This window comes from Megalobrama amblycephala, linkage group LG10, assembly GCF_018812025.1.
Source record: "Megalobrama amblycephala isolate DHTTF-2021 linkage group LG10, ASM1881202v1, whole genome shotgun sequence".
Lineage (NCBI taxonomy): Eukaryota > Metazoa > Chordata > Actinopteri > Cypriniformes > Xenocyprididae > Megalobrama > Megalobrama amblycephala.
This window is the reverse complement of record NC_063053.1, coordinates 37,416,662-37,520,878: the sequence shown is the minus strand read 5'-3', so window position 1 is coordinate 37,520,878 and position 104,217 is coordinate 37,416,662. Positions and strand designations below refer to the sequence as shown.

The 104,217-nt window shown below is 41.0% G+C and overlaps 5 protein-coding genes across 14 annotated transcripts in view; 2 read left to right on the top strand and 3 right to left on the bottom strand.

Moving 5' to 3' along the window:
• The first annotated feature begins 3,681 nt into the window (after window positions 1-3,681).
• On the top strand, window positions 3,682-21,587 carry ppp4r3b (protein phosphatase 4, regulatory subunit 3B). 2 transcript variants are annotated; one of them, XM_048206015.1, is made up of 17 exons: window positions 3,682-4,419; window positions 4,495-4,550; window positions 4,677-4,775; window positions 8,773-9,396; window positions 13,046-13,123; window positions 13,206-13,322; window positions 13,405-13,521; window positions 14,600-14,731; window positions 14,896-15,018; window positions 15,111-15,207; window positions 15,285-15,326; window positions 15,414-15,572; window positions 16,657-16,826; window positions 16,902-17,041; window positions 17,117-17,253; window positions 18,654-18,829; window positions 20,861-21,587. In XM_048206015.1, exons 1-17 carry the CDS (start codon window positions 4,278-4,280, stop codon window positions 20,966-20,968), a joined length of 2,517 nt encoding a protein of 838 aa, XP_048061972.1. In that variant the 5' UTR covers window positions 3,682-4,277; the 3' UTR covers window positions 20,969-21,587. The 2 variants fall into 2 exon arrangements, with proteins under 2 accessions (XP_048061972.1, XP_048061973.1); XM_048206016.1 differs by lacking the exon at window positions 14,896-15,018 and having other exon boundaries at window positions 3,683-4,419.
• Window positions 21,588-29,350: 7,763 nt separating this feature from the next.
• ccdc88ab (coiled-coil domain containing 88Ab) lies at window positions 29,351-79,501 on the top strand. Of its 6 annotated transcripts, XM_048206008.1 has the most exons (34): window positions 29,351-30,032; window positions 30,123-30,220; window positions 36,233-36,341; window positions 39,798-39,867; window positions 42,346-42,404; window positions 42,482-42,565; window positions 42,643-42,783; window positions 43,575-43,744; window positions 45,791-45,872; window positions 47,123-47,281; window positions 50,848-50,994; window positions 52,909-53,056; window positions 53,248-53,417; window positions 54,156-54,293; window positions 58,125-59,195; window positions 59,300-59,427; window positions 59,755-59,893; window positions 59,982-60,158; window positions 60,246-60,407; window positions 60,664-60,941; window positions 61,597-61,740; window positions 61,817-62,003; window positions 62,088-62,233; window positions 62,372-62,464; window positions 64,992-65,185; window positions 66,735-66,776; window positions 67,181-67,258; window positions 67,794-67,967; window positions 68,689-68,757; window positions 69,325-69,497; window positions 70,717-71,119; window positions 72,107-72,177; window positions 78,685-78,721; window positions 78,815-79,501. In XM_048206008.1, exons 1-32 carry the CDS (start codon window positions 29,973-29,975, stop codon window positions 72,166-72,168), a joined length of 5,355 nt encoding a protein of 1,784 aa, XP_048061965.1. In that variant the 5' UTR covers window positions 29,351-29,972; the 3' UTR covers window positions 72,169-72,177; window positions 78,685-78,721; window positions 78,815-79,501. The 6 variants fall into 6 exon arrangements, with proteins under 6 accessions (XP_048061965.1, XP_048061967.1, XP_048061964.1 ...); XM_048206010.1 differs by lacking the exon at window positions 78,685-78,721; XM_048206007.1 differs by having other exon boundaries at window positions 78,685-79,501.
• A 94-nt stretch (window positions 79,502-79,595) lies between these two features.
• prorsd1 (prolyl-tRNA synthetase domain containing 1) lies at window positions 79,596-81,697 on the bottom strand. The gene is made up of 2 exons (XM_048206011.1): window positions 81,283-81,697; window positions 79,596-80,793 (listed from the first exon to the last, which is right to left on the bottom strand). The coding sequence occupies exons 1-2, from the start codon at window positions 81,367-81,369 to the stop codon at window positions 80,365-80,367; spliced, it is 516 nt and encodes a 171-aa protein (XP_048061968.1). The 5' UTR covers window positions 81,370-81,697; the 3' UTR covers window positions 79,596-80,364.
• Window positions 81,698-83,691: 1,994 nt separating this feature from the next.
• On the bottom strand, window positions 83,692-86,307 carry LOC125277552 (ubiquitin-40S ribosomal protein S27a). 3 transcript variants are annotated; one of them, XM_048206014.1, is made up of 6 exons: window positions 86,304-86,307; window positions 85,770-85,834; window positions 84,627-84,681; window positions 84,453-84,538; window positions 83,997-84,128; window positions 83,692-83,866 (listed from the first exon to the last, which is right to left on the bottom strand). In XM_048206014.1, the coding sequence occupies exons 2-6, from the start codon at window positions 85,815-85,817 to the stop codon at window positions 83,717-83,719; spliced, it is 471 nt and encodes a 156-aa protein (XP_048061971.1). In that variant the 5' UTR covers window positions 85,818-85,834; window positions 86,304-86,307; the 3' UTR covers window positions 83,692-83,716. The 3 variants fall into 3 exon arrangements, with proteins under 3 accessions (XP_048061971.1, XP_048061969.1, XP_048061970.1); XM_048206012.1 differs by lacking the exon at window positions 86,304-86,307 and adding an exon at window positions 85,924-86,001 and having other exon boundaries at window positions 85,770-85,838; XM_048206013.1 differs by lacking the exon at window positions 86,304-86,307 and adding an exon at window positions 85,924-85,957.
• A 17,493-nt stretch (window positions 86,308-103,800) lies between these two features.
• The window catches only part of LOC125277549 (trichohyalin-like), an 11,611-nt gene continuing 11,194 nt past the window's right edge, over window positions 103,801-104,217 (bottom strand). For both annotated transcript variants that reach the window (XM_048206003.1, XM_048206002.1), the window contains one exon: window positions 103,801-104,217. This exon is cut by the window's right edge and continues 522 nt beyond it. In XM_048206003.1, coding sequence (XP_048061960.1) covers window positions 103,964-104,217 — 254 coding nt within the window. In that variant the 3' untranslated portion in view covers window positions 103,801-103,963.

The window sequence follows — 104,217 nt, the reverse complement described above, 5'->3', positions numbered from 1 at the left end:
ATTTTTTATGCTGGATTAAGCTAATGCGCATGCGCAGACCTAAAAGCGCGTCTCTTGTGCCTCATTTCGGAGGCGCGGGTCTGACTGTTTCTATAGAAACCGGAGCTTCTAACGGCCGCTGCAGTGACGCGATGACTTTACCAGTCGCCGATTGGCTCTTATTTAGAAGGCAGGACTTATTTCTCCATATCCATTGCACTTTCTGCCATTCATAATAATACGAGTGACGCGTCTTATAGTATACACCTAAACCTAACCTTAACCCACTGCTTACCTTATATTACCAGTCCTTTCCTTACGAACATTAACCGTGGTTTTATTTTAGGAAAACCATGTTTTTGGCGTATTGATTACCATTTGTATAACCACACAAATACCATTGTTAAACTATGTTTTTTTGTAGCAAAACCATGGTTAATTTGTTGTTACCATGGAATACCTACAATAACCATGTTTTTTGGTTTTATTTGTAGTAAAACCATGGTTAATCTTCGTAATTACACTGTAAGTACACACAGGGGTTAAATTGGAAATTATGTTGGCTCTGTGGTTTCAGGCTTTCGAGGAGTGCACATGTGTATGCAAAGCCTACAAAATCTTATCATTTGACAAACTAAAATAAGTCGACAAAGCCCTCTGCTATGAACACTAAAATGCAGATCAAAATCATTCTGCTGGCGGTGTGCAAAGCTACATCTGATGACGACAAAATCTTTCTGTAGGCCTAAAGGAGAGTATATCAATACAAAATACAGGGTTCAACATTAAGCCTTGTCATGTGCTTGTCCTTTGGACAAGTAAATTGGTCACTTGAACGAGCAAAAAAGTTGCTTGTCTGGAAAAACTTGGATTTTTTTGGTGTAAATACAACAGTGTTCCACTAGCTTTTGCATATTTATATCTGCATATTTACCACAAGGGTGTTTTCCTAATCTTATTACATGCTTCATCTTTTATTTCAATTTTTTTTTTACATTTGATCAATAAATTCAGTAAGAAAAATAAAGCAGGACTGTTTTCGAATCAAATTAAATAATTTACACTGAAAAATTACAACTGCATTAAATAATGTTATGATATTCTTTAAATATTCTTGAATATAAAAATAAGAAATGTTGGGAAAATTTAAACATGAAACTGAACCACCAGTAGGTGGCAGCAAGTGACTGTCCTATGCTGTGACCCAATTTGCATACTATCCGTCCTAAATAATATTCGAAAAAAGAATTAGTATTTCCCAAAAAGTAGTATGTTGAAATAAGTATTACAAAGATACCTGTATGGTCCACATTTTCCGGTTAGAATTCGAAGTGCAGATCCGTGCACACTTCTAATGGCTAATATTGCCCATAACACATTGCGCTGTGGACGAGGATTCGATTAGAGCTACAAATACGAATAAAAAGTGTTAAAAAACCACAAACATGACAGATGTGCAAGACCCACGGTTGCAGAGCGGTAAAGATAAAGGGGCTTGAATGATTCATAATCAGTATAACCTGACGAAAAGATATTTATTAAATGTTATCCACATTATGTTTCATCTGCAACAACACTGTGAACTTTTATAACGATGCGTTTGGTCATTAACTTTTAAATGCATCATTATGCAAAGATGAGGAGAGTTCTCCGCATGAAAGACCATTTCTCTCCGAAACGGTAGGAAATTAAATTTAATTGAATGTTGAGGATTTTGAACTGTGACAAGATGATTGACAGGGTAGTTTAAACAGTTACAGGTTGTGTAACTAAGCGACAGAACGTTCGTTAAAGACGCAGTTATGACGAGGTAGTATGTCCCAAAGCTTGCATACTCTCCTGCTACACACTCAAAAGTATGTACTTTTTCTTTACAAAAATAGTACATTCTTTTAGGACGTAGTATAAGTAAGTGAATTGGGACGCAGCATTAGTCATTCATTCAAATGATTCGTTCAAACGGCTGATTCATTCAAGAATGAGGCAGGAGTTTTGGAATGGGCCATTGAATCTTTGACTCAACCGATTCATTCAAAACGCTGAATCATTCACTTACAGTCTATGAATAAAACGCAGTGTCGCTGTGAGAGATGCGCTATGGTTCTGCTGTGATCCTTGTTTGGAACTATTTTCACTGCTGAAATTGAACAAAAACAGTCAGTAATGCATCTAAAATGTAAGTGACTTTATTAACTTGTATTGAATTTACTTAATTAGGCCTAACTTATTAGCTGCGTGAGCCTCAACAGCGCAACCTTGTTACTGTCAGCACATTATACATTATATATTATTGTTATCCATTATCAATCGCCACTTACACTAAATGTAATAGAATTATGCTTGCGTTTTGGTGATTCCCTAGCTATTTTTGTTATTGATGTTTTAGTCAGGACAAGTAAAAGTCTCTTTCTCTTGCCCCTTCAAAAAATTAAGCGTTAATGTCGAGCCCTGATAAGCCTATGTGCCGGGGTTCAGCTCCGGACGGCCCCAACCCAATTTAACCCCTGAGTACACGTAAGTGCAACCTTTTAAATAGTGGTACATCAAAATGAACAAAAACGCGACATCCATGTCGTTTCTTCTCTGAGGTGAATGTTGTGTACGCACTGCAAAAAATGCTTTTTCTTATTTAGTATTTTTGTCTTGTTTCCTGTTTAAATATCTAAACATTCTTAAATCCAGATGCTTTTACTAGATAAAATTACATAAGATATTTTTTTCTTCTGGAAAACAAAAACAAGCAAAATTATCTGTCAACAGGGTAAGAAAAATAATCTTGTTTCTGTTTTTTATTTTTGTAATCAATTTTGATTAAAAGCATAGATTTAAGAATCTTTAGATATTTAGACTGGAAACAAGACAAAAATACTAAATAAAACTCATTTTTTGCAGTAGTTGCTGCGTTCAAATCTGTCATCTGACAAACAGAGTTCTGGTATTGAGATATTTAAGTGAAGAAAGTACACAGATTATTTTTGGGGATTTTAAGGAGTTGCATTTCATGTCGTGTTTATAATAATCTTGATTTCTTACAACTTGTGTGTTTTTCTGGGAGAGTCGTAGTGAACGTGCAAGGTTATTAAATGGACAAGGTTTACTATAACATTAAATTTTGGTTTATTTTTCACCAAACCTTATCGTAAACCCCCATAAACACTAAATACTACGCATATCGCCATCATTCTGTGGTACTATTGAGTCTTTTTTTAAAAGCTTGATGCTATTCAAATGCCATTATATGGACGAGGGCGAGCAGGACATTTTTAAAAATTCTCTTTTTAAGGTCTGAAAAAGATAGAAGGGTAAAAGGCACAACAACACCAGTATGAGTATTTCATTTTGGGTGAACTATCCCTTTAAAACATGATGGATTCTGATTGTCTGTCAGTGTTTATAAGGTTCATCAGCTGGTATAAAGTCTTTATCGTTATAGTTGTGCTGTGGACTGTTCTTTTACATTTTATAGCCTAACTATATCTTTATCGTTATTGTTATAGTTTTCATCGTTCTGAACGGGTCAAATTCCAGAGTGTAAACACTGTGGGAAAAATTGGGAACTCAGAATTGCGCGAAAAAAGTCATACGAGATCAGAATTCTGAGAGGGAAAATCCCTAAATTAACCTTCAAATTCAAATTCAAATGTATTTATAAAGCACTAACAGTTAAATAAAACAACAACATCCTCTTCTGGAGCCAGCAGTGTTCGCTGAGTGACTGTGGTAACCATGGCGACTGCTGTACGGCTGCGCGTGAACGTGTCCTGACGCGGCTTCCGTAGCCCGTGTGCGGAAACCCCGCGCCATCAGATGAGCGACGATGAAGTGAAAGACACACAAGATGGCGACGATCGGCGGATAGATGAACGATCACGTAAACATTTAAACGATCCGACCCGTTTAATGCTCATTCCGAGTTATAACTGACACCCAGCACACATACACGAGACAGTAGACTGTTCCCGCGAGAGTTGAGGATCATGAGGCGGAAAGTCTGAGGTTTGACTCATTCTACAGGTAAATTGATTTCCGAGCTTAAGATGAACGGTAGGAGAGATTAAACCAAGTGGTTCGACGTTAATAAACCGTGATAAAATCCGTTTAGCGAGTCTTAGATACAGTCTTCGGGTGATTTCCAGAGGTTCGCGTGGGTTAGTGAGGTAAACTAGTAGGTTTAGTGCGGTAGGATGACTAGTACCGAGGGCAGACAGAACTAGTTCCCTGTGGTAACCCTGAGGTGAATATGCGTCAGGACTGCTAGTGTTGGTTAGGTGAGTTAGGTTTGGGTTAGTGTAGTCGAGATGAGTGACACCCGGCGGCGCGTGAAGCTGTACACGCTGAATGAGGACAGACAGTGGGAGGACAGAGGCACTGGACATGTGTCCTGCTCATATGAGGACACCGAGAAGGAGACATCACTCACGGTCACCGCCGAATCTGACGGTAAGACCGGCTCATCACTGACAGTGGAGCACGTGATCTCCCGCAGCTGATCTGATGTGTGTGTGTGTTCTGTAGGGTCACTGCTGCTGGAGTCCAAGATCAACACCAGCACTGCATATCAGAAACAGCAGGTACAGCATCTTCACTGATTCAGCTGTAAACATCTCTAAAAGATTCAGATCATCTGATAGTGTCAGGTCAGATTGATATTTCACAATACTGAGTGTCTTTGAACGTGGTGACGTTTGCCTCCTCAGGACACGCTCATCGTTTGGTCCGAAGCGGAGAACTATGACCTGGCTCTGAGTTTCCAAGAGAAAGTGGGCTGCGATGAAATCTGGGAGAAGATCTGTCAGGTTTGTTGGGTCTCTTCCTGACTGTGTGTCCATGACGCCTTCATTCTGTCTAAATACAGTGATCAGATTGATGTAGTGCTGGGCGGTATACCGGTTCATATGGTATACTGGTTTCAATTTCAAGACCGATATGAATTTTTCAGAAACCGCCATACAGGTGCGTAGCTGAAACCGCTGCTGTATCTATTCAATGGCCATGAAGCGCAATGTAGAGCGCTTAGAGAGCGGACTTCTAAATACATACCCCTCTTACACTTACAGAAACAACTTTATTACACAACAATAAATAACTCGCAAAACGAACTCTCTTTAATACTGCATATACCATGCAGAGCCAAATGATTCCCGCGATGCAGAAAACACAGATGAAATCACAGAATCCAGTCACAAATAGAACTTACTGTATGAAGCAGAACGTCACAGAATTTAGCAATGTTTGGATGAATAATTCAAAAGTCGGGCTGTACAATGAATCGGATATAAATACGGACTAGTGTTTGTCAGTATTAAAGTTAAAAATGACTGCTGTTGAAATCTGAAGTGTGTATGAAAGTCTACTACACGCACTGAAGCGTGACGCTCGCGATGATTTCAGTGTCTGCCGTCCCACTCGCTATACATGAACTTCATCTGCAGAGCTGCTTCTAGAGTCATTTTATGAACATTTCACCGTTTAATTTGATAAAACTATTGACAGTTTTCTCATCATATACACAGGAAGTCAAATGTCTTCACAATCCTGTCAAAATAAAAGTTCAGTATAACTTGAGATAACAGAAATATACTGTACAATCGAGTGTACTTCGAGTAATAGCCTAATAATAACACCGTATATTGAAACACAATCTTAAAGGTCTTCATTGATTTACAGAAATTGCATGGTAAAAATGTAGCATACTTGTTAATATTATTAATTTAATTTAATTAATTTGATTACATTCTAAACTAAATTGTTAGCTTTATGAGCTGATTTGATATTTTAATATAACCCTCAAAATGGATCTTTACAAAGTGTTCGTCATATGCAGCATGTCTAATCGCGTAAGTATAGTATTTATTTGGATGTTTACATTTGATTCTGAATGAGTTTGATAGTGCTCCGTGGCTAAAGCTAACATTACACACTGTTGGAGAGATTTATAAAGAATGAAGTTGTGTTTATGAATTATACAGACTGCAAGTGTTTAAAAATGAAAATAATGACGGCTCTCGTCTCTGTGAATACAGTAAGAAACGATGGTAACTTTAACCACATTTAACAGTACATTAGCAACATGCTAACGAAACATTTAGAAAGACAGTTTACAAATATCACTAAAAATATCATGATATCATGGATCATGTCAGTTATTATTGCTCCATCTGCCATTTTTCGCTATTGTTCTTGCTTGCTTACCTAGTCTGATGATTCAGCTGTGCACAGATCCAGACGTTAATACTGGCTGCCCTTGTGTAATGCCTTGAACATGAGCTGGCATATGCAAATATTGGGGGCGTACATATTAATGATCCCGACTGTTACGTCACAGTCGGTGATATGTTGAGATTCGCCTGTTCTTCTGAGGGCTTTTAAACAAATGAGATTTATAAAAGGAGGAAACAATGGAGTTTGAGACTCACTGTATGTCATTTCCATGTACTGAACTCTTGTTATTCAACTATGCCGAGGTAGATTAAATTTTTGATTCTAGGGCACCTTTAAAAAGACCAAGCTTCTGCACACATACACACTCAAACCTATAGACTAAACACGTAAATGAACAGCAAGAACGCATTAAAGGTATTCAGTTTTCAGTAGGAAAGGTGTCAATTTAAGCGGCCCCTAAAGTAATAATTAACAGTTTTTACAGCGGAAGTGATTCAATCAAAAACCAACTTTAGCTCTATATATATATATTTTTTTTTAGCACTGCTGTAAATCCAAAACAATCTGTCAATTATTTTTCCTATTGTCACTGTGAAGCTGCTTTGAAACAATATGTATTGTGAAAAGCGCTATATAAATGAAGATGACTTGACTTTTTGTTCTTTTAAAATATTCCACAACAGCGTGGTTCCTGCTGCAGACCAGTTTGCTTACCACACATCATCTTTCTGTTTTAAAGTGTTTGTGTCCTATTGAACGGATTTGAAAAGGTATAAACTGAATATGAAACTTAAATGGGATTTGGCCAATGCATTCTGATTATTCTTCTCTTATTGAAAAACATTGTTTGTTTGGATATCTGTATTTCTGCATGTTCACTGAGAGTAACTTATGCATGAGACAGAACAACAGCAACAACTAGAGACTGAGATAAATTTATTGTTCAAAAGCAGTCAGCCCTTTTTGGCACAAATGAAGTGCCATAATTTTTGAAAACAGCCTTCCATAAATGACAGAACAAGATGACAAGAACAAACAACATTAATATCAACATTATTAATTTATTTTAACAAGTAGGCAAGGACTATAGATGCAGGCAGATGTATAGGACAGATCCATCCACTGCTTTATGGCATAAATGAAACACCATAAAAACAACCTAACATAAACGACAAACATACAGGACTGGTCAAAAGTTTAGAAACGTTAAAGGTGCCCTAGAATTGAAAATTGAGTTTACCTCGGCATAGTTGAATAACAAGAGTTCAGTACATGGAAATGACATACAGTGAGTCTCAAACTCCATTGTTTCCTCCTTCTTATATAAATCTCATTTGTTTAAAAGCCCTCCGAAGAACAGGCGAATCTCAACATAACACAGACTGTGACGTAACAGTCGGGATCATTAATATGTACGCCCCCAATATTTGCATATGCCAGCCATGTTCAAGGCATTAGACAAGGGCAGCCAGTATTAACGTCTGGATCTGTGCACAGCTGAATCATCAGACTAGGTAAGCAAGCAAGAACAACAGCGAAAAATGGCAGATGGAGCGATAATAACTGACATGATCCATGATAACATGATATTTTTAGTGATATTTGTGAATTGTCTTTCTAAATGTTTCATTAGCATGTTGCTAATGTACTGTTAAATGTGGTTAAAGTTACCATCGTTTCTTACTGTATTCATGGAGACAAGAGCCGTTGCTATTTTCATTTTTAAACACTTGTATAATTCATAAACACAACTTCATTCTTTATAAATCTCTCCAACAGTGTGTAATGTTAGCTTTAGCCACGGAGCACTATCAAACTCATTCAGAATCAAATGTAAACATCCAAATAAATACTTTACTCACATGATCCGATGCATGCATGACGAACACTTTGTAAAACAAAGTGTAATTAATTCCTGTGATCAAAGCATCGTTACTCCAGTCTTCAGTGTCACATGATCCTTCAGAAATCATTCTGATATGATGATTTGATGCTCAAGAAACATTTATGATTATTATCAGTGTTGAAATCAGTTGTGCTGCTTCAGATTTCTGTGGAAACTGATTTTTTTTTCAGGATTCTTTGATGAATAGAATGTTCAAAAGAACAGCATTATTTAATGTGCTTTTGCTGAATTAAAGTATGAATTTCTTTTTTTTTATCTTAACCCAAACTTTTGAATGTCAGTGTATCATGATTTCCACAACAACAACAAAAAAAAGTTTTCAACATTTATAATATTAAGAAATTATATCAGAATGATTTCTGAAGGATCATGTGACACTGAAGACTGGAGTAATGATGCTGAAAATTCAGCTTTGATCACAGGAATAAATTACACTTTACTATATATTCACATAGAAAACAGCTGATTTACATTGTAATAAAAATACAGTAAATCAGTGAAATATTATCAAATAAATGCAGCCTTGGTGAGCAGAAGAGACTCTTTCAAAAACATTAAAAAACCTTAACGTTTCCAAACTTTTGAATGGTACTGTAAATATAAAACAATAATTTATCTTACAAAATATGCAAGGACTGCAGACACAGACAGATCCGTCCTTCCTGGCACACACGGAAGCTCGTATGGAAGGTCAGGTCTCTTGTTGACGTGTGTTTGGTGTTCAGGTGCAGGGCAAAGACCCGTCGGTGGAGATCACTCAGGACCCCATCGATGAATCGGAGGAGGAGCGTTTCGAGGAGATGCCGGAGACGGCTCATCTGGTGGAGCTGCCGCCCTGCGAGCCCGAGCGGCTGGAGGAGATCGCCGAGCTGGTGACGTCCGTGCTGTCCTCGCCCATCCGGCGGGAGAAGCTGGCGCTCGCCCTGGTGAGCACGGGATACATCCGGAAGCTGCTGCAGCTCTTCAGGACCTGCGAGGACTCGGAGCACCGCGAGGGCCTGCACCACCTGTACGAGATCGTGCGCGGCGTGCTCTTCCTCAACAAAGCCACGCTGTTCGAGGTCATGTTCTCCGACGACTGCATCATGGACGTGGTGGGCTGTCTGGAGTACGACCCGGCGCTCGTCCAGCCCAAGAGACACCGCGAGTTCCTCACCAAGACGGCCAAGTTCAAAGAGGTGATTCCCATCACGGACTCGGAGCTGCGGCAGAAGATCCACCAGACGTACCGCGTGCAGTACATCCAGGACATCATCCTGCCCACGCCGTCCGTCTTCGAGGAGAACTTCCTGTCCACGCTGTCCTCCTTCATCTTCTTCAATAAAGTGGAGATCGTCAGCATGCTGCAGGTGCGTGTGTGTTCATGTCTGTTGTTCTGGTGTGCTCCTTCATTTCTCCTCAGGTGTCGTCCGTTCGCTCGTTTGAGTGAAAATGTTGCTTGTTTTTGTGCTGTACGTGGATTTTTTTCAGAAGCAATGTTCTCAACATCAGCTCGTTGACAATAGAAATAATGACGCGAGCTGCGTTTAAGCATCGTAAGCCCAAACTATTGGCATCAGAAACGCAGGCGTGGTCAGATCGTGAAAGACAGACAAATGGGTCATTGAGAAATAAAGCTTAGAAAAGGTGTTTTTTAAAAATCTTTTCAAAACTGATGTACATGTTTTTGAGTCATGAACAGTGTGTTTAAACAAGTGTCAGTTGTTAAATAACAATTCAAAGTGTTTGAATTCTTGTGTGTGCATATATACTGTAGTTGTACCACCTGACATGGAAACTGACCCATACTTGAAATTAGCCGTTTTTACCAGCATTTGAGAGATCTACAAACCTTTCCACTTCCTCTGGATGATCATGTTTACTGTTGTTACCATGTCAGTTCATAATAAGAGCCGTGTTTGCAGTTGTGCCGCCCTGACATTTGAGAATATACACAATTCCTGGACAAAAGCTTTGTTTTAATTATCCCAACAGCTTTAAAACTGCTGATATTTGTATATATGAAAGGTTTCAAACCTAAAATGATGCCATAGTGTTTAGTTTTTATAATCAAGACAACATTTTAAATACTTTTCTCATCTGTTCATTTGACATTTTGAGTGTTTAATATAACAAAACATAAAATAATGTTTAAATGTACTAAAACTGAATTCAAACATGAATTTATCAAATTATTATAAAAGGAAATCCTGCACTAATATGCACATCATGTCATTGACTCAAATGCAAGTCATTAGTTCAAGCAAAAACCCCTGAAATGACACACACTTGTTGTGTTTCGCGTCGTGCTTCCGTTAATCTGGATTTCTGTTTGCTGCTTCACCAAACCCTGCCGTACACCTTCAGATCACGGGGTTGTTTGGTGACCCTGTGCATCCGTTCACTGAATATGACAGTGTGAGTAGGATATTTTTGTTCTTCATTTCTCCTTTTGTGGTCAGAGAAAGAAGGTCTTACAGCTTTAGGAGAACCTCGAGTGAGTAAATAATGACTTCATTCTGGGATGAACTTTCCAGGAGAACGTGGCTTTAATTTGCAACAAGGAAATGTGAAAACTGTCCGTTTGCAGTGGCTTTGGGTGTTTTGTTAACATTGCGGTTTGTTTCTCTGCGCTTCGGTGAGTCTTTGTGCGGTTGTGTTTGAGTCTCTCATTGTTCAGTAAACCGTCCCTGTAACTGAATTAGAGCTCACAAGTGTTTCTGTCATGCAGACATCAGTGTCACAGTGGACTAGGTCAAAAATACCCTTCAATCACGCCATCTTAATCACTGTGACAAATACTCTTAATTTATAGAAGTTTTTTAATGTGTCGTGAAGCAGCTCACATTGTGCTCCCGCTCAACACCAACACATGACTGCATTGTTTTTGTTTGAGATTTAATAAATCTTTCTCACAGTTTGTGTATATGTGAGATTGAAGGAGTGTTTGACTGTGAGAGTGTCCGTTTTTAATCATTTCTGAATGTAGTTATGCTTTGATCTGATCATGATCATGTGAGCCTGTTCACGGCCAGTGTAACACGCATCCGTCAGTGATGTCAGTTTGACTGTTAATCTGCAGTCTCTCGTCCATGTGATTGTAGTGCTGAACACGTGACACGGCCTGAGTGATCACGGAGTAAAGCATGAACAACATGTTTTCATGCTTTTAACGATGAAACGGAAGCAGTGACGGAGCGCTTCTTCCATGTTGTGTTGTAAAATGCAGGTTTCATCCTCTGGACAGAGGCGATCTGAATGTGAGCTTGAGCGTATTGTAAGAAAGAGCCGGACTGAATGATTGGATAAGATCAGCATACGTCCGTACCGTGTGTTAGCATGAGTTTTGGAGTGGCCTGACTGAAATGTACAAAAGAAGTAGAAGTTAACTGATGGCATTAGTCAAAGATCGGTTGACCGTCGACATCCCTGTTCAATATCAAATGTGTTTATTACAGTAAAATGAATATTTGAGTTGATTTGAATATGAGCCAGCGTACAGTACTCTTGTCATCATTAATTCAGTTAGCAGTGAGAGCGAGAGCTCAGATCGATGGAAGCGTACGGGTGGAACTGGGATCAGCTGATGAAGATGAAGTTTCACCTCTAAATAAACTGGTTTTTCACTCCCTGTCAAATTTATTTCCTTTTTTACTTGTTTCATTCTTTGATTTCAACACATCATTTTGGTCCTGTTCTGTGTGTAAAATGAGTGTTTTGGTCTTTATTTGGGAAAATCCAGTTCCCAGAGTCACTGTTTCTTATCAACTACTTTTTCTTTGTTCGTGGAAACATTAGAGAACAGAATTAAATAGAATTTGCTATATAAAATAAATCTTAAATTATACTATCAAGTATATCAAGTTTTTTTTCAAATTATTTTACTAAACATTTTGTTGATATTGTTTATAGTATAAATATTTATTAGAGTGATTGTTGTGCATGTTGTCTGTAAAGTAAATGATGTTGATATACTGTACATCAGTCACTCTGATCTTAGTCCAATTATTTATTTTTTAAATGGCGAGATTTCAGATTGAATGTTTTCACTCAGTTGAAATGTATAGATTGATTGAGGTTCAGATAAAGTACAGATGAATAAGAGCTTAGGCATGTGACGGTATCAAATTTTCATGTTGCGATTAATTGCTTAAGCTTTTTTCACGGTAGACGGTATAATCACGATATTGAAATAAGTTGCAATGAAAAAAGTGTCATAGTATAACAGGTTTAAGAACTCTTTTTGTAATAACAATAATTCTGAATGTTTAAATACAATAATACAATACACAAAAAATATATAAAGTAAAGTTTTCAAACAGATTACAGTGCAAAATAATTAGACTATAAAGAACAACAGGAAACACTTTACAATAAGGTCTCATTATTTAATGCATTAACTAAGATTGAGCAACAGCTACATTTGTTACAGAAAGTATCTTTTTTTTTTGTTAATGTGAGTTAAGAAACACAACTGATCATTGTTAGTTTGATCTCAGGTCCATTAAATAAGTTCTTTTGATTTTAGTAATGTTATTAAACAGTAACTAAGAAATAAAAATTAAGAATAATTAATGGTTTATAAGTATTTTTCATTGTCAGTTTGGTAATAATGAATTAACATGTTAATGAAGCCGTATGTCTCAAAGTGTTACTGAACAATAACAAATAATCAGAACATTTCTAATCATTAGGGCATGTTGTAGTCCAGATTAAAATATAAAAATGTTTAAGTTTGAAAATAAATAGACTATTAAGTCTTTAAATATGAAGTATTTGGTGCTGAGATGAACAACATTGAGATTACAAAAAAATGAATCGCTGTTTGAGGCATTTTAAAAACTTCAGTTGCTTTTTTTGCGGGGTTTCCGGGGTAACCGCTGCATTTCTGCTGTTCCATCAGCGCCCTCTGCTGTCAGAGAGTGAACGTGCACTTTCATTCAGTGCGTCTCCTTCACTCGTTCTGTCATGTGCTGCTCATATCATGATCCTCTGTTCTCCTGCTGTGGTGTTTTTCAGGAGGATGAGAAGTTCCTCACGGAGGTGTTCGCTCAGCTGACGGATGAAGCCACGGAGGACGACAAGAGGAGAGAGCTGGTACTGCACTCACCCGCACCGCGCACACATTCAGCCATCGCACACGGCAGCCTTTCACGCCTGTCGCCTCTTACATCCGCAGGTCAACTTCTTCAAGGAGTTTTGTGCTTTCTCACAAACACTGCAGCCGCAGAACAGAGACGCTTTCTTCAAAACGCTGGCAAATCTGGGGATTTTACCTGCCTTGGAAATAGTGATGGTGAGTGTGCAGGAAGCTGTCCGTTTACAGTGAACGTCCTGAAGTGTCTGTCGTGGTCATGGATGTGAGTGTTTTTTTGAAGGGCATGGATGACGTCCAGGTGAAGGCCGCCGCCACGGACATCTTCTCTTACCTGGTGGAGTTCAGTCCGTCCATGGTGCGAGAGTTCGTCATGCAGGAGCCGCAGCAGGCCGATGACGTGAGTACCAGCTTCGTGAGTTTATTATCAACAGTAGACTGTAAACCTGAGCAGAAGACAGGAGACGTGAAGAGTGTCAGAGGAGAAGTGTGGATGTTTGAATGCTAATAACTCTAATTACAGGATACAGCCGTATCTACAGGATTCATGAGCCGCAGGCGTTTCGTGTAGCTCAGCACAGGCTCGTTCTCTAAATCTGCGTCTATAGTGTCTGTGGCGGATCGGTTGGTGTTTAAGGCTTTAGTGGCGCTCAGTTTTTATAAAGATTTCACCGTTCGGTTCTGATTCACGAGCTCAAGATTCAGGACTTCATTCAATTGGATATCGGTTCGTTTGGAAATTACTTCAGGTAAACGTCCCAAAAATGAAAACTGACATTTACACATTATCTTTTGTTCATCTTAAACAAAAAATGAAGATCTTTTTAATATTCAATCATCATTTTGTCCGTCTATTAAGAGACCGCGCAAACAAAAATGTCACACATTAAAAAGAGATTGTCAACGTAATCACATGAATGGATCTTCTGAAGAGACGTGATCGCTTTATATGATGAACAGATGTGTTTTGGCTACTGAAGTATGGAAACAGAAACTGCTTTTGATCAGTGTTTATGTGTGAATATTAATTGCAGTCGAGAAACTGCTCTGGAGACTCACTTCATACACTAACATTTGAGGTCCAAACTCTACTATTATCTTGTTTTCTGATATAATAATCAACATTTAAAGTTGTATACAAAAATGTATTTGCACGTAAGGCAATTTTTATATCAATTTACTAATTACATTCATCCGTTTCAGTCACATGACTCTTATTATGCCGGGAAGTAATAATCATTAATACAAAAATACGTTGCTGAAATATAATCATTTAAACGGTGGCTCTTTATTCAGACATACGCTAAATAAGACATGACTAACAGTGCGTGATACGAAAAGCGTTGAGTGAAGTTTTGTTCACGCATCAGCTGGGAACGGCACAGACTAAAAGATGGATCTTGGGATTTAAGAATCCATATGGAGGTTGTTGAAATGAAGTGATGGTGTAACAGTGCTGACGGCTGCTGTGTGTTCAGGACGTGCTGCTGATTAACGTGGTGATCAAGCAGATGATCTGTGACTCGGACCCTGAGCTGGGCGGCGCGGTGCAGCTGATGGGGCTGCTGCGGACCCTCATCGACCCCGAGAACATGCTCGCTCCGGCCAGCGTGAGTACTGTGTGCTGACGACACGGGTGACTTACAGTCTGAGCTGGGAAATCTTGACGCACATTCACATATGCCACGGCACTGTTGAAAGCTTGATTCTGATTGGCTGACAAACGTTCTGAGGGTTGATTATTTGCTGTTTATCATCATGTTTTTATTCATAGTTTAATGCCAAGAACATACATGACTGGAAACGAGTGCAGTTAGGCTCTCAGGACAGTTCTTACAGCAGATCATATCAGGAATATGAGAAAACAAACACTTCAACACTCAGCGTTATGTTTTATGTAAGCACAAAAACATCATGACTGAGACTCCAGAAACCAGTGAAGATGACAAACATCCTCACTGATTTCTGTGTGTGTGTGTGTTTGGACAGAAAGCGGAGAAGAGCGAGTTCCTGAGTTTCTTCTACAAGTACTGTATGCATGTGCTGACCGCTCCGCTGCTGGCCAACACCGCCGAGGAGGACCAAGGTGAGACACTGACCACTGAACTACAGGAACTGAGCCGCATGTCTTTCCTCTCATATCAACATGTCTGTTTTCCACAGATCTGAGCGAGGGATCGGCTAGAGTCAACCCCGTGTGTCCAGGTACACGTCCGCTCTCGCCTGACCTCACACATCTCGCGTCGCACGCGTGTGCTCTGCTGAACGTGTCCGTCTGTCTGTCTGTCTCAGATAACTTCCAGACGGCGCAGCTGCTGGCTCTGATCCTGGAGCTGCTGACGTTCTGCGTGGAGCACCACACGTACCACATCAAGAACTACATCATGACTAAAGACCTGCTGAGGAGAGTGCTGACGCTCATGAACTCCAAACACACCTTCCTGGCGCTGTGTGAGTATCGCTCGCTTTCTAGACGTCGATAACTGATCGTGACGCAATTAGAAATTCAGCAATGACTCTAAACAAGCGTGTGCTGAAGAGGCCTTGTTTTTGTGCAGGTGCCCTAGAACTTTTTTTTACAAGATGTAATATAAGTCTAAGGTGTCCCCTGAATGTGTCTGTGAAGTTTCAGCTCAAAATACCCCATAGATTTTTTTTTAATTCATTTTTTTAACTGCCTATTTTGGGGCATCATTATAAATGAGCCGATTCAGGGTGTGTGGCCCTTTAAATCTCGCGCTCTCCGCCCCAAGAGCTTGCGCTTGCCTTAAACAACATAAACAAAGTTCACACAGCTAATATAACCCTCAAAATGGATCTTTACAAAGTGTTCGTCATGCAGCATGTCTAATCGCGTAAGTATTTGGATGTTTACATTTGATTCTGAATGAGTTTGATGGTGCTCCGTGGCTAAAGCTAACATTACACACTGTTGGAGAGATTTATAAAGAATGAAGTTGTGTTTATGAATTATACAGACTGCAAGTGTTTAAAAAAATGAAAATAGCGACGGCTCTTGTCTCTGTGAATACAGTAATAAACGATAGTAACTTTAACCACATTTAACAGTACATTAGCAACATGCTAACGAAACTTTTAGAAAGACAATTTACAAATATCACTAAAAATATCATGATATCATGGATCATGTCAGTTATTATTGCTCCATCTGCCATTTTTCGCTATTGTTCTTGCTTGCTTACCTAGTCTGATGATTCAGCTGTGCACAGATCCAGACGTTAATACTGGCTGCCCTTGTCTAATGCCTTGAACATGGGCGGGCATATGCAAATATTGGGGGCGTACATATTAATGATCCCGACTGTTACGTAACAGTCAGTGTTATGTTGAGATTCGCCTGTTCTTCTGAGGTCTTTTAAACAAATGAGATTTACATAAGAAGGAGGAAACAATGGAGTTTGAGACTCACTGTATGTCATTTCCATGTACTGAACTCTTGTTATTCAACTATGCCGAGATAAATTCAATTTTCGATTCTGTGGCACCTTTAAGAGGATCTATATATTTTGTGCAGGTGCCCTGCGCTTCATGAGGAGGATCATTGGACTGAAGGACGAGTATTACAACCGCTACATCGTGAAAGGAAACCTGTTTGAGCCGGTCATCAACGCCCTGCTGGACAACGGCACCAGATACAACCTGCTGAACTCAGCCATCATCGAGCTCTTCGAGTTCATCAAAGTGGTAAGAGCCGCTGTCTGAGAGCAGGCCGCGCTCCTGCGATCCGCTTGCGTCTGACCGCTGTGCTCTCCTTCTCAGGAGGACATCCGGTCTCTCATCGCACACATCGTGGATAACTTCTACAAGGCGCTGGAGTCCATCGAGTACGTGCAGACGTTCAAGGGTCTGAAGGGCCGCTACGAGCAGGAGAAAGAGCGGCAGAGCCGAGGACTCAGCAGGTGCCCGAACACGCGTTCATTCTGAGCGAACGACTGCCCTGATCGTGTGCTAACAGGGGAATGATCCTCTTACAGGTACCGCAGGGACGCGCGCTCGTTCGAGGAGGACGAAGACATGTGGCTGAATGATGACGAGGAAGAGGAGGATGTCTCTGACACTGGCTTCGAGAAGAGCAAGAGCGACTACGGGAAGTTCATGGAGAGCGAGAAAGGTATTTGTGCTCGTATAATCAGGGAAATGTAATCCGAGTCTGGATACACATGGAAAAAAAGAATGCGTGTGATCTGCACTGCGCCAGAGAAAATAAAATACTCTGATGACAGTACTACATATTGATTATAATGCTGTATGAACAATTTATGTTAAATTTGGAAATTTGAGACTGGAAAAGTATGGAATTTTGACATGGAAAATGTTTAGGAATCTTGATATAATCCACTGAAGCAGTTGATTTTGACATTTAAAACACTGGAGCCATCAGGGCTCTACAGTGCGCCTGTTTCACTCGCATTTGCTCCTGAAAAAATATTTAGGCGCACTGGTGCGAGTGACCCGATCAATTCAAATGAATAGATCTACAATCGGAATAAGAAGCACAACTCTTAAACTGAACAACAGTTATGTTTTGTACTGCAATTGGCTGTCAAATTCAAAGTCTTTGCTTCAGTCAGCACAGCAGAGCAAGTGCAAAAGACGTGCGCTCCAGACTACACTTCAGAGATTGTTTACAAGGTGCAACTGATGTGACGCTCACTTACATGTACCCGACCGTGTCATGCTGCTGTTTCCTTGCAGCCAAATTAATTGTAAATACTACATTTGGATTATCATAATGAATGTCGGAAATTAATGGAGGTGGAGGCCTCCAAAAATGGATTAATGAAAACACACGCACCGTTTTGAATGCCCGTGCGCTTATTACTTTCACTTTTGAAGTAGAGGAATTCAGAGGCGGCAATTGCTTGAACGGTGGATGGGTTCATAATTACTCTTAATGAGAAACACAACAACAAAACAGTGCAGTGATTCCTGAATGAATCTGCGTTTCGAACGACTGAATGAATGACTCGCACATTAAGATTTACCGCCACCTACTGCCTGTTTTATTTTCATATTTATACATTACATAGACTTTTACTTAAATGAATCTTTAAAAGTTTAATATTTTTTTTTACATATTTCTAAATTCAAGAAATTATTTTTTAAAAACATTCATACAACATTGTGAGCTTCATTAAGCAGTCTATGTAAATGTGTCTAATAACACCACTTCAGATGGAGCTTCTGTGCCACTTCTGCAGTGCCAAGATGGACTTTCTGATGATTTCATTTGATTGGTAACAGTCCGATTGGGTCTTATTGTTGCAAATGGATTTATTGTTTAACATTTAAAAACAAATTTTATATATTTATTTAAGAAATTGATTAAATATGATGCATACATTTAATAAGATTAGAAAAATTGCTCTTACAGTGGTACAAATGCCCCAGGAAATTAATTCAAAGGGGCAAATATGGGCCTGTAATAATGTCTGTTATTGATCAGAAAGTGCTCCTAAATAAATCTGTGTGGTGTCTTCCTCACGCACGTGTCTTTCCTCTTCGATTCAGCTAAAGAGAGTCAAGACAAAGAGAACCAGCCCAAGCGCACGACGACAGGCAGCTTTAAGTTCACCTTCTCTCATTCGGCAGCGGCGGCCAACGCAAGCAACGGCTCCAAACCTCCACCCTCATCTTCCTCCAGCAGCTCCAAACCTGCAGCGCCTCCTTCTGGCCAGACGGCACGGGTGCGTCTGCTCATCTCCACAGACTCGCACCGCTAGAGATCATCTTCTGTTTTCCAGCACAAATATCTAAACATTCCTAAATCAAGATACATTTACTGGAGGAGCAAAATGACGGTCTTATTTACTGAAAAACTGATCAAAGCTTCAAACAAGAACAAATATCTGCCAGTGCTCAGAAAAATGACTGTTTTCCCTTTGGATTAAGTTTATTTTTCTGACCCCACTGGCAGATATTTGTTCGTTTTTTCAAGTTATACAGAAAGAACAAAAATATACAGAACTAAACTCCCCAAACACCAGACATAAACATAAAGATACTATACATGATCAGTTCTCCATAAAGCTAATTATAACAATAATAAATAAAAAACGTGAAGTATGAATAATATTCTTTCTTTTACAATGTCATATTATCTGCTTTCATTCCCTCAACAAAATTTAAAAAAGGTTGCCAGATATTATAAAATGCCCCAGTAGACCCTCTGACTGTATACCTAATTTTCTCCAGCTTAAGATGCTACATAACTTCCCTTATCCATTGACTAAATGTAGGTGGAAAAGGGTCTTTCCATCTCATCAGTATCAGTCCTCTAGCCACAAGAGAGAACAGAAGGCAGATATTTGTTCTTGTTTTAAGCACAAACTCACTTCGTTTTGATAATTTTTTAGTAAACGAGATATCTTCAGTCATTTTGTTTCTCCAGTAAATGTATCTTGATTTAAGAATGTTTAGATATTTGTGCTGGAAAACAAGACAGAGACACTGAGGAAGAACATGTTTGTTTGTTTTGTTTTTCCTTCATTGCATCAGGGCCGCAACCATGTCTACTTCATTTGTACACTTCAGGCAGCTCCATATACCACAATGCAACACGATTGTGACGTTACTGCATATCGTGTTTTTTTTTTTTTTTTTTTTTTTAATATCTAAAACAGAATGCTGCATTAAACAGTTTCATAAGGGAAAAAAAATGTAAATCATAAATCAACTCCACAGCAGTTTCCAAGTGATCAAGGGCTTAGGATGTTCCAGTTCAGCCCATTGCACGGGTTCCTCCAGTAGAGGGCACTCATGCAACGTAATAAATGACGTACATCCGAGTCAACGAGACTGAGGGAAGTTATAAAAACTGGAACGCATCCTAGAAATGCGTGTAATCTCTCAACCAGTGTTTCAACCACGGAAAGACATCGATAAAACAGTATATAATATCTCACGCAGCGTTACATTTACCTCAGGTCAGTCATTCAGTGTCCACAGCATGTTAGTTCACTAGAGAAATAAACATTTCACTAAATATACGCACTATATCAGCTTATATATTCATTATATTTACTTTACCTGTTAGTAATGTCTTAATTATTTAATGTTTAAATAAATGTATCATGAAAACAAGTTATGACAGTAACTGTGTAAATAATTGTATTTCAAAAATGAATTGGAGTAGATAAAAATAATTTTAGATTTAGATTCAGAAGTTAATTCAAAACCTGCCTTATGTGCAATTTACATGTTTTTTTTTTTGTTTTTTGCATGTTGATTATTATATCTAAAAATAAATAGCAACTGAATGTGATAGTTTAGGCTGTGTTGTTAATTGTAACCTTTAATATTATAGTAATGTGCAAGAAAGAGCTCCTGAATATAGTTTACAGCATTAGCTGAGATAGACTGTTACATTTGTGTGTGTTACACCCCTATAAATCACATGAATCATGTAAATAATAGCAAATTTTCAATTCAAAACGGTGACATTTCATAAAGTTGAGTATGCATCACTGGAAATTACATGTCTATTATAAAACAGCCGTCAGATATTAATGTTTAGCTACTTGAGTGTCTTTCACCATTAAAACTAAAGTGTCGCGTTGGATTCGCAGTCGCTTTCTATGAACCTCAATCCCCTCCTTTGATTTGATTAGCTGTCTCGTGTTGACATCGACGAGAGGTTTGTTGATTTGTCATTATTGAGTGACTGTGTTCCTCTCAGTGATGGTGACGGCTCTGTTTCTGACGCTTGTGTTCTTCAGACTGGACTGGTGGGTCTGGTGGATTATCCAGATGACGAAGATGAGGAGGAGGAGGAGGACGACGACGAGGAGCAGTCGCCACGCAAGCGGCCTCGTCTGGGCTCATAAAGCCGTCTGCGGTCACGTGTCCGCTGTGCCCGGCCTCTATCTCCACCCCACCTGATCCAGAGGAGCGCAGGGAGCCAATCGCAGCAGCAGCAGCAGTCGTGCAGCAGGGGCTGATGGGAGAGGCTAGCAGGACTAGCCGCACTGATGAACGCTGGATTGGCTCAAACTCTGGGACTGAAGAGCTGCTGTAACGTGGCTCGAGTTCAGCAGGCTACTTCCTTTTTAATTAATTCTTCTGGACGTTTGTGTTTTTTAATGATTGACAGGAGATCTCGCCGGTGCCGTGTTTAGCGCGCAGGTGAGGCCGTTATTAACCTTTATAATCGGATGTCTGTGATTCAGGCTAGGATTTGCAATGTTGGTTTTTAAAACATTAAATTGCAGTACGAGGAGTGTTTGGTGTGTGTGAGGCTGATCTCAGATCAGCTCTGTCCAGAGAATACGGCGCTGTTCCTCTATGACTTTCACAACCTTAGACTCAATATTATTATTATTAGCTGTTTTTGTTTTTCCCCTAATTTTTGTACAATTTCCTACTAGCACCATCTCCGTTAAAGAGCATTTGTATAAATTTGATATTTTTTACAATTTTCAGATTAAATTTGGTCCTGCAATTAAACGAGGCTGTTTGTTGTTTTGTGTTTGAGTGAATGGACACGGAGGGTCAGGTCACATGTTCTGTCGTCTGTGGAGCACGCACTGTATTTGGTTTGAAACTCACTGTGCGTTCATTAAAACAGTACAGTATGAATGAAACTGGGACGTACCCATCTGCCATGTTGTCATTGTCATGTGACCTATCCTCTCCAGTGGACTCGAGGGATAGTAAAGTGTTCACTTCAGAGTCTCTCCAGAAATAGCAAGTCCTACTTTTCACCTACTGTGAATCCAGACACGCTTCTCGGCTCACATACTGTTTTTCTCCTACTATATTAGTAGGCATATTCGAACACGGGGTATCTGTATTACATCTTGTCAAAAGATATCTGGTTGTCTGGTGTGCAAACCTGTCAGCAAAGTCTTGTCTGGTTCCTCAAGACTCCATTAACAGCCTGAGAGTGTGACTGTAAAGCCAGAGAAGAGCAGAAGCAGGAGATGAAGTGATGATGATGGAAGAACAGAGCTTATTGAATACTCTTAGTTGCGTGTTTCAAAGTTCAGACTTCATCTAGATGTCACACTACTCAATGTTGTTATAAATAGTGTTGTTATCCCAAGGGAAAACAGTGGAAAATTCCTGCTTCACAACATCGTCTGTGACGATAACAAGCTTGAAATGGAGACTTCTCTGATCTCCTACCATCCCTTCAGACCACACGATCATAAGATTTAAACAGTAGAAAAATAAGTAATATAAAAACATAAAATTACATAATAAAAAATATTAAACGATAAAATGAATTAATGATGAAAATAAGAATAAATGATAAATCAAATGACTACATAAATGACTAATGATTATGAAATTAAATATAAAAACAATAAAGAAAATAAACCCAATGTTTGGCTGCTTTCTTAAAGTACAACAGGTTGTTATTGAAACCCTTAGTGTGTTAACAGTGTGTACTGCACTGAATTGAAATGTTTGTAACGTGCCACTTACAGGCAGATTGTGTAACCTAGTATGCTTTTCTTTTTCATTACTTTTTTGCAAAAGAAGAGTTGCCTGAATTGAATTATTTGTGGTCAGTTTTGTGCGTCAGAAGTGCGTCCCTCAGTTAGCTATTCTCTAAAACACTGAGTTCCAGCGAACACCCAACTGCACTAGTCAAACTGTGACTTTTAAGTGCCCCTTTTGTACTGTTTTAAAGTCTAGAACAGGTTCACATTCATCCAAGGACAAAAAACACTTTAATGTTCTCATAATATCCACTGCAGCATCAGCTCTTTTCTCTCAGTGTCTGAAACGCTTCCATCAAGGATTCTGTCTCTCTAAACCCCGCCTCTCTGAGAGCTGCTCTGCTCTGATTGGTCATAACCAAATGCTCATTATCATATCTGAATCTCAGCTCTTGATTCACAGTGATACGAACCGTAACGACGGCACTGGTTTTACTGTATCAATCTCAGCAGAAAACAGCGTCTTCTCGACATGAACAACACGAACCAAACTCTTCCAGTGTCAGACACAACTACAGTGATTGAGGGCGGGGCAAAGAGACGCTGTCCAGCCAATGAAGACCAGAGACTGGCATTATGCAAATCTGATTAAATTAGACCAAATGAAAGATTGATTCGCAGTGTCTAGTTCTGACTCTAAACAGCTGGAAACACAATATGATTGCTGAAGTATCATCAGGGGAAATGATTCAGTGTACGCTAATCTAGATGGTCAGACGAGGATTTATCAAAAATATTTTAATGGGTCACGGCGATATTTCACGAGCCCGGTAAAAGAGTTTAGTGCTGCTCTGGGGCTTAAACTGAATGAGGAAAACCCAAATGAAGACCTGGCTGTAGTCCTGCTAGTGTACAGATGGAGAATACACACCTGATCCTCCGCTCAAGAGAAGGGAAGGTGTCGAGCAGTGACCTCTGAAGGACAGATCCGAACCGGACGCTGCGTCAGGTCAGTGTTCCCAGTCAGCGCTGGTTTCACCGACTGAACATTGACGTGAAGTCTGAGAAGTGCTGTAATCTGGTGATTGTGTTGTCTGTGGGCGCAGTGTGAACGCCTCACACAGGTCAGGTCACGCTCAGGCCTGAGAGAAACCCTGCGGTGAGTATACGCTCCAGGAGTGAAGAGAAAGTGTGCAGGTCACATTCTGGGAGATACAAGTGCAGCTCAGTCCTTGATCTTGATCTGCATGACACGATTGTCCCATGAAACCACAACAGGTAAAGGCATTTTAGCATTCCTTTTCATCAAATTCATCTCAAATCTGAAAATATCATCATAGTTGTGGATCATCATGGATGTTCCTCTCAAACCTGATGACTTGGATGGATGTGCATGTACATTTGTTGATGTTTTCCTGAAGACTGTGATGTGGTTTTATCAGATGGTTCCCTCATGATGTCCTTCACTCTTTCTCTCTCACTGAAGCAGGAAGTGACAGAACTCTGCTGCCTGTAAAGCCGGCTAATTCTGTTTAAGAGGCCAGTGATCTTCCTCAGATTCTTGTTCTGTGTCCTGTTCTGCATCACAAGCTTGATGAAGCAGCTCCTGTGTAATCACACTAAAAGTTTTGGATCATGATTACGTGACTGCAGCTTCAGACTGTTCATGTAAATCTGCTAACCCATCTGATGAGGACCATGTGACCCGAGCTGATGCAGACTGCAGATGTCTTCAGAAGAAAAGCAGCCACAGCTTTTTAACTATTTTTCCAGCAAAAGTTTTCTCTGTTATACGGTAGGGGGCGCTGTTACGCATCTTCTGAAAGAGTACTGCATCTCTGGATCCAAACACAAGTGAAGATGATCCACGTAAGCCAGAACGAGTGGATGAAAGCATTTGACAAAAACATGATTTTCTCAGCTTTTTGCTTATAAAAATGTTGCCGTAACCCAACTTACCCACATTCAAATGTTAATACTAAAAAATAATCTATTAAGCTAGAATGAAAACGCTGACGGGGAAAGAGTTAAACAGCTCTCACTCCTCATCTCAGGGCAGTGGGAAACATTATGGGCTCCACAGAAGGGGGTTCTGAGTGTGATTACAGCAGACAGCCACAGGGAGGAGCTGCTGCTCTATCAGTGTTTCTCAACCCTGTTCATGACGCTTCTGTGTCGCCGCGTCGCTGCTCGTGTCCAGTGTAGACAAGCTGCTGTTTCCACCTTTTCCCTCTCTGTGTGTAATGGGTGGAGCTTGACCTCTTTCAGCTCCACCTCTCTGAATGTAATGGGTGGAGCCTTGACCTCTTTTAGCTCCACCTCTCTGAATGTAATGGGTGGAACCTTGACCTCTTTTAGCTCCACCTCTCTGAATGTAATGGGTGGAGCCTTGACCTCTTTTAGCTCCACCTTTCTGTGTGTAATGGGTGGAGCCTTGACCTCTTTTAGCTCCACCTTTCTGTGTGTAATGGGTGGAGCCTTGACCTCTTTCAGCTCCACCTCTCTGAATGTAATGGGTGGAGCCTTGACCTCTTTTAGCTCCACCTTTCTGTGTGTAATGGGTGGAGCCTTGACCTCTTTCAGCTCCACCTTTCTGTGTGTAATGGGTGGAGCCTTGACCTCTTTTAGCTCCACCTTTCTGTGTGTAATGGGTGGAGCCTTGACCTCTTTCAGCTCCACCTCTCTGCGTGTAATGGGTGGAGCCTTGACCTCTTTCAGCTCCACCTCTCTGAATGTAATGGGTGGAGCCTTGACCTCTTTCAGCTCCACCTCTCTGCGTGTAATGGGTGGAGCCTTGACCTCTTTCAGCTCCACCTCTCTGAATGTAATGGGTGGAGCCTTGACCTCTTTCAGCTCCACCTCTCTGCGTGTAATGGGTGGAGCCTTGACCTCTTTTAGCTCCACCTTTCTGTGTGTAATGGGTGGAGCCTTGACCTCTTTCAGCTCCACCTCTCTGAATGTAATGGGTGGAGCCTTGACCTCTTTTAGCTCCACCTCTCTGAATGTAATGGGTGGAGCCTTGACCTCTTTTAGCTCCACCTTTCTGTGTGTAATGGGTGGAGCCTTGACCTCTTTTAGCTCCACCTTTCTGTGTGTAATGGGTGGAGCCTTGACCTCTTTCAGCTCCACCTCTCTGAATGTAATGGGTGGAGCCTTGACCTCTTTTAGCTCCACCTTTCTGTGTGTAATGGGTGGAGCCTTGACCTCTTTCAGCTCCACCTTTCTGTGTGTAATGGGTGGAGCCTTGACCTCTTTTAGCTCCACCTTTCTGTGTGTAATGGGTGGAGCCTTGACCTCTTTCAGCTCCACCTCTCTGCGTGTAATGGGTGGAGCCTTGACCTCTTTCAGCTCCACCTCTCTGAATGTAATGGGTGGAGCCTTGACCTCTTTCAGCTCCACCTCTCTGCGTGTAATGGGTGGAGCCTTGACCTCTTTCAGCTCCACCTCTCTGAATGTAATGGGTGGAGCCTTGACCTCTTTCAGCTCCACCTCTCTGTGAGTAATGGGTGGAGCCTTGACCTCTTTCAGCTCCACCTCTCTGAATGTAATGGGTGGAGCCTTGACCTCTTTCAGCTCCACCTCTCTGCATGTAATGGGTGGAGCCTTGACCTCTTTTAGCTCCACCTTTCTGTGTGTAATGGGTGGAGCCTTGACCTCTTTCAGCTCCACCTCTCTGCATGTAATGGGTGGAGCCTTGACCTCTTTCAGCTCCACCTCTCTGCATGTAATGGGTGGAGCCTTGACCTCTTTCAGCTCCACCTCTCTGAATGTAATGGGTGGAGCCTTGACCTCTTTTAGCTCCACCTTTCTGTGTGTAATGGGTGGAGCCTTGACCTCTTTCAGCTCCACCTCTCTGCGTGTAATGGGTGGAGCCTTGACCTCTTTCAGCTCCACCTCTCTGCGTGTAATGGGTGGAGCCTTGACCTCTTTCAGCTCCACCTCTCTGAATGTAATGGGTGGAGCCTTGACCTCTTTCAGCTCCACCTCTCTGAATGTAATGGGTGGAGCCTTGACCTCTTTCAGCTCCACCTCTCTGCATGTAATGGGTGGAGCTTGACCTCTTTTAGCTACACCTCTGTGTGTAATGGGTGGAGCTTGACCTCTTTTAGCTCCACCTCTCTGTGTGTAATGGGTGGAGCCTTGACCTCTTTCAGCTCCACCTCTCTGAATGTAATGGGTGGAGCCTTGACCTCTTTCAGCTCCACCTCTCTGCATGTAATCGGTGGAGCTTGACCTCTTTTAGCTACACCTCTGTGTGTAATGGGTGGAGCTTGACCTCTTTTAGCTCCACCTCTCTGTGTGTAATGGGTGGAGCCTTGACCTCTTTCAGCTCCACCTCTCTGAATGTAATGGGTGGAGCCTTGACCTCTTTCAGCTCCACCTCTCTGCATGTAATGGGTGGAGCTTGACCTCTTTTAGCTCCACCTCTCTGCATGTAATGGGTGGAGCTTAGGGTTAGGGGGTGACTGGACCTCCAAGCTCCACCCATTATACCCAAAGGGGAGGGGCATTAGCTCCTCCCATTGGCTCTGCAGTGAGCAGCCTCTCCATTTCTAGCACCCTATTTTTTTGTGACAGCGCCACCTAGCCAATCAGGAGACCGGATTCAAACCTGAAACAAACAGACCCACAGAAATGATCATCTTTATTATCTTTCCACACTATTTTTAACACAAGTGCAGCACGGCCATTTTCAAAAACAGTTGACTATGGTGCTTGATGATGTAAACTAGTTTTTATTTTCATATTATTTTATTATCGTAATCATAAACACATGGCTAAACTGAAGTCTCGCACACACACACAGACAATAACTTACTTCAGTGTTGAAAAATTAGGTCTTTCTTTTAAAGAAAACTGCATTGAAAACCAGAATAGGGGCTCATATTGAAACTAACGAGGCTAAAGAGGGTCACCAACAGTTATGTTTTGAATTAGGAGAATACATCAATTAAATGTAAATAATAAAAACAGTAAATCATTCTCGGGTCCTGAAACTGCCTCCTCCGGTATTATTATATGAATTATATTATATCTGGTGTGATCAGGCTGAGTGTGTGAAGGATGTTTCTCAGTGCTGATCCTGCGTCTGTGGCCGTGTGTCGTCTGCTCTTCACTGCATCAGCAGAACCTGAACAACTGCAGAGCGACAGGTGCTGACCGCCCCAACCATCTGCCACGAGTCTGTGGACACCTCTGAACATCTCCAGATCATCTCTACAGACACCAGATGAACATGAGAGAAAGTTCATTATCTTTATAATGAAGCACAAACCCATGAGACACACGAGTATCTCAGATGATTCTGCAGAAATGATGATTATACCCAGCAAGAGCTTTACACCATTATTACAATGTAAGATTTGATATTATTACTTATAAAGATCATTAGTTTTTCTGTTATTGTCATCATAAGAGTTCATGTGAAATTACACCGTCACATTTAACACCTTGTTATCTCTTTATAATCATTGTTTCTTAAAATGAGAAATCAAAAACAATATCTCTATCAGTGTTAATATTCTTATAACACTTGCTGTGAAATCACCAGAGTCTTAAGAGACGAGACTCTAGTTAGGGTTAACCTCTGTGTGACTGAAGTTTCTTCTTAACATCACCATCATACTGAAGAACATCATCTGAAGGCTCTGAGATTTCTACTTAGTATGTCATAATTGTGACTTTTTATGTCATAATTATGATGTTTAAATCATTATTTCGACTTTTTGTCAATTTAAATTTTTCATATACGACATAATTTTGGCTTTTTACATCATAATTTCGACTTTTTGTCATCATTTTGATTTTTCATTATCATATATATGATGGTTTGTCATAATTTTGGTTTTTTATGTCATAATTTTGACTACACCATAATTGTAACTTTTTTTTTTTATCATAATTTTGATTTTTCATAACATCAATATGACAGTTTGTCATAATTTTGGCTTTTTATGTCATAATTCTGACTATATCATAATTTCTACTTTTTATCATAATTGTAATTTTTCATATCATAAATATGATGGTATAATTTTGTCTTTTTATGTCATAATTGTGACTTTTTGTCAATTTTGATTTTTCATTTAATAAATATGACTTAGTATGTCATAATTTTGTCTTTTTATGTCATAATTGTGACTTTTTGTCAATTTTGATTTTTCATTTAATAAATATGACTTAGTATGTCATAATTTTGTCTTGGTATGTCATAATTTACTTTTTACATCATAATTTCGACGTTTTGTCATAATTTCGATTTTTCATTTCATAAACATGACCTAGTATGTCCTAATTTTGACTTTAAACGTCATAATTTCACATTTTTAATTTCATAAATTACTTAGTATGTCATCATTTCAATTTTTTTTGTCATAATTGTTTAATTTCATAAATGTGTCATAATTTGTACTTTTTGTGACATAATTATGATTTACAAAAGCTTTTTTGTGTGTCGGGAATGATAATCATGTGAAGCAGTTATTTGACCTGTCCTGAAGCCACGAGATGTCACTAATGATTTATTTGACAATTAAGATCTTCACATTGTTTCTATGAACTCATTATCAATGAATCTCTTTTGTTTTATCATGATATACTGCTGTTATTTCTGTCCTTTCTTCACTGTGACTTGTGTACTTCATAGTGCTCTGCAGGCTAGTGTACACTGTGTGTCGGGTTATAACGGTTCATTATTTCTCATCTCGAGTCTGTGTCTCAATCGCAGTCAGTGAGTGTTTCCAGACACTTCCTCCCTCCGGATGTTGCCTACTAAGGGAGCAGCAGCACACAGTGGGCGTGTTCGCAATGGCACGCTATCATACTACTCTCAGGACAGTAGTGAGCAGTGTGTGTGATATCTGCTGTTCTGCGCATACAGTACTGTGTGAATGAGGGAGATATAGACACGCAGTGTTCATGTCTGAGATGCTGACTGGACAGGGCACTTCGCATACTGTAGTGTATAGCGCGGTCTGCAGTAGGGCGGTGTCTTCACCTTCAGTTTATTGTTATTTACTGAGTGTACAGCAGAGGAAAACACAGAGATAAAGCTGAATGCACACAGTCATCCTCAATGTGCGGCGGAAGTGGGCAGTAAATCAGTGCCCTCGTTAGTGTGTTTGCTGTAGTACAGGCGGCGCTTTGTTTCAGTCGCACACGCCCGTGCCCGACACACACACACACGCGCTCGACGCGCCGCCGCGCATTTCCCGTTGGAAGCTCGACACGTCACGCCGAATCTAACGGAAAACAACGGCTTCTCACTCGGGATGAAGGGAGGGATCGCGCCGCGGTCATCTGGCGGAGAATAATCGCGAGGATCGCCTCAGTGTGTCCGGCTGGATTGGGCTGGGAACAGCAGGATTCTCCCGCATTCCCGCTGCAGAATGAGCGCGCATTGAACACACTCCTGCCCAGATCTGATCCACACCCGACGGACACGATGGAGGAAGTTTTCACGCCTTTGTTGGAGGATTTTCTGCAGTCTGCTCTGGTGTGCTGGGTGAGCGCGCGTCCTCAGATCAGATCATCGTGTGTGTGTGTGTGTGTGTGTGTGTGTGTGCGGCGCGTTCATGTGTGTGTGTGTTTGCAGGTGAAGACGGTCTCTCAGCTCATCTCTGATGGATCTCCTCTGACGGACTTCATGACTCTAGTGGACGGAGTGTATCTGAACGACATCATGATTCAGATGTGAGTAAAACTGATCGATGAGGAAAGATCTGGAAAATCCTCATTTACACCACTGTGCTTTGTCTCATAAATATATATGTGTGTATATACGCATATATTACATACATATATAATGTCATATAAATCAGTCAGCTGTTATAGGAGGGTCCATTATAATGCTGAATCATGTTATATTTGAATTATATCACTCACAGGATCATCACAACTGTTATTAGGCCGTAGATGGTCACATGACTGAAGTTTGTGGTTATGAATGTCATATTGATTTTATGCAACAGTTCAATAAGTCTGTGACACAAACAGTGCAGCCAATCAGATTTGAGGATCACAACTAGCTGTTTAGTCACTAACTGCACAGTTTCTAGCTTCTGATTGGTGGAGACAGTGTTCCAGCTTCAGCTCTGACCGGTTCAGTGTCCATCAGAATTACTGCTAAACATCAGCGTCCTCCTCAGATCTTCATCATGCAGCGTTTTAATGACTGTGTTTACTGTGTTCAAGACATGAAGAGTTCACCAGCTTCAGTGAATGACACAGTGTGTGTGTGTGTGTGTGTGTGTGTGTGTGTGTTCACTGATGGATTGGTGTGTGCGTGATATGTTCAGCTGCTGCGCACACACACACACACACACACACACACACACACACACACACACACACACACACACACACACACACACACACACACACACACAAGCGCAGGATTGTTCAGCTCGTGTCAGCGGCGCGGGCGTCTGCGCGCAGCAGTGCAGGTGTCGCTCAGTTAGCTCTCTGTGGTCTGGAAACGCGACTGTATCCCGAGACTGTCTTCTGAACACAGGGATGTTGGGATATTGATCCAGTCGGTGTGCCGGTCGTTCGCTGTGAGAGTGATGTCACATCAGAACTCATTATAATAACAGCTGTCATGATCGCTTAATTGTGAAAAGTGTTTGTATGTTTTCTTCTGTTTTATCTGATATCACGTACCAGGCCTGTCCTTGGACTAAAGATTTTTCTAGTCCACTAGGAGTCGTTCATTTAAGCGATTAGTCGACTAATCACACGTGTATATTAATAAGCCATAATAATAATCATATTGAGCCTTTAATTGCCTATGAAACACAGTCTAATCAGCGTTCAAGCGTTCATTATGAATGTGTCGTGAAAGAACAGCAAGGAGACTGTCTGAACGTTTTAATAATTTACTGATAATGTTTTCGGCTGTGGAGATGAAGTTGGCGTGACTCATCATCATCTCTGCAGCAGTGGACGCGCCTATATCCATGTTTCCTACGGATTACATAATCTGGGAATATTTGTTCTCCACTTGAATCGGTTGACAATCGCTCAAGCGTTCTGTAGATGTATTCCTCGTGTCTGTGAGGCAAGAGTACGCTGAGTTTCGCGCTCCAGACCGAGACAGCAGAGAGCACACCCTGATTGTTTTCTTTATTTTACAAAAGCACAATGTTTTGTTGTTATTGTGAGTGCACACAAATAAAAGGAGACCCTTTACCGTTTCAAATGATGCGTTACGCTGTGTGACCAAAAATGATGGAGTATTTTAAGTTGTTTCTGCTGTTGTCAGGAAACTGCAAGTGATCGCGCCGGCGCCTCCGTGTCGTGCAGTAAAGCGCACAAACACTTGGATATGAGCCTAATAACACATTATCTATGTGAACATTAGAGCGAGCGGCTGTGTAGAGTTGCCACTACTTGCATGTTTCAAATAATAAGCCATATTTAGGGGCTTTTGCACCGGATGAACCTTTTCACAGTTCCTAGAACTATTGGCGGAAGTACCCGGATTTTGCCGAATGATTTTAGTTCTAGGAACTCCTTTTGGGGAACTAAATTATCTCCTCCTGCAGAGTAAACCAGCACTGTAGGAACTATCAGTGAGCGTACACTGATTGGTCAAACGCACGCGAAACACCGGCACCCGCCATTTTAAATTAAAGCCCTGATCACCCACAGTTTATAGCCTATATTTACTCCACAAACTAACTCTACAAACATGGAACACAATGATAGATGGACCTCTCGAGTTAAAATCCAGCGCAACTTTGAGGGGAACAAGCGAAACATGATTGTTTTTGGACCTCAACCACACTGCAAACACTAATACTCTTGCATATACTGTCTTCTTTCTTTGTATAACAGTTCTAGCTAATAACGTGTCAGACAGGACTGTTAAACAGATCGTAAACTAATGAATGCGAGCGCCGTGTGCTCAGGCTCCGGCTGAGCTGTTTTCAGAGCTGTCAAAATAAAAGTCACAACAACAAGCGCAGCTTACGTCACTTCAGAGTTCCTGCTGCCGGTGCGAATGCAACCAGGAAAACGCCTCTAGGGGAACTGTTAGCTCTCGGGGAAGCGTCCTGGTGGCTAGTTCCTATAATTGAGTTCCTAGAAGTCAGTGTGAAAGCCCCTTTTGAGGTCGATGGATGATGGCGAATGTTTGGATTTCCTGCCTGACGTACTGTAATTACCACAAGGACCCGCCGTTAACGTCCCTCACAGACTGCACGACTTTTTTTTTCCTAAACGAGAATTTTTTTGGTCAACTAATGATTAACGATTAGTCGACTATTGGGGGCAGTGTGTTTTTGCAGTGTTGAGCATTGTAGCCAATCACAGGGATTTCTGCTGAGTGCATGAATGCAACGGCCAATCAGAGGAGTTTAAATGAATCACTGCGCAGAAGAAATCTGAAACCATCTGAGTTTCATTCAACACAAGTTCTGCGCTCTTGTGAGTCCTCTGATTGTAATCAACACAGAGCAGAGCCGTTAATAAGACACTGATTGTTTGGTGTCGTCTGATTCGTTGATTATAGCAGGAGTTTTGATCACGAGTGCAGAACTGAACTGATGATTGACAGCTCTTTGATGGCTTTCTCCCTGTATAATCCATTCACAGTTTGAAGAATAGTTTTGTTTTGGACCCGGTGTATACTGCAGCGTTTCAGGAGCGTCACTGCATTTAAATCATCTAGAGACGGTTTTAGAATGTTGTCATGTGAGACGCTCTGAAAGACGCGAGCGCCGCGGTCAAACACGTCCGTCTAGCGCATGTAAAACACTGCAGCGCAGTGGAATAAATAAACGCATTCGGTGTGAACGGCTCCTAAACCGTTTCATGTCACTTTAGAGACCAAAGATGCATTATGTATTTGAATCAGCGCCCTCTATGGGCCAGTGTGGATGTGTGATCTACAGTAGTGGCCTAAAGTGATGTTCAAAACTGACATCCTCACCCTTGGATTCGATTGTTTAATTTGTGATAATAACGCAATGAAATATAATTTTTGTCCAGGCTGTCGTACAAAGAAATTATGAACATGCAAAAACAAGAGAACCAACCAAATATTAATAACTGATCATGTTGTAGTCAATGTTTGCTTTTTCCTGTCAGCTTTTTGATCTTCTATGCTTTTTATTGCATAGTAAAATAAAACCTGTAGCTGCAGTTTGCCTTTTTTTGCCAAATAATTTTGTCAGATAAACACCTTAACCAAGTTTAGTGTTCTGTTTTTCCTTCGTTTTTAAAATATTACAAAAATTATAAATATTTTCCTCATATTTTGATGGTTTAATCGAACTTAGTGTCATTAAAAACCAATCTCCTCTCTGGATGTCACTTTAGCCACTGCTGTACATGAAGAACATGACATGTGTAATTGGGTTAATTAGCCTATTTAATCTGATGGTTAATTAGGGCTGCGGGATTATGAAACGAATCATAATTGTTATAGTGTTGTCCAAAGTACTAACTTCAATACCAAGTCGGTACTGAAATTTTAAAATGTGGCGCTTTGAGCGCTGTTGAGCGGATTCGTAAACACCTCTGATTGGTTGTTGTGTTCATGTGCTCATCAGATGTGTCTGTGATTGGCTACAATGATCAACACTGGATAGACGCCTGCTTTCAAACGCTCCCGTGTGTGTCTGTGTAACGCTCAGTGAAGAGAGTCATTGATGACTGTTTACAACATGTTTTTGAAGCGTTGATCATTGCAGCCAATCACAGATGTATCTGTTGAGCACGTGAACACAGTGGCCAATCAGAGGTGTTCATGAATCTGCTCAAAGTGCAAGGGGGAAATGCTGGTATCGTCACATTTCTTAAATTTCAGTACTGAAGTCTGTACTTTTGATAACACTAAACTGTTGATTATTTCCCTTGATAGTATAGTTGCGATTGTTAATGTTGATGAATGGAGTTTACATTAAAATACTGCAGAAACAGCCCTAATATACCCTCTGCTAATTGACATCATCACTAAAAACACACGTTTTTTTGATTTTTGTGCTCATTCTAGCTGTATTCTGATACACGTCTCCACACAGTGACCAATCAAGACCTGTTTGTGTTTGTTCTTTACAAAGTCAATGACATACTTGATAATGTCAGCTTCCACATCATAAAAACAACAATTATGAGTGTGTGTGTGTGTGTGTGCGCTTGTTTTGACTATTCTTGTGAAGACCAAATGTCCTAACTTATATTGTGAAATACTTTCACAACCCACCAGAGAGGACATTTGACTGGTCTTCACTGGTTTAAAAGGCTTATAAATCAACCAAAAGATGTCTTTATTTAAGTCTGTTATGGTCACATGTCTCTGTGATGGGCAGGTTCAGGAGTAGGGGTTGGGTCAGGTGACAGAAAATATAATTGACCTGATATAAAATCAATGGAAGTCTATGCAATGTCCTCAATAAGATAGCAAAACAAATGTGTGTGTGTGTGTGTGTGTGTGACTGGATGATTGTGTGTGTGTCTGTCAGAAGTAGGTTAGTCACTAGTGCTCGGGGCTGTGTGTCATTGTGTGTGTATTGACTGATGGAGCAGCATGTCAGCGCTGTTAATGACAGTGCTGTTAGTGTGTGTGTGTGTGTGTGTGTGTGTGTGTGTGATTACAGCTGTCCATATGCTGTCCATCTCGCTTCAGTGTGTGTGAATGTTGCTTATTACTGAACAGCCACACACACACACACACACACACACTGGCGCAGTCATCATTATGAGAACTTTCCATTGGTGTAATGGTTTTTATACTGAGCTAAACATGTTTTCTGTCCTCTAAACATAACTCTCACAGAAACGTTCTTGCATTTTTTAAATAAAAATAGATTAGTCTGTTCTTTTATCAATCTGAATTACAGTAACTGCTGGACGTGAAACCTCAACACACACTACATTATGAGCGCACTGATAATGTAGGTCAAACCAGTTCTCACACACACACACACACACACACACACACACACACACACACACATGCTGTCAGGCGTGTGATGGCAGATGAAGTGTGACATGAAGCCCACTGAACATGAATCAATGATGATCAGGTGATGAAACCAGCACTCAGACACACCTGACCAATCACAGCCAGGAGAGACGATGACGTCATCAGTCACAGACACAGGCCGTCACGCCTCATACACACATCGCATCACGTGATGAGCAGAGAGGAGCACATTCATGTGACGGCAGTAGCGGAGCTGGACGTGTGAGTGGAGTCACATGTGTCTGTGATGTCAGCGTGTGCTTCATCATGATGTCACTGACCGTCTCCCTTCTGATGACTGTGATCATGACATCACTCTTTTAAAACACTGATCTTTAACATCTGTATTTCTGCTCTCACACTTCAATGCTTGATTTGTCACATGATTGAGTCATGTGATTGTCTTGAGAGCATCTTAAAAGCAGTCACGCTTCTCGTATGTCCTGCTCAATCTGTGCTGTTTTATTACATCATTTCCAGCTTATTGCAAATTTTCTTTTTGTAAAGAAAAAATACTTTAGTGGACAAAATGTGAACGTAAAGTCATGATGTGGAAGCTTGTTTCTGCCTTTGACTCTCTAACGTCACCATTACCTTTTTTATTCCGTGGCGGAAATGAGCTTCCATATAAAGACGTCTTGACAGTCGATGAGAAATATGAATACGTTTCTGTGTAAATGTGATGATGAGTGATCACGTGATGAGCTGAACACACGTGTTGTCTGTCGTGACAGTAACCCGCAGTCGAGCGTCCAGAGACCCCACAGGAAGGTGAACAACGACCCGACGCTGCGCATCCAGAACCTGTCCGTCCTCGTGCAGCAGATCAAGAGCTACTATCAGGTGAGCGACACACTGACGGCCAACCGGTCAGCAGTTATTCATCAAACGGGTCACGTGACCGCAGGGGCTTCTGGGAGGACGTGACATGAACACACATCAGTAGTGAAGAGTCCTGACCAGAGCTGAGAAAGTGTGATGTTTCTGATAAATACAGCTGGAGAACAATAATGTCACGTTTGACCTCAGAAAAGACATTCAGTGACCATAAACTCGAAAAATAACTCTAGAGAAGAGCGTTCTGATAGACATGGGCACTATATTACACATTCATTATATTCATAAAAACTACTTGATGTTTAGTTTCAGTGTTTGTATGCGGATCAGTTGTTATTGTGACGGTAATGACTGACAGGATCCTGTAGAGATTACAGCTTCAGTGCAGAGAGGGTTATTTATGAACTGAACCTGATGTACGTCAGAATGAACGGATATGGACTCGGTATTGGAATTGGATCGAAGCACAAGCTTTTAAATCGAAACTGTGAACCGAATTGTGAAATTTGTCTGACGTCGTTCAGTCCCTCCAGGAGTCTGTGATCGCAGGAACGAACAGAGCTTGTGTTTTCACACACACACCTCCAGTGTTTCTGCTGGATCAGCAGTGGTTCATATGACCTTTAGGTCAAGCCAACTGAAGTCATGTGACGCTTCATGTGAGATGTAATGGACCGTACTCGCGTCCTTCAGCTGGCGTGTGTTTCAGTTTGTGTCAGATTTGCTGTTCAGTCTCCGGACCGTGTGTTTGTGCTGCATTCCTGTCATAGCAGCCCCTGAGATGATGACTGGCGTGTTACTGCACGTCTGTGTGTGTGTGTGTGTGTGTGTGTGTGTGTGTGTGTGTTGATCTGCTGCTCGTGCATCAGGATGATCTTGATGTCATTCTTTTTATGTTTACATTTTTATGTGTTTGGCAGATGCTTTGGATAAATGCGTTTATGTTCTAAGTCGGAGTCGAACCCCTGACCTGTAGTGTTGAGCTGCAGGACGCCTCGTTCATCAGTGCGAGCGGGTGAATGCGGCGGCGTTGCTATGGAAACACGTGTGATCCGCACACAGCTGCAGCGCACGGGCGGCTCTCGTCCTGGACTGACAATGAGTCGCTCACACGTGACCTCTGTGATTACAGCTGCTCTTAAGCACTGATGAGACTATTATCAGTTAATCTAGTAGCGGCGCTGACGGGACGCTCAGACTCACAAACCCTTCAGCGACTCAGACTCGGGCACAAGCGGCTGACGCAGTGTTAAATAACATCAACACAATCTGGAGTTCAGATGGAGTTTAAAACACTTAATATTTGACTGAGCTGAATAACCACACTGTTGTCTCCTGTAGAGCTGTACTCGTTTCATAATTGATGAACTTCACAACACTGACTCTGTTACGCCTGCGTTTCCTGCAGGGCTCGTTGTTGGAATGAGTTTTCTAAACGTTGCTCCTGTCTGTGTGTCGGGCGTCCAGAGGAAACTTTACATTACTATAATATTAAAGATTAAATTTAAAGGGGTGGTTGATTATGATTTGAGTTTTTTTAACTTTAGTTAGTGTGTAATGTTGCTGTTTGATCATAAACAACATCTGCAAAGTCACGATGCTCAAAGTTCAATGCAAAGGGAGATATTTTCTTTTACAGAATTCTGTTTAGGGACTACAACGAGCTTCTTCCTGGGTTGGTGACATCACAAACCCTAAAATTAACATAAACCCCGCCCCCGAGAACACATAAGAAAGGGGGCGGGGCCATGTTGGGCTGCTTTAGAGAAGAGGAAGAGTTGTTGTAGTAGAGTGTTGTTGTCATGCCGTCATTTTACGCCGGACTGCTTCACAAACGAGGGTCAATTCAACACAAAGATGAACATGACGGCACATGCTAGTGGATGAGTTGAATCAACTCCACAGCAACTACATCAATTTATCCACTAACCATTCAGAAACTAAAAGTTGTAACTTCTTCCTGAGTCTCTCCATCAGTGTCGACTCCGGTTTGAACAATGTAAGGCTGAACACTGTTACTGACAATCCTCATTTTGGCTGCGTGAGATTCTCCAGCTTTGTTGTTGTTGAGCTGTTAAAGCTCCGCCCTCTTCTGGAAAGGGGGCGGGAGCAGCAGCTCATTTGCATTTAAAGGGACACACACAAAAACGGCGTGTTTTTGACAAATTTGACGAGCTATAATAAATGATCTGTGGGGGATTTTGAGCTGAAACTTCACAGACACATTCTGGAGACACCAGAGACTGATATTACATCTTGTGAAAGGAGCATTATAGGTCCCCTTTAAAGGATTAGTTCAGTTTAAAATGAAAATTAGCCCAAGCTTTACTCAGCCTCAAGCCATCCTAGGTGTTTATGACTTTCTTCTTTCTGATGAACACAATCAGAGAAATTTTAATAAATATCCTGACACATCCAAGCTTCATAATGGTAGTGAGCTGAAGAAAGTGTCTCCATCCACATCCATCCATCATAAACGTACTCCACACGGCTCCGGAGGTTTAATGAAGGCCTTCTGAAGCGAAGCGATGCGTTTGTGTAAAAAAAAAAAAAAAAATCATATTTAACAAGTTATAAAGTAAAATATTTAGCTTCTGCCAGACCACCTTCCATATTCAACTTATGGAAAAAAAGAGAAAAAAACGTACCTTTTTCTTAAGTTGAATATAGAAGGTGGTCTGGCAGAAGCTAGATATTTTACTTTATAACTTGTTAAATATGGATATATTTTTTACACAAACGCATCGCTTTGCTTCAGAAGGCCTTCATTAAACCTCCAGAGCCGTGTGGAGTACGTTTATGATGGATGGATGTGGGTGGAGACACTTTCTTGAAAGCTTGGAATATGTCAGGATATTTATTAAATTTCTCTGATTGTGTTCATCAGAAAGAAGAAAGTCATAAACACCTAGGATGGCTTGAGGGTGAGTAAAGCTTGGGCTAATTTTCATTTTAAACTGAACTAATCCTTTAACAACCGATTTGCACATAAGGGAGTTTTGATTATAATGATTTTGTAATAATAACGTTTTAATGATATAATTGTGTTTCTACTCCAAGTCGTTTATGGTCACTGAATGTCTTTTCTGAGGTAAATGTGACGTTAGCGGATCATATTGTTCTCCATCTGTTTTAATGATGTCTTTCTGTGGTTTAAAACACTGATGGATCACATGACTCATGATTCATTTCAGTGTTGTTCTTTATTCTGATGTTCGTTCATGTTTATTTGCTGCTGTAACTATTAGTAAAGAGGAAGAGATGATCACTTCATGATCTGTCACATGCATTAATGACACAAAATCACATTTATTGACTGAATTTAGTGATGAAACTGACAGAATTTGAAAGCTGAGACTTTGTTTCATATCAGAAGTATGAAAGATTATTGTGATTATTGGATGGCAGAATCTACAAATAACGTTCGGTGAAGTTTTGTTCATGCGTGTGCTTGTGTTCCAGGAGACGCTGCAGCAGCTGGTGGTGATGTCACTTCCTGACGTGCTGGTGTTGGGCAGGACTCCTCTCAGTGGTGCGTCCAACACGTCACATTCAACACGTTATTACACCAAACTTCTTCTCAACATCCAGAGGAACCTTGACATAGAGATGATAAACATTGATTACAATAGTTATAGAATAATCATAGATGTTAAACAATGATATGTGATAAAAATTTAAATAATGGATCAGTGATATAAATGATTCCCAACACAGATGTATGTTTGCTCTCTTACAGATTTTTTAGATTATTTACTGTCTTTAACATCTGATCATCAGTAATTCGGGTTTATCAGTGACCTTATCATAAATCACACATTATTAATGGAAGAAATATTGACTACCCATGACAATCTCATCTCTCACATTTAACCTTAAACACACACCTCTAGACGTCTTTCACTATCCCCCCCCCCCTCATTCATTATTTAAAGTTAGACATCAACCTTCTTATTATTCCTCAATCTATTCATTATAAACAGTATAATAAGAAAAAAAATAAAGAATGGCTGTTTTCTAATGAATTTATAGGGTCATTAGCGACCCGGGGAATGTAATAGTGCAAGTATTTTTTCTGCACAACAATAATTGAATCTCTGATGACTCTGAAGTGCAGTTCGCCTGTCTGAAACACAATGATGATGTCATGATTCACTCATAATTACTGCAGACATAAAACATGACATCAGCTAAACTTGAAATGACGCAGTGATTTACTGTAGAGCAAGTACTGTACGAATCAAATATCAGTGACGCTGATGGTGGATCTGGTGAAGAAGCTGTCAGCGATCAAAATATTGATTTATGAAGATGCTGAAAACGATAGATTTGAGAATATGTTTGAGATGGTGAATATGAGCCTGGGGAAATGAGCTCTGACGAGGACAGTGATGATGGGAAAAACATCTGCTCACATTGAACCCTTCCACGTTCCAACGGTAATCAGCTTTATTTTATTCTTTTGAAATTGTTACCAAAATATCAGGAGAGTTTTATACTATTGCGGCAGTTAGAGATCCATCCGTGTTCGATATAGATCCGGGTCGCTAAAGACCTGAATATGTAAGAATGATTGGTGAAACATTTGTGCATTTAAGGGTTTAAATGTTCCCTGCAGAAATGACTGACCTCTAATAACCGCTGTGACTAGCAGATATGATTAAGACACACCTCTGTCTCATAACAGAGCTGAACTGCGTTTGATGAGGTCAGGATGAGTGAGTGACCGTCATGACGCGCTGATGATGTCATCACTGCATCTGATGTCATAAAGATCACAGCATGAAGTGGATGAACAGACAGTGCAGGACAAAGACAATTCTTGCATTTTTAATGCAATTCTGAAGATTTTTAAAAATATATAAATAATATTTCCATTCTGAATAAGCTAAATTATAAATAGAATCGACCCTTTGTCCGACGAGCCATGGTGCTGTCACGCCACAGAGTGAAAAATACATCGCGGAGCAAAGAGGACACTGACGAAACAGAGCAGGTTACTTATGATATTAAACAAAGTCCCAGCTTTCAAACTGTAATTTTTTTTTTAAAGAAATTCGAACAATAAAAAGCGTTTTGTGGCTCTTTAATGTGTCGTGACAGATCGCTGTAGCTCCTCAGCCCAACCGATCATCTCTTCCTTCTAGTTCATTTATAGCATCAAATAAACATGAATGAACATCAGAAGGAATGTTGTTTCAAACACAGAAAGACGTCAGTCCACTGAGGTTAATCTTCTAACTCCTGACTGCTTTGTCAGACAAAATGGCGGATTCGGTGTTATAGTTGGTTAGATCGCTTGTCAATCAAACTCCCGGCGAAGGTTCAATTGTGCCATATATCTGAGTGAAACTGCCTCTCAAACAAGAACAGATGTAGGGCGGGGCTTTTGATTGGATGGTTGTGGTTTGCTCTTGGTCTTTGAATGTCACAGAGTCCATTAAAATGTTGTGAATGTGAACATGAGAATTAGCATCATTTTGGAGAAACAACCCTCTGAATGTGAGAGTGTTTATTTAAGCCAGTGAAGGCAGTGCTGTAGGCAGTGATGTCACTGCATGAGGTCATGTGCTGCGTCCTCAGCAGTGTCACAGGAAGTCCTGCACAGGAAGTGTTGCAGTGTTCAGGGCCTCACTGTCCATGTCAGCCTGCGTTTCCTGTCAGGAACACACATTACAGACACCATGAGACTTGGTCGTGAGTCAGAGGTTCACTTCATGTTGGTCTCTGTGCCGATCTTCAGTTCAGACATGTCCACCCAATCAGCAGCACGTCCCCTCATTCATTCTGCACCTGTGACTGACTCAGTGTTGAGCGTCACAGACGAGAGAGAGTCATGAGGACGAGTGCGATCTGGCCGGACTGTACAGCTACTGTATCATATTTGATACGTGAATATAAATGTTTCCATTTTTATTAGAGGATTATGTGATGTGTCAGGGCTGAAGGCGGCCGTCAGAGTTTAGCGTGTGTTTCTGTGATGCTGCAGCTGCTGATGTGTGTGTTTCAGAGCAAGGACTGGAGGAGATGAGGAAACTGCTGCTGCTGCTGCTGGGCTGCGCTGTACAGGTGAGACTCTCACACACACACACACACACGGGTCACGTGATCATCACACTCACACTGCCTCTCTCTGTGTGTTCCAGTGCGACAGGAAGGAGGAATACATCGACAGGATCCAGACGCTGGACTATGACACGCAGGCAGCCATTGCCGCTCACATCCAAGAGGTCTGTGTCACATGACAACATGAACGAAGCTCATTGGGCTGCTGACCTCTGACCCTCTGTTGTGTGTGTGTGTGAAGGTGACCCATAACCAGGAGAACGTCTTTGACCTTCAGTGTGTGGAGGAGAGCGAGTCCGTCCCGCACGATAAAGACACGCTTGTCAGAGACCTGACCTTTAACCTCAAGCGCCTCGTAGACGAGAGAGACCAACAGGCTGAGGTAACCATCGCTGCTGCGATTAATCAATGACCATGTGACTCACTCAGGTTTATATTCAAGATACATATTCCACATCATTTAAATAAACAGTACGACACGCTCCTAAAAATAAAGGTTCCAAAAGAAGGTTTTCACAGCGACTCCATTGAAGAACCATTTTTATAAATATATAAAGAAACTTTTTCCACTATAAAGTTTCTATGGAACCATCAATGCCAATGAAGAACATTTATTTTTAAGTGTAAGGGGTTGGGTTGACTATCAGTTTCTCAATTTTAATTGATCTTTATTTTAATGATCTCGATATCAATTCTTAAATCCCAAGAATCGATCTTTCAGTCGGTGCTGTTTTCAGTTGAACAAAACTTCACTAAACATGATTTGCAGCTCCTGACATCCAATAATCACAATAATCTTTGATACTTTTGATATGAAACAAAGTCTCAGCTTTAAAATTCTGTCAGTTTCATCACTAAATTCAGTCAATAATTGTGATTTAGATGCTCTTTAATGTGGCGTGACTGATCACTGTAGAGATTTATTTGCCTTGAGAATAGTTGACGTGTTTTATCTGATATATAAACACAGTAATCAATATTAACTCAAAATCAGGATCAGTTTAAATCAAATGCTTGTGTATTGTAATCGACTCATGTAATGTGTGCCCTATTACAGTAAGACACAAAACTAGTTTATTGTGTGGTGAAGAGCAGGACGACTGATGCTGCATTGATCACAGTGTTAGTACCCATGATGCTCAGCTGAATCTGTGTGTTTGTTCCTGATGTCAGACGATCGTGTCTCTGACTCTGGAGCGGGACTGCGGTCACGCGTCTCCTGCGGTCCACGCCGCCCCGTCGCCCAGCGAGTCGCCCAGCATGAGACGCACGGAGAGCGTGCAGCACCTGTCTGTGGAGCTGGCCGACGCTAAAGCCAAGATCAGACGCCTGCGGCAGGAGCTGTGAGTATCTGAGACATCAATTATTCAGCTTCCTCTCTGTCCGGAGACAATACTGACCTGACGAGCGCCAGGGGAAGTGCTTTAAATGAGGGGAAGTTGCTTTCAGGTGCATCACTGCTGCTTTACTGGAATCCATTAGAGAAGCTCATCGTGATTCAGTTCAGGGGTGTGTCTGCGCTCTTAAAGTACTTCCTGTTCCTCTGGATTATTTTCTGATGATCAAGCTCTTGTAGAGTTTGAGAAACAGTAACCATAAACAGTGTTGGGGAAAGTTGCTAATAAAAGTAATAATAATAATGAACATTTATTTGTATGGCACTTTTCATTCATACAATGCAACTCAAAGTGCTTCACAAGCATAACATCAAATAATACAGTCACACAATATCAATATAAAAATATTCGAAAACATCTATGCAACTCAGAATGTAAAATAAAGCATATAGTTTCAATGTAAAATAAATAAAACAATGATAAAAGAATCAGAAGATAACATAAAACTTCACACCATATTGTTATACTGAAAAGCAACTTTGATTACAATATTGTGTTAAAAACTGAAGAAGTAACTAATTACATTACTTACCTTTTATGAGAAGTAATGCATTGCATTACTCTTGCCTTAATTTTCCTCCCCTGGACTGGGCTTGTTTGCTTGTTTGACTTTTAAAAAAAATAAAAAAATAAAAGTTCTATTTTTGGCAAATGTAAAGGCCCTTTCATTCCTAAAGTGAAATGAATAAGCCTCAGACTGAAGGAAGTGCAAGTACTCCTGATTTCTCTCAACACGGGGACAAGAGAGGTCAGTCTGTAAATGGGAAAACAAAGTAACAAGCATTACTTTTTTGAAAGAGTAACTTAGATATTTTGTTGTAAATCTAAAAGTAATCTGATTACATAACTCGTGTTACTTGTAATGCGTTACCCTCAACACTGACCGTAACGGTAATGACTACAGTAGAGCACACATGATTTGCCTTTTCACTGGCATGAGAGTTTGCATAGGAATTAAAGTTCTCTGAACTGCTTCTGTGACACACTGGTAACCCTGATCAATCATTTACATTCAGTTACTGTACTAATAAAAGCTGTTATCTATCATCACATAATTACATAACCACAGTGAATAACTACACAAGCTGAGTTCAGGTGAATGTGCAGCCCTTAAAAAGCATTAATCTGTGTTCAGATTTCAGATTGAGCATCTCGATATATCGCCGTATCTCGTCCGTCCGCTGATCTGATGTTCACTGCTGTAACGAGGATGAACGCAACTCGCTCGACTTAAAATAATTAACCGTTTACATGTGCTGTAAGACATGTACATGTACAAAAATGCCCTGTCTGAATGGGCAACAAATAAAGATTTGACCTTCAGTAAAATGAATATATAATGTTGGACACTGATGAGAAGGTCAACTACTGAGGTGCGACAGCGGTGCTGAGTTTACATGATCGGCAAGTGAAACGCCTGTGCATGAAGTTGTTTGAACAAAATATCAATTCTTGTCCGATGAGAGAGCTTTTCCTACAAGCATTAAAACACATTAAAGACAACAGTAAGGTGTCCGTGGCTTGATCAGATGACCTTTGGCACTTTGTACCGTATGCATGCAGAACGTTTGCACGCAGTTTCCCGTTCAGGATGATTTAATGAGGCCGCGGCTCCGTACCTGCCTTCTGTTCTGTGTCTTTCACTGCAGGGTAAAGGAGGACAGTCTATTTTAATCAGTGTGCCATAAAAGAATCGCACAGTTCCACTTCCTGTTCCCCGCAGTCACGCCACTGATCATGATGGAGATTCGTTTAGTTCCTGTGCATTTTATCAAACGTAGTCATCTGGTCTCTAGTAAAGTTAATTAGTAGATGTTTTCTCATCCAGAGTGTCTTACAGTAGGATTATCACAGCTTCGGCGGCTGGAGTGACGTCACGGTCACGTTACTGAAGCTGAATTAACCTCGCTGAGGCTTAAACCAGCCGCCCAGATCTTTAACCTGTAGGTCACGCCCTCTTCTGCAGGCTAACGCTGTGTTGATGTGTTTCAGAGAGGAGAAGACTGAACAGCTGCTGGACTGCAGGCAGGAGCTGGACAACATGGAGGCAGAAGTGAAGAGACTGCAGCAGGAAGTGAGACGTCACCTCACCTGTCTATCATATAAAAACACACGTTCCTGTGTGACACTGAGCTCAGCTAAATCACTGTGGTCGTAATTGCGAGTCCTAATGTGTCATGATTACAGTAAATCCTTTAACTAATTACATGCCACAGCTTTACACATCCAATAACAGCTCAGCCAATCATCACGTGTGTATTTATAGATGCTGCTGTATCACTCTGTCGATCCGTGGCATGATACAGTGATAAATAAACACACACGCGGCAGTCCAGGCTCTTAAAGCGATAGATCAGACCAAAATATTTTGTTTCAGACTCACATGATTTACTTTCTTTTGTGGAATACAAGAAGAGAATGTTTATTCTGCTCTTTTCCATACAATGAAAGCTCACAGCAGCGGTTCCTGTATGAATATCTGTATCATTCTGCTGCATTGGTTTGCCATTAACTCTTTCCCCACCAGCGTTTTTTTAAAAAGTTGCCAGCCAGAGCCAGAATTATTGATCATTTTCACAAAACTTCAATGGCCCCCAGAATATTTTGTTTTATAAATATCTGAACAGGTATATACAATATATCAAAAAAAGAACGAATTATTTTATTTATTTTTTTATCACCACTTGAATGTGGGTAAGTTTTATAAAAAAAGCAACATTTTGAACAAAAAGCTGATAAAATCATTATTTTGTCAAAGACTACGGCTTGCATAATCAAAGTTTTATCACTTGTTTCTGCTGCTTCTTCACCTGTGTTTTGATCCAGAGATTCTGTACTCTTTCAGATGCGTGATAGCGCCCCCCTACTGTATAACAGTAAAAACAGGGATTGCCAGAAAATTCCATCAATGGCGGGGAAAGAGTTAATGTTAGATAATTCTGCATGTGGTAAATCAAAAAGAATATTGGCTAAAACTCTGATAAATGTGATTGATCATCAGAGAACCCTGCCGTATATCTGTGGCTCTCACAACCGAAGGCTGCACAATGTTGTGGCATTTTCAATGAAAAATCATTGGTATTTACTGCGACTGATGAACAACACCTGAAATGTTGACCATTCCAATATAGCGGTTGTGTCTGGAGCGGTCAGATCGGGCGTAGTAAATACATACAGATATCTATGCATGAGTCTGCCTAAATAATGGCAGAAAATCTATTCCAAAAATAGTTTTGTGTGTTTACAAAGATTGAAATTTGTTGTAAAAAGAGACACATTTAAGGAAGTGCAAAAGTATAATTTGCTGTTGTGTGTGTTTGTCAGAACCTGCAGTTGATGTGTGACGCGCGTTCGCTGCGGGCGTATCGTGACGAGCTGGACGCGCTCCGAGAGAAGGCCGTCAGAGTGGACAAACTGGAGAGTGAAATGATGCGCTACAAAGAGAAACTCCACGACATTGAGTTCTACAGGACCAGAGTGGAGGTGCGTTCACATGACTATATGTGTTCACGAGGGAATGCTGGGAATGCCGTGGCGGTTATTGATTGTGTGTGTTCACGAGGGAATGCTGGGAATGTCGTGGCAGTTATTGATTGTGTGTTAATGAGGGAACGTTGGGAATGCCATGGTGGTTATTGATTGTGTGTGTTCACGAGGGAATGCTGGGAATGCTGGGGCGGTTATTGATTGTGTGTGTTCACGAGGGAATGCTGGGAATACCATGGTGGTTATTGATTGTGTGTTAATGAGGGAACGTTGGGAATGCCATGGTGGTTATTGATTGTGTGTTCACGAGGGAATGCTGGGAATGTCGTGGCAGTTATTGATTGTGTGTTAATGAGGGAACGTTGGGAATGCCATGGTGGTTATTGATTGTGTGTTCACGAGGGAATGCTGGGAATGCTGGGGCGGTTATTGATTGTGTGCGTTCACGAGGGAATGCTGGGAATACCATGGTGGTTATTGATTGTGTGTGTTCACGAGGGAATGCTGGGAATGCTGGGGCGGTTATTGATTGTGTGTGTTCACGAGGGAACGTTGGGAATGCCATGGTGGTTATTGATTGTGTGTTCACGAGGGAATGCTGGGGCGGTTATTGATTGTGTGTGTTCACGAGGGAATGCTGGGAATGCTGGGGCGGTTATTGATTGTGTGTGTTCACGAGGGAATGCTGGGAATGTCGTGGCAGTTATTGATTGTGTGTTAATGAGGGAACGTTGGGAATGCCATGGTGGTTATTGATTGTGTGTGTTCACGAGGGAATGCTGGGAATGCTGGGGCGGTTATTGATTGTGTGTGTTCACGAGGGAATGCTGGGAATGCTGGGGCGGTTATTGATTGTGTGTGTTCACGAGGGAATGCTGGGAATGTCGTGGCAGTTATTGATTGTGTGTTAATGAGGGAACGCTGGGAATGCCATGGTGGTTATTGATTGTGTGTGTTCACGAGGGAATGCTGGGAATGCTGGGGCGGTTATTGATTGTGTGTGTTCACGAGGGAATGCTGGGAATGCCATGGTGGTTATTGATTGTGTGTTCACGAGGGAATGCTGGGAATGCTGGGGCGGTTATTGATTGTGTGTGTTCACGAGGGAATGCTGGGAATGCTGGGGCGGTTATTGATTGTGTGTGTTCACGAGGGAACGTTGGGAATGCTGGGGAGGTTATTGATTGTGTGTGTTCACGAGGGAATGCTGGGAATGCTGGGGCGGTTATTGATTGTGTGTGTTCACGAGGGAACGTTGGGAATGCCATGGTGGTTATTGATTGTGTGTTCACGAGGGAATGCTGGGAATGCTGGGGAGGTTATTGATTGTGTGTGTTCACGAGGGAATGCTGGGAATGCTGGGGCGGTTATTGATTGTGTGTGTTCACGAGGGAACGTTGGGAATGCCATGGTGGTTATTGATTGTGTGTTCACGAGGGAATGCTGGGAATGCTGGGGCGGTTATTGATTGTGTGTGTTCACGAGGGAATGCTGGGAATGCTGGGGCGGTTATTGATTGTGTGCGTTCACGAGGGAATGCTGGGAATGCTGGGGAGGTTATTGATTGTGTGTGTTCACGAGGGAATGCTGGGAATGCTGGGGCGGTTATTGATTGTGTGTGTTCACGAGGGAACGTTGGGAATGCCATGGTGGTTATTGATTGTGTGTTCACGAGGGAATGCTGGGAATGCTGGGGCGGTTATTGATTGTGTGTGTTCACGAGGGAATGCTGGGAATGCTGGGGCGGTTATTGATTGTGTGCGTTCACGAGGGAATGCTGGGAATACCATGGTGGTTATTGATTGTGTGCGTTCACGAGGGAATGCTGGGAATACCATGGTGGTTATTGATTGTGTGCGTTCACGAGGGAATGCTGGGAATACCATGGTGGTTATTGATTGTGTGCGTTCACGAGGGAATGCTGGGAATACCATGGTGGTTATTGATTGTGTGCGTTCACGAGGGAATGCTGGGAATACCATGGTGGTTATTGATTGTGTGCGTTCACGAGGGAATGCTGGGAATACCATGGTGGTTATTGATTGTGTGCGTTCACGAGGGAATGCTGGGAATACCATGGTGGTTATTGATTGTGTGCGTTCACGAGGGAATGCTGGGAATACCATGGTGGTTATTGATTGTGTGCGTTCACGAGGGAATGCTGGGAATACCATGGTGGTTATTGATTGTGTGCGTTCACGAGGGAATGCTGGGAATGCCATGGTGGTTATTGATTGTGTGCGTTCACGAGGGAATGCTGGGAATGCCATGGTGGTTATTGATTGTGTGTTAATGAGGGAACGTTGGGAATGCCATGGTGGTTATTGATTGTGTGTGTTCACGAGGGAATGCTGGGGCGGTTATTGATTGTGTGTGTTCACGAGGGAATGGTGGGAATGCCATGGTGGTTATTGATTGTGTGTGTTCACGAGGGAATGCTGGGAATGCTGGGGCGGTTATTGATTGTGTGTGTTCACGAGGGAATGCTGGGGCGGTTATTGATTGTGTGCGTTCACGAGGGAATGGTGGGAATGCCATGGTGGTTATTGATTGTGTGTGTTCACGAGGGAATGCTGGGAATGCCATGGTGGTTATTGATTGTGTGTTAATGAGGGAACGTTGGGAATGCCATGGCGGTTATTGATTGTGTGTGTTCACGAGGGAATGCTGGGAATGTCGTGGCGGTTATTGATTGTGTGCGTTCACGAGGGAATGCTGGGAATGCCATGGTGGTTATTGATTGTGTGTTAATGAGGGAACGTTGGGAATGCCATGGCGGTTATTGATTGTGTGTGTTCACGAGGGAATGCTGGGAATGTCGTGGCAGTTATTGATTGTGTGTTAATGAGGGAACGTTGGGAATGCCATGGTGGTTATTGATTGTGTGTGTTCACGAGGGAATGCTGGGAATGTCGTGGCAGTTATTGATTGTGTGTTAATGAGGGAACGTTGGGAATGCCATGGTGGTTATTGATTGTGTGTGTTCACGAGGGAATGCTGGGAATGTCGTGGCAGTTATTGATTGTGTGTTAATGAGGGAACGTTGGGAATGCCATGGTGGTTATTGATTGTGTGCGTTCACGAGGGAATGCTGGGAATGCCGTGGCAGTTATTGGTTGTGTGTTCGCGAGGGAATGCTGGGAATGCCGTGGCAGTTATTGGTTGTGTGTGTTCACGAGGGAATGCTGGGAATGCCGTGGCGGTTATTGATTGTGTGTGTTCACGAGGGAATGCTGGGAATGCTGGGGCGGTTATTGGTTGTGTGTTCGCGAGGGAATGCTGGGAATGCCGTGGCAGTTATTGGTTGTGTGTGTTCACGAGGGAATGCTGGGAATGCCGTGGCGGTTATTGGTTGTGTGTTCGCGAGGGAATGCTGGGAATGCCGTGGCAGTTATTGGTTGTGTGTGTTCACGAGGGAATGCTGGGAATGCCGTGGCGGTTATTGATTGTGTGTGTTCACGAGGGAATGCTGGGAATGCCTTGAAGGTTATTGATGATTATTATGTGTTCATGAGGTAATTCTGGGATTTTGATGGCTGTCATGTTTATATGTGTTCATGTAGGAACTGAAGGAGGACAATCAGGTTCTGCTGGAGACCAAAAGCATGCTGGAGGATCAGCTGGAGTCATTCAGAGCTCGATCTGATAAACATCATGAGCTGGAGAAGGAAAATCTGCAGCTTAAAAACAAGATCCATGACATGGAGATGGTGAGAGCTCATAATGATAGTCCATTAATGCAGCACTATATAGACTGATATTGATTTTTATAACTGATACGATTATTTGCATGTTTATGTACCTGATAAACGATATGCAGAACCATTATTTGTTATATTTCTGTTTTTAACACAATTATATCAAAAGCACTAAAATGAACTTTTATTTAAAGGGTTAGTTCACCCAAAAATGAAATTTGTCATTAATTTCTCTCCCTCATGTCGTTCCACACCCGTAAGACCTTCCTTCATCTTCAGAACACAAATTAAGATATTTTTGATGAAATCCGAGAGGTTTATGACTCCATAGACAGCAATATAATCAACACTTTCAAGGTCCAGAAAGGTACTAAAGACATCAATAAAACAGTCATGTGACTGCAGTGGTTCAACCTTAATGTTAGGAAGAGACGAGAATACTTTCTGTGCGCAAAAACAAAACAAAAATAATGACTTTATTCATCAATCTCTTCTCTAACCCATCAGTCTCCTACGCTGTTTACATACAGTGCAGCACTTCCGGGTTCTACATTAGAACTCTGCATCAGCATCACACGCATGCGTCGTGCTGATCACGTGACCAGCATTAAACTTTTTAAAAATGTTGCAGCATTTGTTTTTTATCTAGGTGTTTATACTGAACTTATACTCAAATTGCGATCTCTTGGAGATAATTAATTTCCACAGGGCTGTAATTATTCATGTTTATTAGTGAAATAAAGGTTATATAGTAAATAATATTAATACAATTTAGGGAGTTTTAAGTGAGCGGATCTTGTTAAAAGCTACTTTCATTGGACAAGCTGGAGCATTCCTCCGCGACATTTTATGAGTCTAATGATGAGCATCTCTAACGAGAGAATTAAGTTCAGCAGTTTGATTTCCAACATACACTTATTAATGGCTGTTTTATTTAATTCATGTAAAGTTACATCTTTATTGAGACACGACGGATTACGTGACGACTCTATTTCTTAGCACCAAGCTGCTTAAAGTACATAGCATTTATCTGTGAATCTGATATAACAAAACCAGAAATGCTGAAATATTAATAAATTCGGTTATCGGTCAATCACTACTATTATCCACAACCTTACCATATTATAAACAGAAAGTATAACAATATACAGTCAAATAACACACAAGTAACTTCCAACCTATCTACACTCAAAAGTGCCATAGATTCAGCCAGTGCAGGGAGCGCAGTGTGTCTGTCAGCTGTCTTATGCTGCTGGGGCATTAAAACCTTTGTTTCCCAGCTCAGACTGGGTACTTCATTTCATAATTATAATAAAACAAAAAATCAAAACAAGACAGAAATATTCACTCTGTATGTATGATTCCCACCAGATTACTGAGTGTTTATTTCCATTTTCATCCACGTTTGTATTTGTAAAAATACTACAATACAATCACAGAACAAAATGCGTATTGGACGCAGATTCCCTGAGCACACACTGCTGTAGACAAACACATGATGGCATTTATAGTCAATAAATCTCTTTAACTCGTAACACGCGACCCTACTATGTAGGGCACTATGATTTTTGTGATGCAGAATCCAGTCATAAAAATGGAATTGACAGAATTTGGCAAGTTTTGGATGAAAGTTGTTTTATGAATTCAAATAATTAGCTTATTCTTTTTGATTGTTAAAATTGAATGGAATCCAGAACAATTAAAACAGAAAAACACAGAATGCATGGCTCCTCATGAAGCAGATTTGACCTCATCGAGAATTGCAGCGTATTGAAACGAGCTGCTTCTCCATGAAATGAACTTTAGAAAATAAAGTGAATGAACAGATACATAAACTAGGATGTGAAGCATCGTAGTCGTGATGTATGAATGTATGGAGCCAGTCCCTCTGCGCGCTGGATGCTGACTGATGGCGTTGTGTTGCAGGAGCGAGACATGGACAGGAAGCGCATGGAGGAGCTGCTGGAGGAGAACCTGTCGCTAGAGATGGCTCAGAAACAGAGTATGGACGAGTCTCTGCATCTGGGCTGGGAACTGGAGCAGCTCTCCAAAACCACACCTGAACTCACTGAAGGTACGCTGACATCATCAGCCGACAGATGGGGTGTATGTGGGCCATGTTTACTCATAAATACCAGATTATGATGCTTTGCCAAGAAGGTTAACTGACCCAAATTCGGGATGTTTTCCCGACTTTGATGAGATCTGAGAACAGAGGCTTCCGTAGACGGTAACTCTCAGAGCTTTGTGTGTTGGTGAGCGCAGTGCCGCAGAAATCTCTGGGTCACGAGGTGAATGACCTGACGTCCAGTCAGCTGCTCAAGCTGGAGAAGGAGAATCAGATGCTGCTGAAGACCGTGGAGGAGCTGAAGGCGTCGAGTGAGGGCGGCGCGCGCCTCCGACTGGAGAAAGACAAGCAGAAACTCAGCCAGCAGGTCAGAGTTCATCCCGAGTCTCAGCACAGTGCTCAGTAATACTTCAGAAGATGTGTTTGAATTCATAATGTTCATTCTTGAATGATGAAAGTGTCTCCATATGAAACCATATGATGACATCAGTGAAATGAGGATTGTTATTACAGAATAAGACCAGGAGAATTAAAAGAGGCTTCAGAGGTAAAGGCCCAGTCACACCAAGAATGATAACTATATTAGCGTCCTCAACAGCAGACGGTATCGTTCTGATTATTATAAGTCTGTCTCGTTAAATGCTTGAGCTCAGGATGGATTCTGATTGGCTCTCAATGTTTTTATCGTTCATCAGCTGGAAAAAAAGTGGCTCCAATGATATCGTTCCTCTGTGCCGTCGTGTTGTGGACTTTTACTTTCAGAATGAACTAAATCTTTACCGTTATTGTCCTTGGTGTGAGCGGGCATTAAACTTAGGCGTGAATCGACTCGCACAAAGAAAGGAGAGCAGTTTGAACAGAACGGGTTAAAATGCTGCGGGTTTAACGGACAGCGAGCACCCAGAGCTGGATCATATTCATCAGCGAGTAATCCGGTTTAGATCTGATTTGGGTTTAGTTAAGCTGCTTTCAGAGGATTAGGCGCTCATATGAGTTTGATTGCTCATTATGAGCGAGTGTGTGTCCATATGTCAGAAGAGTGATCATGCGCACGCGTCTGTCTGTGAGAGTGTGATGAAGAGACGTGCCGTGTGTGTTTGCACAGCTGGAGCAGCTGCAGACGGAGCTGACCGCAGACAGAGAGAGTCTGCGCAGTGCTGAGAGTCTGAGCGCAGACCTGATGAAAGAGAAAGCGCAGCTGGAGAAAACGCTGGAAACACTCCAAGAGAACTCCGACAGACAGGTAAACTTCATTCACGCTGAAGACACGTTATACTGCCGTGTCGTGTCGGATTGAATACGCAATTCATTTTATTACGAGTTTTTCATTGATTTTTCAATCATTGATTTTTATACAGTAAAAAACAAATGTGTTTGATGTCACAACTGTCAAGTGGGAGAGCTTTTATAAAACTTCTAATCATGTGAGTTTGACCAGTTGTAATTATAGCTCAGTCATGACAGAATAAACGTTTAGCATGGTAATGGTCATGACAAGTTAGTGTATTTGCTCTTAGATCTGCAGAGCGAGTTCAAGGCTTACTGCTGCTAACATGTGAAACATGCATAAATCCCTGCACAAACACAAGCCCCCAACACTGCGGTAAATCTACCATCAGAACTTGTGTACTGCTGCTGTTCTGAAGAGCTGTGTTGACCGCAGGTTAGGTGTAACATTAGTCAGCTGACTTCCTGTGTTTACCTGGCATCCTGCACCAGGAGAGCTGGAGCTTATTTAACTGGTCACTTAGTCTATCTGTGTGTAGTTGGGCTGGCATTCCCTTAGATCTATTTAACTAATGACCTATGTGTGCCCGAGCCGTTTTGTCTAAGGATTACACATTTAGAAACGTGTGCCATTAACTAAGACAGGATGTCACGTAGCAAGCTGGTAGAGATTAGTAAACTGCTTACAGCAACACTATTTGAATGTTAGCAGAATAGGGAGCATGAAAGCTCATTGGCTGACAGGTTACGTATTGGTTTGTGCTGGCAGATTACAAAAACTTCACAAAACAAGAATTTTACATATGAGATTACTCCATACAGTTTCATCACTGAACCTTAAAGGCATTGGTACATTAAGTCATACTACTTTACTTTTACCTTATTTGCTTCTGTTTTTTTCTTTTCTTCATATTTACAGAGACAATGCACATTAATAAACATTTCTGTAAATGTGTCAGTTTAACCATTACAGCTTATTTTCAACTTTACTATTCAACTTTAGTCTCTGGCTTGCAGCATGCAGATGAATAGGAATAGCTACTAGATAACACACATAAGGATGGCCCAGAGTCAGCGCTGCATTGTCACAAAAGCTTAACATTTGCAAGTTTTTTAAAGTCTTTCCAGTTTAAACATTCAGGCTATTTTAAACTCTTCATGTCAAGAGGCAAAAGAGAACTCAATTCGTTGCTTGCGCTTAACTTTTCTTTTATTTATTACTTTTTTTTTTGTGGTGGAACCAGTGAAAATTTTGGCAGGGCAAGTAAAAATGACCGCTAGCCCATCTGGGTCAGTAGGAAAATCCTTAGCATTGAGCTCTGACTCTTATCGCAGCCTTTTAACACCTTTTTAAAACTTTCCTTATGACAGTTTTCTAGAGGAAAAAAAATAACTTCAGGGCATAATATAGATTTTTTTTTTTATAGATCTCATGACTACTGATGTGTTCATTTTGAAAACATCTTTAATATGACTCGAGAACAACGAGTTGTCTGAGAGAGTGATTCGTGCATGCGCAACATCCCATAGGTTCTGTACAGGAAACAGATGAAATGATTAGTTCACTTCTCGAGTCTTTCAGGTTGGAGTCGTTCGTTCATCACGTCACAATGCAGTCCTTTGTTCTTTTTACCACATGATGTTATTCACAACTTCCATTCACAACCTTCCTTAAAACAAGTGCATAGTTATTTTTTAAGTTTAGTTTATTTTTTAGCTAGTATAATAATTGATTTTTCTGTATGAAGACTGAACATATTGGTCTAATATTTGTATTAAAAAGATTGGTCAGAAGGGACATAGTGGCATAACATAAATGTTTATATCTTTTGATAATTATGATATATTAACATAACTCAACATACAGTCAGTAGTGATACGAATAGGGGTGTAACGATACGCTCAGTTCACGATACGGTACATATCACGATATTTTGAACAAAATGAAACTGAAATTCAAATAAGATTTATTTAAAAAACATTAACAAATTTCAATAATTTTCCTTGTTGTACATAAAAGATCACATTTCAAGGTTTAACAAAAACCTTCTGTATTCAAATTAACAGCTGAATAGGTCTGTCACTGAAAAAAAAAAAAAAAAAGTTAAATTTAACATGAACTTAGAATTAAGAATCTGAAGGGACCGTTCACATATCGCGTCTAAAAACACGTGGAAGGCGCTGCCGCACCGCTTCTCATTCCTTCCAAAGCACTTGCGTTCCCGTGGCGTCGGTCGTTGCTATGCAACCATGAACTGCACTCGCCAAGTTTCAGCAAAGGATAAATTGATTTCTAGCCCTTGCATTACCTTTATTACTAGATATATTTATGGAGATAAGATATAAAAACCACACTGTACATCTATGATCAGCTGTTCGGCTGAGATTTTGATGTTACGGAAAGGCCATAGCTGATCGGTTGGTTCTTGTCACATGACCTGCGGTGCTCTTGCGGCATTCAAAAAAGTTGAGAATTTTTCATCTCGATGCGCCTGGAAAACGCAACGCATTGCTCCCATTATGAGCGCGCCTGCCGCGTGGCTACATTTTAAATAACTGACTTGCACGCAGAAAAGACGCAATATGTGAACGGCCCCGCAGAACTTCTTAAAGCAAAGCATCACAAGCAACTTTTGCTTTTCTGTGAGCAGCTGTGGCTGTGTGAAAGAAAGCCACGACTTTTCTCACGCGACCAAGCAAGAGACTGACGCGAGAAATGTTTAAACCTGCTTGCAAGAATCGATGTGTGCGCGAAACATTAACTGATCTAGAGAGCTGATTGAGACACCCTTAATATGCGGTGACAACCCAGCTTCTCTCACTGCCACTGTTGCAGAGTAGGTCACGTCGGCAGCTCAACCAATAAGATTAGACTGTCGTCATATTGTAAAAGTATCGACATCACTCTACGATACATATCGTAAAATTTTTGCATCGCGAAATATCTTACTGTGATATATCGTTACACCCCTAGATACGAATGTAATGTATTTGTTGTGAGACACTGGGCTGGGAAGCGGTCAAAGGACTCCGACCCGAAGAACTCGAGAGATGAACAAATCATTTCAGGTGGTGGAGGTGAGGTGAACTAACAGACTGCATAGCCTCAAGACCCTGCTAAGCAATTCATTAGTCATTTCTTACTTATAATTTGGCCTTCATAGCTGTATTAGACTATAGTTGTTTTTTTCAAATGTGATAAACGTTTGCATAAGTAGTATGTGTTGGGAAATTTAATGTAATATTTCAATTATATTCTGCTGAAATGAACAAATTGACTTGGAAAAAAGATTAGTTCATTTTGCGGAACGATATTCAAAGATCCAAGTCAGTAAAATGATCCGAACTTCCCTCTACTCATGACCAGTTGGTGGAAGTGTTGCAGAAAGTGCTCTAGTACCCTCAGGTCATGGTTGTCAGGTTGTTAGGTTTGGTCTAAATAAGTGAAATACATGAAAGCGTTGCGAAGATATAGCCTCACGTCCATTTTGACGTCATATACATTCAAAAGTTATTCATAAACATTTTGACTAATCGTCTTAACTAGTTTGGATGAATGGTCTGTGACGGGTGTCCAAACTGTCCTGTAGAGTTTAGCTCCATCTTGCCTCAACACACCTGCCTGGAAGTTTCTAGTATGCCTAGTAAGACCTTGATTAGCTGGTTCAGGTGTATTTAATTGGGGTTGGAGCTGAACTCTGCAGGACAGTTTGGACACCCCTGCTCTAGGAGTTTGAAGAAGTAGGTTTTTTAAGAAAATTCCAAATGGAATTTCATGGCAGCCTTAAACTGTCTTGTTGCTAAACGATCCCTATTATCTGACATGCTCTGTATGGTCGCAACGCAGGTCAAGGGTCTGGAACAGGAGAACGAACATCTGAACCAGACCATCGCCTCTCTCAGGCAGCGCTCTCAGGTTAGCGCTGAAGCCCGCGTCAAAGACATTGAGAAAGAAAACCGTGTGTTGCACGAGTCCATCAAAGAGACCAGCAGCAAACTCAACAAGATGGAGTTTGAGCGCAAGCAGCTTCGCAAAGACCTGGAGCACTACAAAGATAAAGGAGAAAGAGCTGAAGAGTTGGAGATGGAGGTCCATCGACTGGAGCGAGAAAAGGAGAGTCTGCAGAAGCGACTCGCCGCTCTCGCCATCACCTGTGAGAAGGTGGAGGTGTTGGAGAAGGAGAATGCCGAACTGGAAGCGGAGAGTAGAAGGCATAAGAAAGCAGCAGACGGTCTGAGAAATGTTTCCTATCAACTGGAGGTCCTGGAGAAGGAAAGCGCTCAGCTCGACGAAGAAAACCTGGAGCTCAGGCGCATGGTCGAGTCTTTACGGTCCACGGGAGCAAAAGCGGCCCAGCTGGAGCTGGAGAACAGAGAGCTGGAGAATGAGAGAACTCAACTCAGAAAGAGCCTTGAGCTGCTGAAGGCTTCGTCCAAAAAGAACGAACGTCTGGAAGTAAGTAACCAAAGCCTAGATGCAGAGAACCAGCGGCTCCAGAAAGCCCTGGAGAACGGCAGCCGCAAGATCCAGAAGCTGGAGGGGGAACTGCAGGACATGGAGGTGGAGAACCAGAACCTGCAGCAGAGCCTGGAGGAGCTGAAGATCTCCAGCAAAGGTCTGGAGCAGCTGGCGCAGGAGAACGCAACCCTGGAGCAGGAGAACACTCAGCTGGAGAGGGACAAGAAACTGCTGGAGAAGGAGAACAAACGGCTGCGACAGCAAGCTGAAATTAAAGACTCTAAGCTAGACGAAGACAACCTGCGTATCTCTCATCTCGAGAAAGAGAACCGTGTGCTCGGCAAGGAAGTCGCCACTCTCAAAGACACGTGTGGTCGCATGAAAGACTTGGAAAAGGACAACAAGGAGCTGGTCAAACAAGCAACCATTGACAAGAAGACTTTGGTCACTCTGAGAGAGGTAACCGTCTCACCTCAAGAAGAACAAGCAAACATTTTTAGATATGGTGCATGCTTGATTGTGGATTACTTGCATGACCTTTGTTGTGATGTTTCCTGATGTAGGAACTAGTCAATGAAAAATTAAAGACTCAGCAGATTAACAATGACCTGGAGAAACTGACCCATGAGCTTGAGAAGATCGGTCTCAATAAAGAGGGTCTTCTGGGTGATGAAGAGAGCTCTGATGACAGGTAATTCACACATTATTGCAAAGATCACTGTAGCTCAGGGATTCTCAACTCTGGCCCTCAAGGTCCACTTTCCTGCAGAGTTCAGCTCCAACCCTGATCAAACTCACTTGCCTTAAAATTTCTAGTAATCCTGAAGACCTTGATTAGCTGGATCAGGTGTGTGTGATTAGGGTTGGAGCTAAACTAATCTGCAGGAAAGTGGATCCTGAGGGCCAGAGTTGAGAAGCCCTGCTGTAGTTACTAGGGCTGCAACATCTAATCGAAATAATTGATAATAATCCATAATGAAAACAATCCTGATTTAACAGTTTATTTCATGTTTGCCAGGTTTAAGCTTCTAGAGTGTAAGCTAGAGTCCACTCTGAAATCCTCTCTAGAGATCAAAGCGGAGAAGATAGCTGCTCTAGAAGCCCGACTGCAGGAGTCCTCCAACCTCAACCAGCAGCTACGGCAGGAACTCAAAACGGTTTGCAACGTCTAAATGCATGCATTATGAGTTTGTTTGGTTGTTTGTCAGTAGACCGTGACTTTAGATTGTGTATATTCTTCTTCAGGTGAAGAAGAACTACGAGGCGCTGCGTCAGCGTCAGGAGGAGGAGTGTACGGCTCAGAGCTCACCTGCTAGAGGACGGGAGGACACACAGAGCATCAGTAAATGGGAGAAGGAGAGTCAGGAAGCCACACGAGAGCTTCTGAAGGTCAAGGATCGACTCATAGAGGTGGAGAGAAACGTATGTACCAGCATGACAACTGCAGCTCATCACTATCAGAATGCCTTTACGTTACCAAAACAATTGATGATGTTGGTGTTTGTCCAGAACGCCACTCTTCAAGCAGAGAAACAGGCTCTCCGGACGCAGTTAAAGCAGCTGGAGTCTCAGAGCAGTAATCTTCAGGCGCAGATATTAGCGCTGCAGAGGCAGACCGCGTCCCTACAGGAGAACAACACCACGCTGCAAACACAGAACGCCAAACTACAGGTCAGAGTCTCACTCCTCACCGCGTTATCCGGGCAAACGTTGTTGTATTTCTGAGCCATTGAGCATCAGTGTGTGATAGATTTTTCTCCTCATGAATGTAACAGGAGATTGGTTGTAATTAGCTTTTCAGGAGATTTGCAACGATCTTACATTGATGTTAGTCTTCAGGAACCCTGCTGACGTCTGCCATCTGCTCAAGCTAAACGACTTTTGACATGAGTTGAAGTTAAAGAGAGTGATTATGATGTGCTCACAGGTGGAGAACTCGACACTGAACTCTCAGAGCGCTGCTCTCATGTCCCAGAATGCCCAGCTGCAGACGCAGCAGTCCAGCACAGAGAGCGAGAGAGACGTCGCCATGCGAGAGAAGGAAGAACTACGCGCGGTGTACGATCTGCTGCTACACGACCACGAGAAACTGTCCGCCCTGCACGAGAGACAGGCATCCGAGTACGAGGATCTGATCGGCAAACATGGAGAGCTGAAGAGCGGCCATAAAAGCCTGGAGGTGCAGCACCGCAGCCTGGAGAACAGGTAAAAACATCGCATACGTCACAACGAGAGCAATCATTTGTTCAGCAATCACATTTAAATGTTGTAGACCTTTTTATGAATGGAGGGAACATTAAACAAACTCCATCCATTCTCCAAAACACTTGCTCCAACCCTGATCAAACTCAAACCTTTTCTAGTGGTCTTGAAAACCTTGATAAGCTTGTTCAGGTGTGTTTGGTTAGTGTTGGAACTAAACTCTGCAGGAAAGTGGATCTCGAGGGTCAGAGTTGCCCAACTCTGATGTAGTAGATGATCGTGCTTCTGTGGCTGCATGTGCGTCACTCTGTGTTGCTTTGTCTGAAAACGCATACTGTATAGTAGCTTCTACATTGGGTTTGAAACTTCACGTCCATTAAAAAAAGCATGTTCTCTATGGTATGAATGAAATTCGGACGTACTACATCTGCCATGTTGTCATTATATTGTGTTCATGGTGTCAGTTGAGTCACTTCACCTCCATTCACAAATCCTCTCCTGTGGCCTCATGTGATAGTAAAGTGTCCATTGAATGCGCACTTCAGAATCACCTACTGTTTTATGGATACTGTAAATTTGGACAAACTACTTGGCTCACATAGTCTATTATGTAGTATGGACGTAATCGTATTCAGACGCAGAGTGTGTGTATGTGCAGGTACAATCAGCTGTTGAAGCAGAAGACAGAGCTGGCGAAGCTGGAGAAGGAACTCAAAGCAGATCGAGAGAAGATGATCTCCGACAACAAGAGCCATCAGGACACGGCTGCACAGTACCACAAACTCAGCGCAGAGCACCACACGTGAGTGTCACGATGAGGGAACGTCTCTCTCTCTCAGGTGATGCTGACTGCTCATGAGCATATGTCATGTGTGCAGGCTGAATTCTACATACCAACAGCTCCTGAAGGACAATGAGCTTCTGCAGACGGATCATAAGACTCTTAAGAGTCAGCTGAACACGGCCCGTCTGGAGCAGACCCGTCTGGAGGCCGAGTTCTCCAAACTCAAGGAACAGTACCAGCAGCTGGACATAACCTCTACCAAACTCACCAACCAGTGCGAGGTACACGCTTGACGTTCACAAAAAGTTGTTTTCTAACAAAGGCATGTGGAGGGTAACTGTGTTTGTGTGAAATGTGTCCTGCAGCTGTTAAGTCAGTTGAAAGGGAATCTAGAGGAAGAGAACCGGCATTTGCTGGATCAGATCCAGACCCTCATGCTGCAGAACCGGACCCTGCTGGAGCAGACCATGGAGAGCAAAGACCTGTTCCACGTCGAGCAGCGGCAATACATGTATTCCTACACACTTATACTCATGTTTTTTTACCCTCATACTTCTTTATCTTTTAAAACGATTTCCCTGTAATTGACATCAGGTCCTGTGTGCAGATACACTCTGATGCTATCTCTCTCTCTCTCACACACACACAGTGATAAACTCAATGAACTAAGGAGACAGAAAGAGAAACTTGAGGAGAAGATCATGGATCAGTATAAATTTTATGACCCATCACCTCCACGAAGGTAAGCGTTGCTCACACAGATCACTGGATGTGTTTGTAACATGGGACAGCCTTGGGTTTATCTTTCAACTTCACTACAGACCCCATGAATCCAAGTTTTGTTGCTTTTAGTCTGTCTGTTAGCTTTGAGGTCTTCTATATACTAGTGTAGTTCTAAAAACATTGACAAAATTTGCTTTTAGAAGATGCATTTAAAACGTACAGTCTTTCTCTTCTGGAATTCACACCTAGAAACATTGATAACTCACAATGCACTGGAGAAATTTTGTCCACTCATATGATTTCTGGAATGAGATGTCCTTGCCTCTTAAATTATAATACCACTGGCCTCTCGCCATAAACATTTGTCAAAGCCTGGGTTAAAGATGTTCTCTTTAGGTCAACTCTCATGTCATCTCTTTTGAGATCCGCCTGTTATCTGCCACCATGCCTTGGCATTGCTAAGGCCATGCTGTCCACTCTCAGACTTTCAGACTGGACAACGAATGGCCGGCAGCCATACCCTCAAGGTTGGAACCATTCTGAGTGTTATTGGCTTTCCTGAGAGTATAAGTATTATCATTCAGAGGGCTAGAGTGGTTTCCATTATGTCCTTGATTAACTCTGAAGTGGAAGGTACAAGGAATCCAAATGTGTAATTTCATTTATCTGTTCTCATCCAGATATTCTCTAAGGTTTTTTCCACTATTATCAGCATACCATGTGAACCGGTGGGTACACACCCTATAGTGAAAAGATTCATGCAGGGTAATTTGCAAAGGTGGTTCTTTAGGAAAAAATTGTATTTGTGCATTTATATTTATGCATTTAACTGATGTTTTCATCTAAACTGACTTACACTGCATTTAGTCTTTCTCAGTTCATGGATTCCATGAGAACTGAACCCATGACCTTGACATTAATAGCAACATGCTCTGCTGTTTGAGCTGCTGGAATGCTACTGGAATAACTACCGCCCCTTAGTACTCAACTCTGTAATTATGAAATGCTTGGAGTCGCAATTCAGAGACTGCATTTGCTTCTTACTCCTCAAATAACTTGATCTACTGCAGTTTGCCTACCATCCAAACAGAACTATGGACAATGATATGACACAAATGCTACACACCACCCTCTCCCACATAAATCACATGAAGGTAAACTATATTAGGTTGCTTTAAGTTGGTTACAGGTAAGCATTCAAGACTGTAATCTCCACCAGAATTGGCTCCAAGCTCCGGACAATAGGACTGAGTTTTTCTCTCTGCCTGTGGTTTCTGGATTTCCTAATAGTTAGACACGTCCTCTCTCATCCTAAACACTGGCACTCCCCAGGGAATGCAAATTGTTAAAATCTGCTGATGGCATTGTAGTGGTAGGCCTAATCATGGACAATGATGGAGAATCTGGCATGGGGATGCTAAATTCTTTTGTCTCACTAGTCGACTTCACTTAACTGCATTTCCCAAAGGCATCGTAAGCCTAAGTAGCTCATAAAGACTTGATGCCAGTAATTTCTGCAGTATACTTAGGCTTATGATGCTTTTGGGCAACGCGGCTCAGTCTGTTGCTGAATGATCCTGGCATATCCCTAATACACAGTGCGGCACAGCAATGCTTTTACCATCCCAGATGCCAGAAGTTCAGAATTGTCCCTCAGATGATAAGCACCATCTGGGACAGCAGCACTGCCTGGAACTGCTCCTCATAGGCCCTTCAGAGAGTGAAACTTTCATCTCATCGCATCACCAGGAGGGATTTACCCTCCGTATGAGACATGTGCTCCAGGAAGTGTAGGATAAGAGCCAAGATAAACAGTTGTTTAAACATTTCTGTGGGCTGCTTATGCAGTTATGCACATGCATTTTTACACATTTTTAGTATGTTCAGTGACAGTCTACAAACCTGTGAACTGTACTGTAGTGGTCATCTTTCTTTTTATAGAAAATATAAGACATTTGCACTGCATTGGCTTCTAGGAGGCACATCACTGGTTGTGAACGCTGTCTCAGATTCATGCAGAATTTCTCTAGGCTGGTCTTGCTCCCAAAATTAAAGGTGATTAAATTGGGATTGGTTTGTTTAAGAGTAGAAATCCCTGTTTGTCATTTTTCTCTGGGGAGGAGAACAGAATACACTGTTTATGCCCACTGATGCCATTGAGAATGCATTTAGATGGGACAAACACAAAGCTTGTGTGTTTTGCAAGTGCATTATCGATGCAACAGCTGTCTCATGAGGTAACAGATACCATTAGGTTGGCTTATTCAGTTAAAGGCCTACATCTGCCTGAAGGGGTGAGACTCTTTCTACTTGAGGAATGGCTGCATCTCAGTTGATGACGTATGGGCAGCAGCAGACCGGGCTTCTCTGCACAAGCTTGTGTGATGTGGCTGAATGTTGGAGGGGGAAGAACTTGGAGAAATTCCAGGTGTCCTGAAAACTCAAGTTTTCAAGTGACCCCTGGTGTTTTGGGGTTTAAAATTATTACATGAAATGCTTTAACAGGACTTGGATCACATGATGAGGGTTGTGTGTGGTTTCTGCAGGAGGGGTAACTGGATCACACTGAAGATGAAGAAACTCATCAAGCCAAAGCGCATGCGCTCTCTCACACAGACCCCGTCCCGCTCAGAGTCCAGCGAAGGCTTCCTGACGCTGCCCCACCCAGACAGTCAGGACAGCTCGTCCATAGGCTCCGGATCCAACTCACTGGAGGATTCGCTCACCCACCGCAGCGGCAGTGAGTATCGGCACTCTTCCTGTTCTCTGCAGCTTCCTGTATTTTCAGCACTGCACAGGACTGACCCTCCTACAGTCTGAATGTTTTAACATAGTTAAGAGAGTTACTTCACTCCTGAATCACTCAGATAGATTCAGTAGGGCTTTTCACACTTGAACTCGTTAACCCTGGGTCATTGTTTTACACTGCTCATAATTAACCCAGGGTTAAAAATTAATCATGGGTATTCATAAACTGGTGTTTCACACACTGTACATTCCTAAATGCTGTGTTAATGTCCTTATTTGCATATTTGCGGTGTCACTGATTGGACGAATGCCGCACACAACCTGTTTACATAAAGGCTCTAGCATTGCGTATCCTCATAATATAATTTGCTGACTATACTATCAATTTTATTCCTGAATGGACTTTTCGGATTATAATGGTAAGAATGAAACCGTCTCTTCTTCACTCCAATTGTCATGTTTTCCATCACAGTTTGACATTTTATACCTCAAACTCTGAAACGACATTTTAGCACGTGGCGTTTCTCTGACAATCCAAAACACATAAGGCATAGGATTGGTTGCCTGTTGTTAAGCATCTAGCCATAACATTCTAACACCGCATCATTTCACACTGCATACGTTTGGCACCGCAGTGCGGGGTTAACAGTGCAAAAGCGGCTCTAATCCTGCTCCGGAGCAGGGCTTCATATCCTCAGGTAAAAAGCACTGCTAACCTCGCTTCTAAATTACAAATGAAACGTTCCTTTACCCAGGGTTAAAATCGAGGTTGAACAATGATAGCCCGGTGCAGTGAGAAAAGCCCCATCGAATGACTGTGAGTCATCTGACTGATTCCGACCAATTCTTTCGACTAGTTTCCTAAGTAGAACCAGCTCAACTCAAAGGTGTGTGTCGACTCATGGTCTGGCTGGTAGTACGTTGGTGGTGCGTGTGGGTTTAAATTAGAGAAATATCAGTTCTTGAGCCCATGCACCGTCTTTTCCCTTTCTTCACTTATGTGCCCCCAAAACTTAAATGTTAAAATTGTTAATCAATTTTTCAATGGTTAAACGTTCAGTCAAAGCTATTTATGAAGTCAGTGCAATATAAAGTTGGGTAACACTTTACAATAAGCTCTTATTTGTTAACATTAGTTAATGCATTAGTTAACATGAACTAACTATGAGCAATATATCTTTTTAGCATTTATTATTGTTATTTTCACATTATTTCAGTGCATTAACTAATGTTAACAAATACAACTTTGGATTAACATGAACTAAGAGTAGTAAATGCTGTAGAAGTATTGTTCATTGTTAGTTCATCTTAACTAATGTAGTTACCTAAACAAATGAAACCTTATTGTAAACTTGTCTGTTTATTTTCTTTGTGATTTTGCAACCACCCAATCAAAAATTTCTCTCACAATTCACACGGTGAGCTCGCATCTCAGCTAGAGTATGTTAACAGGAAACACACGCATGACGTCATATGAGATGTATGATCGCGTAGTTCCGGCCTGACGCTTTCTCTTGTGTTTTCTTGCTTTCTTTGTGAAGGGAAGAGAGCTGAGAAAAGCCAAACGCAGGCTTCCTCTAACGGTACGCTGTCAGTCAGCCCATGAACACTCTGCATTTGTGTTCATCACTATTAAAAGGTGCAATACAAACAGTACGTGTGACTGTAATTCAGCGCTCGCCTGCCATCGTTCTCCAGTGTCATTCATACACCTGTGCGTGAGAGCACAGCCTTCATTTGAGCCGCTCAGTGATGATGTGTGACATTGCACCCTTTAATAATCATTCCCTGTTGTGCTGTTGGCATCAGACGGTGTGGCGTACGTTTCACCGCTCGCTCACTACATGTGTGTTCTTGTGATGTGCAGCTGTGATGGATGTTAACCATATGTGCATCAGTTTGACAGCGATGGTGCACTGTTGTCATGCTAACATCCGTCTGTTCTCTCCTCCCGCTCGTTGCGTTTCTTTGCCTCGTCCGGTGACAGCGCTGAAAAAGCTTCCGTTCATGAGGAACCGATCCAAGGAGAAAGACCGAGTGAAGGCCGTCTACCGCCGCTCTATGTGTAAGACATCCGATAGTCCACAACCATCATGCTCTTCTCTTACTGTCCGTCTCTCATCATTTATCATCATCAGATATTTCACACATAAGTACTGTCCTCATTCTCTTTTGACCAATACAGTGGTGGCATCGATATTAATGTTTAAAGAACTCAGAGAAGATTTAAAGTCACTTAACACTAATTAGTTAGTGTCCTGCTAACACAGCGTTTAAGTGTCACACTTGGTCACACTGCCTGCTAGACTTCCATTATTAGTGTTTTAGAGTGTAAACACTGTCACGTGATCATTAATCAGACCTGACTGAGATGTTACGCTGCTTTAAAAGCATTATATCACTTGTAGAGTCATGTTAATGTCATGTACATCTCATGTGCCGGTGATGTATCTGGTGTGTTTCCAGCATCGTGACTCCATGAATCACTTTCATTCATTCACTCTCTTCATGTTTTCATACTCATCTTCACTGCATGTGACTGTGCTTCAGCAGTCCTTCAATGTGTTAATACAGTGTGTGTATGTGTGTGTGTTTCTCAGCCATGAATGACCTTCTGCAGTCCATGGCGGTGTCCGAGGGTCAGTGGTCCAGCAGCACTGATCATCTGGAAGCTCCTGATGGGAAGGAGTTCGGATCCATGGACTATTCCAGCGCTGCTGCCGAATACGCCAGCCTGAGCCGCGGCCGCAGCGCTCGACACCACACCGATACAGGTATAGTTCAGCGCTGGATACAAAGAGTGTTTGTCAAATAAAAATGCATGTCATCTCTTGCCACATCATTCAGGGTCTGTGAGGGTCCTTAAAAAGTCTTGTTAAGCTTTTCAATTTTAAGGTCATAAATATCTTATACCATATAACAGAGAAAACATGGATTGCCAGGAAAATTCCGTCAATGGCAGGGAAAGAGTTGAACTTCAAAAGGCGATGATTTAATTAAAAATTTGGTGAGCGCTGCAAGTTTCAAAGTCAGAATGCGGTGCTGTTGCTTGTTCTACTTGCGTTTTCAGATCAGTTCACAATCAATGTGCATTTATGCCGAATGATTGCTATTGATCTACTGTTGATGAGTTATGACAATGTTTACTTTATGGTGTTTATATCATACCTTCAAACTTATCGCATTTCTAAAACGCACAGCTGTGCTGAATACAGGCGTTACTGCGGTAGCTGCTATATTTCCGCTGTTCCCTCTACTATCCAAGTGCCATCTACTGTCAGAGTGAAATTACATTTCCATTCAGCCGGTGGATCGAAATGAAGCTAATGTGCGTTTAAAAATCTAAACAATAACAAGAAATGCCATAGATCTCGCTCTACCGCCCACATAGTATTGACTGTATTTGTGCAGGTCTTAAAAAGCCTTAAATTGAATAACCCTGATCATTGTGTGTTGTGCTGTGATGACATCATGGTTCTGCTCTGTCGTCTGTAGGTAATGCCGTGTCCAGTGATGACATCACACAGTTATCCTCAGAGGAGTCCGGTGTGCTGCGAGCTCAGGGTGAGAAACTGTCCTGTCCAACATCCGTCTCAAACCCTTACAGCAGGTTCATGAGCGTCTGTCCCGGTCCATCTGTCGAGGCGGTGTGACGCCGTCTCACGCTGCTCTGACTGATCCCGCTCCAGATCTGAGCCAGCAGACGGACAGAGCTTTCATGCTGCATTTACACAGCGTTTATATATTCTCTAATAGAATCTTTACATAGAATAAATCTTGATTTCATTATGATCCTGGTTTTAGTTATTAGGGCTCAGCGACTGAAATGCCCACGACAAAACAAAAAAAATGTGCAATGACCATTTATCACTACAGTTTTTATGGTGAATTGTGTGCCTGTAACTTTGCTGTGATTAATTCATATTTACTGTACATAATATTAACGGTGTATTTGAATTGCTTAGTTGTTATACATTTAATGTTATTGTAAAAACTATATAATTATATCTCATTAAATGGCTTTAAAACATCTAGCTTTTTATTGTTAGTAACTTGTAGTGCAGCAAACGATATGTTGGTAAGGTTACCCTGCTGTGATGAGTGTCTGACGCTCTGTTTGTGTGCGCTCAGGCGTGATGAACGGCAGTGCGAGCGCAGCTCACAGTGAGAGCAGTGGTGACGTCAGCGTGAGTTTGGACAGTCCGCAGCACAGCTCTCTGGACGGCAAATGCAGGGCCAAATCTGCAGGCAGTGAGATGGTTTCCCTGCAGCAGTTCCTGATCGAGAGCACGGACCCAGCAGAGGTGAACCCGAACCACACACGTATACCAAATGCTTACAAACCACAACACTAGTCTCTAGACACTAGAACCACACATTCAGACAGGAAGAGATGGACATGTAAACCAACCCATCACGGTTTGGCTTTTTCAATTCATTTGAAAACAGTGATACCACATTAATTAAGAGCAGCTTGGAAAAAGCTCAAATAATTGGCCCAGCAGTGTCCATCTGTGACCCTCTGAATCACTGTCCATATCAAAGTAAAACAAACCGATGATTACACAGATGTAAACTCAAGCCTACAGGACACACACAGTACCGGGCGAAGGTTTGGAACTCGCTACTGCCAATACTTACGCTGCTGCGAGTGAGACATAGTGCTGCTGCACATATAGCATATATCAATAACCCATAGCAGATCTATGCAGGTGGAGCTGGGGAAGGTGGAGGGCTTTAGAGGAACTCTGAAACACGCTGCAAACTGCTTTAGTGAATGTAATCAGCCATTTAAATGTGAGCAACAAGCTCATTGGCTGAAGATGTGACATGGACCAATCAGCTTGTGCCAGTAGTTAACGCTGTAATTATCATAAGCTTGTGCCTGTGCCATCTAGAGTTTCATGACAGAACTATGTATTGAAATTAACAGCTGTTTTCTATGTGAATATATAGTAAAGTGTAATTTATTCCTGTGATCAAAGCTGAATTTTCAGCATCATTACTCCAGTCTTCAGTGTCACATGATCCTTCAGAAATCATTCTGATATGATGATTTGCTGCTCAAGAAACATTTATGATTATTATCAATGTTGAAAACAGTTGTGCTGTTTCAGATTGTTGTGGAAACTGTGATAGATTTTATTTCTCAGGATTCTTTGATGAATAGAAAGTTCAAAAGAACAGCATTTATTTGAAATCTAAATCTTTTGTAACTTTATAAATGTCTTTAGGCTCTTTCACACCATGGACAATAACCATAATGAAAAAGATTTGGTTTTAAATAGCCTTTGCTGTCAATTTTGATCAATTGAATGCATCCTTGCTAAATAAAAAAAATCTAAAAAATCGTACTGACCCCAAACTTTTGAACGGTAGTGCGCTGCCATCATAAGTGTGTTACTGTAAACACGTCATCACATCTTCTGGTTTTAATGGCAGTGATGCAGTAATTGTGTTGATATGAAAACAGACACCTGTGCTCAAACCTGAATGTGGGCGTGTTTCCCTTTCCCTGCGCAGGACGCTCTGGCAGCACAGTCGGGACACGCATCCGGAGCCGCGCCACAGACGTCCAAAGAGCGCGTGAGGGGCCGCGGCATCTTGCGTTCGGCCAGCGGCAAGGCGTCGGCGTCAGAATCCAGCGCCGCACGAGCCAGCCAACCGGGACGCCCGAGCCTGCGTAAGGCCGAGAGCACACGCGCCAAGGGCTCAGCGCCACCTCGGGCCGGCCTGTCGTCCCAGAGTAAGGCGGTGTCGGTGTCGGAGCGGCTGGACGCATCCTCAGGTCTGCCCCGCGCCAGCAGCGTCATCTCCACCGCCGAGGGCACCGTCCGCAGGACCAGCATCCACGACCTGCTCTCCAAGGACAGCCGGCAGCCCGTTCTGGTCGACCCGTCGCCCTCCAGGACCAAGAGCGCCTCCAGTGAGTACGGCCCCGTATCCCAGGCCCCCGACGCCCTGCCCAAGTCCGCTAGCATGCCCTGCAGCGTAGAGGAGCCCGAGCTGAGCAGCCTGCAAGCCTTTCTAGGTCCTTCCTTCACCGTAGACTCCATCTTTCTCGACTCCATCTTTTGCGAGCCGGCGGTGACGGGCGGCGCTAGAAACCAGGCCATCCTGTCGCTCAACACGTCTCTTGTTAGTAACATTAGCGGCCCTCCCCATAAAGCCCCTCGGAGCGAACGCGAGCATCCTGCTGAGGCTGACCCCGATGCGTGCGTGCCGTCGGAGGACGGTCAGTCGCTGTGGTACGAGTACGGCTGCGTGTGACGCTCCACCTGCATGAACGCTGTCAGGATCCCTGCGTCTGCATGAGTTTCTGTTCGATGTTTTATACTGATCATGATGATGTGATTATTCTGCCGATAACACATTGAAGGGTTTGACCTGAACTTCCATCACTGTGGTATTAACCCATGTTCATGTTCACCTGCTGTCTGGTGTGTTTGGGCAGCATGTAACCGCTAGGTTGATCTACTTCCATATTTATGAAAATGAGGCTTGTAGAACAAGTCCCATGATGCTCCTCTGAGCTACTTGAGGAACTGCTCCGTTCATTTATGTTTTATTATTTAAATGACACTTCCCCGGGACATGTGTTTGTGATGTTTGTGTGCATGGCTTTATCCCGACGCTCCATTCTGACGGCTGTGATCAGAATGAGTGTTTCCCAGAGCACGTCTTGTGTCGGATGTGTTCACGTGTGATCTGTGTCGTACGCGTCACGCATGTGGCCGAACCTCGAGGGAGTCGCGAACGCTCATAGACCAGAGATTCTCACGAACACACGATACTCTACAGCTCAGACTCGACTGTTTATCATGTTTAATGCATGTTGTATGTCCTGATAATGTTTTTCATTATATTCATTGTGTAATGTCCAGTTGAAGTGTGACTTGCTTTTGTTCTGCAGATGTGGAAGTATTACAGGAAAACAGGAAGTCTAAAAGAGGTGGCACTCAGAGTCTGTCATGAATGCACATGGTGAGTGTCTGCAGAAGTGTGTCGTGAACCTGTTGTGTTTGAGCCGTTCAGTCCAGCTCTCTTCATGCTCATTTACGGGAAACACTGCCATTTGTGGCCTAAAGAGTTACTCTTGAACTTTCAAGAAATTCAAAATACCAGGAGCCTGTACTGCGCACACGCACACACACACACACACACACACACACACACACACACACACACACACACACACACACACACACACTTAACAGTGCCTATAGAAAATCATCATACCCCTTTGAAATAGGTACAGCCTTAAATCAAAATCCATTGCAAAATAAACCTTTTCCAGCTTTAAAAATGTTGTCTTACAACAACAAAAAGAAAAAGGCAACAGTTCTGAAAATTAATTAAAAAAAAAAAAACCTGAAAAACAGGGTTAGAAAAATCATCAGTCCCCTGATTTAATACTTCGCAACGCCAAATTAAAGTAATTTTACTTTAATTACAGCCATTATTCTTTTTGGATATGTCTGTACTAGCTTTGCACACCTAGATTGGGGAATATTTGCCCATTCTTCCTTGCAGAATTGCTCAAGTACAGTCAAATTCTGTGGTGAGCAGCAATGGACTTCTCTCTTCAAGTCCATTAATAGATTTTCTATCAGATTTCAGTCTGGACTCTGACTTGGCCACTCAAGGACATTCACCTTCCTATCCTTAAGCCATTGCGTTGTTCTTTTGGCGGTACGTTTAAAGAAGGTGAATGATCTGCCCATCTTCAGCTATCCAGCAGAGGAATGCAGGTTTTCCCTTAAGAATTTGGATGTACTTGGCAGCATCCATTTTCCCTTCAATCCTGACCAATCGCCCAGTCCCTGCTGAAGAGAAGCACCCCCACAGCATAGTGCTGACACACCTCACAGTAGGTATGGTGTGTTTTGGGTGGTGTGCGTTTCAGTCCAAAAAGGTCAATTTTGGTCTCATCAGACCGTTTGTCAGGTGGCATCAGAGTCTTCCAGGTGTGTTTTTGCATGGCGCATACGAGACTGAGTGTGGCACTTTTTAAGGAAAGGCTTCTTTCTTTCCACCCTGCCATGCAGGCCAGCTCTGTGTAAAGCTTGTGAGGTAGTTGTCACATGCACAGCCTGACCAGTCCCAGCCTAGTAAGTCCTTCAAAGTTGCCTTTGGCCTCTTGGTAGCTTCTCTGATCATTGTCCTCTGGCTCAGTCTGGGTTTCTGGCATCCAAGACCAGTCCTATCTATTTAAATAGAGGAAATCTCAAAAACTCACATTCACATTTAAAATCAGCAACAAAATCTGACATGAACTGTCCCATAAATGGTGTTTCTTATGCTCAAATAGCAATAAAAAAAGCGTATTTTTCAGGCTGGACCAGCCAGAGCATGTGCAGTCATAAGCACGTCTCAGAACACTGACTGTCAGCGATTGGCTCTTTTATTTAGAAGGGTGGGGCTTATTCCAGCTTATTGTGTGTTGCAGTAATGACATATTATTTTTAGGCTAAACCATAAGTTCGCTTCATCCTGATTTCCTCGACATAAACCCAATAGCATTTTTCATTTGGCTTTTGGATTACTGCAGAAAATAAGGTCTGTGACGAGCAAAAGCTAATGATTCTTACATGTTTTTTCATCATAATAAACTTCACAAATGAACAACTTTTATGAATTTTGAAATGTAAATGCAGTCAGCAGCAAGTCAAAAGCTAAACGTAGGCTATAAATGAACTACATGGTCACATGACTTCAGCGTCACCATCACTAAGCTTCCAACAACTCTTTCAGTCTTTGTTTAAAAACATTTTCCCTGAAAGTTCCAGTTATAATAGTTTGCAAGAGCGTGATTATAAACACACTGAGCTGTAAAAGCACTAGTAGATGAGTACCTGTTCTGTCGATGACGTTCCCGTTTAGCCACTTAACAACCACCTTTATTAAGTCAAGTCCCCTTTACTTATATTGCTTTGTACAATAATTCAATGATGCAAACAGTTCATTTGGGCTGTACAGCAGCTCTAAAAGAAAATTGTTCAGCTGAAGTCAGTTCAGTGTTGATTCCCTTCAGTTGTAAAGATCATCAATTATTAAATTAGTTAGAAGTCATTTGTATGCCAGGTTAGGGAAATGTGTTGTTAGAGATTTAGTGTTAAAGATTTAAACTGACAGAGTGTGTCTGCTTCCCGAACAAGGCTAGAAAGACTATTCCAGAGTTTGGGTACTAAATTGGAAACTGATCTACTGCCTGCAGTTGTGGTTTTGCAGATGCTAGTAACATGGCCTTCAAATGAAAGATTGGTATCAAAGAGCACACCCAGGTTCCTAGCTGACGACGAAGACTTAACAGAGCAGCCATCAAGTGTTAGACAGTATTCTAGGTTATTATGTGAAGAAGTTTTCGGTCCAAAAATTAGAATCTCTGTTTTTTCTGAATTTAGTAGTAGGAAATTACTGGTCATCCAGTTTTTTTTATATCAGCTATGCATTCTGTTAATTTAGTGAATTGGTAAGTTTCGTCAGGGCGTGAAGAAATATAGAGCTGAGTATCATCAGCGTAACAATGAAAACTAACGCCATGCTTCCTAATGATATCTCCCAAGGGTAGCATGTACAGAGTGAAAAGCAACGGTCCTAGTCCTAGTACTGAGCCTTGCGGTACTCCATATTTAACTTGTGATTGATATGACATCTCATCGTTTACTACTACAAACTGATAACGGTCAGATAAGTATGATTTGAACCATGCCAATGCAATTCCAATAATGCCAACATAATTTTCGAGTCTGTTTAGAAGAATATTGTGATCAATAGTGTCAAATGCAGCACTAAGATCCAGTAACACTAATAGAGAGATACAACCACGATCTGATGATAAGAGCAAATCATTAGTAACTCTAATGAGAGCAGTCTCAGTACTATGGTACGGTCTAAATCCTGACTGGAAATCCTCACAGATACTATTTCTTTCTAAAAAGGAACATAGTTGTGATGAAACTGCCTTTTCTAGTATTTTTGACAGAAAAGTGAGATTTGAGATCGGCCTGTAATTGACTAATTCTCTAGGATCAAGTTGTGGTTTTTTAATAAGAGGTTTAATAACAGCCAGTTTAAACGTTTTTGGTACGTATCCTAGTGATAAAGATGAATTAACAATATTAAGAAGAGGATCTATGACCTCTGGAAGCATCTCTTTCAATAGCTTAGTCGGTATAGGGTCTAACATACATGTGGATGATTTTGATGATTTAACAAGTTTAGACAATTCTTCCTCTCCTAAAGCAAAGCTATTAACAATTACAGAACATTAGAAGTTATTATAATATTTATAACTTAAGTGAACTTAAAACGGTATTCATATAATTCCTTTATAATAAATCTCACATTTAGTTGTATGACATGAAATACATCAGTAAAACCCTCTTGTGCTTTTTTTTAAAGCTTTTACATGTCTTGAAAATGGTGGTGGTTAACAAGAGGTTAAATGGGACTACAAAGGTCGTCAGCGACGTTAAACGTCATTGGCCGGACAGGTGTACTCATGAACCTGAGAGGGTGTTTTAAGGACTACCCTGCTCTTTATTTTTTAAGCATTTCAAAAGCTGCTGAAAACAGCCACTGCTGCACCGTACAGTTACACTGACGCTCATGAGAGTTCAGTCATAATATAATGGACTTCTAACATAAAGTTTTAGAGAAGACAGAATCAGAAATACTGTATATTAGAATAGTTATAACAATGAATCAGTGATGTCTGAGCTCAAGAGGACCTGATGGACACTACAGACGCTTCATCGGGTAAACATGAAATCATGAACTGTCCTGTATTTTCTTTTGGAGGATTGGAAGTTTTTTTTAATGGTCTCAGTCTCAGGCCACTGACAGTCTTGAGCGGCAGACGGTGTGATTGAGCCGAATATGTGAGACTGATGAAGTGAACGCTAGAGTTAGTTTAGAAAAGATGAAGTTAATTCGCCCAAAATGATCATTCTGTCATTTACTCAGCCTCATGTGTTCAAACCTGTGTGAGTTTTCCTCATCTCCAAAACGTGAAGATATTTTGATAAATGTCTCAGGTTATCACAAGTCAATGCTGTTTGGTTCCCAACACTCTTTTATTATGTTCAGCAGAAGAAATATTCATGCAGCGCTGCTGAAACTCCAGCGTAAGTGTGTTTTCACACTGGTTCAGCATGAGACTCTGGTGCTGGTGGACCGGCAGGTGTTGTCATGTGGATCTTGACAGGATCCCAGCAAGAGCACCTCAAACCGTGCGTGTACAGAAGCAGCAGAAGTCTGTTCCAGATAGAGGTGCTCTTGGCCCTCAAACTATTTCACTTTCAGCATGGTTGAAAGTGCATGTCGTCACTATCGTCTGTCGGGCTCTTGATGGCAGTGACATTCTTTTTACTATCAGCCTTTTTACATTTATTCCTTTTACTAAGTTCACAACTGTCTCTGGGTCAGTGGCTGTCGGCCGGACAAATGGAAGTTCCCAAATGTGCATGAAAGTTTTTTTTAAAAACGGCAACTTTTAATTTTGGACTTGATGCAACAGAAGTACAAAATTGTAGTTAGACACTGTTGATGTTTATTTTTTCTCTTGAATAAACTGATTCACATTTTGTCAGATTGGCCTTTTCACTTTATCCAGAAAGTGATTTTATAAGAATATTTTGGTCCACCAGCATAAACCAGCCTGGACCAACATGGCATTAATGTTGGTTTTTGCAGTGGGTCGACCTGTGTAAGGTGACAGAATGATCATTGTCAGGTGAACGATCCCTTCCAGTGTTACTGGAGTTCAGGACTTCCATGAGGGTAAAAGCGGGAGACTGATGATCATTGCTTTGCAGCTTTGAAGGTTTTGTGGAGGCTTTTTTCTTCTATTCTGTGGTTCTGCGATTAAAAGCAGAGGTCTGAGTGAATATCCCCATTAATCCAGTTTCTGCTTGGACTAGATCGGTAGTATTTTGATTGACACCACGTCTTCTGTGTAATTCCTGATGAAACACGTCCCGGCAGGAGTGTGAAATAGTTTGTCCCGTTAGATTTTGCTTGTCTTCTGTCCGCTCTGGTGCCATAGGCTGTTTTTACAGTTCCAACTCATTAAAAAATAGAAGGGAAAAAGTAAAAAAACAAAAAAAAAACTTTTTATTTTTTATTATCATGTGAAAGATAAATGTGAAATGATGTGCTTTCCCTCGCTGTCACAAGAACTAAAACTACTGACGCGTCTCTGAAGTTTTGTGTGTCTTCCTTTAATATCTGCATTCGTGTTCAGACAGCGAGTCTCAGTGATGTTTAGCGCAGTATGGAGCGCTTCCCTGAAAATAATTTATTGATGGTTATTTATGGACAGAAAAACACAACAACAGCTCAAACACACACATTACATTTATTGCAAATATGATATAGACTATGAGAAACTTGTTTGTAGCAGGTGGTTAAAGACGCTGATGGCGTCAGCACCGGTTCCCAACCACATGGAGCCCGCAAACACTGCACACTTTCCATGTCTCCTTGATCAAGCACACCTGAATCAGGTCATCGGCTCATTAGTGGGACTCCAGGACCGGAAATGTGTGTCAGACAAAGGAGACATGGAAAATGTGCAGTGTTGGGAGCTCCAGGAACATGGCTGGAACCACTGATGTACAGGACAAAGACAAATCATGCATTTCAGAAGAAAAACTACACAGTGATTTCAGTTTATACAATTCAATTTATGCAATTCTATAACCTATAAAAATGTTTAAAGATCGCCTGTAAAAATCAGGAAATCTTAAAATGTAAGTTATTTTTCAAATGTTTTCATTTGTCTGAGGACGTCAAGCTTCACCTAACCGATCTCAGCAAACACATGGAAAAGATGACACTCTTCTTAAACATATAGCCTACACTTCTATGAAAATATAAATCATCTACACATATATAAAAAATATATATGTCTGCAAATTGTATTTGTTTGTGGTAGAGGCAGTGAGACTGCTGGGATGGATTGTGTGCATTAGTTATACATCATAAACTCATAAATGACATAAACTGAGACACAACATCCTGATTATCTGCTGATGGGACGATTGAAGCTTTGGATCACGTGTGCTGGAGGTCACGTATGACGCTGGTGTGAGCTTTCACGCTGATCTAGTGATGGAGCCCATCTGTGGCTTTAATCATGACTGAATTTAAAAAACTCATAGCAAAAAGAAAAATTTCTTATCAATTTTGCATAAACAGTAGGCCTAATGTTATTAATGCAACTGCAGAGCCTAACAGTATTCACAAATTTGTGAGATTATCACACATTTAATATTGTCTGGAATGGATAGGTTGCAGCAGAAAGAGTGAAAAACAAACTTAATCAGTTTCTCCATCATGAATCGAAGACAAATGCTCCAACAGTTCACAGTAAAATCACATGTAAGTTGTTGTGCGTCACATGAACAGCAGCGTTTCCCGACGATGAGCAGCAGAAGCTCTTTCTCGTGTCGCTCATCTGTCTTTATCTCTTATTTTCCACCACAGAGAAACACCGTCTGAAGACTGGCACAATCTTCCTGCCGTGAGAAACTCCGCCTGTTTCTCACTCTTTTTTTAATCATGGACCCCTCAGAAATGAAAATAAAGAAATGTCCTTCTTTTTCCTTGAATCAAGGACCCAAAAGGATTCCTTAACGAAAGAGTGACGCTGATCGAGTGTGTTTTAACACACGGCTGCTGCTGAGCTTCACACGGGCCGACCGTCACCAGATCGCCGAACACTGATCACGTGGAGCTGAACACTGAAGGACTGAGAGGAACACCTTCAAAACACCAAAAAATAAAGACAGAGTGTGAGAGTGAATGTATGTGTGTGTATGAGTGAGCAGTGTGTGTGTGTGTGTGTGCGAGTACAAGTGTATGTATGACTGTTTATGTGACTGAGTATGAGTGTATGTGTGAGTCTGAGAGTTTGTATGTGTGAGTGCATGTGTGTATGTATTTGAGTGTATGTCAGTGTGTATGTGTGAGTTTGAGTATTTGTATGAGTGTGAATGTGATGTGTTTGTGTTTATGTGTTTGTGAGTTTGAGTATGAGTGTTTGAGTGAGTATATGAATGTATGTTAGAGTATGAGTGTGAATTTGTAAGTGCATGCGAGTATGTGTTGTTTGTACATGACTGTGTATGAGTGTTTGCGAATGAGAGTATGTGTTTGTGAGTGTATGAATTTGTGTGTTTGTATGAGTGTGTGTGTGTGTATGCGCCACAAGAGAAAGCAAGGACAGCCGTGTTATTCCTGTATGAACGTCTCATTCTGCTTCATTCCTCTTTTCATAAAGTAATTTGATGTGATAAACTTACTGACGGCTGATTATTTCCTCCTCCACACATGTACAAACAGAGACGAGAACATGACAAACTGAAGATGAGTCTGTGTGATAAAACTGACCTTGATGAAGGTGATTTACAGTCGTTTATTCACAGCATCAGTCTGTGTGAGGATCATTCATCACTGCTGCAAAACACACTCAATGAAGACATCTGTCAAACCACATTCATTAATGTCTCAAACAACATCAGAACTCCTACAGGCCAATCTGCACATTTACACACTCCTGACAAAACTGATGAACGTCAGCTCTGAACCTGACATGAACAACACTGAAGACGTTTCTACACTTCTACAGTAATACCTTATAAAATATATTCCAATTTAAGAAATGAAATACTGTCAGAACAATTAGATGCAGCTGAACACCTACACGAGTGTTAGTCTTTAACTTCACCACCATCTGTACAAAAGATGAAACCTGAGAATTTATTACTGTAATGTAAACATGGACGAACTGTACCGCAGTGAAACAGCAGAGAGTCAAAGAAAACTCTGTACAAAGACTGTTTTTGGATCAGTGTTTTATAAAGTGTGTTTGCTGGTGAAACCTGTGGAAGAATGAGTTGGTTTGACTCATGAAGTGTTTTGGTAGTTTTAGTGCATTTTGAATGTGAATAACTGCTGTGAGAAGAACTGTGTGAAGTTTTGAAAAGTGACCTTAATATTGAGAGATGTTTCATAAACACTAAGTGAAGCTTGACACGTGACAGGCGTTTGAAGATGTAAACATGAGTCTGAAGGCAGAGACACATCTGAGCTGCCAGTTAAAGAGCGACGACAGCCATCATCATCACACTGAGCCGCACGTCATGTGACCAACGGTGTCACGTGTCAGTCGAAGCTCAGGACGACGGGCTCGTGTTTGGTCTCCTTTAGGAAGCGCAGCAGGTCGTCTGGTTTGAGTCCCATGGTGGCGCTGTTGGTCATGGGGTGGAAATAGACGTGCTGGTGTCCGCCGTGGGTCAGATCGCGGTCCAGCACCACCTTCACGCTCTGGTCCGTGTCGCAGAAGAGCGCGAGCGCCGTCACGCAGCCCTGACGCACCCGCAGCTTCTCCAGCAGCAGCGCCTCGTCCGCCAGACGCAGGTTTCCTCCGCCGAGGCCCAGACGCTTGGACACGTCGCCGAGGTCCAGCTGCCGGTCGTGCCGGACGGACAGCAGCCACAGGCTCTTCTTCTTCTTGTCCTTCAGGAAGAGGTTTTTAGTGACCGCGCCGCTCAGATGAGCCACATGAGGCATCATCTCCTCCACCGTGAACACCTGCAACACCACAGATTCACAGAAGATCAATGTTTATATCGTCACGCTTATCAGATCACAGCTTAAGCAGAAATACACTTCATAAATCATACTTATGACAAAAGACAAAATTATGATGCCAGAAATGAGATAAACTCCAAATTATCACATAATTATCAAAATTGTGACATATTAATTCATAATAATGAAAGATAGTTGAGATGTTCTAACTTTTTAAGTCATTTGTGCCATAGAAAGTCTAAATTATGAGATAAACTCCAAATTATCCCATAATTATGAAAATACAAAGTCGAAATTATGACTAATACAGTAAATATATCGAAATTATTGACGAATTGTGACTTTTCATCTCATAAATATGACTTTGTCATAATTTCGAATTATGTCAATTATGATTAACAAAAGCACGATTTTTCCCCGGGTGGCGGGAATTCTCCACATCACGTGTCCGTGAATCGCGCGCTTCGCTGTAACTCATGGCTGTCTCACCTCAGGATGATCGACGCAGATCGTGTCGATGTTCAGTCGCTCGAGGAACTGCTCCAGTTGTTTCCTCAGATCAGGATCAGACGCCATCGCGACTTCAACGGCTTCGACTCAGAAGCTGTTTATCTGGTTTAAGCACACGAGGCTGTGATTGGTCCAGCCTCACACCAGACTACTGTGATTGGTCAGGAGCCACCGGCGGTGAGTAAAGGAACATCGAGTTGTTCGTCAACATTCATTCCAGTAAAGATAGCCAAGAAAACCTGTTCATATTAAAACTATGTTTTAAAAAATTACTAAATCAATTAACTAAAATAAAGCAATCGTTATGAAAAAGAGAAACTGTTCAAGCTAAAGAAATCGAGTTTTTTCCAACACACCACAGCGGACTGCTTCCGGTTTCAAGGCTGTTGTCGAACAGCGCCACCTGCTGGCCGTCAGCAAAGAATATACACTAACAAGAAGCGACACTCAATAGAAGGTTCCATCGCAGCACCGGCGCCCAGCAGCAGCCCTGCGCTTCCGCCATTTTGGAGTGAAAGCGAGTCGCAGTCCACTAGTTTCTATGGCAATATCAGCTGCTTTGTTAAAACAAAAAAACGTACATTAAAGCTGAAATCCAACCTGATGATGACAACACAGAATAAAATACTATCACTCATTAAATCCTTTTAACAGTTTATTTTACACACTTTGTGTTTAAGTCTTCCCTTTTTTCACAAAACCTTTGCTCTCTAGAAACCCAGTCAGTTTGGGTTAAAATTCTTTAAAAGGCTCATAAACACTGAATTATTACCAACATATGAAATTAAATTAAGGACATGCATCAGAAAAATTGGGAATGTTCGACAATAAATATATGAATATAACAGCTTGATTTTGCAGTGTTGTCTAATGTCTGTTAAAGCAAAAGTGTCCAAAAGTGTGAATTATGGGATAACGGACACAGCAATGCATCATGTATTATAGGATCATTATGTTTGTAGCGTGATTCATTAAAACGTACAATATATTTCAATTCAGACCTAGATATTATTATTACTATTACTCCACTAGGTCTGAAATATATTGTTCACTGCAAACATGATGATCTTAATGTATTAATTATTAATTTGCTATTAATAAATGTGTAAAGTTGCATAAAATGGAAATACTCAATAAAGTAGGCTACTACATTACCTCAGATGGATGAATGGTTGGATTCCACAACTGATAAAATAAAACATATATAAGACAATAAAACATTTACTGTAGGATCATACAATTTACTGGTGACTTAATTTAAAAAGCTGTTCTATTGCGCTTCTGATTCGGCAGTGAAATTCACCGATTTTGGGTGTGAAGGATTCTATGGTCCAGTCAGTATTTTCACCCCGTAATGGCGGCCGCGCTACCGGAGCGCCATCTAGTGGTTGTTACCCAAAAGTGTCAGAGTGTCGCCTCTTGGGCTCTGAGCTCTTTGCTGTCAGTCACTCACACTGCAGCGCTTACAGACGTGATCACTTACTGTCTGCCACACCTTTATTAAATGTTCTGAAAATAAACAATTGTTAGTACTTATTTTATATTAAATACTCAAACTCACCATGAAATCAAAATTGATTTTTTATAGAATACTGCATTTTATTCTAAACGATTTATCGGTGCACATCATTACTGTGTTATATTCATGTTCCTCATAATCTTGAATCAGAATATCTTCCTCTTGCAGCATCTCTTCTCTGATGATGAGGGCGGGGCAACCTGTCACTCACATGAGATCCACCAATAGCAAACCACAACCATCCAATCAATTCACCATAGACAAAATCAAGCCCCGCCCTACATTTGTTCCAGAAGCTGTTTCACTCAGATATACAACACAATAGAGAAGATCAGCGTAACTTCATTTTCATGATGACATTAAAGTCCGCGTGAACCAAAGTTGCAAACGACTTTTCTCCAGTGTTGTGACGTATTTCCAAGCGAAACAGAATATTGAACAGAGGGCAGAGTTTTACTTCAGCGCTCCTTCCTCTCCATCTCTCGCTCACAGCAGACGAACGGTTGCAGGGGAGTGGTTTAAGTGTTTTCAACCCAAGCCATCAAACTGATGTCAGTAGAGAAGTAGGACCGTTGCAGAGGGGAGGAGCATTTTCAGATTTTGATTAAATATTACAAAGCCAAATTATTTTGTGTGGATTGACTTGCACGGATGATTTGTTCACCACAAAACTAGCAATTTGAGCTCACAAAATAAATAAGGTCAATTGTGATTTCATGTGTACTTTAAGAATATTTATACTTCACGCTTTCACACGTTGACCTCACACACTCACTGATTCACACCGCATCAATCTGTGTAACGGATCCAAAAACAACCTTATCCAAAAAAAGTCAGAACATTTAGAAAATGACAAAAACACCCAGAAAGAAGTGCTGCTGTGTGCTTTATTGATTATTTATCCTCAGGTTTGTTGAAGCAGTAGGTCAGGCAGCACTTCCCGCAGTAATGTCTGTCGAAGTGACTGGCCATGAACACTCCAGCGCCGCACTCGTCCGCCGGACACTCGCGCCGCAGCCGGTGGATCTTCCCGTTCTCGTCCACCTGCAGCGTCAGGAGTGTTAGAGCCGTCACACAGCAGGAGACACGTGTGTGTGTGTGTGTGTGTGTGTGTGTGTGTGTGTGTGTGTGTGTGTGTGTGTGTGTGTGTGTGAGTGTGAGTGTGAGTGTTCACCTTGTAGTACTTGAGCACGGCCAGCTTCACCTTCTTCCTCTTGTGCTTGTTCTTCTTCGGGGTGGTGTAGGACTTCTTCTTTCTCTTCTTGGCTCCGCCGCGCAGCCGGAGCACCAGGTGCAGTGTGGACTCCTGCACACACACACACACACACACACACACACACACACACACACACACACGCACGCACACACACACACACACACACGTCTGTCCACTGATACAGATTCTTCACTCACATAATAAGAAAGTATTAGTGGTTGACCGATATATAGCACCGGCTGATATATCATTTTTAATTGTCTGTTTTTAATTATCACTTATTAATTATAAGTGAGACTTATTTTGACAGCGTGTGTCGAGAACGGCAGATTCTTGGCCATAAAATCGGTCAACACTGGTTTGTTCAATCAAGGATCAGCTGATTTCTTCAGAGACGTGAAGCGACTCTCGTACCTTCTGGATGTTGTAGTCTGACAGCGTGCGTCCGTCCTCCAGCTGCTTCCCTGCGAAGATCAGCCTCTGCTGGTCCGGAGGAATGCCTGCACACACACACACACACATACACACACACTCTTAATACAGAGGACACACACACACTCACACACACACACACACACAGTACGTCACCTTCTTTGTCCTGGATCTTTGCCTTGACATTCTCAATAGTATCTGACGGCTCGACCTGCAAGGAATGATGGGAAGATCACAGCAGGAACACATGACTGTCTGAAACAAACTCACAGGAAAGTTCTTCTTCGATTAGAGGTTAACGAACACCATGACTCCGCCCACATGTAGAGGATTATGTAAAACGTATTCAAATCGATTCTCTGGGTCACGCTTCAATTATAAATCAGTTCTCAGTTTGGAAATGAATTTCGATCCATAAATGTACAGATTTATTTTAGATTTGATTCTAAACTTTGAAGTTTAATTGACTAAAGTTAAAGGTGCAGTAAGTGATTACTGAAAAACACTGAGCGCCACAACACACTTGTAGCCAATCAGCAGAAGGGGCGTGTCCATTCATGATGGGGGAGGAGCAAAGATCAGATATTAGCACAAGTGTTGCCAAGTTTGCGGTTTTCCCGGGGAATTGGTTTACTTTTACGCCGTTGCCATAAATCGAACTGACCCAAAATAACTTATATTTAGTCCCTGGAATGCAAATTTTACGAGGGGAGCCCCGCCAAAACATGAGTTTTACCCCCTTGAACGTGGGATCCCCCTGAAATGCGACTGGATGGTTTTGAGCAGCAATTAGCAGAATGACTACAGAGAGAGAGAGAGACACGAGAGAGATAAAGGCCGGGGATATAACTTGAGACAGAAGGTTACGATCAAACCGCGTTAATATCGGAGAAGCGCTCCAGAGAGTTCACATCATCACCACACGGACCAATGGCAGTTCGAAGGCGTTTCCAGAAACATCACTGTGGTCAGCTGACACAAACTCAGGAAATGAACTCTGTTTTGACCGGATTTAGTTCGGAATGACGTCACACCGGTTTGTTCTCCGATTTCGCGTGACGTATATGAGGTCGTCAGATGTCTGAAGATCAAGTGTTTCCTCTGTAACGGTGTTACTCACTCATGTTTTCCATAATTAATTGGGCCGGACCGTGTAACGCACAGCTTTATCTCTGTTTTTAACTGATCAGTGGTTTGGGCTTTTCTTGCTCGTCTCAGTCACCATCACTGCAGATCATGAGAGTGTGTGATCATCGCTCGTGCAGTGTGTCTGTGAGAGTCTGCACGCGCTACACTCACCTCGAGCGTGATGGTTTTACCCGTCAGCGTTTTCACGAAAATCTGCATTGTGGCGTCGCGTGCACCTGCCTGACATAAACAACAGCTTTAAGCTCTGTGTTAACCTGTATCAGGTGTAGTTATGTTCAATTCTTGTAGAGCAGTGTTCACTCACCGCAGCGGCGCTAATGGCGAGGAGAGGAGAGGAGCTGCTGTGCGCGTGCGCGGGTCTTCAGCGCTGGAGCGCGCAGTCCTATTCAGCGCCTGATCAAAAACATTCCCCCTCTTTAAAAAAAAAAAAAAAAAAAAAAAAAACTGGAAAATATCATGCATGTAATATATATATATATTTTTTTTTTATCATCCAAAACATTTTTTTCTGCGCAATATATTTTTCACTTTTGCTTGTGAAATCAGCAGAGTCTGTTACGAGCCCCACGAAAGTTCTCTCAAATTAATCAGATACGATGATTAATCATTTTCTTGTTAAACTGAAGGTCTAGTGATGTTTATAGTGCCATTATTCATAAATAAATGATGCTTCGGACCGCTAACCGCAGCGGTACGGCAGTCACGTGATACTCGTTACTTTAGTCAGCGCTGTCGGGACGGACCAATCAGAGCCGTCTGTGATTACTGGACCTGAAGGGCTGTCTCTCAATCACTCATGAAGACTGCTGTATGAATGATCACATTAAAGCATCAATGCAGACAGAACCTTCTAATTCTAAAAAAATCACTTTTCGCTTGGAATTATACATTAATTGAAGCGATAATTTTCAAGAAACACAAACTGCTTGCTTATAATTTGTTTTAAAACATAAAATTAGTCAATGTGTTGACATGCATGACAAAGTTAAATTTAATGCTTTCTATGACATTTATTTAATATTTTAATGAATATTTTTTTTCTTGTTCAAGTTAAGCATAAAAGGCAGTGTTAAATCTTTTGTCCAGTGCAGATGTTAAATTAGTTAGGAATATTGGGTAATTTAACCATTCAAGTTTCCTCTTGTTTAGACAGAAAGCAGCTTCAGTAACACATCTGACAGGACTGTATTCACAGAAGAGGTGAAATGACATCAGTGTGGCTGAACATTGGCCGACATTGGCTTAATGTAGCACCATCTTGTATATGTTACATATTACCACGCTTGCTTGTACAGCTTATTTTTACCATTTCTCTTTTTTCTGTGCTCCTAATATGTAAAGCTGCTTTGAAACAATTACAAATTGTAAAAAGCGCTATATAAATAAATTTGACTTGACTTGACTTGACTGAAATGACATATTTAACATATAATTAAGACCCCATCAATTAAATTGTTGACTATTTGACCTTTAAGCCTTAATATTGTAAAATTTAAGACATTTTAAGACTAAAAAACTGCAAGAAAACAGACAATGCTTCAGCAAAGTTGTTTAAAAAAGTTTAAAAAACATTGAAAAATGTTTCACTGACTATAATTAAAAATATTTCAAATTTAATATATTTAAATTTTTTCAACTATGCAACGATTCGGTTTTTACCAACAATGTAAAATGTAACATTTCATCTCACTTAATCTACACTTTAATCCAGTGTGCCATAGAGCTTTACAGCTATACAGCTCAGTTCAAGCACACAGGAAGATCAAGATTAAATCATAACCTAATATACTCTGTCCCTCGTGTGACAATGACAGGACTGGAAATAAGCAAATAAACTACAAAACCCGAATCTATCCTCTTAATAGCGCTGCTAAACACTGTAATTCCCTGGAATCTGGGCTGCTGTCACTGACAAGATCATTAAATAATCATGAGGTTTCTAATAAACATCGCTGCGAGAAACTGATTAATCTTCACTGACTTCATGTTTTCTGCTGTGACGGAGCCCCCCCCTCACGCCCCCCAGAGGAAAAAAGACTGACAAAATCACTTATGCAATGTGACTGCTATTACTTTATCTCTGTTATAATTATGATGTTATCTCATATTTTGCTCTTAATAGTCTATTTATAAGTCAATTCTATTTCTTTAACCAGAATGACTTTACAATTACAACTCTTCAATCATCATCCCTCAGTCCCTCAGCTGAAATGAAATGATACCGCCAGTAGGTGGCAGCAAATCACTGAAATCACATACTCTCATTAAAAACAAACAAACAAACAAACAAAAAATCTAAATAAGAGATTCAATGTGTGACAGCTTCATTTATTATAACAGAACTTTGTGTGATATGACAACTTTTTAGTGATTACAGAGGGAGCACTCTTTACGCCTCTTCTGCCATGCTCCCTTATACTGTAGGCCTATTTTCTATTCAAATTAACAGTGGTTTGTGAACGTAGTGAACAGACGTCCCCGTTTTCCGGGGACAGTCCCGGTTTTCGGTGCTCCGTCCCCGACTGGAGCTGTCCCTGGGAATGTCCCCGTTTTATAGCTCGTTCAAAATAACCCGCAAATACATTGCAAAAAAGCCCGACCAACATACAGCAGCCTGTTGGTTATCGGAGCAATCATGTAGTGATTATATTCACCAACAGAGGGGGCTGTGTTACACTGTCACTGCTACACTTGGTCGCGCGCGCGCCGCTAACCTGGACCAGAGCAGAGCGCCGCAGGGGCGCCGTTGGCACGGGGGACAGGGGGGTCAGGACCCCCGCAGTTTTGAAAAGATAGAAGTCGACCCCCGCACTTTTGATAAGGGCTGCTTCAATTAGTCATATATCATCTTTTAGCTTAGGATATTTTCTTTCAAATGAGACCATTTTCACGTTTCTGTGAGCTTCCGTTCGTAAATAATCAACTGTTTTGTCGTGGATGTGAACAGAAAATGTGCTCTCGAACGGAGAAACACACGATCTCCAAACCATCGATCAAAGCGTGCTAACGTTTTAGGACAGGTCGATGGTATATAAATCATGCCCGAACGTTAGCGTTTGTCAATCAAGCCAAACCGTCCATTCAGAAACCGAGAAATTCGACACTTTAAGGTAAGGAGGCTGATCTATCAGGTTGACGCGCGAGCTGGCTTGACTGAAGTTTTCGTGAGGATTTATAGTTTATGGACTGTTTTGATTTCGGCAATTGCGTCTTGAAAGGCAAAAGCATTGATGGCATCTATAAAAGAGATATCTGAAATAGAAACGAAAGTGATATTGCCTCATCCAGTGGAGGACGCACGAGAGGAGATCTGTGCGTTTAACTGGTATGTGTATACTGTAATACTTAATTTACAATGCTTATCAGTGGCGTGCACTTTGATCGTGAAAGTGAAAGTGCCTTTTGCGGTCGCATCGCGGTGCTCCCGTGTTCCCTATGTGAACGTGAGCTCCAGTCCATTACAATTTAGAGCCGTTAAGGCCCGGGTATACTTCATTTCCCGCGTTCCGTTCAGTCTCGCGCGAGCCTTTCAGAGAAACTCCTTTGCCCATGAGCGCGGAAAGACCATGGGAAAGACGCGTTTGGCGCATGCATCTGTGCACCGGCCGTGTCATAACAACCCCCCCCCCCCCCCCCGGAACGCAGTTTGGTCCCCCTCACTTTGAAAATGTCTCATGCGCCCCTGGAGCGCCGTATCATCAATTATCAAAACAAACATCGTTATCTGTTTCGACTTTCAAGGTAGTAACATAACTATTCATGTTAAATTAAAGTAATACGGTTATGTGTGTTATAACAGGGTGTGGGATTGTTTTAGACAGTTTAAACGTCCCCAGTCACAACGCAGCAGTTTCCACACGTCTTATCAAGTGGTGAAGGTACACTCAGATATGAATAAATAAATGATACACTTGCAACTTACTTGGTGCTTAAATTGAGACTAAAATGCAAAATAATAATTACAAGTTTAAAAAGTTGAAATTTCTGTAGGCTGTCTACAGGTTTCCCTATTAAATTCACTAATAAATGTTAAAAAATATTTGTTAAATGCTGTTTTATTAATCTAACCCAGCAAGCAATAGCCGTCATTTCACCGTCTCGGTTAACTATAGACCCGATATAGTCCGGCTATGTGTAACCCACTTTTAGCCAAAACAATCTTTCATTTGGTTACATGTCGTTTTTGCCAAAATAACTTGCGAGTTGTATGTTATTGCATCATGTAAGTGAAGTCAACAGTGATTACAAGGTGTTTGGTTTCACATCTATGACATGTTATATTGTGTAGGCTGTGCGTAGCCACGATTTAGCTCATAGTCAGACCGGCTATTTGTAGCCCACCTATAGTCAATCCTGATTTATTGTAGTTTTTGGACAGGAAGTGCTTGAGATGGTTGATATCTCATCATGTTCGCAATGTCAATGATTTCTACAAGATTTAAGTGGCATTTCATGACATGGTCTATATGTAGTCACGATTTAGCTCTGAATTGGATAGGCTATGTGTAGTCTGCTTTTAGTCCACCCAGCGAAATCGAGGCAATTTATAGTCTAGTTTTTACGGCTTGGCTATAGCCCTGATTCAGACCAGCAATGAGTGTAACCAAAATAGTGTTAAGTCATTTTCGACCACAAAGCTTGTGGGATTCTTGATATACTTGCATTTATACATTTATATGCAAGTATAATATACATTTATATGCAAGTATATATTTGAAACAGCATATTTTTGCTGTCACACAATCCTACATTCTACGATATCATATAAATAAATATATATATATATATATATATATATATATATATATATATATATATATATATATATCAGGGTATAGCCAAGCCATATATTAATTATAATTATATACCACACACATATATGACTGTATTTAATTTTAAGTTAAATAAAAATTTACAATTCTCAACCGCTAGAAAGGGCACTGTGGTTCTACTGAGGCATGACGACTGGCAACGCGAGACTTGAACGTTGACTCTCGATCACTGTTGCCAGATCTCGCGATAAACATTTCCGCATTTTACAACTGTTGGAGACGGAGAGCAAGCAACAGCAAATGTTAAAGCAAATTCTTTCCTGCTTTTGGTCTTGTAAGTATCTGTGTTTTTCATTTTGACATGTGTTTATTATTTATGTACATTATGTGTAGGAACCGTGACATTTTAGCGGGTAACAGTGCAGACTCAGAGTAAAACGTGGTTAGATTAACATAAACGCACATGTACTGTAGTGTTTCCTTGTGCCCTAAAACTCTGTAATTATCTAAATACAAGGGGGTAAACATGAAACCTATGCGCCCTACTATTATTTGTTATGGAAGCCTTGTATATCTTTTAATCTTTTGATCATTATGAAATAAAAATATGAGTTTTTGATTTGGCAAGGCAAGTTTATTTTGTATAGCACATTTCAACAACAATGTTCAAGGTAATTCAGAGTGCTTTACATAAAACATGGAATTTATGGAACTGAAAATTAATCAGATTGTTTTATAAACCAAAAAAAATATTGTTAACATTTTTTATTTAACTTTTTTTTTTGTCAATGTTATATATTTTTATTGTTACACGTTGTAATTTTCTTTTAATGTTTATTTGTATTGTATTTGTAAAATGTAATTTTTTTTTTATCATTGTGTATTATCTTGAGTTCTTTTTCTAAATAAAACCTTTTATATTTAATTTGTTTGGACGGATTGTCATTTATGAGAACCTGTTAGGCCTATATTTAAGTGAAAAGAATCCTTTAGCCATTATTTAGTTGTCTATTGCATGTATAGATGTAATCATTCATTAGTAGTGTAATTGATGACTAGTCTACTCTTGGGTTATGGTTAGACGTCTATTAGATTTTCACTGACAGCCCAAATTTTGCCTGGTTTTAGCCTAGACGGCCGGGCTATGTTTTGACGGCTATTAGACGTCTAATAGACATAAAATTGCTTGCTGGGAATCTGATATTTATGTTGTTTTATTTTTGTAATGTGATTTTTCAAAATAGTTTGTTCTTAGTTAGGCCTGGTTAATAGTGTAATATTTTTTGGTGAATTGTATTAAAAGAACAAAAAGAACAAAAATCCTTATAAAATTAAATCATAATAATTATTAATGTAATGATACAGGGAACCTGCAACAATTAAAAAACAAAAACATTAAAAAAAATGTATTGTCCCCGTTTTTTATGAATAGATAGCCTAATAACAAATGAGATTTTCGCCTTGTGTGTGAGAGAAAGCGGAGGAGTCACGTTGCTCACCTTTGTGTGCACAATATTTATAAATGCCATATATTTATAACCTCTATTCATAATGGAGCTGTGCACGCGCAAGTGACGGGATTTTGGGCGTGAGAACCGCTTGCACACCGTCGCTTCGCAATTAGCTAGAACTACCACCGATTTGCATGTGTCTATGACTTGTGCTTTGCGCGTCCTGTAAACTGTCTTTATGTCGAAGTAGGCTACTGCCGGCCCAATTTATCAGCGGCCCACCAGGAATTCTCCTGAATCTTCCAGGAGATATTCTTACTATTATTTAACATAAGTGTTTGCATTTGTAGAGATTACGTGTTGATATTTTTTTTACATTACAGAATAAAAAAGAAAAGAAATCAGAAAACATGCTTGTACATGCTTTTATATTAGTGCAAGTTTATGAATAAATCAATAAACAAAACCTCCAGTCTTTCACATGCACCTCAAAGATCGAGTTTAATTGTGAGTGTAAAGTGGGGGCGGCACGACGGGGTTTTGCCTAGAGCGGCATTTGAGCTTGCGCCGGCCCTGTGTGTAAGTTATCATTGTTGCAAATGCACTTTCATTTTGTTATGTTACAGCCTCATTCCAAAAGGGATTAAATTCATTATTTTCCTCAAAATTCTACAACAATACCCCATAATGACAACGTGAAAGAAGATTGTTTGAAATCTTTGCAAATTAAAAAAAAATAAAAAATAATAATCACATGTACATCGGTATTCACAGCCTTCGCTCAATACCTTGTTGAAGCACCTTCGGCTCCACTTACAGCCTCAAGTGTTTTTGAGTATGATGCTCAAGCTTGACACCTATTTCTGGGCAGTTTCTCCCATTCTTCTCTGCAGGACCTCTCAAGCTCCATCAGGTTGGATGAGGAGCGTCGGTGCACAGCATGTTCAGATCTCTCCAGAGATGTTCAATCGGGTTCAAGTCTGGGCTCTGGCTGGGCCACTCGAGGACATTCACAGAGTTGTCCTGTAGCCACTCCTTTGTTATCTTGGCTGTGTGTTTAGGGTCATTGTCCTGTTGGGAGATGAACCTTCGCCCCAGTCTGAGGTCCAGAGCGCTCTGGAGCAGGTTTTCATCACGGATGTCTCTGTACACTGCCGCATTCATCTTTCTCTCGATCCTGTCTAGTCTCCCAGTTCCTGCCGCTGAAAAACATCCCCACGGCATGATGCTGCCACCACCATGCTTCACTGTAGGGATGGTATTGGCCAGATAATGAGCAGTGCCTGGTTTCCTCCTGACATGACGCTCGCTATTCAGGCCAAAGAGTTCAATCTGTGTTTCATCAGACAGGAGAATTGTGTTTCTCATGGTCTGAGAGTCCTCCAGACAGGCTGTCATGTGACTTTTACTGAGGAGTGGCTTCCGTCTGGCCGCTCTATCATACAGGCCTGATTGGTGGAGTGCTGCAGAGATGGTTGTTCTTCTGGAAGGTTCTCCTCTCTCCACAGAGAAATGCTGGAGCTCTGTCAGAGTGACCATCGGGTTCTTGGTCACCTCCCTGACTAAGGACCTTGTCCCCCGATCGCTCAGTTTGGCTCAGAGTCCTGGTACCTGGTCACTGGGACCTTCAGTGCTGCAGAAATGTTTCTGTATCCTTCCCCAGATCTGAGACAATCCTGTCTCAGTGGTCTACAGGCAATTCCTTGGACTTCATGTCTTGGTTTGTGCTCTGGCATGCTCTGTTATCTGTGGGACCTTATATAGACAGGTGTGTGCTTTTCCAAACCATGTCCAATCAACTGAGTTTACCACAGGTGGACTCCAGTCAAGCTGTAGAAACATCTCAAGGATGATCAGTGGAAACAGGAGCACCTGAGCTCAATGTTGAGTGTCATGGCAAAGGCTGTGAATACTGATGTTTGTGTGATTTTTTTTTTTTCTTTTCGTTTTTTAATAAATTTGCAAAGATTTCAAACAATCTTCTTTCACGTTGTCATTATGGGGTGTTGTTTGTAGAATTTTGAGGAAAATAATTAATTTAATCCCTTTTGGAATAAGGCACTTTAACAAAAAAAAGTGAAGCGCTCGGAATACTTTCCGGATGCACTGTATAGTCTAAAATGAAGATGTGTTCATAATGGCAAAGAGTCGAGCTACTGAATGCTTTAGGAACAGAAGAAAACCCATCATTTTATCCATATAACTCTTGTTTTGAAGTTTCTAAAACAGCATCAGGATCTTAAAATTAAAGACTCTCATTAATACGTTTCTATGTCCAACAGCCAGTGTCTCGGAGTCGACGTCAGAGAGAAAGATCGTCCTTCTTGGGAAATCAGGAGATGAATGTCTAAAAGCAGAGAGAAAGGTTCATGGAAGAAACATCACAGTTATTGACACACCTGGAGACTTTGACACAGATTGTGATGATGAAGCGCTGAAATCTGAGGCCATCAGATCTCTGGTTGAATGTGCTCCAGGCGTCGATGCCTTTATCATCGTCCTGAAGGTGGGAAGATACACAGGACATGAAAACACATTCAAAGAGGAGCACGTCCTGAAACACACAGTGATCTTATTCACTCATGGTGAGCAACTAGAAGGCAAGACCATTGAAGCATTTATGGAGGACTGTCCTCAACTGCAGGAGCTCGTTGATAAATGTGGAGGACGCTGTCACGTCATCGACAGCAAATACTGGGATAAACGTAAACGAGGGAACAAGAGCAACAGAGTTGGCAAATGGCAAACTTACATGGATTAAAGACATTTGAAATAACATACCACCCACACTAAACCTAAACCTACCCGACAGTGTTAATAAAGGCTAATGTGACGTAAAAGTGTCATAATCAACCACCTCTTTAAAAGTGTTGCTGGTTTACAGTCCTCTAGTGTTCAGTTTTGTTAGAAACTTCAGTGTTGTGTATTGACACGTATTTTGCATTTTGCAAAAATGTCCGCACATGAGCCTGGCATGTAGGCTATATATATATATATACACATTTCTGTAACGACTGTATTATATAAATGCAGATGCATATTTTACATTTATCATTGTACACCTGCCTGTTTAATCACAATTTACATACTGCTTTATATACCAAAAAAAAAAAAGATTTGACTTGGTAATTTGTTCTAACCCTCCTAATGCATTGGGGTCTGTTTTGAACCGGGAGAGGAATAAAAAAAACTCATGACAATTGGATATGTGTTAAGACTGTCAAAATACACAACATTTATTTTTTTAAATGTTTTTTTCCGGTTTAGGTTTTTTTTTTTTTTTTTACAGATATAAGCATTTAAACTAAATGGTTATATCTTTTGTGTTTTGGCTCTGGTTTGACCCGAAACTGTGGTTTTACACATGAAATAATGCTAAAAAGTACGGAGCCCCTAAAGGGACAAGGTGGTGGAAAATATGGGATGGGAGAAATAATTTGTCACTACTTCATGCAAAAGTTTTAAGCTCCCCCGAGAAACTGCATTCGCTTGCAAAGAACTCAAAAGATTTGAGAGCAAACACAAACACATTAACATATTTTTCATCGCATCTCATTTTTTTTTCATCACCATGTCCCATTAGGACATATAATATATTTATCTGAATGTATCTCTTTAAACTTGAAGTATAATTCGTTTTGGGTATATCAAACGAACAATCTTTGGTCTTATTAATCTAGACTATTACTTGTTCCAGAACAAACCGATAAGGGCCAAAATATTACGTTTCTGGTGGATCCAAAATGGTCAATATTCATGCATTTTATTCATATTTCATGTTAATCATTTATGGCTTATGATTTATCAACATTGATTTCATATATTCATGTACTCCTACTCCATATATTAACCCTCATCATATTTTCAAGTATTTACTCTTTATTGTACTCGTTTATGGTTATTCTTCTTTTATCTTTAAGAGTATGTATGCTTGCTATATTCAATTGTTCTTCAAGGGGCGGTTTCCCGGACAGAGATTAAGTCTAGTCCTAGAATTAAATAGCCCTTTAAACCAGATTAACAGAAATCTCCTTTCTCTGTAATGGTTTAAAATAGTCCTAGACTTAATCTAGTCCAGAGTTTAATAAGCTGATTTCCTGGAGGAAGACTAGAGCTACTCCAGGACTAAACTGAGGCTTAAATTAAACCTACCAGGAGGAGGTTTAACTTCAGATTAACACTGTGTTTCAAAGAAGACGCATGTATTACTTAAATATATATCGATATTGATATACACTGTATGTATATATATATATATATATATATATATATATATATATATATATATAATTTTTTTTTGGTGCTGTTCACTTTATTTACATTTTTTTTTATTTGTTTCTGGTTCAAATGTGATTGCTTCATGTTAAGTTGACTTGAAATGGTTACTAGAACTCAGTGTTTTCATTTGAAATCACGTTTCAGTCAAATAACCAATCAAACAGGACTTTCACTTCCCATCATGCTTTGTACCAGCTGAATTGGGAGAGTAAATGTTGAAATAGTGTTATTTTATGCATTTTTTAGAAAGATGAGAATATGGAGAGACTTCTTACTGTTTAATGTTCTATTATGTAAAAGTTTTTGATATGTTAGTGCTTTTGGAGATTATCGTTGAGTGTTGAAGTGTTGAGCTTTGGGTTGAGGACCTGCTGACAAGAATTGACTTTTTTAATATAATGAAGCAACTTCTATGATAGTGCTTTAAATCAAACCAGTGTCATTTCTAGACTGCCAACACTGATTATCACTTGTGTAAATAGTTATGTTTAGTTTGTTGCTATGTAAAGACAAAACAAAAGCATTAATAATCATAGGATTATTATTATATATATATAGAATTCATAGAATTCATTACAAACAGATTTCCAGGCATTTCTTTTTTTTCACAGCTGATGTATTTTGCTTGCTTTAAAATAAATGTCTCGTTTAGTAAAGTTTTTATATTGAAGTCTTTTTCTGCTGCCATTGTTTTCCTTGGATTTGCTTCTCAGTTCCATGCGATTTTTAGCTTTTCTTGGTTCATTCCATGTTTTACAGGCAACCTCTCTCATGCTAATTCAGATTAGCATAGTTGGTTTTAAATGAATCTGGTTTATTTTAATTCAAGCCTCCATAGTCCAGGTTTTAGTAATCCGTACTTAATCTGTGTTTCAGAAAGCCATTTTTTAAGCCACGATTAACTATTCTGGCCTATCCTGGCTTAATTTAAACCCTGTCCGGGAAACCGCCTCCAGGTGTTCCAGCGTGACCGGTCGTGTCGACACGTTTGTGGTCAGATATTGGACGAGGGCTGCAGAAGTGATGATGTTTTCAGAATTAGTTGCTCATTTGAACTTGATGTACCTTTGTATGAAAATATGTCTGTTTCCATTTCTTCAGACATGAGATAATGCAAGATCTGCAATATTCTCTTAAAGGTGTCAAAACAACACCTTCGGTATCTCTTTTCATCTTTCTTTGACATTTGTTCAGTCACTCTGACCTAGCCATTACACCAACTATGACATAATGAATCTGTTTGACCTTTTCTTATTAGACCAAAACATGAGTTTGAGTGGGATGTAAGTTTTCTTTGCTTTTCGCCTCTCTTCTTCTACTTCTGTCTGCTTCTGCTTCATCTCTTCTGTGTCTCTTTTCATTCTGCAAAGATCTTTCGTTCTTTTCTTTCAGCTGTTAGATACAATACTCTGGATTTTATTATACTATTAAACTATCACTTACTTAATTTGTTTGTCTCTGTAATTTTTACTTTATAAATTTGTTATTCCTTATTCAAATATGATCTCTGACATAATCATTGCTGGACTGCCTTGATCTCATTGGATCAGTTTTGCATCAGTTTCATAACTATATTTACTCTGAACATAAATCCTGTACTAACCAGAGCGCTGCTTTTGTACTTTTGACTGAACTGTTTGTGTTTATTTTCTTATTGTACCAATTTCTTATACTGTTATAATGGCTATTGTTGTTCATTTAAATATTATTGTTCAATAAATAATATTTTATATAAATAACATGTTGTATTTGGTCCGTTAGTGATTGTGATTTCGACTTCAGTGAAAGTTACATTATGTAGCGTCTGGAGCGATCAAACACACAGTTGTAAAAGTCAAACCCCCCCCACCATCTGCTCCCATCATACACTTCAAAGACACTTGGGAGATCAGAGAAGCACAGGCCACAAGAATCAGTCCATATGGAATCCTTGCCACTAATTCATTGACAAATCTGTCCAAATGAATGAACGCATTTCCCCAGTGCATTTTGTGTATTATTACTGTTTGTATATTGTATAGTGTTATGAATCCATGATGACAGATCTACTAGATAATGTAGCCCATCTAGGTGGTGTTTCATATCAAAATACTCCTTATAACTCACACTTTGGTGGACATCACCATCTCTTAGAATGCACTGTATATTTGTTATATTTATCAGAGTATAAATGGACACAAACTTGCCAGCTTACTCCTCATACAAATGAGGTCACTTTCAAACGAAGGAACTTTTTCTGCTTGGAAATTGCACCTTTCTCTTTGGTCAAGCCAAAGCTCAAAGCTGTGACTTCTGTAGAGGTTAAAAGCCCCCACACAGACGCACTCTTCCTCTGGTTCTTCTCTTTGCTCCTGCTGATTCTTCTGATTGCTGGAGACCTCACCCGGCTCCTGAACGGGGCCAGCAGGCCTCATCCACTTCAAGCCATGCACAACTTCCTCGACAACAGTCAAATTAACAGCACAAGTTTGTTGTCATTTCTTCACTCAACACAGAAGATAGTGATTTCAACTTCAGCACTATATCGGACCGAACCATCAGGAATTTCTCCTGAGACTGTGACTCCTCAGACTCCTGAAACAGTGATTTAGTATTAAGTTGTGAACCCTTTTGTTAACAAAGTTGCTTTATATGTGCTCGTTAAATGTCTCTTTTCATAGCTCCATTCCCGTTATGCTATGGTATATCAAATCTAATAATGTCACTGATTGAACCCACTCCCTATCACTCAAAATAATCACATCGCTGAGTGTTTTTGAAAGTTTTGTATTTTGTTTGGTTTATTAATTAACATTACATTTGCGAGTATGACTCTCACTCGGCTTGTGAATGATTATAACTTATATGCAGCCACTTCAAAACTGTTCACAAGCTTCTATGGGTTTGATTTTGGTTGTCATTTGTTGAAATATATACAAAATAAAATACAGTGTGTCGGTGTCTGTCATAGACTGTAAAAAAGGGTGTCGGTCCGCTGAATGCCCCTCCGATTCTCCTCCATGGTCATATGGGAAAGTGAATAATTACAAAGAAAATATTAAATCTACAGTTACATTTAACATTACACCCTTCCAACAAAGAAATGGATCGATTTCTGTCAGCTTGTTGAACACAGTTTTTTTATTTGGACATTTTCTACCATATGATGGCTGAAGAAGCAGCACGTGACACTGATTTCATGGTAAACAGATCAATGTGAATGGCTACAAAACTGAAGTGAAAACACCAAATGATCATTCAATGGGATAAAATATCTTCTCTTCCCTGCAAACGAGACCATGAAGAATGTGATTATTTAACCAAGTCAAAAACAAATAAGGTAAGCAGGTATCCATATTCATTTCATTTACGAAAGTCAATATGGATTTAGAAGCAAAAGATCTACATCAATGGCTATAATTGATGCAATAGAAGAAATATCAAATGCATTGGATAATAAAAAAATTACTATTGGAATATTTATTGATTTGAAAAAAGCCTTTGACACTATTAATCACGCTATACTACTCAAGAAGCTAGAAAGGTATGGTATACGTGGGGTGGCTGGAAACTGGGTAAAAAGCTATTTAAGTGACAGAATGCAGTATGTGCAGATGGGTGAGTTCTCATCTAACTGTTGTGCAATTTCTTGTGGTGTTCCTCAGGGGTCGGTATTGGGCCCTAAATTATTCAACTTGTACATCAATGATATATTTAATGTTTCACAATTACTCAAGTGTGTTTTGTTTGCAGATGATACTAATATTTTCTATTGTGATGACAGTTATGATCAGCTTGTTAATGTTGTAAATACTGAATTAAGGAATATTAAAAAATGGATGGATAGCAATAAATTATCTCTAAACTTGAATAAAACTAAAGCCATATTATTTGGTAATTATAAAATTAACTCAAAAAAGCCCATTGAGATAGACGGGATACAAATTGAACATGTCTCTGAAATAAAATTTTTAGGTGTCACAATAGATAATAAATTAACTTGGAAAACTCACATCAGACACATAAAAACCAAAGTCTCCAAATGCCTTGCAATAATAAATAAAGCCAAATATGTTCTTGATTATACTGCTCTCCATACCCTGTATTGTTCCCTGATCTTACCATACTTAACCTACTGTGTTGAAATATGGGGAAATAATTATAATAATTCAATACAGTCACTCTTTATTTTACAAAAAAGGGCTATACGTACTATACACAAAGTTGAATATCTTGAACACACAAATCCACTTTTCCTTAAATCAAAGTTATTAAAAATACAGGATCTTGTCAAATTTAACACAGCACAATTTTTATTTAAAGCATTTCATAATCTATTACCTGTTAACATACAAAAGTTATTCACGCATAGAGAGCGGCTGTACAGTACGAGGGACTATGGGAACTTTTCAATACCAATGGTCAGAACTACCAGGAGGAGTTTTTGTGTGTCTGTATGTGGGGTTAAAATATGGAATGGGCTGGGGCTCGAATATAAACAATGTCAAAGCATTCGTCAGTTCAAAACTCTATATAAACAGAAGGTTTTTTCACAGTACAAGGACGGTGGGGCTTAATTGTCTGCTGATGTATTTATTGGCTGTGTGTCTTACCTTGTTGGTATTGTGGTTACCATTGTTGGTATTACTATAATTGTTACCTGTGGTAATATATGAGTGTATTAAGATATGCTTGTTTTTGTTTTTTTGTTTTTTTCTTTTCTTCTCCATATGTGTATAAATACATATGAAATTGAGAGATATGATAACATTACTAATTAAGGAAGCAGCTACTCTTGTTTTTGTATTTCTGTTAATTTGTAACACACCTGGGGTGGGTTTAAATAAGTTTGACTTCTTCCCACTCCGTTTCGAGCAATTGATTAATTATGTTGTTTATGTAAGGTGAGCATACCTTGTATAATCAAATGCTTCTATTGCTTTATGTCACTATTGCTCGAAATAAATAAATAATAAATAATTTCAGTATTGGCAGATGCAAAACGCTACAAAAGGTGAGAACTTTTAAAGTTAAAAAACGATATGTTACGTAAACGATAAGAGCTCATTGTGGTTTCTCGGTTTGATCAATTTGAGCAACCATAAACGATGCAAAACATATGAATTTTGAGTTTGTGATAGGATTCCTATATAGAAAAATCACTGCTTGCCCTCCAGCCACATTTCACTTGCATCAGTGACGTCATGTGCAAACAACCTATTGCATGTCATGCGTGAATCGGTGGGCGGGGCTAAACAGGCAGTGATGAAGTAGGCGTTGATCTTCTTCTGCGGAGGCGGAGCTTGCTGCCCTTTGACCTCATAGATCCCCACTTTGAAAATCCTGTCGTTCGCTGGGTCTGGTGTCAATTAAAGTGTTTTTTGGACTAACAAGGAAGTTTTCAGCTCTGAAACTTACAGGATATTCTTATAGTATGATGACCTCTTATATGTCAAAAGCTCAAGGAAAATTTGATTTCTCAGTTCATCACCCCTTTAAGGAAGTAATTTGATAATTTATGGTCATTTGGTAATTTGATCATTCTTACATTACACTGATGTACTCCTGATATTTGTTATTAAAATAACCACAGAAACTGATAGTTGCAATCAATTTTTTATTGGTTAAAATGAATGGAGAATATCTCGTGTTTTTCCGTCTGCTCGAGCCCTCAGGATTGGCGCTTATGGTTTCATAAACAAGGCCCAGTTCTACACTGGATTTACAGATCATTTGAAACTGAAAGACGGAGCGGTCACAGTGATAATGATCCCAGTCATGAGTCGAACCGCTAAAACTGAGAGTAAAACTGCTTCGAATGTCTGTTTTGTTGGCAATAGGCGCCTGAGTGCGTATAATAAACAACACGAACGTAGTGAATTTATAAATTCATCATTCAATATACGCTATATTCATTATAGTGATTCAAAAGTTATCCAGGGATAATGCGATGGTGTATTGTGTGTGTTTAAATACAGTTGTTTAGCTGACCATTGATAGCTTGCAGATGATACAAAAGCTGCGCATGCTCGTGACTCTTTAGCTCCGCTCACACGGCACGCACGCGCTCTGCTGTTTTTGGAAAGACTCGGTACAGTGTATGTATCTTTTATAAACATGATAAAACTAAAGACTTTTCGGAGACATGAAGGATGCACTACTACTCTATAGGTATACTCAAGATTAACATGAGATTGGCAGAAACTGTGTGTGATATGTACCCTTTGATAATATCAACTGAGCACACAGACACTATCTGATCAGTTATGATACTATCTGAATCATAAACTCTTATAAATACTCCATTACTCAGTAAATAGGTGTTAATGTGCTTAATAATAACTCTTACTGGGCTACATAAGTATTATTATAATGTTAGTAATTTTATCACAGCCTTCTTCTATCCACTAAACATGTTAAATGGCCAACAGTTCATTCCCACTGTTACACACTCTCCTCCCTCTGCCGCTGTTACACAAGTCTCTTATGCATATTCATTAATTATAGTCTTTTCAGCTCTTCCCTAATTCCTGTGGTCTCTCTAGTTGTATCTTGTTGAATGTTAGTAGGTTATATCTAGTGACTTCAACTTCTAGTTGTTGTTGGGCCATTCCAACCATAGCAAAAACTGACTCAAAGTCCATATTATGTGTTCCTCAGGAAAAGGGTTTGGGTGTGATAAGTATCTTCTTCTCATTATACATTTATATATATATCATTATGCACCTAGGCATGCAGACTGCTTCTACAAACATTTGTGAAAGAATGGGTCACTCTCAGGAGCTCAGTGTCGTACCGTGATAGGTTGCCTCCTGTGCAATAAGTCCATTCGTGAAATTTCCTCACTACTAAATATTTCACGGTCTGCTGTTAGTGGTATAAGAACAAAGTGGAAGCAATTGGGAACAACAGCAACCCAGCCATGAAGTGGTAGACCACGTAAAATCACAGAGCGGGGTCAGCGCATGCTGAGGCACACAGTGCACATAAGTCACCAACTTTCTGCCGAGTCAATAGCTACAGACCTCCAAACTTCATGTGGCCTTCAGATTAGCTCAAGAACAGTGTGTAGAGAGCTTCATGGAATGGGTTTCCATGGCCGAGCAGCTGCATCCAAGCCTTACATCACCAAGTGCAATGCAAAGCGTGGGATGCAGTGGAGTAAAGCACGGCGCCAGTGACCAATCACGCTTCTCTGTCTGGCAATCTGATGGACGAGTCTGGGTTTGGCGGTTCCAGGAGAACGGTACTTGCCCGACTGCATTGTGCCAAGTGTAAAGTGTGGTGGAGGGGGGATTATGGTGTGGGGTTGTTTTTCAGGGGTTGGGCTTGAACCCTTAGTTCCAGTGAAAGGAACTCTTAATGCTTCAGCACACCAAGACATTTTGGGCAATTTCATGCTCCCAACTTTGTGGGTACAGTTTGGGGATGACCCCTTCCTGTTCCAACATGACTGCGCACCAGTGCACAAAGCAAGGTCCATACAGACATGGATGAGCGAGGTGTGGAGGAATTTGACTGGCCTGCACCTCAACCCGACAGAACACCTTTGGGATGAATTAGAGCGGAGACTGTGAGCCAGACCTTCTCGCCAACATCACTGCCTAAACTCACAAATGCACTTCTAGAACAATGGTCAAAAATTCCCATAAACACACTCCTAAACCTTGTGGAAAGCCTTCCCAGAAGAGTTGAGGCTGTTATAGCTGCAAAGGGTGGGCCAACTCCATATTAAACCCTACGGATTAAGAATGGGATGTCATCAAAGTTCATGTCAATTTAAAGGCAGGCGTCCCAAAACTTTTGGCAATATAGTGTGTATATCTATAATTTTTTATGCTATGGTCAGTACGAGAGTATGCAATCAGGAAATAATACACTTTGAATCTTGTGAATCTTGAATTGGTTTTAACTCTGCGAGATTCTCTATCAGTTTTTGTATTTCCCTTTCCATTTCCTCATTTCGCCTGTGAAGTGTATCACTCTCTTCCTTCTCCCTCCTGAGCTTTCTCTCCATCTCTTGAATCTGAGATTTAAGCAGGTAGATCTCACTGCTGTAGAATCTCTCTGTGTTTCCTGCCAACATCTTGTCAATCTTCTCCAGCAGCTGTGAGACCT

Bases quoted from the DNA above. Each gene is read 5' to 3' on its own strand.
- ppp4r3b (XM_048206015.1), top strand. From the start codon at position 4,278: ATGAGTGACACCCGGCGGCGCGTGAAGCTGTACACGCTGAATGAGGAC. The intron at 13,323-13,404 runs GTGAGTGTGCAG...GTTTTTTTGAAG, and splicing joins CTGCCTTGGAAATAGTGATG to GGCATGGATGACGTCCAGGT. The intron at 18,830-20,860 runs GTGCGTCTGCTC...TGTGTTCTTCAG, and splicing joins CTTCTGGCCAGACGGCACGG to ACTGGACTGGTGGGTCTGGT.
- ccdc88ab (XM_048206004.1), top strand. From the start codon at position 29,973: ATGGAGGAAGTTTTCACGCCTTTGTTGGAGGATTTTCTGCAGTCTGCT. The intron at 59,196-59,299 runs GTAACCGTCTCA...TTCCTGATGTAG, and splicing joins CTTTGGTCACTCTGAGAGAG to GAACTAGTCAATGAAAAATT. The intron at 62,004-62,087 runs GTACACGCTTGA...TGTGTCCTGCAG, and splicing joins AACTCACCAACCAGTGCGAG to CTGTTAAGTCAGTTGAAAGG.
- prorsd1 (XM_048206011.1), bottom strand. From the start codon at position 81,369: ATGGCGTCTGATCCTGATCTGAGGAAACAACTGGAGCAGTTCCTCGAG. The intron at 80,794-81,282 runs GTGAGACAGCCA...GTGGTGTTGCAG, and splicing joins TCTGCGTCGATCATCCTGAG to GTGTTCACGGTGGAGGAGAT.
- LOC125277552 (XM_048206014.1), bottom strand. From the start codon at position 85,817: ATGCAGATTTTCGTGAAAACGCTGACGGGTAAAACCATCACGCTCGAG. The intron at 84,129-84,452 runs GTACGAGAGTCG...GTGTGTGTGCAG, and splicing joins CAGACTACAACATCCAGAAG to GAGTCCACACTGCACCTGGT. The intron at 83,867-83,996 runs GTGAACACTCAC...CTGACGCTGCAG, and splicing joins CCGTGCTCAAGTACTACAAG to GTGGACGAGAACGGGAAGAT.